General features: G+C 40.9%; 6 protein-coding genes and 3 non-coding genes across 12 annotated transcripts; 1 reads left to right on the top strand and 8 right to left on the bottom strand.

Moving 5' to 3' along the window:
* The first annotated feature begins 8,638 nt into the window (after positions 1–8,638).
* RFC4 (replication factor C subunit 4) lies at positions 8,639–21,177 on the top strand. The gene is made up of 10 exons (XM_009984413.2): positions 8,639–8,772; positions 9,386–9,464; positions 13,183–13,262; positions 14,459–14,578; positions 15,594–15,737; positions 16,022–16,142; positions 16,587–16,712; positions 18,329–18,409; positions 20,113–20,229; positions 21,011–21,177. The coding sequence occupies exons 1-10, from the start codon at positions 8,639–8,641 to the stop codon at positions 21,104–21,106; spliced, it is 1,098 nt and encodes a 365-aa protein (XP_009982715.2). The 3' UTR covers positions 21,107–21,177.
* Positions 21,178–22,128: 951 nt separating this feature from the next.
* Positions 22,129–29,742, bottom strand: EIF4A2 (eukaryotic translation initiation factor 4A2). 3 transcript variants are annotated; one of them, XM_086618206.1, is made up of 11 exons: positions 29,444–29,742; positions 28,250–28,293; positions 28,019–28,151; positions 27,613–27,752; positions 26,263–26,431; positions 25,958–26,067; positions 25,685–25,828; positions 25,137–25,274; positions 24,767–24,856; positions 24,447–24,526; positions 22,129–22,942 (listed from the first exon to the last, which is right to left on the bottom strand). In XM_086618206.1, the coding sequence occupies exons 1-11, from the start codon at positions 29,475–29,477 to the stop codon at positions 22,798–22,800; spliced, it is 1,227 nt and encodes a 408-aa protein (XP_086474332.1). In that variant the 5' UTR covers positions 29,478–29,742; the 3' UTR covers positions 22,129–22,797. The 3 variants fall into 3 exon arrangements, with proteins under 3 accessions (XP_086474332.1, XP_086474331.1, XP_086474330.1); XM_086618205.1 differs by having other exon boundaries at positions 28,250–28,300; positions 29,448–29,742; XM_086618204.1 differs by having other exon boundaries at positions 28,250–28,295; positions 29,449–29,740.
* On the bottom strand, positions 24,930–25,056 carry LOC147528129 (small nucleolar RNA SNORA63). Its single transcript, XR_015222472.1, has one exon. It is a non-coding gene; the product is annotated as a small nucleolar RNA SNORA63 (small nucleolar RNA).
* On the bottom strand, positions 25,448–25,628 carry LOC147528128 (small nucleolar RNA SNORA81). Its single transcript, XR_015222473.1, has one exon. It is a non-coding gene; the product is annotated as a small nucleolar RNA SNORA81 (small nucleolar RNA).
* On the bottom strand, positions 27,830–27,902 carry LOC147528127 (small nucleolar RNA SNORD2). The gene has a single exon (XR_015222424.1). It is a non-coding gene; the product is annotated as a small nucleolar RNA SNORD2 (small nucleolar RNA).
* Positions 29,743–46,587: 16,845 nt separating the features above from the next.
* Positions 46,588–63,675, bottom strand: KNG1 (kininogen 1). 2 transcript variants are annotated; one of them, XM_086618580.1, is made up of 11 exons: positions 63,481–63,675; positions 60,480–60,590; positions 59,537–59,621; positions 56,883–57,055; positions 55,124–55,231; positions 52,892–52,973; positions 51,591–51,757; positions 49,984–50,091; positions 48,930–49,019; positions 47,204–47,373; positions 46,588–47,167 (listed from the first exon to the last, which is right to left on the bottom strand). In XM_086618580.1, exons 1-11 carry the CDS (start codon positions 63,673–63,675, stop codon positions 46,588–46,590), a joined length of 1,869 nt encoding a protein of 622 aa, XP_086474706.1. The 2 variants fall into 2 exon arrangements, with proteins under 2 accessions (XP_086474706.1, XP_086474707.1); XM_086618581.1 differs by having other exon boundaries at positions 46,588–46,793; positions 47,220–47,373.
* Positions 63,676–65,725: 2,050 nt separating this feature from the next.
* Positions 65,726–76,208, bottom strand: HRG (histidine rich glycoprotein). The gene is made up of 7 exons (XM_009993043.2): positions 76,011–76,208; positions 72,493–72,600; positions 71,264–71,351; positions 70,571–70,737; positions 69,450–69,566; positions 67,864–67,950; positions 65,726–67,210 (listed from the first exon to the last, which is right to left on the bottom strand). Exons 1-7 carry the CDS (start codon positions 76,206–76,208, stop codon positions 65,726–65,728), a joined length of 2,250 nt encoding a protein of 749 aa, XP_009991345.2.
* An 8,085-nt stretch (positions 76,209–84,293) lies between these two features.
* Positions 84,294–94,679, bottom strand: FETUB (fetuin B). Its single transcript, XM_009993042.2, has 7 exons — positions 94,458–94,679; positions 89,432–89,542; positions 87,958–88,045; positions 87,249–87,415; positions 86,195–86,308; positions 85,196–85,285; positions 84,294–84,713 (listed from the first exon to the last, which is right to left on the bottom strand). Exons 1-7 carry the CDS (start codon positions 94,677–94,679, stop codon positions 84,294–84,296), a joined length of 1,212 nt encoding a protein of 403 aa, XP_009991344.2.
* Positions 94,680–100,562: 5,883 nt separating this feature from the next.
* On the bottom strand, positions 100,563–107,685 carry AHSG (alpha 2-HS glycoprotein). Its single transcript, XM_009993041.2, has 7 exons — positions 107,482–107,685; positions 105,966–106,076; positions 104,658–104,742; positions 102,940–103,103; positions 102,538–102,651; positions 101,710–101,790; positions 100,563–100,838 (listed from the first exon to the last, which is right to left on the bottom strand). The coding sequence occupies exons 1-7, from the start codon at positions 107,683–107,685 to the stop codon at positions 100,563–100,565; spliced, it is 1,035 nt and encodes a 344-aa protein (XP_009991343.1).
* Between the last annotated feature and the right edge of the window lie 34,487 nt (positions 107,686–142,172).

Raw genomic sequence — 142,172 nt, 5'->3', positions numbered from 1 at the left:
GCACACTCACTGCCTCGCTTGCACACAAAGCGGGGACCACTCCCACGGCACGGCCCTTCCAGCTCTCACATCTTCTGCCGGCTGCTCACCTCTTCCAATTTGCTGCTATCCATGCATGGACCTAGAAAAGCTCCTTCTGAAAGGGGATTTTACCCCCCTTGACAACAGGAAGAGTACAGGAGGGGGGAAACAAAAAAGGAAAAAGAAGCAGGCGAGTTGATTGCTTATGGCTTTTTTCCTCCCTTCTCCCGCAGATGAGGCAAAGGATAAAGAGGCAAACCAGCAGGCAGATACCTTCCTCCAGGGAGACTTTTGGATGGTGATGCTGTGAGTCAGGGAAAAATCCTGGAGGTAGGAATGGCATCGGGAGGAGTGGAGCTGGCAGGAGAGCCGTAGCGGCAGCAGCTGCTCTGCGATGCTCTCTTCACCAGCACGCCCGGCAGTCGAGAACAACCTGCCCGCAGCCTCCGGCGCTCCCCCTTGGGCCCCGAGGCCCAGAAGCCTTGCAGGCTGTCCCCAAGTACAACCCCTCAATGTCCCCAGAGACCCTCCTCCCACCCCCTCTAAAAGCCCTTGCCTGACAAACGGGACTGCCACATATACGGAGGGGAAGAGGGGCGGTGGGCTGGTAAGGTGCCTTGTGGTCAGAGGCATTGCTGCCCTCCTGCACAGACAGGATCCCTGGGATCCTGGTGTGACTGAGCCCACAGGACCCTCTCCAGCTCCAGGTGTACAAGAAGGGTGAATTAATTAGCCCTGGGTGCTGGGCAGGTCTCACCTGCAATCATGGCCGCAGAGCCCAGCTGTGCCTGTGGGCAAGCAGGCACTGGTGGACATCAGTGGGCCAGAGCGGGTCTGCGGGAAGCAGCTGCCCCCGGGTGCCAAGGACACAGCTGAGCCTTGTACAGACGCGTGGCTGCCACAGGGCAACCGGCTGCTGAGCTACGGGAAAGCTTCACGAACCCTCCTGGCCACAGACGCCAGCTGGGATCTGAGAAGAGGAAAAGTGAGGCAGGCAAGAAAGTGAGAAAGGGCAGGGCATGCCAGACTTGTATGTCTCCTTTTGCCCCTCCTCCTTTGAAGTCTACCTGAAGCTCCACTTAAGATACTTCTAGAAACAGAGAAGTATTACACATCTGAAAATGAAGAAATAAAATAGAGAAGGGTGCAGCTGCCTGCAAGGTCTGCTCTATTCCTGCAGAATGGATTCAGCTCTAATTTGAGATTTCCCTATCCGTCCATAGGATTTTGCTTGGGTCCACCTTTGCAGGCATGACAAAGAACATGGCAATGTGTATTTACAAAGCTGGATCTGTAAAATACCCCTGTGGGCTCATCGGATCTTACAGCACAATTAGTGCGTCAGTCCTGGTGTTGCAAAAGGTTTTATCTACCTCTGTGATGGGAAAATCCTATAATCAGCTGACTGACCTACAGGCCAGTCTGAGTATCTGTGCTGCTGTCCTCATTTTTGGATGATTGACCAGCTATGCTGAGAGGTTTCTCGCGTACTTCTGTTGAGTTAGTTTAACAGCAAGTCTGCCTGAAAACAACTGAGGCAGATGACTTCAGAGCCACCCACCTGCCAACATTTTGGGATCAAAGCAAAAGTAATTTTTTTTCTGAGATCTTCTTTTTACTGCCCATCTGGGCAGTAAAGTTCAAACTGTAAAGACCTTGACTAATGTTAAAAGGATTCTCTCAACCAGGGAAGAGATGCCAACATCAGGAAGAAAAAGCACTTAGGAAGCAGACTGACACCCAGACATAATCTTTGGAGGGATCTGAAAGATCTGAGATGCTTTATTTGGCTCTTGGAGGCTCACAGATTGCAGGTAGGAACATGGGACTAGAAAAGTCATCGTGTTTCCAGACACTTAACAGATTTTTTCTTTTTTATTTTTTTCTGCAGGCAAAGACATTGTATAATCCCATTCATAAATTAAATAAACTCCACTGAAAAGCGATGTAGATGATTTGCTCTCACTACTCCTACAGCAAGGCTGTTCAAGAACATCAAGAATAGCTATGAGCCTTTGTCTTAAATCTAGCTAAATTAATTCTCAATTATTTTAAGACCATATACTCTTATACCAACATTGTTATTCAGCATCAGTAACCGCAGACACGTGTACATTTGCTATTTTAAGATCTTTTTTCCCTTATTATTTGTTCTTGCTATGTTAGTCTGCTTTCCAGATTTCCACTATACCTTCAATAACTTTTGAACGTGTTGGTTAATTGCAATCTGATTTGGGAGACAGAAATTAGTTCTTACAGGTTCACTGAAAATTAGCAAAATTGTGTACAAAATTCGGGTGTACAAAGCCCGAAAGGGGAAAGGATGCAATAAGGACTGAATAACTATTTTGTAGTTGTTGCCTGCCCAGCTTATACTATGGGGTGAGTTACACAGAATTCAGAGTTGAGGGTGCTGTCCTATAATGTGAGTTATAATGAACAAAAGGAGGAAACTGGGGTTATTTTGATGGGAAAGTGTGGGCTGCAGGATGAAGCAAACTCCATTAGTTTTACCAGTCACAGGATGATTTCTTTACACTTCCAAGATTCGTTGGTGCCTGCATTAAAAAAGGCTGCCGTTCATAAGGTGTATTGCCATTACAAACTCCCAAATGGAAGAGCCACAAGGACTCATCCAAGTCAGAAATACTGCAAATACAGCTTCAAGACCCAAATCGAGAGGGTGAAAACCAGGAAACTGGACAATAGGAATCTCTTGGAGACAGCGAGAAATGAAAGCCCTGTGCCATTTACTTGAGGAATGGCTCAGAGATGCTGAAGCAACTTAGTCCATCGCTGTGATGGTAACAATTTCCAATGCTGCGAATATTTGTGAAATTGAGCCAGCACTTTTACCACAAATATAGACTTCCTCTCTGAAGGATAAAAGCCCTTGATGATATATATGTGTTAGAGGTACAGAGGAGGATGATTTACATTTCAGGCATGAGCCAGAGTCTCACCAGAAAGCAGGGCCAGGGGCTGTATGAACACGATTCCACTATTAAAATGATGGCCAACAGGCAAAATAATTTGATTTCTCCATAGAGTGACAGACTGACAAATAACCAGCCATTTATTAGATCCTGAATTAAACAGCTGAGGCCAAAGCCTCGTAAGCAATTTTAATAAACAGTAAATTGAACACTACAAACAAAAAACGTTTACAAGATCCTATGGCCTGGCCAGACGGAAGAGTAAACTCACAGCAAAAAATATATGCAGATTAATCTAATCTTTCCTTATTTTCATCTTACGCATTTATACATCTTGTTCTTGGGTCACTAAAAACCATTTAGCCAAATAAGACTGAAGGGCTCTTAAAGATCAAAATGAGATCCATCCATGAAACCAGCTTATCTTCTTCACTGTATTATCTTCATTTTCCCTTTATAGGTTCACCCCATCTCTTAGTTTTTCAGGAAAATGTCCTTCCAGAACAAGATCACAACCTTCTGGTGTACAGAGTGCATCTAAAGACACTTTCATACCAGAAAAAAGGCAGGTTGATGGAATAAGAGAAAAGTTTCAAATCTCTTTAGCAATTTTCTTCTTTTGCAGACAAGTTACTTTGGTATCATACTCTTCCTCCCTTGACTTTTGTCTATAGACTGTCTGATCCCCATATCAAAGTCTGGGGCTCTGTTACTCACCGGGAAGAACTGTAACACTGTTGGCACAATCAGGAAAGGTAATTACACTGTCACGACTTCAGATCTGCAGCACATTTCCATTAGTAGAAAAAACTGGTAAATGAGTCAAATACTTCTGTGATGCATACCTACAAAGAAGGCACACAGAGTGCTGTTTCCTTTCTGCAACATCAATCACATAGTAAAGGAAAATACCACTCCATATTTCAAGTTTTCTTACTTTTGTTCTTTTTGGAACACTTCAGTCAACAGTGCTCCTGCTTAGCTTTTAAGAGGGTCACAGTGCCAGTGCTTCTCTGGCTCCTCTTGGCTTTCCAGTGTCCTCTCTGCCAGCTCCTGTGACGAACCTGGGCTTCTCTGCTGAAACTTGCATGTACACTTTTTCTTCCACGCACGGCTCCCCCAGCAATGCCTAGGTCTCTGCCTTCATGTGCAGCCTCTTGCCGAAGCTTTGCAAAGCCTGACCTGCTTTGCCTTAGATGCTGTTTCAGCTGCTTTTCCTGAAAATGAGCACAGCTGCTTCTAGCATCCATCCTGAAGGAAAAGAGGCCACTGAAGACACTAGTTTTAGCAAAGCTCTCTGCTCCTCTCCATCTCTTCCTTCTCCATCATAAACCTTTGTGTCACCGTGGTTTACATCAATCACTCGCTGTCTGTGCTCCAGAACAGCTGTCCTGACAGACTGGGGCAGTTACCCATCTGTGAGTAGGACCATTAACACACCCTTAGGAAAGAGTGTATGAAACAGGCCACTTTTTGTCCTGGTTTCGGCTGGGATAGAGCTGGTTTTCTTCTTAGTAGCTAGAATACCACTGTGGTTTGGATTTAGTATGGGATTTGGTATGAGAAGAATGTCAATAGGATACTGATGTGTTTAGTTGTTGCTAAAGAAATCAAGGACTTTTCAGCTTCCCATGTTTTACCAGTGTGCAGGTGCACACAAGCTGGGAGGGAACATGGCCAGAGCAAATGACCCACAACTTCTAGCTAAGGATTTGAGTTTAGGCTTAGCATTGATGCCCAAATTGGCCAATGGCATATTCCATATCCTGCAGCATCATGCTCAGAATATAGATGAGGGCTGGCTGGGAAGTTTAGTCTCTTCGGATCTCTCTCTTCGGATCTCTCTTTGGGACTCTCACTCTTTTGAGACTGCGGTTTTGGGATCTCTCTTCTTTGGGATTGCTAGCCAAGGGCTGGGCCAGGCGTTGGTCAGTGGGTGGTGAGCAATTACACTGTGCATCACTAGTTTGTATATATTATTATTTTATTATATATTATCATTTTTATTATTACCATTATTACATTTTATTTTATTTCAGTTATTAAATTGTTCTTATCTCAACCCACGAGTCTCCTTCTCTTTTCCCCTTCGATTCTCTCCCCCATCCCACAGGGATGGGGGACAGGGAGTGAGTGGCTGCACGGTGTTTGGTTGCTAGCTGGGTTAAACCACAACACGGTTAAAGAGAGAGTCCCTCTCCAGTATTCTCCTTTCAGATTGCAGTGATCTGTAGTTCGTGGACTTTCTGATCTTCAGTTTGCATTTGCCTGATCATATGTAATACTCCATTTCTTCATGAATGTGTCTAGTTATTTTTTGAAACGATTTATACTTTTGACAGCCATAAAGTTTGGTAGCAACAAGATTTGCAGTTTAAATATGTGTTGTGTGAAAAAAGATACCTCTTGTGGTTTTAAATCTGAAGCCTAATAGTTCAATTTCAGGCCTGTGGTTCCTGCATCTCCAGAAGGAATAAATAATTCCCTATTTGCAGTATCCATCTTAGCCATGACTTTCCATATGGTGATCATACTGCTCAGTCACTCTTCCCTAAGCTGAACTGAATGCTGTCCTAGTTACTATCTCTTCATAAAAAAAAAGACAATTCATACCTTTCAACATTCTTGCCATCTTGCTTTGAACCTTCTCTTATTTATGCAGCTTGGACAGGGAAAATTGCCAGTTTGTCTGCTCTGTGTTGTTTACACAATTCTGAGAGAAGTCTTCCAATGCTGAAAGTTATTAGATAAATGTTTGCTGTTAAACTCTCAAGAAAATCCATATATATCTATTTTTATTGCATTCATTTCTTTCCACACTTTCTACCATCTTTCCTCTCTGAAACAAAGCCCAGATTTTGGACAAAGCTGTTGAACAGTGATCCTGTAATTTTTAGAGTCAGCTTACTTCCTAAACTCTATGTAGTTTATTTTAAGGAAGCCACTTGTCCACTTTCAGTATGATAGAAAAACCCAAGCTCATCTCCCAGGAAACATTAATGTCAACTGGCTGAAGGTCTAGATCGATGGAGGCAGGAGCAGGTCTCCAGGGCAGCAGGCAGAGTAACTTACAAAGACAGATGTCCTCCCCCTAATCAATTCTTCCACCCTGTTACTGTCCCTAGCGCCTGACACATTGGTTTTCCACCAGATGAGCGCTTGAACCCTCATTCCACAGTTGTACACCTGCAAATGGCAGCGTAAGAAGACTGGGAAGGAAGGGGACGAGGCTTCCCATTTAGGTCAGCTCAAGCTGCTTAAAAACTGCCCTGCCACCAAAAGATGCAGTCTCCACCTCCCTACCCATCCCAGCACACGCTCCCACTTTTGCCTCCTGTCTGCTGTAGTAGTAGTGCAATGTATTGGATCCTTTCACCGAGCTGCTGCATTTATTTGTACTAGTGTGAAACTAGACCTGAGGTACTGGGAAGATTCTAGGGTTCCAGTGTGACTGAAGAACCTGGCTACGATGAGCTGGAGAAGGTAGTAATGACACATCTGCCACTGGGGTACTACGTTTTTAAATACCAACACATCATGGGTTGTATAGCCTTACAAATGAAAATAAACAGTCTTAAATAGTCTTAAATTAGAACAAATCCAGCACGCACCAAATGATTAGCATTTTAAAATTAAACTGGCCTTTCTGTACATTAGACAGCAGTTTCTACAGGCCACATTTGAAGAGCACTGATGAGGCTAGTGAAACACACAGTCTTTGCCATGGGAAACACTGGAATCAAGCAAATGAGAAGATATCACAGCCAACTGAGTTTGATCTGTTGGACCTTAAGACAGCGAGTGAATACAATTCTATAGAATAAAGCAAGTATAATTGTCAGTCCTTATATATCTGAGAGGGAGGGAGGGAAAAACAGGAGCAAGAGAGAGGAGCTTGGGTTTGATTATTCCTTTCTGGAATTTTTAACTTTTGTTAAGGTAATGAAACAAAAAGCTGTGTTATGAAGTTAAATTAATGTAGCAGACAGGAAGTTCCATTGCTGAACTGAACTTGAAGCTCACACAAAGTTGATAAAATGCTCAAATGACAGGTATATTTGAACTGGTCCTGTTAGAAGTGTTAACCAAATAGAGACCATCGAATTGAATGAAGTTTCAAAAATACAACAAAGCTTTCTACAGTTTCAGAAAGAAAGCTAATCAGTTCTAGCTGCTTATACAGCCTTGTCATTTCCAAGTTACCATGACTTGGAAGTACCAAATATAATCACAATGGGGGAAAAAAAAATATAGCATTTTCATCTAGAACAAGACAACTGCAGTAATTATATGTGTGGGCATTTTTTGCTGCTAAGACTATGAACTGGATTTCATGCTTCAATAGCAGAATGCCAGATGAGAGCAAATAGCTTATTTAAAATTGCCTAGACAAGGATTACAGGCTTCTCAGATAGAATGATGTATTTTTGGTCTAAATTCTTTCCTGCCTCTCTTTTCCAAAGACAGTTCATCTGTTGCCATAGAGACCATTTCCAATCCACTCTTTTCCCTGGCACATGTTCTGTTCTGGGGGATCGCTACCACGGCTGCCCAGGCTGCTCCAGCGGTGCCTCGCGCCCAGGAGCAGCCGAGGGGACATAGTGACGCAGAACACCTGCAACCACAGAGTATACAGCTGCTAGCAACAGAATTGCTTTAATTTTTTATCCACAAAACTGGTGCATAATGGGAAGGATAAGATGTAGCTACGCAGCACACGAAAACGTGGGTGCGCATCCTGACTGCCGCTCTACTAGGATGCCTTTTTGTCCTTTAAAGGGAACCGTCACATCAATCACGCCTTTTTTTTTTTTTTTCCCCTGGTTTTGCTGTAATGGAAGTTATTAGATGTAACGGGAAAACAAACCACATTCACCTCCGCTTCACGGGTGTTCTTTGCCCGAATAACCCCCGCGCCGGTACGCCGGGGGGAGCCGCTCGCCCGGCAATCGCCAGGGGCGGAGGTTTGAGCAGCCATGACCGCACAGCCGCCAACTGCCGGGGGCAGCTGGGGCTCGGCAGGGCCGGGCCGGGCTCCAGCGTTCGCGGGCTTCCCTTGGGAGACCCCCCGGACGCCCCTCAGCTGCCGGGCGAGCAAAGCAGACCCCGCCCCAAGGCCGCAACGGCTCCCACCCCCTGACAGGAGGCGCCCCTCCTTCGCTTGCTTTTGTACAGCGCTTTTTGTTTTTTAATTTGCTGGGGAAGGGGCATTTGGAAGAGGTGGCGGCGAACGGGCGCCAGCCGCCCGGCAGCGCGCCGGAACTGCCCTGACGGCAGCGCGGCCATGGCGCCCGGAAGTGCCGCCCCCGGAGCGCGCACCCGCCCCGCCCCGCCCCGCCCCGCCCCGCCCCGCCCGTTCACGAGCGGAGCATGCGCAGCGCTGCCGGCGGCCGCGGCAGCCCCTGGGCGCGAAGGCGTCACGTTAGCGCCCGCCCCCGCGGCTGCGCCCAGCTCTGTGATTGGCGCTCGGCGGGCGGAAGCGGCCCCGCCCCCAAGCGGTGGCGGGTTGGCGGGAAGGGGCGGTGGGGCCTGCGGTGCTGCTGCGCGTTCGCGTGTGGCGGCGGCGCGCCGGCCCTGCTCGGCCTAACGCCCGCGCTGAGGCAGGGGGGCTGCGAGGTGGTGGTCGGGCCGGGTTCGGTTCGGTTCGGTCCAGTCCAGCCCAGCCCAGCCCAACCGGAGCCATGCAGGCCTTCCTCAAAGGCCCGTCTTCCATCAGCACCAAGCCCCCCGCTGCCAAGGAGAGGGGCGCGGCCGGCGCGGCGGGGAGCAGCGGGGAGGGCAAGAGGCTCAAACCCATCCCCTGGGTGGAGAAATAGTAAGGGCGGCAGTGGGGTCGCCGGCCGGGGTGGCAGTGGCTGGTCGTGCGGGAGTTTCGGCTCTGGAGGGGGTGTGTGGAAGAGGGGGTGGGTGAACAGCGTGGGGGTTACAGCTGTGGGTGTCTCCACCTGCGAGAAGAGCTTTAACTCTTTCTGTTACGGGGGAAAACCAGCCCTGTGAACGGCCATAAGAGCCCTTTGTCGGTATTACTGAGCAGAAAATGTCTCCGTTGCCAATATCAAGTAGTACAGTTTCATTGCTGTGGCTTGGTGCACAAGTGCATTAAATGCTTCTCTTTTGAGAAGCCCTTGATCAGCTCACAAAGTGGTAAAATATTGTAGTATGCAATACAGTTCTGCTTCTAAAAACAGCTCAGGCTGGTGTTTACAATAGAACTAGACGAACAGCTTCCTGAGAAATTAGATCACTTCACTAATACAGACCAGAGGCATTAGACAGATTTCCTGTTATGATTTTTGACCTCAACTACAAAATTTGCTGTAATTCTTCAGTACCTGATGTAATCAGAAAGGGAAATGTTGTTTTTCCCAATTTCAGTTTTCTTCCGAAACTTTGTTAGCTAATAAGTTGCCTTTAATGTCTTTATTTAGTCGTCCCAAAAACGTGGATGAAGTCGCCTTCCAGGATGAAGTTGTTGCTGTGCTGAAAAAGTCCTTGGAAGGTGCTGATGTGAGTGTGATGATAACATCTAATCGAATCAATATGTTTAGGCAGAAACTTTAGCCAGTGGTAACGAAAACTTCTCTTTTTGAACTCAGCAATGATTGTTTTTACAGTGGTACTTTACGAACAAGCTAAGTGGCTTCCTTGTAGTATATCGTGATATATACACATTAGTAAAATTTGTGATGCTACCAGCCCTCTAAACATTGTAAAGTTGTCAGCTCTGTGATGTGGTTTGGAATTCTTCTGGAAAGGCTCAGTTGGTAAACTTCTTGTTAATAGTCTCTAATCTGGAGAGGCTTTTGTTGTCTCTATGATTCAGCTAGTACTTTTGACATTTGTGTTTAAGAGGAGAGGGGAAGTTTTTTCTTTCTTAGAAAAGTCTGGGTTGCCAGTTGTTCGTAAACAGTTCTAGTGATCTATCAGTGCTTTTATGAAACAGCTAAACATTAAAACAAATGTACTGTTTACTAAGCAGGAAAGTTTAAGTGCCAGGTCTGCTACTTAGGTAACGATCCCAAACTTTTTGGATTAACGTTTTCAAGTAAGTCTCTTTGGCTTTAAAATATCTTTGGCTTAAAAAGGTCTGGACATATCAGTCATGTAACATCGCTTAGGTGATGGGTTATGAAGTTCTATTTTGAGCAACAGCTATTTAAAGCCTTACAGCTTCTAGATCAGCAATGTTTTTCAGATTGTGAGCCTGCCACGCTTGTGCGGACTTTTTGCCTCCTGAGCTGAAAAGACAAATTATAACTTTGGCTTGCGGTTACAGGCTTTGTATTTTGCTGTAGCTACCCAAACTCAGCAAGGCATTTGAGAACAAAATCGTACAAATATGTTTAAAAAGGTAACACTTAAAATTTGGATGTTTTTGTTAGTTTTTGAAAGGACTCATTCTGTCAAAGAGGCGAAAGTGTAATTTAAACTCTGAGGAGGCTGATGCTTATTTCAGAAGTTCTTACTGAATTTGAACGTCTTCTGAGATCAAAGAAACAGCTGTGACAATGCTGTAGGTTTGTGTAATGTGCTTTATTTAAACCTTACTGTTGAAAATGAAGAGCCAGTCCTTTGTTGATTGGCTTGTATTTGTAGGCCTTGGTTTGGGAGCTGCTAAACGGAGCAGGACTTTCAAGTCCCTGATATATCTCCATCTGTCTTGCTATAAACTGGGGAGACCAGCGTCCAAGTGGTTTTGAACTGGAGAAGTCGATTTCTCTCTGCCAGGACTGTTGATTTGTTGTTACTTTTTGCAAAGAAACTGACTAGTGTCATAGTATTCTTTAATTTTCTTTTACTTGATGGTAACTTAATGACTGAAAAGAGAGTTGGGTGTAGGATTATCATTGTAATTTACATCTTCACTCGTACTGAAACTTCTAGAAAAGGACTTGGGGTTTGCACTATACGCGGTAACTTTCCCGTAAGCAGGGTGATGTGTGCAGGTATCCTGCTTACCCCTGGCAAGCACAGAAAAATGGATAACCAGATCAGGTTGCAGTCTGTTTAAAAATACTGCCACAGTTACATAAAGGATTAGGCTGTGCTTGGTGAAAAAGTAGTGTAAATACCGGTGATAACTTCAGTGAGTAACAAGCATAAATTAGGTTAAAAGGGAAACAGTATTAAAGTATGGCTTTACTAGAATTAGGAAACAGATTCTTATTAAAATTTTTAACCTGGTAATGCTCGTTTTGAGAACGAGTAGAGTGTGACTCAGCACAGGCATGAAATGATGAACCTCCACGAAAAGGTCTACACTTGCAGTGTGCTGACCTAACATAGTTGTTGGTAAGTTTTCAGCTGTCAGTCAGTAAACGTTTCCTCTCCCTGGAGTTTTCCTAAAAGATAGAGGGAGATAATAATGTTGTGATATCTAATTAAACTTGAAAAATGTTCGTTAGTACTGGATGCAGTTTACTTATTAAAAAGTAGGGAAGCAAGCAGTGAACGATTGGCAGAAAGAACAGGCAAAACTTGAAATTATTTATTTAATACGAATTGATTGGAGATGGAAATTCTTCTATCTGTATTTTTGGAGTACATACACAGTTGAGTCTGTTCTGTTTGTCTCATCTTAGTTGTTAAAATCGGACACTTGTTACCAAACTAGTCTATCTCTTATTTCATTTTCTGATTATGGATTGTGTACTCCTGCGTTTTTCTCTGTTTTTTGGATGTCTGGTTTTACTATTCCCATTCTGTCTGCATTGCTTGCTATATTCAGCATAAAATTCTCTAATCTAATTTTAGTTGACTTTTTAAAAATAGAAAGTTTATTAAGGGCTGGAAGTCAAGTCAGACTGAGAGGTTTGTCTTTTTGCTGTTGATCAGAGGGGACTCTTGGATTCTTGTTCTAAGAATGTAGAACTGGAACATCCCCTGCTGTCAAAGGCTGCAGTTTTAAAGTGCAGCCTAATAATTTGTAAGAGGGATTACTTGAAATAGTAGTATAGAAAGCTATCACTCCTATGCTAATAAGAAAGCTTCTTGATTTCAGCCAAAATTTAGTCATGGCTAACTTGTACAAATTTGGTTTATGTCAACTTTGTTCGTTGTCCCTATGTCTCCTTGTATTTATGGAGATCAGTCGTATTCCCTCTCAGCTTTTGCTTTGCTAAGCTAACTAAATCAAACTCTTAAAAAAAAGTCACTTACAAGATAGGCTCTTCACTCCTTTAGTCACCTTCCGCAGTTTGGATTCGAAGTTTTATTAGCCCCATAGTAGTGTTAGGCATTTTCCATTTGTATTCCAAGTGAACATCCTAGGACCACCATGTTACACAGGCTTACTGTTCCTCTGACTGACAGACAAAGCAAAGTCAGCTTGTATTTTATTCCAGCTGATGAATTCCAGACATCTAGCAGATATTTAGCTATAGTCTCAAATTGAGAGATTTTATACTTTGTGCTGCTAAATGTCATCCTATATTATTGCTGCGGTCTTTGCTGTGCTGCTTTGATCTTCCTGTGTCAGCATATTTCTTTAATGCATTCCTATTTTTCATGCTGAGGTTATTAATTAAATTGTTTGAAAGATCAGTTAACCTAATCTTTTTAAGAAATACTGCTGGTCTCCTCCTTTGAAAAATCCTTGATGGATGTAGAAATTTGCCAGGGCTATGCGTTCCGGTCAGTTGTTGCACGCATCTCTGTGCTTGGTGTTAGGCTCCGTCTGCGTTGTGCTCGCTGCAGTATAGTGCAGGCATTCACGCGCTACCTTGTTCTTACTGCAGTGGAGTTGATGGCAGCACAGAACTCTCAGCAGGGCTTGAAACGGCAGCCTGGGGAGCTGAGAAAGTACGGGATAGTCAACCTGTGACAGATTTTGTCACAGCTGCTGCTAATATTATCCAGACTGTTTGAAGGACATACTTGGATAAGTTTGCATCTCACTGCAGTCATAAGAGTAAGTTCTGTAGGCTGTAGTGATCTCATACGTGGCCTGAAGGGAATATATCAAAATTAATTATAAATTGAAGTATCAGTTTTGATAGAACATATGATGGTGCCACCAAATAACAGCTTGTTCATGCTGTCTTACAAACAGCAACTGTTTGTCCTCCTTTAGGGCACTATATATACTTTTACCTAGAAGTAAAAGACTTGATATTATTTACCAGGAGGAGTAGATAGTTTCTGTTCTATTAGGTGCTCAGATTTTCCTGTTTGTGGTTTGTTTTGTTTCTTTGCTTTTTTAAGAAATGGTGCCTTGCTGTTTCAGCTTCCCAATCTGTTGTTCTATGGCCCACCTGGAACTGGAAAGACTTCCACTATTTTAGCAGCTGCTCGAGAACTCTATGGGTAAGGTGGAATCAAGTTGCTTTGGTGTAATCGACTATTGTGTCTTCTAGTCTTGTGACAGAGTGCCTCTGGTCATTGCCTGTTCTTATGAAGCTTCTAGAAACTTTCTCATACTTTTAAGGTCTTTTTCAGGAATATTCTCACATTCTAGTTCAGCTCTGACGTGAGATTTCTTTCTCATTTGTCCTGTCACAAGTCATTGGTTTTTGTTACCAGTATAGACTTAGAACACTTGAGACTAGCAGCCATGTAACCCTATAACAAAGAGTATGAAAAGAAATTACTTACATATGTCTTACTGAACTTTGTAAAGGAATTCCAGTTTTAATGGTACATTCAGTAAGTTGTTAGCTACACATAGATCTCAAAGCCACTTCATAAAATGTCTGAATTGTAATCTTTCTGTAATGCACCATTGAATTGTGTCTGGAAGTAAAATGTTGGGAATCAGACTGAAGTTCAGCATGTGTACATTCATCAACTCACTTGTAACACTTGGGAGTTTTTGAGTAGTGAATTCAGTGAACCATAAGCAAAAAATGGATGAGAAGGTGGTTTGATGTTATGAGCAAATCTAGTGTTGACTTTAGTACCTCTCTCCCCTCTGCCCCCCATTGTCATCTTTAATTTTTGGCTCATGTAGATTTTTGGAGAGAACCACTTCTAGTTTCATAGTAGGAAGACAACTCCACATTGTGTATCCATTTGAATTCCCAGACCTTAAAGTCCACTGTATTTTTGTATTTTTTTTTTTTTTTTTAAGTCAGAGGTGCTGCTATATAGTACTGCTACTAAATACTGCCTGCATTATACTTTCTAGATGTTTCTTTCTGGCAGTATTGCAGTGGCAGAGCACTGCCAGTGGCTGTATCTGGGCATTTTATGTGTTCTTCCACATTGCTCACAGCATATAAGTAGAAAAGCACATAATACAACACTCTGAACTTAAGAAGCCAACTTCCTACTTTTTTTTTTCCTGGATAACTGATGTAATTTTACAGTTCACTGTTTTCTGCAGTCTGGGAGGCAATTTTAAAAATAGCTAAAGGAAATTCATACCTAACATTTAATTATCTCAATTTAACTGCCTTTTAAAAAAAGTATGCTATTTGAAAAGGCCAGAAGGACTGTTGATGTGCTTTATAACGTGTCATTACAAGATTAGCAGCTAACATGCTGTAATAAAAATTTCGCAGGCCTGAGTTATTCCGGCAAAGAGTCCTTGAGTTAAATGCTTCTGATGAGCGTGGAATACAAGTGATTCGGGAAAAAGTGAAGTCTTTTGCTCAGCTCACTGCATCTGGAAGCCGTTCAGAGTAAGTGCTGGGTAAAGCTGGCTCTGTTTGATGGATCTTCTTGTTTAGGACAAAGCGTGTGGTTGTTTTTGTTTAGGTTAACTTTATAATTCTAATATAAATGATGAGTCAGTGCTGCCCAGAAGTTTGCAACGCACACAGTGCTTTAACTAAGCTCTGACTTCATGCTATTTCATGTTGAGAGTTTGAATACCTGGGAGGAACTTTTATTAGCACTGTTAGAGAGAGGCAGACAGGGAAAACCCCAAAAAGATCAACCCTTTGGGATTTCACAGAATCACAGAATAGTTGAGGTTGGAAGGGACCTCTGGAGATCATCTGGTCCAACCTTCCTGCTGAAGCAGGTTCCCCTAGAATCAGTTGCCCAGGACCATATCCAGATGACTTTTGGTGATATGTTGTTGCCTTTGCAAACGTTATCTGACTGCCATAGAAAAGCTTCTTTGGGTAAATTCTGATGGAAGTCACTTCTCTAGTACCTCTAATCTGCAGCATCTCATACAAGATGTGTGCTAGTTTATAAGAAGCTAACAAGATTCTGGTGTTAGATAGTGAACAGCCCTGTGCAGGTGAAGTCATGTGTGGTAAAACCAAATTGTGGAACGTAGCAGGAAGAAACTGTATGCCAGAACTATCTGGCAAGAAATGGTCTGTGTGTACTGAAATTAGTCTCTTGCTGTGTTCTTTAAAGTTCAGGGAATCAGGAAGCCTGTAAAAAGAAGAGCTGCATTAGTTGTTAAAATAAGAGACTTAAAGCAAGAGTATATATTTTAGAGGACTTTTGCAGTATTCAAGTGTTGGTCTTTCTGTGGGAACTCAGTCCCCTCCCTTTATTACAAATATTGGTCCTTTATCTAAAAATAATAAAAAAAGATTAAACCTCTGAATATGTTCTATTTATTGAGTATAAATACTTAAGTAAAATATGGCTTACCGTTTGCATTGATTTATTATTTTTTTTTAACTTCATCTGTACATTGCATGTCTCCTGGATAACAGATTTCTTATTTTTCAGTGGTAAAGTTTGTCCTCCTTTTAAAATTGTAATCCTGGATGAAGCAGACTCAATGACTTCAGCAGCCCAGGCAGCCTTAAGACGCACAATGGAAAAAGAATCTAAAACAACACGTTTCTGCCTTGTTTGTAACTACATCAGCAGGTATATGTGGCATTTGTTGCTTATTTGGACTTGTTGCTCTTTCTATTCTGTAGTCTTTTTTTTCTTTTTACACTGAGAAGTTGATACCTAGTTTTCATAGTTGGGAGTTAATAGAGATGTAACTATGTGAATACAAGACTGAAGACAATGTTTAGGCATCAACTTTTATTTTTAACAGTGTTGCAATTTTAAGGTTAAGCAACCCTTTTCTGCCTTGATAGCTTTGTCTGTGCGAACTTGACCCATGCGTTCATTTACCAAGCACATACCTTCCTTTCTTTCAGAATAATTGAACCTTTAACATCTCGATGCTCCAAATTTCGCTTCAAGCCTTTGTCAGACAAAATCCAACAGCAGAGACTATTGGACGTTTCTGAGAAGGAACATGTGAAAATTAGTAGTGAGGTAACTTCATGGTTGCCATGTAATTTCATTGTTTAATCCGGTGCATAATTGCATTATAGTGAAAGGGGCTAAGTCACCATACTTTTCCAGACTGCTCAATTGTATTAAATACAATATATAAACTCATTTAGATATTACTCTCCTTCCATAGGTGGGATGAATTTTAAGAGTCTTCCTACAAACCAGAGAAATGTCCACCAGACAAAATCAAAGCAAAACTGTAGGGCTTTTTGTTCTATGCTGAGTATACTTGCATTACACCGTACTTAATTCTGAAATTAATTTATATTAGTGAGAGATTGCTTTGTAACGTGTCTGTTGTGCCTCTCTGTGACAATCTGCTTTAGGCACTACTTCATGTTTTAAAATCAATGCTGAGAAAGTGTACTGGATTTTAATTAACAATGAACATAGAACTTAGCGTTTCCTGACATTATTTTTCAGGCGGTATCTTACCTTGTTAAAGTGTCAGAAGGGGACTTAAGAAAAGCAATTACTTTTCTTCAAAGTGCCACTCGCCTAATGGGTGGGAAAGAGATCACAGAGAAGGTAGTCACTGAAATTGCTGGGGTAAGCTATGCTTTACAGTTTTTCCTGTAATTAGTCTGAAAAGCATTTGTGTGGTAAGCGTACTTGCTACCTGTGTCTACCTTTGCTCAAAGTTTGATTTAAAAATTGGTTTATACCCATTAGTATTGCAGTATTGTACTGATACACCATCCACTAGAATTTTAAAGACTGCCTGATTCTGTATGCTTATTACGTAGCAAGTTTCTTGCTATTTATTCTGTAAGTCAAGGAAAACTGTAAAATAGTCTTATAATTCAAACTGATGTTGAATATTCTGCCCATGAATGCAAAATGTGTTGCCTTTTGTGGGACAGCAGACTAGAATGTCTTTTTGGTGCTTTTATATGTGTGTGTAAGTATAGATCATTGCAAAATATGGTTTGGAAACACCAGAGGGGGATGACTCTCAGTAGCAGCTCATTTTCAACTTAATGTTCACAGTGACAGTGTCTCTTCAAGGATCTGTGTAGATTTTGCTTTTTAACAAAACAGCAGTGATTTCTTCTAGAATGACATAGATAGTACTGGCAGAGACAGGAGAAACCTGAGAGGAAATGCATTTAATAAAACTTGTGTGAAGGTGTTCCCATAGCAACAAAACACCACCTAAAGCAAGAAATGCGAGATGAGGAGTTGAAAAATAAATGAGCTTTAATGATGGACACACTTCCCTTGAAGGTGCTACCGTCATACATAATTGTAAGAGTTGTGATGTTTTCCCTTTGATGGAACCAGAGGCAGTTGCTGCTGTGCATGTTTTACAGAAAAGTTTTAAACAATTTTTTTCTCAGTGAACTCATCATTTAGTTTTGTGTATCTAGCTGTAGAAAAGAGCTGGATTTCACTTACAGATGTCTGTAAATCACAATTTCTAAGAAACCTGGCAGAAGTTGACTGTAATGATAGGAAAGAGAAACATGAAATTCCAGAATTGAATAGTGCTTGTTTAAACCAAAGGTACCAAACTTTACATCTTCATAAAAACTTTGAGTTCTTGGTCGTACATAACTTTTGTGACCCTGGAAAGACCTTAGTACAGAAGATTACTAAAGAAGCTTTGAAACCAAACTGTCCAGACACTCAACTGACAGGAATGACAGTGAGTAGAGAGGAGAATGTCGGCGGTGCTTCCCCGCTCAGAGCTAAATAATGGCATCCGTCAACTTTTTTGTCTTCTGATTTGTTGTCTGATCTTGTTGCATTGGACTTTTCTTGTATGTCCCTGGTGCATCACTGGAGAGAAAACTGGTTTGCTGGTTTGCTTAGGTACAGAGAGCATTGGCTGATCTAGTTGTTAAAGTAGGTCTTCTGCTTAGTCAGTGTCCTGAATAAGCTATTGTGTGATTGGATTTATGAACGTGGCTTTGACAATTCACTATCATTATATATTTTTTTATTTTAATATCACTGATATAGGACAAATATTACAGCCTACCTCCTTCTCTTAAAATGTAGCTAGTCTGTCTTATGTACTTGCTTGAAAAAGGTTGGGTGTGGAGAGGAGTGAAATGCTAAAATGGCTTCCTTCATAGACAGTTTGTATCTGTTACTGGAAGCATCAACTTCAATTTTAAGCTTACAAAGTTGAAATTAAGAAATGCAACTTCTTGTTACAGGTCATCCCTAAAGAAACAACTGATGAAGTGCTGTTTGTGTGCCAGAGTGGTTCATTTGAGAAACTGGAAACGCTGGCAAAGGTAGAGTCCTCTCAGTGCTGTAGCCTGGATATTTTTCTAGGTCACTGCCCTGTGAATCCTTTGTTGCTGGGCTGCAGCTGAGGAATGTTTGGCGTCAGGTCAGTTAGGATGCACATTTGAGGAAGCATGTCTTTTACCAGTTAGTACTCTGATCTTTCCCTTCAGAGGAAGAAACGTCAAAGCTGCAAATAAGATTCCCTACTAGTGTGACTCGGGCTTTCTCCTGAGTTAAGCTGATGACATGTGGAGCTGTTAGGCCAAACCAGGCAGAGCAGGAATTCCTGTCACCTTCTTCATAACATGGAAGTTGTGTTAGATGAGAAGTGTCTGAATAAGACTGGATTAAGCCTTCAGTTTTAAAATATTTCTTGTTAATCTTACAGTACACTAGTGAGTAAGTTTGTCTTACAAACTGCAGTAACTTGGATCTTGCCGGAAAAGGCACAAGCTACTGGTTTGTAGAGGTGAATTTATTTTCTTTAATACAGAAAAGGTTCTTCCTGTCTGAAGAATGGGAGATTCCTAATCTTGGGAGTTTAAAGGACGCTCAGACAATCTTGAACTGGATCTTATATCAAGGAGTAGTCCCTGACAGAGGGGAGCATGCCATAGTACCATTCTCCCTTCCAGTGAAATGTTCCATGCCCTTATAAAAAAGCCAGTATTGATTGAGCCTCTTGCTTTTTACTTGGCTGAGCCACATGGGATAGTTTTGGCAGGACCTCTGGTTTTGAGTCTGGATTTATTCTCCTGTGAGCTTGCAGCAAATCTTAGAATTGTTTTGCCAGGAGTTGTGCAGATGTTGCTGCCGTGTGCTTTCACGTTTATTTACCATGATGTCTAATATGCGTTGATCTTAAGAGGTTAGGATACGGATTTTCAAAATCCTTACAGCTGTTACAGTCTTTCATCAGACCGTGATCTAATCTATAGTAGTATCGTGGAACTGTTCTCTAGTTTCTAGAGTAGGTACTTCATGGTGGGAGTTTGTTTCAAATATTAGTGCTCGATGCACAGATGACACAATTTAATGCATACTTCTGTAAAACATGGGTGTATATTTCGCTGTACAGAAAAATAAGGTTGTACCAACTCTTTTTCTATTTTCATTAACTTGTCTCTGCCTAAATTGTCTCATGGACTACTGTTCTCAATATTTGCTGGTTTTGTAACTGGACACTACTGATTTAAAAAGAAACCAACACAACTATCTTTAATTGCCATGGTTTTTATTTTATTTAAAAAGTTCTGGCCTTACAGATCTGTGTATGCCTTAGGCTAGCAACTACCAAACGAAGAAAATAAATCAAAGTAGGTGGCACTTTAAAATGTGAAGGCGGTGAAACTGCCACATGATGCTAAGCTTTCCTAATTTTAGAATAGATCGGACGGGTTCAGTGGAGGTTGTTAAATGATTAAGATGTCTCTAGCTCACAGAATCCCTAAGATGTAGATTGTCAGAAGCTGGAAGAATATTTGGGCAAAGTCGTTGCTATATGCCTGCCATGCTCTTGCAGTCTTTTGTAAGGGCTCACTATGGATTGCAGTCAGGCAGGCTGCTGGGCTTGTCCTCTGAAATCTGAAAGCTCCATAATAAATTTCAGTACAGTCCTTCACTTCAGACAGAATTTTTCAGATTGGTTTCCCAGTTTGTGGTGGTTCTGCTGCTGAATTATTTCCATTTTCCTCTCTACCTGACAAAGAATCTCATAAATGAAGGGTATGCTGTTGCTCAGCTTGTAAACCAGCTGCACGATAGTGTTGTTGAGAGCGAAGATTACAGCGACAAGCAGAAATCTATCATAGTCGAGAAACTTGCGGTAAGTCTGTGGCTTGAATTAAAAAAAAAACACATTAATCTCCCTGGATTTGTTTTTGTTTACTCACTCTCTCTCTCAAGAGGAGATTTGATACATAATGATTTATTTTGATTTTTAGTTCTGAGTGTTTCTTGGTAGAACCTGAATTTTTGTTCTGAGAAATTTCATGAGAAGAAATTCAAATCTAGTTAAGTGAATTATTAGCCATATTATATTGTTCTAATGGTGCTCAAGCAAGAGGTTTGTGGGTTTTGTTTGGTTTTTAATAATATAAATTCGAGAGGGAAAATCAAGGTGAGATTTCAAGTTGGCACTTAAACAAATTAGGAACTGCAAAATTCAAGTTTTAGTCCCGATGTATAAAATATGCCTTTTCAAAAATGAGTTAATGTGGTAAATTTTGACTAAGAAGTAAAGACGGCTGTGGTAGAGATGGTTTGGGTTGGGACCTTGAAGATATTGCTAAATTCACTGAAGAAAGGCAGATAGTGGTGGTGATGTGCAGTGCGGTGCTCGTAGCAGTTAGCTGCAGAGGAAACGGTGCTTCCCTTCCTCCATATAAACTGTCACACCCCTGGCTTCCTCAAGAAGATGGAGGCTGGAGAGGTAATTTTTCCCACTTTGGTAGGATGGGTATGTGATGTGTGACTGCTGGAGAAGTTGCTGCTAATTAAGTAAACAGTTGGCAAACTTCATCCTGGTGTTCTCCATTGTAACCTGAGATGGCTGTCTTGAGCACCACCATTTTAAAAGGGTCTTACCTTCTCTTTTCTGTTGGCAGGAAGTGGACAAATGCTTGGCAGATGGTGCTGATGAATATTTGCAGCTGATGAGCCTCTGTGCCCTTGTGATGCAGCAGCTAACTCAGAACATCTAACAGGTCCTCAGGCAGCTGCTGGCAGCAGAGTAGAGCAGCTCCTTGTTTCATGGATGGCCAAGGGTCTGAGAGCAGGGACTTGTGTACTTTTTTACTGTTTTTTTTCAATAAAAGGACAGCTCATGCTGGTATGCTCTTATTTTTTTTCGTGCTAGGTTAAAGAGATCCCTGGCTGCTGAGGGGCCAGTTGTGCTCCTGCTTTGCAGTTCTCTGTTGCAGACTTTTATACAGGGAAAGGTAAATGCATCAAGGAGTGTGTACATACCAAATCATCAGCTGGAAGCAGAGAAAGGAGTTGTTCCTTTCAGCCCACCGTCAGCACTGAACACTGCAAAAATCACTTTCTAGTGAATGTATTGCAACACTCAATTCACTCAAGCTATGTAAGAAAGAAAAAAATGCAGGGTGAGGGGTAGTCACATATCAGAGCATGTTCTGCAGAAGTTGCTTTGATGCTCTCAAGTCTCATTCCATCTTGTGTACAATACCAGTTTTAAAAGGTTTTGACTGTTACCTGTGCAAAGAACACAGCTTGTAGGGGGAGGTCAAGTTTCTCTAGGGACTGGTTCCTTTCATGGATGCTACTTAAGTGCAACAGGTGTTCAGTTTATTTGAAAGCTGAATTCCCCATACTGCCCCAGCTTCCTGAACACAGGGGAAAAAAGGCTGCATAATGGATGCAGGCAGTACCAATTATTAAACAAGCCATTTCCTACTCTGATGAAAGGTTATTTCAGTGTTATGGACACAAGTCCATTACCCATGAGCTGTGTCACAGCCTCTGGCACTTCAGGCTCACCCTTTACTAGTCCAAGGTCTTACCCCAACCTGCAATTACTGACAAATAGCAAACCATCAAAGCCCAGTAACAGAGCACAGCAGCTCTGGCCACCAAGCACAAACACACCTCCTGAACCCTTGCAGCACACCTCAGACTAAAGAGCTTTAAACAGGTCAGACAGCTGCTTTCACTCTCCCCTGTCAACAAAACACCCCTCAAACCAAGAAGCAACTACTTACAATTTAAGTGAATATAGAAGTATTTTATTGAACATTCAAACTTCATTAAGACATGTGCAATATGGCAAATTTTACTGGGTTTAACCCTAACTAAGACAATAGTATGATTGCTTGCTTGCTGGGGCTTAGCAACAGGGTCCAGATCACACTTACCACTAATTAAATACTTTATTGAATAAATACATATGAAACAAAAATGCATTTTAATGCTCTTATAAAAGTTTAGAGATTTTGAAAGGCCTTTCCAATTCAATCTGAAGTGTAAGTACATACAATAAAGGAAGATAGGCTAGTTTAACATAATTGGCCGACTTTATACAGCACTTATATCTTTTAGTCCATAAGTAAATTATTAAATGATAAAGAACATCTAATACAACCACTTCTATGGAACTAGGAAATAAATTTCTAATAAAGAAAAAATTTACAGACCCCATGACTTTCCACCCAACCCCAACAGTCTAACCCTAAAGTGGATAAAGCCAATGGCTTTCCCCACAAGAGCTCACGACAGAAAGTCGCTTCGCTTATCAAAAATCTGTATTTCTGATCCGTTATGAGCATTGAGACAAGATTCAATATATCCCCAAAGAAAGAAGCACAATGCACGTTGTGAATCGCCTATTCAGCAATAGCGAGCCACAGCATTCAAAAACACCTCATCCCAGGGATTAAATGAGATCAGCCACATTCATCGGCATCTCCTCTACTGTAGTATTGTAGAAAGTCTCAATGTCTCGCAGGATCCTCTTGTCCTCTTCAGTGACAAAATTTATAGCCACACCTTTTCTGCCAAAACGACCACCCCGGCCAATCCTGCATGAGAAGAAAGCACATTTACACACGAGTTAACTACGCTGATCCACTTCAAATCTCTGCAAGATCCATTGATTAACTGCTGCTCTTTTATCTGCCACTGGCCAGTTCATGCTGTATTTACAGGACCAGCTGCTACCAAAGTCATGTCTGGTCAGGAAAAAACAGCAGTTAGTGCCAACAGTGCAGGAGAAGCGTCCATCCTATGGAGAGTGGTAGAGTTCGAAAAGGTTACTCTTTTGGCTGCAAAGCAAGATCTTTATTTAATGCTGGGTACTGTGGTATGAAGTTCTGAGCTCAATCTCCCTCCCCTCTGTTCAACTAACACCCCCAGACCACATGCATCCAGTCCCAAGCACATGGCATACGAAAGGTAAGCCATCATTCAAAAATCAGTCTGTTCCAGATTTAATCCAATTATATCCAGTAACATGGAACAGCACACTCAACTTGAGAATTTTAATTCAATGTAAGTGTTTCTAGTGGGAAAACTTAAGTTTTTTTTAAAAAACAGAAAAATCCAAGCCGACATTTTTGTGTAAGCTCCAGCCAGTCACTAACGCATCACAGTGCGGTTCAGGTGCACCCACCATCGGTTCTACCTTCCTGCAGGCTGCACAGTACGCGCCTGTAGTCAGCAAGAGCTCAACACAGAAACAGCTCATGAAACTCGGTGAACAAGCAGGACAAAAAATATAAACACCAACTCGCTCTTCATTCAAACTACGCCGCTTATGAATCCACATCCTAAATTACATCAACACCATTTCTGAGCACCATCTTGTGTCACCAACTGCTGCTACTGACTCCTGTATTTTTTTTTTACATCAAGTAACAAAGCACAGTTTACTTCATTTATTGACAATCACTAGCAGTTAACTAAACCTAGGGAAACAAAACTCAAATTGCTACCAGAAGACACACACCATGGAGGAAAGAATCCCACTGCAAGGAGCCACCAAGAGCAAACAGGGCACATAAAACATGAACACAGTTGGACCTCCAGGAGCAAAGGCAGGCAGTCCTATACAACTGGTTTGCTCAGAGTATTACGGTCCAGTCACTGAGCAGCAGCAACTGAAGATTAGCTAGGACCTACGGATGGAGCTAACACTGTGTCAAGGCACTATGCCACTACCGGCTTTTGGTATCATCCTCCAGAGCCTACATGACGACAAGGCCATTCAGTAGCTGGCAGTTTCCCTGAATCTCAGCAATGACTGACTGATGAGCCATCACCAAACACACATCTAAGTTTTCCCACTGCTTTGTTATCTACAAGTTTTGCTCCTCCCTCGTTTTGCAGCCACAGCTGTGCACGTCAGGGCTTTTTTAAAGCAAAACCACAAGTAGTTTTTTTAGCAGCTACTGTATGAATGGATGCATAACACCTCCCACTCTTGGTGAGGACTGAAGGGAAAAACGAGGTGAGGTTCTGTGCCGATTTCTGTAGAGGATGTGACATTCAGCATAGTGCAACAGCTGCACATCAGAGCCCACTCACCTGTGAATATAGTTTTCACGATTGGTTGGCAGGTCATAATTTATAACCAGTGACACTTGCTGCACGTCAATGCCACGAGCCTGAAAAGAAATACAGGGTCTTCAATGCAAGTCCCAGACTTGAGGTTAAATTATTTATCCCGTGCTGTTGTCGACCACAAGGTTAGTGATGAACTACAACTGTGTAGTCCATAGTGGAGCGTAGTCTTTACTCTTCCAAGAAGCTCCAAACAGTTCAGGCTACAAGAACCTTCACTGAATTATGAAGCTTTTGGCACCAGATTTGAAGAGAAATATGTTCAGCCTGAGATAAATACTCACCAGCAAGTCAGTGGTGATCAGGACACGGCTTGATCCTGACCTAAACTCCCTCATGATAACATCCCGTTCCTTCTGGTCCATGTCACCATGCTGTAGAGTTAAAAAGTTCTAATTACTACAGTTCCAACATTCCAGACTAGAATATCCTTTAAAAACCAAAGTGTTGTATGAAACCCAGCGTCCCTGCCTGCCGTGGGAACAAAGCAGGTAGGGATAGAAGGAAGCATTTTTCTTTAAGCAGGGGGAACGATAATACAGCACTGCACAGCTATATTATAACTTTCCTGCTTTTCACTCCAACGTAGCTCATTATTTGTTTTTCAGGATGTACACAGCATTTCAGAAGTTACGTGGAAGTATCAATTCTTACCAGAGCTGAGACTGTGAAGTCCCTGGCATGCATTTTCTCTGTAAGCCAGTCCACTTTTCTCCTTGTATTCAGGAAAATAACAGCCTGTGTAATGGTCAGCGTCTCATACAAATCACAAAGAGTATCCAGCTTCCATTCCTGAACAGAAGAAAGGAGATCAGGAAACGCATCACGCCACTGACAGTTCAGTACGTAAGGGTCCCAAACAAGGAACGGAACTCAAAAGCAACCACCCATTAAGCATGCCCTAGTGTGCCATGATAATCTGACCCAAAAAGCTGGAACGAGACATCAAGCGCAGTTTCTGTATCAACTGTTGCACCAAATCTTAAGACACAGGACACTGGACATTAAGAAAGAGGTCCACCCTAGTCATTGTTGATCCAGTGCATAGTTTTTCTTCTTCTTGCGTGTACTCTACTAGCATTACTACAGAAACCAAAGCTCAGCCTTGGTTTCTGTAATTTTAGCACAGTGCTTTAACAAGAAGGTAGGAGAACTTCAGCTTAACTTGTCCAGCCAGAGCAAGTACAACTGATGATACCAACCTCTCTTTCAACATTAATGTAGAATTGCTTGATACCCTCCAGAGTCAGTTCTTCCTTCTTCACCAAAATGCGTATGGGATCTCTCATGAACTTTTTGGTCACTTCCAACACATCCATTGGCATTGTAGCCGACAGCAACACAACCTAGAACGCATTGTTTGGCGTTAGCATGTGCCTAGGACACCAGCTTTGATTTTAGACAACTCAGCAGTTCTCAGCTACACTGTAAGCAAAGCTGCATCCATCAATTTAACCATATAAAAGGGTTTTTACCTGGATGTTTGTGCTTAATTTTTGAAAGATCTCATAAATCTGATCCTTAAATCCACGGCTCAACATTTCATCAGCTTCATCCAGAACAAACATTTTGATCCATTTAGGTGCTATTAAAAAAAGAAACAAGGAGTATCTCAAAAGTTTCAGAAACACGCTAAATACTTATTAATATCATTCTTTTATGACTCAGCTTTCCAGCCCAACTCTCCACAATGCCAGCAAGTGCATTACTTAAGCTCTTACTGGATATGGAATTTATACTGGAAATTTGTTATCAAGAGCAAAACTGAATTCATACTTACAAAGGTAGCGTCTGTTTAACATATCAAATACACGCCCTGGAGTTCCGACCACAATGTGCGGAGCCTCAGCCTGAAGCTTCTGCATTTCATTGCGAACATTTGTACCACCAATACAAGCATGGCATGTTGCTCCCATGTAGTCTCCAAGGGCCAGAATTACCTTTTGAATCTAAAATAAAACCCTTCTGTTAGTAATAGTTCCTGGTACATTAAAGGTTAAGTCCTGTTATCGTTGCTGCTTATGGACTTCGGAAGTCAGAAGAGCAAACAAGGATTATGCAGCTCAAATGGTTAGAAAAGTTTTGCCAACTACTTAAGTTGTTCACTAGCAAACTTAAGTCAGAGAGGCACTTCGATTTCGTCCTTCCTAGCTGAACTAGCGACTACCATTCATCTGCTATTATTAAGTTAACAAGCAGAGCCTCCAGAAGTTAACTCAAGTTCTGAACTGTTGAGGCCTGCATGCTGAACAGTTGCAAAAAGTTCATAAAGTGTCCAACCAGAGCTACACGCCAGGCTTCAAAACAAGTCTCACTTCACCAACGTCTTCAGAGTAGAACAAAGGCTAAGCATTATGATCAGAGGTTTTGTTCCACACATTTTTTTAAAAATAAATTTCTTTCCTGTCTGACCAAGTATATTTAGTTTTACCTTCAAGAAGAATCTTCACGATAGCACTGGCGTTTCAGTATATTCTAGTTGAAAAAACAGGAAGTTGCATATAATCTCTTTTTCTACTCTATTTTGAATTCTATTTAACACCTCATCTTAAGACCTTACATTACTGACACACATTCACCCTAAAAATTAAGCATCCTTTAAGTCTTGTTAAACACTCCCACTTAGTAGAACAGGATACCAAGCCTTGAAGGTGAAGTAAACATGCAATAACATTTAGTCAGGAAAACATCACAAAAATACAAAAACAATGAAGTGACCACATGCGCACTGCAGTTTTCATGTTGCACAACTGCACGCAAGTTCCAATAGCTTCCAAAAATAAGTTTTGTTTCCACTCAGAACACTGTGCTTTAATAACATTATCTTGTGTTTTGTTTTTGTTTTTTTTTTTCTGCTGAAGATGCTCCCTCAGAACTATAGACAGCGTAGCAGCTGGCTCCTGCAACCCTGCCCCAGCACACCCTCCATGTGCATCAACTCGACTTTTCAAGCAGGCAGAGAACTTGTGGGACAGAAGCCAGTTTATATCCCCCATTACTCAACACAAAAAGGGTTCTGAATGGATATTATTACAGCCCCTTAAGAAGTCTGTTTATTGTCTCACAGTTGTGAAACCTGAAACCTATGCAACACACAAGCAGCTTTTTTTTTTAACTACACTATCAATACCTGTTGAGCCAGTTCTCTGGTAGGGGCCAATACTAGTGCTTGGGTCTCCTTGAGATCAATCTCCAACTGCTGCAGGATGGAAATAGCAAATGTGGCTGTCTTGCCAGTACCTGACTGAGCTTGAGCAATCACATCATACCCTAAAAAAAGTAGGATACACATTTACTGCTCCCACACAGGTCATTCATGTTTAGTTTTATTTTATTCCCTTTGACATAAGTGATCAGTATTAAGAGTTCTTCTCTCCATTTCAGGTCAGTCCCGAAAGATGGTATACCATCATATCACTTGTCCAGTAAAGATTACAAATAGGTATTATTGCACACAAATAAAACAGCATATACATTTTACAACGCTCTCCCTAATTATCTGATGTTGGTTATCAACAAACGAATCACGTGCATACCTTTGATGCATGGAATAATAGCTCTCTGCTGAATAGCTGAAGGCTTCTCAAAACCATATGCATAAATGCCCCTTAGAAGGGATTCTTTTAAATTCATATCATCAAAATTGTCAACAATCTCATTCCAATTGCTCTGTAATAAAGAAAAAAAAAAAAACAGAAAATATTAAATTCAACACCTAAACACCTACATCGGTGTTTAATCTCTCAAGTCAGTTCGCATGTGCTTACCTCAATGACACCATCAGGGTCCATTCCCTCTGGGCCGCCATGGTCTCTGTCACCAAACAGAACAAGCTGTTAGCACAGTAACAACTAAAACGCAGAAGCAAGCGGTCACCTTGGCTGCCAAAACCCGTATCTGGAACCGGTGACAGATCATTCTAGCAGGAGCTTTGATATTTTGCCAATGAAGGAGCTCCCACCCTCTCCCCACTAGCCTGGGTGCCGCTAACCCAAGTCCTCAGCTCTTAAAGCGACAGAAGATCTTCAAGCCACAGCGAGGCTCACAGTGAAGAAAAAAACCCACCGGAAAAACACCGCCCAACCCCGCGGAAACACCCTCGCCTACTGAAACAACGAGCCGGCACGACGGCGACCGCCCGCCGCGGGGCACAGCGCCCCCCTCTCGGGAGGCAGCTGCTCGGGCGGGGCTCTGCGTGCCGGGCCCCGCGGCTGCGGGGAGGGAGGGAGGGAGCGAGCGGGGCCACGGCGGCCACTGCGCGCTCTAAGCCGGCTCAGCGGCGGCGCCAGGCGGGGGGGGGTGCGGCGGGGAGGGGGCGGCCTCAGCCCGGCTCCGCCGCGGCTGCCCCCCGCCGCCCCGCCCCAGCGCCCGGCAACTCTCGCGAGAGCTCCACCCCCGGGATTGCGCAAAGCGGGCGCCGCGCGCAGGCGGAGGAAGGCGCCGGGCGATCGCCCAGGGGGCCGCGCCCCTCCCCGAAAAAAAAAAAATGGTCTCGCCCTCAGCCGGGACCGCAACCCCGGGGCGAACCAAGGGCGGAAGGCGGGCGGGGGGGAACCCGGGCAGAGAGGGGGAAGAGAATTTTAAGAAAAAAATCCTGAACAAGGCGCTCAAACGCTGTAATTACGAGTCTGCTAAGGGTGCATGCGGAAATAAAAAGCAGCCCTTCTCTAGGGCTGAGAGTCGCTAAGAAAATCAGCAACGAAAAAGCAATCCCCAAGGAAGGGAATTAAACCCCTGTTAAACCGCGAGCAAGGGGAGAGCCGGGGCCGAAACGTCTAGAAGCAGGAGGGGCCGGGGCACCGGGCGCTGTCTGACCGCAGCACCGAGCCGCCCTCACGGCGCAGTCTCGAGCGCGCAGGCAACCCCCACCACACAGCCCTCCTTCCCTCTCCCTGGCCGCCTCCGCCCAGCCCACCGAGCCCCCTTAAGAGGAAAAGGTCCGGGGCCTCTGCGTGCCGCGCCATACCTGCTATAATCCGCGGAGCCGCCTGACATGTTCCGAACACGAGCTCTGTCCTCAACTGAAAAGACAAACCCTCCGCGGCGCCCCCTTTATATATCCGCCCTGCTGCCGGACTCGTTTCGCTCTGCTCTGCGCATGGATCTACACGTCAGGCCTCGGCGAAAAAAGCACGAATGCCCCCGGATTGAGCTCCCTTCCTAAGAGATTCCCCTCACCCTACTGCTTGAGATACTCTGGAGGGGCTGCCTGAGCCACTGGGGGCCATGAGGTCAGGGGAACGTGGAACTACTTTTTTCTCCGGATGCGGAAGGATATTGCACCATTGACGGCGTGACAGCGACTCACTCCTTCCTCTCGCTCAGCCCCCCCCGCCCCTCTGCTGTGCACGGGGTTTCCCGCTCCAGCCCCTGCTGCAGCGCGGGGGAGGGGGAGCGGGCGGCTGGAGCGGGGGGTATCGGTGGGAAAGGGCGGGGGAGGCGCGGCCCGGGGCTGGCGGGGCGCGGGGGGCACGCGGCCGGGCTGAGGGGGCACGGAGCAGCCCCTGTGGCCGCAGCTGGGGCGGGCAGAGCGGCTCCCTGTCATGGCTGCATTGCCTCCGCCATGTCGGTTATTTTTAAAGCCCCCGTGCCTGGAGTGGGGGGGTGACAGAGGAGAGCGGCTTCCTCGGGTGGGAGGCGGCGGCTGTGGCGGGCTCCTGTGCCGCGAGGCTCGCCTCCTCCTCCTCCCCACACACAGCAATGTCTCCCTCCTGCTCCCGACTAGGCAAAACGTACCCTGGCTTCTCCCTCCTCGCTTTCCGACGAGGGGCAGGAAGGGGCTGAGCCCCCGTTGCTTCGGCGAGAGCGCAGCGCGGGGTGGCGGGGAGCGGCGGCCGGAGGGGCCGTGAGGGGCCGGCGGGAAGATGGCGCCTCCCGAACGCTCCCCGCAGCCCCGGCCCCGCCAGGTGTGTGTGGAACCCGGGCCCGGCGGTGCTCCGTGCCCCGGGCTGGGGGCAGCAGCCGGCTGAATCATGGAAATTCGTCACGGGGTGTTAAAGGTGGATGATTTCTACAGGAGATGGAGGAGAGTGTCTGTAGTCGTTAGGCAGGATGGTCCTCGGGGCGCTGCCGAAAACACGGTGCTGTGATGTGCTGTAGTACGGCCATATCCGCAAAAAAAAAAAAACCCAAAAAACCCTGTCAAGATTGATTTAAAGGTTAGTGTAATCCAAAGTAAAGCGGTAAGGAAAATGTTACTGTGCACGCTGATTCAATGAAATGATCAGAGATCATGCCCGTTGCTTTCATGCTGTTGTTGTAGAAAAAAATATCGATCCTTTTAATGCTCTTCTCAGGTTTTACAATAATTTGTTCATCAATATTTCTTATAAATACAAATAATATAAATTGTAAGCAATAATTTGTGCCAACTTTAATAGGTTTATGTGTGTCACTTCTCAAACTTGTTTCCATAGTGATTATACATGAACAAGTGGAGGCAGTGCTTGAAAAACTCGACCCTTTACTTGTCTAGAATATTGTAAATTGTCCAGAACCATCTAGAATAAAGGGAATCTCTGAGAGACTAAGGGTATGTTAGCTCTTCCTATGGTAGCATCTTCTGGGGCAATATTATATGTACAAATAATGCAACACTTATCAATATCCCAACCAGATTATATAAATATATATTATTATATACACTTATCAATATCCCAACAAAATGATATAAATATCTGTCAACCCACCCTAATGCTCTCGAGTTTTGTCTGCCCATGCTGGGTAGAAAATATTGAGGATGCTTCTTGTGTTTGCAATTTAGACAGCCATGGAGCAATAACTGGGGGCCTTCTTAAAGGAATGATACCAGTTTGTGTGGACCCATAAAACTCCGGTTGTAAAAGAAACAGAATGGACTGAAGAAAGAACATGAACACAGATTCGGGCTGGCAGTTAAGATTTCTCGTTTGAAATTACTTTGGGTCTAAATGGCAGAAATAATACTGCTAAATATTTGGTTTTATTAAGCATCTTGAACATTTATTAAGAAAGCTGTAGAATGTATATACTTTGAATTTAAGTATTGCAATTAGGTCTTAGTATGTTTGAAAACCTGAGTGGAAAAGATTTCTTGACGTGTGGAAATTTCAGGAAGGTAAGCCATCATTTTCCACAGACTTTAAATGTCTTTCTAAAAAACATTTGTCATCTCAGAAACAGGTTTCTAGTTGATCTTTTCCTGTAAAGAAATTAGTGTATTTCAGATGCCCTGTGTATTCAAACCACTTTGAAAGCTCGGTTTTGACAAAAGTTTGTTTTTAACTAGCAGGGCTTTCCTTGTTGTCTTTAAGGATAGTTATAAGAGAAACTGTTCCCATCACCCCAACTTGCTGCAAGTCTTGTTTTCTCCACTTGATCAAACTTCATCCTATTGGCTTGAATCGAGGGACAATTTTTAAAATTGGTTTTGTTATTCACTGTCTGTGATAATGGCATCAGGGAGTCTCTCAGTCAGATGCCAAGATTCCTTCATGCAGATGTTAGGCAACTCTGGAGCCAAGCAGGGATACCTGCCCCCCAGAGCTCCCAATCACTGGTCTTTACAGAGGAACTTGAAACTTCCGTTTCTCTGAGGATTTAATTAGTCTGTGATTTACCTGATGCTTGAATATAAAGCATGTCTGTGGGTGTATTGGTATCTCCTGCCATGTGGTCATGGCAGAGTTTGACAAACTTGATTAGTTGGCTGTGTTATTTGCTCTTTTAATCCACTGAATCAGGTGGTCCCCGGTCAGGTGGCCTCTCGTCAAACGCTATTTGCCTTAAGTGCTGTAGAGTGAAACTGTGAAATTATGTTTTAAGAAACAAATCATCAGCTCCCGTGTTAAAGAAACTCATTATCGATCTTCCACATCAAAGGATATGAGCAAAGCAATCCTGTGTTTCCTCCAGCGGAAATGGTTGGCTTGTTCCTCTGAATGAAAAGAGGAAAGAAATTTTGTTTCATTAACTTCGGGTAAACAAAGGGTTAGAAACATGGAATCAGTTCTCTCTTTTTGTGAAACAATATAGCAGAAATCTAAGGTTGTCACCCTAGTGATGACCCTAACTGTACCAGAGGAAAAAAAATCGACATTTTGTACTCTTTAAAACCTGTGTGCCTGAATACAGTGTTTGAGAAATATCTCTTTGGTTATAGTGGGGCAAACAGCCATTTCGTTTGTGATCTTGTATCTAATTTGTGTATTTTTAGACTGGTGCTAGCCATGCTTTTGCCTGGAATTATTTGTGTTCCGAACGTGAGGCATCATAGTGAGAGGTATTGGAAGGTCAGATTGTGACAAAATCTTGGATTAACACGGAGAATTGTTATGGCCCCATAACTTTAAATCTTACTAAGCTTTCTAGAGCAGTCTCAACTGAAAACTTGCTCCTCAAGGACCAGGTTCGTGGTGTCATCAGGCAGAAGAGATAGCAAAAAGATGCTAAATAACATGCCTGTGCTACTAAAGGTAGGGTCCATGGCCTCATTTATATGTGCACACTACAGACTTCAGTAGATGTCTCCCCAAAAGACAATCTTGGTGAATCATGAGCTCTTTAGTGAGAGTGAACATAATTATACATTTATTAACGGGGGGTAACAGATGGACTAGTTGGTTTAGCAGCTGGGTTTCCAGTCATTATTCATGCAGATTGAAGTAAAGAATGATGTATCTAAAGCAAGCAGCAGGAGATGACACCTCCTGAAACCGAGCTCTAGTTTTGCTCAGTCCCTGCTCATCAATATTCTGTCAAAGGCAATGTCACAGTTTGCATTAGGAAATTTCAGAAATCTCATACCATGGTTTGAATTTACCATGAGACTGTCGTGTACTTCATGGGAAACACAGAAGATCCTGAATTCCTCTCCTGCGTTTGCAAGTCCAATGCTAAAGTATGTACTGTGTATGGTTTGATTTCCACAACCAGCAGGGCAAAGAAAGTAACTATAAACAGAGTTTATTCACAGTAGGTCATGTTAAGGATCAAGATGATTTGTTAGGGTGTTGTTGGCAAGAAGTCATGTTTTTCAATTCATCATTCCCAAAGGATCCTGCCTAAACAAAAGCGTGCTTCCTCAGATGCAGGAGTGGATAGGAAAGATTCTGGAAAATCTCCAGGGGAAAGAGAAAGTCCAAATTCCAGGAGTCCCATGCTGATTATTTAAATATAGTCCCAGGGTTTCCTTAGTGCTAACTTGCACTTTTTTGTCATTCAGTGAAATGATAGTCTAAAAAACCTAAACAATAAGAATTAGTAAGATGCAGAGTTTCTAATGCAGTGAGAAAGCTCGCTTTGTATTCTTTGGTATCTCAGTGTAATTTGAAATCCATGTTATGGTGGCTTTACTACATTAGGCTGCTAGGCTTGCTTTGTCATTCTTTTTAAAAGTTATTTTACAACTTTGTTGTGCTTTGACAGAAATTTCTACTCTTTGTAACTGTAATCAAACTTGTGTTGTGAAATCTCAGTAGTGTCCTTGTTGAGTGAATTGGAAGTACATCCAGACACTGAATTTTCTCTCCCAGTCGAAGTTCTGTCTCACTGAATAGTTGTGTGCTAGGCCAATAAGGAACATTTTCAAAAATGCTTAAATGATTTAGGAGCCAAGCACAATAGAAAGCCAGTGGGATTTAAGCTGCTTTAGTTAATTTAATTTAATTGTCCCACATGCTCAGTCTATTCAAGATGTTCGGACTTGCATGGAGGATAGAGGGTGGATAGGACCTTTTGTTGACCAGCTGACTCACTTGTCTGAAATGTATGCATGGTGGTTTGTGGCTTGTGCTCCCTAATTGCTTCAAGCACAAGTCTCCAAGGAGTGTTCATGCTTCAGTTTTGCATACTTTTGTTTCTTAGCTAAATTCTCTCATTCCCAGGAAGTTTTTGTTTTGGTTTGGTTTGGTTTCTTTTTGAATGATGCTCATTTGTTAAACTGTTTAAGACTAATTTACTTGTTGTTTTTTAAAGAAACAGCAAAGCTGTGTGAATTTCGTATTTCAAGTTATTGGTCCATTAATTCATTTCTTCTTAGGGTTTGGAGCTTAAATTCAAACTTGTAGTGACCTTAGTGCCTTCAGAGGTCTGAAGTTATCTGTTACGTGTTTCTTCTTCTGGAATAATGAAGTTTTCTATGAATTTTTAAGAAAGATGGTTTCTCTTTTATACAGTGGGAAAATTCTTGTCATCTGCTGCTGAAAGGAAGTGGCAGAAATGTTCTGGGGCCTCAGAGGAATCTGGGATTCTCAGCTCTGTCTCGGGGTCAAAAATCTAAAGAACTAAGGGAAGTTAAATGCTTCTTATTTTTATAATAGGCACATATAGTTTCATCCAGTGGCCTTTGAACTTGTGAAAAAATTCCCATTTACTTCAGTTAGCATAATGTTTAGCTTCTAAGAAAAAAACTAGTGTTAATTTTAGAAAATGAGTATTTCCTTTCTATGAGGAAATATGTAAATTACTGTTAACTCTTTAAAAGAGTATAAAATAATAAAACTATCATATAGGATCACTTATGGTGTCTTGTGATTTTAGTAAATATTCCGATAATAAAAAGAATGTTGGCACAATAAAATCCCAACCCAAATACTTGAAACAGAAACATACTTTTCTTCCTATGATTTTCTTAGTCATTCAGTCCTCTTCATGCTATAAAACTCAGTAGTCATAGTTTTAGGTCTTGAATGTTCTCCTTGATTGAGTGATTGGATTCTTTCTCACAGACTTTAAGGCTTGTAGTCAGGCCCAGGACGTGGAGTTGGTCTCTGTTGTGTTAGAGCCTCCCAGTGTGACCACAGACATGTAATTTTAGCACTGAAATTGAACAGATGATATTTATTAGAGACTTGCCATTGACTTTTGTTGGAATGAGACCTCTTTCTGCACTTCAGTATTCTCCTCCATGAAATGAGGATGGTAGTATTTGCCTGAGAGGTTGTGTGTGGGCAAACCTTTGAAAAATGTGGTGCTGAGGAATGGTAGGAGGCTTAGAAATCTCTGACAGGAGTTACATGCATACTTTCAGGGCAGAGTTTGTTCTTTTCTATTACAAAAGTAAAGAAAGCTGGAGAGGGTAAGCAGATGGCAGCTGCTGATAACATCCTGACAAAGAACCGTGGTTACATTTATTTAAGTCAGTTGGGAGACTTCTGCACTACCGTGGAATAGTGCACATCATATATTTCTGTGAGAGAGTCTGCAAAGAATGTTTTTTTCCAATTCTGAGGGAAAGGTAAACAGGAGAAAAAAACATTTTTCCTTTTAGTATTGGTTAACCATCTGTGTAAGTTATTTATTCTCATGATTATTCAATTTGGGATCCACTGACAATACCTGAGGTTTTTAATTGCTGAGCTGATTTCAGTATTTTAAGGCAGACCTATACTCTGTATTTTATTTTGAGTACCTTTCCTCATTGATAAAAAAGTTGAGTGTTATGTTCTTAGTAGGAGGAACTAATGCATGTGAACCAAGCCAAGATGAAAACACCAAGAAGGCCAAGCAGTTCTTTGGTTTTACAGAGGTATATTCGCAGGACCAGAATTTGTGATAAAAAACCAATAGTCTCTAATATATGTTGTAGATGTGCTTACCTTGATAGGTGCCTTACGTCCTGACGGATGAGACGGAGTCATGTGACTCTGTCCTTCCCCATCCAAATGGCACTTTTAGACATAAGAGCGAGCACTCTGTGCTTCTCGGAGTTTATGTGCAGCGCTGTGAGTTATGAGGGCCCACCTCAGATTAGTGACAACAAAACGGCTGGGTTTTATCAACTGATCGAGCATTGCACAGAAAGCTTTGGTGTGGTTGTCTTACAGGCCTTCCTTGTCAGAATATTTAAAACATGTACGTCGCTAAACAGCGAGAGTAAGATATCATAGACATGACCTCGTTGTTCTTCAACAGAAGCTCTTTCTGTCCGCATCCAGCCTCCTGTGTTAACTGAGGTCTCTTCCTCCTTCTCTAGCAAAGCGTTTTAACCTCCAAACCAGTATTTTGCAGTTTATAGAGCTTGTTACAACCTGTAAACGATAACAATAAAGATAAATACTTTGTCGTTAATAAAATGAGCTGTGTAGTCGGAAGCATTGCCTCAAGGTAAATCTTTATTTCTACAATCTGAAAGTTTTCTTCTGAGCTTTACTTTTTGTCAGAAAATTGAATCTATTTATTTCTGCAGGTAACTATAGCTCAGATTCCCTGAGTTATGTTTCTGTCACTGATACTGGCTTGATATGAAATTACAGATGAGTACTTTCAGCTTTGTGCCCTTGTTGCACCTGCCTGTAAAATGGAAATCATAATCTCCTGTCTTCGAAGGATGTCTTAGATTGTAAACTGGTTAAGGCTGGGACTGACTGCTTTATGTGCTGTGCTTCGGCCTGCAATCAGTCAGTTCTGGCCGGGAAGCTGAGGTTCTACCTGGGTAAAAGTTTTAAAAATTAATCAAAGTGAGCATTGCGACTTGTTTAATAATTTTCTTGTTTTGTTAGTCCTTCTGATATTTTTTTGATGAAAAATGTAAATATTATAAGGCTTTTCTGTTTAAGAGTGCTACAGATGCTTACTGTTGTCGTGATCGGGTCTGAAATGTGTGCCCATGACGCTGAAGCTGCCAAGCGAGCTGCTAAGAAACTGTCTTGTAACTGTCCTGCTCTGTTGTATGTGTGTTTTTTCAGTGTTATGAAACCTCTGTAGGCCAGTCCTTAGTCCCAATGCTTTATGATTTAACCCATCCCAGAATGCTGTTATGTATTATTTTACATGCCAATTGAATACTGCCAGATTAGACAAAAATTAGCATCTAAGATGCAGGATAGTAGAGAATTCGTTCTTTTCCTCTTAGGTTGTACCCGGGAATAGCTGCCCGTGTTTTCCTGGGGTCCACTGACGGAAGCAAGCATGGACATCCACTGATGGAAGCACAGAGAGGATGCAGGTGATCACACTGTTTTAGTCAGGAGTAAGCGTGGCATGGCTTGTGCTAAGCCAGGGCACGCGCTTTAATACGTCGTGTCGCAGCAACTGGCAGTGGCCAGAAGCCTTTGTTCTTTGCACAGCAGGAGGCAGAAATGGGGAGCTCATGTCGAATTACAGAAATGTATTGATTCATTTATTTCGTGTCTGTATTGAAAGTGGTTAGATTATAATTTATTGGCTTTTTTTGGCAATAAATAATCAAAAGAACATACATGTGCCTCTATTCAAAGTGGTTTTATCTTGTGCTAGGTAGTTTAATTTGATTTAAACGCTTCTAGTAATAATTGTTTCTGAGTCTAAAGGAGTTGCTTTTTTGCTATCAGACTCAACAGTTATTTGTCGCTTATTCTTCTGATTAGTTTAAAAGCAGCAAAGTCAGGAAAATCCAAACTTCGAAGCCGGCTGACACTATAGCATTCGATAACCACTCAGTTACTGGTATTTCTTCTTTGCTGGCTCTTTTGTCCCCTGTAGCTTGTGTTACCATTTCTAAATACATTCTGATATACACTTTTCCATGGGTTCTGAGACTGCACGATCTTGTATGACATTATTCTTTTTATTTTGTCAAGAATTTAACAAACAGCTAATTTCATTTATGTGTTAATAACAAATAAAGACTCAGACAAATGATGACAAGACACTTAGTTTCAGGACTTCATTTGGATGTGATATTTTGCTTAAGCAAAAAATTCAGAGGTGTTTTTTTTTTTTTTCACGTTTCTGCCCAAGAAAGCTGAGTATCATGAAGGTGATTTTACAGTATGTTACATAAAAGGAGTTTTCTGATTTCCTTTACTATTACTCTTTTGCATTACTACCATTCAGCTCTTCTGGGAATACAACTTCATACGCCTGGGAGCATGTTTTTTCTGAAATCACATCGGAATTGTGTTTGTTAATTTACATCACATCAGAATTGTCTTTGCTAATCTACTGGGCAAACAAACTGTGCGTCTTTATGCAGCAGGAAAGAGAAAAATGAGAACCATAAAGGACCGCTGCCTCAGAGCTACTGTTGCCATAGAGCTGCTAACGAGGAAAAAAACTGCAGCATGGATTTCTTCTGCTGTTGAAGGTAAGATGAGGGCACAGCAAAGACTGTAGGAGGGGGAGGGGAGGCAGAGGGAGGGAGAAGAGGAAGAAAGTCTGCGTCCTTGCTGTCTAAAAAAGGAAATTCAGTTGCAGTGTTCATGAGCAGAACTGCTGGTGCAGAAGAACAAAGCTATCTCAGTTGTTTAGGGTAGCAAGAGTGATGAGCAAGCAGGCGCATTCCTATGCTTTCAGGAGGAAATACTGCAAAGGAAGGAGGGACAAGAGGAGTGACTTTATAATTTAGAAAATACTCAGTGCTGCTTCAAGATAGCTGCTTTTTGATACTACTTTGCCATCGATATTGTTCCCCTCAGTAACGACAGCTGTGAAAAAACAGTAGGTAGATAAAGAAGAAGAAAAAGTGCCGCAAAAAAAATTCAGCATAATCTTGAGCTGATGAATTCTGTCTGTATGTATTAAAATGTGTCAGATGTTATGTTTAGCTATGCAGTGCTGTGAATCCTTTCAAAATGCAAGTGAAATTATCTTTTATGGTAAGATTTTTACGATATATTGATCTATCAACCTTTTACCAAACATCTTTCATCTTCGTTTATCTAAGTAGCTGTCTTTTGAGTAAAAATGTATAATAAATAACTGAAAAGTAAGTATTAGATACTCAAGAATACTAACTACAGAACTGACATCAGACATGCTTTCTGTGGAATCTCTTTAATAGGGTGAACTTTGCAGACTCAGACTCCTCACTATCATTGCAGAATTATCTGCAAAACACTCATCCAAAAGCTGCTGCTGTTTCTACATCTGTCTAACATGTCACATATTGTGGCTTTTTACTATCCTTCACCTGCTCCTTCTCACAGTCTTTTGGCTCTTTCTGAGATGACTGAACCCACATGCCCTGCACAGCAAACCCAGCACGCCTGCCATGTTTGCATAGCGGGGGCCTTGAGAGAATGAAACAACATTTAGAGGCAGTGTTAACACCATCTTAGCCATGCTGATAATAGTATGTTGAAATGGCTTAACCATCCGATTGCTGTGTTATTGAGTGTGCTTGGATAGAACAGCCCTTGCTCACAAATTCTTGTTTTGCACTTTATTACCATTTATCAAATGATGTTTGACTATTTCTTCTGCAGTCTGGTTGAAGATTGTGTCAGAGTGAATTTCTCCTATAGCAGCCTATTAGCTTGATCGAGAATCAGCAATTCAGACTGTAAGTAAATAAAAGTATGTTAGGGATCCAGAATTTTTTTGGCATTACAGTCTCTTGCTGTGAAATTGCTATTCTTTGTGATTATAGTGCTTAGCTCATACATGCCATTTCCCAGTTGTAAGTGCCACTGGGTGAGGTATATTGATCATGAATACATCAGTTGCCACTTCAAAGATACATAATGAAGAACTGGGTGTCTAAAGTGTATTTTTACTAGTCAGACTCATTTTATGATTCAGACTAATTTTGTCAAGTTCATTAGCTCCAGGCAGTTTTTCTGCGGTCTTCATTCTTTTTATTTACTGGAGTCCCCAGTGCAGTCGGTGGTTGACGACATCCTGTTAAGGTTTGCATAAGTCTCTTAAGCCAGTGCACATGAAGATCAAATCTTAACCCATGATTGAGGCAACCCCTGGCAATACAAGTGATTGTGATTTAGTTCAATGTCAGCAAGGGGTTTAGTCATATTCTGCTCTGAACAATTGTTGATATCTTGCCAGAGTGAGTAATTGCGTTAGGACTGAGATCCACAAAGCATTAGGTGCTGCATTTCAGAAGAGATCACTCAACTTGCAGATCAAACCAGTTTGGATTCTTCAGAAATCTGAGGTGCTTATTCAAATAAGTATGGCTGTGGTTGTATAATAAACCCCTCTGTGTAGAATAACTGTTCAAGAAGGAATGGATGGTCCCTATGCAGACTAAAATTTAGTTGCCTTAGATAAATATTTAGTGGAAGGTTAGTGTTGCAATCTTAGATCAATTTAATATGGTTCTTCATTGACAAAAACAGGTAGCCAGAAGCACAATGCTGCTAATTGACAAGTTATTCTCACAAGTTTGTGAATATTATGTATATTAATTGGTTCCAGCTGATGGTGGCTGATATGTATTTACAGTGGAAAAGGGAAGAGCTACGGTAGTGCTAATCAGAATTGTCTTGGCTGATTAACACACTGTGTGCAGTGTGTTAAGTGCAGTGCAAGTGCATTATGACCTTTATATCGACACTATTCCTATGCTAGATGGACAGCTACGACCAACAGATCTATCAGCTTTAGCAAAAGTTCCAGAGGTGTCTTGGTTGTCTTATGGTAGAAAAGTAACTTAATCTGAAGCTAAACGAAGCAGAGGACTTGTTTGTAAATCTACTAACCTGCCCATACGTGTGTACGGAACTCTGAAGAAAGAGGTGATCTTGTACTTTATGCTTGTTTTTCCTGCTTCTTCCATCTGGCTTATATTGTGGAAGTGGTCAAGAGAATAAGGAAGTACAGCAAAATGTTGCCCAGAATGCTCTAATGCTCAGGAAAAAAGCTATTAAGCCACTAGTGCAAAATATAAGAGCTATTTTGAGGGTTAATGCTGCCCATAATTTCCTTTTTCTGCTTGCAAGGAGGTACTGCACTGCTCAACGTGCATCTCAGCCTCTTCTAAGTAGTATCAGGTTTTTACACCACAGGCTTTGGCCGAGTGCTTTAAGGCTTGATTTTCAGAAATGCTGAGTACCTGCAATACTATTCAAAGTTAATGGGAGCACAGGCTTCTCAGCACAATTTAACATCAGGCCTCTGCACTCAAATAAGAGATTTTAGTTTAACAGTCACAAAACGGCTTAAATAGTCAGTCTGAATTCTAGATACCTTCTGGAACAAAAGGATATTGCCAATACTTGATTGATTCTTGGGAAGTTGAGCTATGTCCCTTTATATCTCTTGATTTTTATTAATTTTGTGAGCATTACTACTCTTTCAGTTAATATACAGCTGGCACATATGAATGAAAAGAATTCAGCTATAATAGATTTACTTCTCTGTGATGTTTTATAGCATTAATCTTTTTTTTCTATTGGATTGAATGGCAAGGAATTAACTTCTGCCATGCTTAAGGGTTAGAATAAGAGAATAAACTGATGTTCCTGTATTGTTTAAATTTCTTTACATGTGCTTGGTAGATTTTTCAAGGTACTGAATTACAGTGTTTTGGGCACGTAGGTCAAAGTCTTTCTTTAAATGTGCTATAGCTCCCCCAGTTCGGTTGATGAACGTTGTGTTCCCCCCTTGAAATCAATAATCCTCCATTCTTGTCTACCTGAGCTGTTTGAGTTTTTATTATACTAATCTAAATTTCAGTTAAAAATACATCCTCACTGGATAAGAGGTACATCCTCTTTCATTCCCTGCCTTAAGCAGTTTTGTTTGTTTACTCCCTTGTTTTTCACTCACACAATTATTTTTTCATTTCAAGCCAAAAGGTCTGTTAGGGCTCCTGTAGTAAGTACATCCAGCGGGAGATGAAAGGTCATCCACTGAATTCATACAGTGACTTCTCATAAAATGTATTTTGGGTTCAGCCTCTTCAGCTTTTAAACAAATATACTTCTTTGGCATTACTCTGGATTCTTTGGGGAATTCTGATTCTCTGTGGCTCACTTTGATCTGAAACAGCAAGGTAAGTAGTTTGCTGTGTGAAACTGGTAGTTTAATGCCTGATCTTCAACGCACAGATCAGCACTATCAGTATTCATGGCAGAACAGAAAAGAATCGCTATCGGGTTTATACTCCCTGTTACTCCATCCTGATAGCAGTTACTCCTTTGGAGCTTACGTTTGGGTTTTCACTGAGAAGCAGATTGAAACCAGTTCAGGAGCAGCAGTAATACTAGTATTCCTTGTAGCAAGATGCCTTACCCAATTAGGAAAACCTTCACCTTTTCTTCCTTAAAGCAGCCTTCCTCTTATTTTAGAATGCGGTAGAAACATTGTGTTATTAATTACATTTTACCAAATGAACTTCACTTCAAGCTTAATTAAAACTATGGAAGCTGAGTTATACTAACGTAGTCTTGTAAACAGCAGAATTAGGAGTTGTGTGTGAATAGCTGGTTACAGAGTTGAAAATATCTATCCCCATTGTTTATGTCAGAATATTTGAGGAATTTGTACACTGGATTTGGTACAGCTCTGCCTACATGACAATGGCTGTGCATTGTTGTCATTTCTAATTCTATAACCGCTTGGGCCCCTTTTATCCTCAGAGCTGATATTTCTAAATTTGGAGCAATTATCTTGCTGGCTGAGAGACCTGAGAAAACAAGGAAAGAAATGGGTTCTTAGGTCTTATCAAATGCCAGTGTTCATCGTTAATTCTCCCTATTTTCTGTCCTCAGGTACTTGCATCTCTCTCTCCCATGGCTAGTTACACTATGTGAAAATAGCGTTAGAGGAATTGGGATAGCGTAGTTGGAATTGCCGAGTGTGATTAAAACGTCATGTGTGAATTAAGGCAGAAAATGTAATAGGCCACCCATAGTGAAGCTGAGGAATTTTTCATACGTTAATTCAAATACATATTGTGTCACAGATGGGATGAACAAGAGAGAGAGATTTAACAACGTTAAATCCAGACAGCTGCAGAATGGCTGTCAGGTGGTTCTGAACCTCAGCAGTATCATGAACACAGGTTTAATTCAGACATATTTTCATACCCCAGACTCCTGGTTCCAATTATCTAGATCAGTAAGAATGTAATTTTTCTGCTGCAAGACTAGCTACTATTTTTTACTTTTATGAAATTATTAAAGCATTATTTATACACCTTGCACATCATAAGTAACTGGCAAACTTTTTGTGCTCTGTTGATGGAGCTTAATGTTTAAAACCGATTGCTCAGATGTGGTGGTTTAATCTACAGTGTTACTAACCCAGAAGAAATGCTGAGTGTTAAGCCTACGAAACCCCTCCTGGCAATCACAAACTCCGAATTTGGAGATCATAAAACCCCTGTGGAGAAAAATCTGCCATCTCCTGGCCACGGAGAACAGTACTGCTTAAGCATTGATGCATGCTGGATAGAGCACTCCAACGTGATTCCAGCAATAGGAGAAACTGGTAGTTTTGCAGTGAGATCTGAAAAAGCCCTGGTTAGTAGTTTTCTGACAGCGTATTTTTTCATCAGAAAGTGCTATTTTGTTATAATTAAAACTTTTTGTGGGAACATGTCAATGAGAAATGGACATATCCCCTTCTGAAAATATCAGAACATTCTGTTCCAAAATTTTTAGACTGGAACATTTTGATTTTTATTCCGGAGTGGTTTTTTAAAAGTAATTATTTTGTCACTATAAACACAAGAAGTTGAAATTTTCATCTTTGTATGAAACATTAGTGAAACCTCACATCATCGCTATAGCATGCACTAAGTTCAAATCAATCAAGAATTTAGGAGCCTCACCCTGCTCTGACCACTCAGTCTGTGTCTCACTACTTGCGGTCACGTACGCATGCTCTGTGGGAAGAATATTCACAAGTGTGACTATCTTTTCATTCAGATGAGGGACGCTGGAGATGGGAATAAAACTTTGTTTTTCTCATCTTTGCATCTTTATTTCTTTTATTGTAATTTTGCATGCATTACTTGAAGTGCTACAGTAATTTAAAGAAAAACTGGTTTGAGTTGACATTCCTTTTAATAATACAGCATACACAAAGAGTTCCCAGTTATAGCCAAAATCATACCAGTCAATATTCAGAAAAAACTAAAGGAGCAAACAACTAAAGATAACTCTCAAGGCCTTCCTTTGCCTAGCTTTGTAAGTTCAGTGCTTGTCATGTACTAAAAAGGAAAGATAGACTTTGCATTTTATTCTGCAAGGAAGGGAATGAAAGAAAAAAATGCAGGGTTTGATTAATTATACATTCAGGTGTTATTATATTTATATCTTTCCTTAAAATGGGGCTTCAGCTAAGTTGTATGACTTCTTAAAAATAGGCAAATTTATTTTCATAAAGAAAGGAAGTACAGCGGTTCTGATTATGTATCAGTAGTCACGACAGATCATTAACTATTTATCTAAATATATGACTATATGGCAGCCAATTACACTGTGTTAAAAAAAAATGTTTAGATGTCCATAACCATAACTCACAGGAACAGTTTCAAATTTTGGACTTAATGAATTTTAAAATATCATTTTAATGTAGCTTTCAATGCAATTAGAAAAAATAAAGGAAAGGAAATTGCACGTGGTTGTCCCTCAACATGGATTATCAGAAAGGCTGAGTTGTTTTGCTCAGAGTGCGAGCAGTACCTACCGTGTGAGCTGAGCAAGTAACTGAGCGCAGAAGGTCGTTTACCTCTGTAGGAAGCAGGACTGCAGAGGAGAAGAGTGCTTATGCTGTCAGGGAACGTTTAGATTCAGGGAGTATGAGTTCAGTTCTGTGATTTGTAGGGGACTGTCGTGTCAGGATTGGAGAGACTCTCCTGCACAGGTCTCTTGGTTTTTATTTTCGCTCTTTCCTCCCCTCTCCAGTTCCTGTCCTTTTTTGCTCCTTGGCCATGCTACCTTCCCCCACTTCTCCATCCTATTCACTCTGTTTCCATTTTTGCCACTAAGTTGCTGTTTTCTTTTGTTCTTTTCACCCCATTTGTGTTCTTCCACCCTGCCTCTGTCCTTTCCACTTCTGTGTCTTCTGACCTTTCCTTGTAGCTATCTTCTCTTTCAAGATCCTTCTGGACCTTTTGTGCCAAGACTTACTGATTCTATTGTTTCGTCTGTTTCACATTCTCTAAGTATTCTTCATCTATCTAGTTCTCCCTCACCTGTGAGGTGGTGGCAATAGAAGCATAATACACAAAAGGAGGACACATTCCCAGCTGTTGAGTATAAAGTCTTGGTGCCACAGCAATCCCAGCAGTTGAGATGAACAATTTCAGAGAATATCCTTTCTGTCTCTGCAGCTGTACTGGAGGATACTTCTACTGTGGTTTCAAGCAATGTTGTCTTTTACAACAAAATCGGTAAAGTGTTACCATTTGTATCGTCTTACCCTTTCAATAGCCTTCCACAGGACCGAGTAGTGGTTCAAACTGGTGAACTGATCTGGCATTAAAGTATTTATTTATTGCTGGGAGTTTTTTCATCTGAATAAGTCATTGGATCCATACAGAAGGAGAAATGTTTTAATTTGCCAGAAATATTTGATGCTTTTTAGCTAATGTATTCCACCAAAACCTCAACCTTTGGAAGATAGAACAGAAAATTCAGTCCAGTCTCTAGATTATGCATGACCTAATAATGGAAGAAAGCTGACAAATTTTAGGTAACTCAAGTGTTTGCAATTTTATCATCTGATCTGTAATATTTGCACACCTCTGCCACATGAAAATCTGTCACTCATAGTGCCTCTACTGTGTAGTTAACATAATATGCAAGGGAATAATAAAGTTATTTTATTTAGGATTCTCTCAGCTGTCCCTGTTATCTCATTCAACAGAACAACCTGCTAGTGATAGGCTGCTGGTAATATTAATTTGTTTAAATAAATCGACAGGTAAAACGGGTTCTTTATTTTATTTTGTTTTTTAAAAGGTTCACTTCAGTGAATTAGAGAAATATTATTTCAGATATCTAAGAAAGGCATCCTTGCTCTATATTGGCTTGCTTTTGTTTTACCCATATTTGGTTGAGATTCTTTGTGTAATCTGCAAAATTCTTTGTGCCATAGTTTTTGACATAATATGACGAGATTTGATGCAGTGATTTACGTTGTGCTTATAGCGACTTAAGGCAGATGAGATACAGTTTCAGCATCTGCAGCAGAAGGCTATTGACTTGTCTGATCCCTGTACTAGACTGGTTCTGAATCATCGATGCCATTTCCTGATTTACATCTTTGCAAATGTATGCAAATGCAGAGTATTGCCATATGGTCTTAGATCCCCAGAAATGCTAGTGACTTGCTTGAGTATCTGAGCCAACAGAATAGGAGCTTTTGCCTCTTCACATTTTATACATTTCAAAAGGCAGTATTTTTCTTATTTTTCTATGTATCATTTCTGAAAAGGATCCTACAAGGTTTGAATTTATAGTAAAGCATCTGAGAGATCAAGGTCTTTCGCTTCATTTTGGGGAGGTGTTGAATTTTCTGTTGCTGAATTGATGTTTGCTGTTGAGGAAGGCAAGAGATCTTCATTTGTGAATTCTCTGGGGAAGCTAGAAGGACCTGGGAAGTCTGTAATTTGTTTCCATGGTTTTCCAGGACAGCTAGGGAGAGGAGATTCTGGGTGATCTGGTGACCCATTAGATGAAGAAGTATCAGGAAGAATTAGTGGTTCTGCAGGTGTACTCCTTTCCTTTCTTGCAAGCCCTGGTTTAACTAGCTCGGATGCTATTTCAGCACTGGATGATGGGACAGTTTCATTTTGATTAAAAACCCTTTCATGGAACTCCTCAGAAAATTTGGGGTTTGGATGTTTATGTTTTCCATTTTTACTGTGTTTTTTATGCCCGCACTCATGGCCAGTTCTGTGCCCACAACCAATTTCATGCCTGTGCCTTTTGTCAAACTCATGATCCTTTTTATGTTCATGCCTGTGTTTATGCCCAGGTTCATGCCTGTGTTTATGCCCATGTTCATGCCTGTGTTTATGCCCATGTTCATGCCTGTGTTTATGCCCAGGTTCATGCCTGTGTTTCTGCTCAGGTTCACCTTCACCTTCTGGTTCCTGTCCACCATCTTCTGTCGTTTCTTTGTCAGGACTTTGCCTTTCTTCTTCATTTGTATCAGAGCATGAAATTTCATTTGGCTGGTTTAGCGTAAGCAGGGCTCGGAAAGGTGTGAATCCAGGAGGCCTTCTTAGAACTAGAGTCTAAAAAACATTACAATAATAGCTGTATTCGTTACATCAACAAGAACAATAGCTTCATATCTGGGAAATTCAGAAGTTCGCTCATTGCAATACATGAGTCATTTAGCAAAAATCTATTATGAAATTTTTAAAATAAACTAAATAATTATCTTTTCTATCTGTGATAAGCATGGAAACATAAACATCCTCCCAAATAACTCGAGTATTTTAGCAGTTATATGTTAGAAGGACAATTTATATATCACTGAAATTCTGCCAGTATAACATGGGAATGATACTATAGAGAGGAAAACGTGTACTGTTTTAAATTTATGAACAATACGCTTGATTTCTAGGATTAAATGTCTCTATACTTGTTAGAATATAACACTCTGATGTATAAAGCCAATTTATGCTAAAGGCTGACACATCTCTGACTAGTCTCAATACCAGAATATACAAAAGATCTGGGCCATTTTGTTATATGAAATGTAACTATTCAATATTTTGTTTCTAGATTTGACACGCATATTTCATAAGACTATTTAGAAATAACCTAATTAGTAGGTTAGAGCTGATAATATGAAACATTCAGTTGTTATTGAGTAATCTCTATTCCTCCATGACCATTCAACTGGAAGACAAAAATTGAATGCATGGTGTACAGTCATTATCCAACATGGGTTTCATTTCTGTCCTCCGAAGTGTCTGATTATTATCTAGCTGCAAATCAGGGTTGTTTGGGATAGAGCTAAATCTGAAGGTTGATGTGGATACAATATTGTAGTGAAAACAAAGAGAAGAGACATTTATTAGTTGATACATAGTGAATGAATAGATAGTTATGAAGGTGCTGAGCACAGTGAAGTTATTGATTATGAATGCAAGTTAATCAATCTCACTTTATTCAGTGTATCTTCTCTTCTTCATTGGGGAGCATGGGAGTCCCTGCATTTATTAGAACACCTGCAGTCACTAGAACTAAAGAAGCTGTGATAATAAAAAAGATTTATATTCCATTTTGAAATTTTCAATCTGACCCATGCTCAGGGCTAGTTAATCATGGAGCTGAGCAGGAAGGAAACAGAAAGATCTTCCTGCAGAGATTGACAATTCGTGTCAGGAGATCTGCTACTCTACTAATATGAAAAGATTTGCAGATGCTTTTGAAAACTGTTGGGTATAATTAGTGTTGCAAAAGACATTTTTGTCTCAATTTTTAAACCTAGTATGGATAGTAGTTCAAAGGAGCTGATGGGGCTTGATACTTCAGAGCTTAAGTAAGGTAAGGCAAAGGAGTAGTCAAGAGGCAGAATGTTCTCTCTGTCCTGTTGCCTTTGTATTTCTGTAATCACTGTGCTGTCCACTGTCTTACCTTGTGGTGAAACTTTGATGTAACAAGCTGCTGAGGTTAGAGGGTGAGAGGGAGGAGTGTGGCATTACTGAGGTTGTTAAAAGAGCTGTGTTCCTTTATTTTTGGTACAAAATATGGGATAATTTGAAATGGATAAAGGATTTAGTGACTGCCTTTGTTCTGTGCTCTACTTATGATGATGTATAATGAAGAGGAATCATACCATTGACCGTTCTTTAGAGCAGTTAACCTGGGGAAAGATTTCATCGTCCCATGAGATCACATGAATTTGTGCTTCACATGACAATGGTACCTGTTGACAAAACAAAAATCAACACATTGAGGTAACAAAACTTCAGACACAAAGGAAGAGTTGTGCTTGAAAAAAATTATGATTTTTTTAATAATACTTTTAAATACAAATATTCTTGGAACTTTACCCAAATATCTGTGAAATCCATCTTAGTGATGGAGATCTGTATTGGGACACATCACTGCTTAGCCTTTTGAGGTTATAGTACGCCTGTGTGAACACTTTATTTCAACTTTGGATTGGAGATTGGATCTTGAAAAATTGGATTTTTCATCTCCAGCACTTTTGGAGCACTAACTGCTTAATCTTCATGATATTCATAAGAAATATTGTTTATTGATGGTATTTCTCCTACGAAAATTCAGGAGAATTAGATAGGGAAAAAGATGGGTTTTTTTCCTATTTAGTGTCTGCTTCACTAACAGAATCTCAAAGGTAAGCACCGTTCATATGGTGGGAAAAGAGATGGGAAATAAAGCCTCTCTTTCCCAACCAACTCCCTTGCCAATGGTTTCTGACTCTATCAGCATTACTTTCCAGTATCTGGAACACATTTTTCGGGTGTCAGCAGCACGCACTCCATTCTTTTGCACACCAGTAACACTCCAATCTTGTGTTTTCCTTAGCTGCAAGTCCACAGAGTCGGGAGTATTGCAGCTGTTTCATTTCGCAGCAGCCTCCTCTCCTCCTTCCTGTGATTCATTATCATCAGAAGAAAGTTCCTTTCACCTTGCAGCAAACACTGATCCTGCAGTTGGAGTGACTCAGTTCAAGCTTCATGTTTTATAACATTGTCACTGACTTGGGTTATAAACAGGGAAACATGTCCTTCTTGTTCAAACAGAAGTTTTCCGAAAGAGGTAACAGAACTCAGGACGTGATTTTACTTAATTGTTTACAATTTCTGGTGCGAACTAATTTGACCATTAGGAACAGTACAATTGGCAGCATCATCATTACTTACACTGTCTGGTGTGGCTTCACAATCTTCATCAAGTTTTTCGAACTCTGTCTTTGAGCAGTTTGTCTTCAGCATTGTAAATGTTAAATGGTAGTTTTGTCCTGCAACCACCTGAAAAATTAGCAAGAGGCTTAGCAATTAGCTAAGGCTTTCTGTGATAAAGGCATTTTATTGAAAGGGTTCACAGGAAAGATGTTTTCTACAAGCTTATACTACTTACATTCTACAAGTCCTGACCACTGGGACAACATATGTTAAGAACAATGTTAACAAATATGAAAATATTTGGCAGCAAACCTATCTGCTTCTAATCACCTTATTTATTCCAGTTCCCATTCTCAAAAATTCCAGCATTGAAATTGAAGGAAACAGAATGGTCAGAATAATATCAGGCCCACAGTTTTGGCTTTGTTTTATTGGATGCCTGTAGTAATTTAATTAATAACAAATGAAATCATTAGAGATACTGCTGTAGAGAGCCAAATATAATGTAAGAAAAGTGGAATGTGAGCAAAATGAAGTATGTGATGAATAGGCTCAGTTGAAAATGAACATGTTTGCCAAATGCGTTAAGGAGAGAAACTGCATGGGTTCAAGAATGTGCCTGGTACGAGTTCTCTTAGTATTTTTTCCAGAGATAATGTATCTTGCTTCAGAAACATCAGTCGAAACATGAAATTCTGTCTCTTTTAAGTCCGTTTTAAAAATATATGCATGCTAATATCAATCATGATATGAAAAGTGAGAAAGAAGAAAAAAGTTTGAAAGAAGAAAAAAGGTTTAAAAGAAGAGAAAACACAGCTATTATTAGTAAGATAACATGAGCTATTCAGAAAAACTGGTGTGCTTTTAGTGCCTTCTCCAATGGTAGCCCTGAAGCTCAGGAGAAGTTGTGATAAAGTATTTTCTGAACTACTCCACTGGCTTATTTTCAATTCCGTTCTAAACCTCTGTTTTGATATGTTGGGACAGTCAACAAGGCAAAGGCAAACACTGACCAATATTATCTTCTTGATTCCTTGTTCTTCTTTATCCAGTTGTATTTATCTGTATATCTTAAGTTATGCACAGATGTTCTCTTCTGAATCTAGCTGGACTATTATTAGCAGCAGAATCAGTATATAAGTTAACAGATTTCTAAGGGAAATTGGGAAGCCCCATTTCTTGAAGCTTACAGCTACTGCAGGGTGGACAGTGCCTTAAATAACATAAACCATTGGTGTGGTGGATCAAGTGTGTAGTTTCGTGTAATAAATCTTTTTTACTTTAAAAGTATAAGATATGTTATACCTTACACAGGCTGGTAAAAGTAGGGTAGATGTACAGAAATCAGATAGCCTAAGTCGACCTTCTTCCCATGTTTTTAAAATCATGATGTTTTAAGAAAAATAAAAAAAAAAAACAAGAAATGGGAGATTTTAAAATCGCTTTTGAATGGAAGCCAAGATGGATAAAATTTTGCAAGAAAAATTGCATGCATGTTTCAGTTACCACCTGTATCAACACTTAGAGGAAAACACTTTCAAGTCCGAATACGAACTTTAGCTAACATTCATCTCAGACCAGGAACACTGTCATGTCTGTTCCTCGTCTCTGTGGTATATCCCAACCTGAACTGTCGCTGCTTCTATTTCTCCAGCTTTATAGTGGAAGTCATGATTGCTCTCCGAATTATACTTCTCCATGGAAACCTTCAGTAGTTTCTTCAGTTCTGGACTGTCTTTTGGGATAGTCTTTGAACAACCAGTGCGAGCAGCAGGAATTACTGTGTCTTCAACTGAAACAAAATCAATAGATTTCCTTAGAAGGAACAAAAGATTCAACGTAGATAAAGGCTGGGAAAACCAGTTAGTTATAAACCCCGGCTTTCTGGAACACTTTGTGTTTGGGTCTATCAAATGAAACCAAAATATCTCTGAGTTTTATGTGATCAGCAGTATCATATCTTGGTTATTTAAAAGAGCACTGCATGAGCACCTAGTGTCACACTGGCCACTTAACAACAGTTTTCTCACAGAAACAAGAATTTGTGTGTACCAATTGTGAATAGCTAGCCAATCAAGAGAGGGAACATCTGCACGTGTGGAAAGACCTGATCCAGGTGAAATAAGAGGTGCTTGTTACTGGCAATGAATGAGTGTGTTGAAGAATATAATTATAATTTCTTGAGGAAAAACTAGTCTGAATGGGTGAGAATGCAGCATTTACTACATGGAGTAGTACTGTACTCCTTGTTCTAAAGGTCTGAAGCTGTCATAATCTGTGTCCAAATAGATGGCTGGAGGAAAAAGCAATAACAAGAAAACCATTTGGGAGTTTGACTGTAATGAACTTAAAAATTCCAATTAATTTATTTGCTGGGGGAAAAAAAATAAGCCTCTAACATATCAAATGTAAGTATAGCCATGCAATATGAAATAAACAATGGTAGTATCAATAGGTGAATTACCAATTTTGGACGAGATCTTGAAGTCCTCAGCTCCTTTGCCTTTCAAAAGAATACACTGGAGCTCTTTGGAGAGTTAGAAGATGTTACTTATTTAAACGACATGATATTTACTTGCTCGTCATTGTGGTGGAAAGCAATTAATTTTTGTAGGACGGTTATACTCTTTGAGTTTGTATCTGTTAATCTCCAAATGAGAGTCAGCAACCAGCTCCATAGCATTGAAACAGGGCAGTATACAAATGATAAAAAGTAACTTTCAGATGTATATGAAATGCTTGTAGGAAATGAAAAAAAAATATCTGTGGTAATATTTCATTAAGAGGCAATGCTTTTTTGGCCCCAGGAGAATTACTTGTTATATCTGTTTTCATCTCTTGTATTTTTATTTTGCCTTTTTTTACAATTGTAAAAAAACCATTGAAAATTGCAGAACTTTTAAAATTGGAAGTGCCTACGACATACCTGGAAGCTTGCATTGGCTTGCAATGTCTATGATCTGCTCGTGAACATTTTGATATGCTTTGGCATCACATTTACCTACACGCTGGAGTAAAAAACACAAAACAACTCCTTGTTATTTAGAAATAATGAACAAGCTCACATTCTAATACCTTCCTGCTAACAGAAGAAGTCAAGCATGTTACTAATAATTCCTTCCTTCCTTCAATATACTGAGAGGAAGAAGTCTGACAGACAGTCTGCAGAGCCAAGAGATGATCAGGGTTCAAAAGGACCACTCAGAGAAAATAAAACCATAAAAAAGAAACTAAATGAACTATTTGTATGTGTTCATTACAGAAGGAAATGAGGCTTTACAAGCCAGAATCCTGTTTCATGGAGAACACAGTGGAATTCCTATCTTAAACTGTAAAGACCAAAAAGAAGATTGTGCGATTAACAAATCAAACATTACTGAGTTTCTTGTATTTACTCAGGTGTTCTAAAGGAACTGTGGTAGATGACTTGCTTAAAATTGCCTTGATATCTTAGGGCTGGAAGAAAGCAGGTGTGGATCCTGTTCTTTTTTTAAGAGGGTTATATATCGACCCATAAAACTGATGTCTGTACCATTCAAGTGATTAGATGGTAGTAAGGAAAGAATTAGGGATCATGAATACACCGGGGAGAGACGAGGGCTTTTGTTTCATACAGAAGTCATATATTACAGATTTGCCAAAGTTCTTCAAAAGCACCAACAAAAGTGAGTAAAGAGACCTGTTGATAAACTGTAAGTAAATTTTCAAAAAAGTTTCAGTGAAGTCCCTGATTTAAAAGAAGCTAATCAACTGTAGAATAAGAAAGACCATTACACTTCAGGATCAAGATCTTAGGGCTATGACAGATAATTGAAAATGTCATCAGTAAAAGGAAATCTGCTTAGTAGTGATTCAGAAAAAAAAATTAAAAAAAGAGATGTCAAGGCTTATTATGCAGGTTAAAGGGAATGACATTATGCCTCACTGTAGTTCTGTGGTTCACATGTATGGTGAATACAGGGTGCAATTCTGGTCCTCTGATTTCAAAACGAATCCTGCAGAGCTGAATGAGGGTATGAAACAACTTCCAATGAATTTGGTCATTCTAAGGTACGGAATATTCTTGGAATATCATGTTCTACTAATGTCTGTTGATCTATTAGCAAGACTGCTTAACAGTTCAGAGGATAAGTGATAAAGATCTGATCCCACAGACTCTGTGTCATCAAAGCAGTATGTGAATGAAGTAGCGCTCCTGCGCTATGTGAGGCGGACAGAAGTCATTATCTCTAGGTGACAGGTTGGGAAACTCAAACTCAAGCAGATTAAGTAACTTGCTTAAGGTTTAAGGGCAAGCGTGGGTAATGGGGAGATTTGCTTCAGCTAGTCTTGATTCTCACTCCTATTATTTACCACAGTGTTGTCATTCTTTCCTTTTTTGATCAATGCTTCTGAAACATTCTCAAGACATCCGAGGAGTAATCTTTAAGCGAGAGGTTCCTGAACGTAACGCTCAACAGTGCACTTCCACAGCAGCTGAAGCAGATGCAAGTCAGGACTCCTGTGGTTCCTCCCCTCCCATTTACCACCACTGTTCATTATGACTCTGTGTTCCTGCCCTCTACCTGGTATCTACAGAAGCATTTGTCTGACCCCCTGGTGAGCTGGTTCAGGGAGGCTGGGTGAGGGAGCAACCCTCTGGTTTTGGTACAGGTACTTCTGTTCCAGGTCAGAGAAGCTGAGGAAGTACCTGGTTTTGCAGCACTGTTTAGCTAGAGTTATATTTGCTAAGAAATTTCTTTTGAAGCTCTCTTGTTTTGACTGTGCTAGAGGTTAAGTAATAATTCAGCTACTTACTTTTCTTTGAAAATACGTCTTAAGCTGGAAAAACGGTGCTAATTTTAATTATTGCTTTCTGGGTTGTACCTGAGTAACTCCTTGAATATCTGCATAGGAACCTCTCAAGGGATTTAGTATTTGGGTGAGGCTGTTTAGATTCTATAGAGTAATCTGTAAACATTTCAGTGGTCATCTTAGTTATTAGTTCAGGAGAAGACATGGACATTCTAACTGCATAAATAAACAGTTACCTATAAGCCTGTGTTTAAACTTCATTCACAAAATAAAGCAAGATTATAAATATTTTCTTGAGTCAGATATCAATGATTATTTGCTAATATGATATTTTCTTGATAAATAGATTTTGAAGATTACTTACTCCTCTAGAAGTGGTTTTGCACTCTGGAGTTAAATCTTGAAATTGGTCTTTGGAGCAATTAGTCTCCTCGATTTCATATTTAATTATGTAATTCCATCCAGCTACCACCTGGAACAGATATTTAGGAGATACAGTATGTAAACCAATACAAATATGGAAGTTAAACTATTAAATGTGATTAGCAAAGAAAGCAAAACTACTCTTCTAGTGCCTTCCATCCATTAAATAATTTTGCAGTCATTGAGTCATAGAGTACTCATGGACAGCTTGGATTCTGCTTCTCCTGGCAAGCCTGCAGCCTTGTAATGCTCGGTTTCTTGCACTTTCCTTCAAAGTATCTGTTACTCATTACTCCCAGTGACAGGAAACCAGTCTAGATAGATGACTATACTAATACAGCTTGGCAAGTCCTATGTTCCTGAGTGTGGGACATATAGTAGAACAGTATCTGAATAATGTAACATTCTACGGCTGGCATCATTTGTTATTGAGTGTCCTGCATTTATCATCTACCTATAATTGTGTCTGCCTTGGGCTTTGACTTTCCCCACCCACTGTTTTGTCCAGATTTGTGACCCTTTTTTCATTTTCTCTCCAGGAAGCAGTTCAGTTTTCCTCACTGTGGCTGCTGCTTCTCACTCATGAAACCTCTCTATGTCACAGTGTTGGGTCAGGTAGCATTGGATTAAAAAACTGAAACAAGAATTAAATACAGGATCTTTCCATCACAGATCAGTTAAAGTGGTGGGATCTGACTAGTCTCTATTGGCCAGAAGTGACATGATAGTCCCATGCAAACCCAGCTGAGGGATTGCAGTCTGTCTGTGACATTTTGTTGTGTGGTTTAAATGTTGTGTAAGCTTGTCTTTTAGCTAAGGGGATCATTGGCATCAGTAAATAAAAAGAGGACAGTTTGAATTAAATCATGGGTCAAATTGACATGAGACCAGAAGACACTTTTTGGCTAAATAAATACATACACATTCAAAGAAAAAGGCCTGTATTTGGTGTCAGGTTATATACCAGTTAAAAAACAAATAAGAAAATACTTTCTGGCAATGTCACACCAACTCGTAGGAGAGCCTTTCACAGGGAAATAACTGTTGCATGGAATACCAGATGACACCAAATTTCTGTGACCTGAACAGTCATTTCTTGCAAAGCAAATATTCCTGTGTGCAGAAATCTTTCAGGAAGTGACATGTCGACTTTTTGTTTTTCTTACCCATTTTTTGTATGTAGGGTTTACCTGTCCTATAGTGTATAGCAGCTGCTGACATATGGGTCCTATTGCATTGCAAAAACATAGATGCCTGCTGCTGTTTGAGAGGCTGTAGACTATATGAGACATCTGTGCAGTCTGGCAGTTTTGGCACAGAACCTAGGAGAGATCTGCTCCTGCTGGAGCTTCAGTGAAAGGCCAAGCGGAATACCCAAGAGCATCTGAGATGACACAAGATGCCTGTGTCAGCACTGAATGCAAAAAACCTGGTGCTAAACACTGGTTAGATGCAACTGTAGACAGAGAAATATGTTTACTATCAGTTTGACAGCTCTGAAAATCCAGTAGGTAACTGTTTATGAGTCCTTATAAATGAAGAGAAATATTTACACAGTCTACACTCTATATGCATTTCATATGCTTTTACTACGAGATATAAGCCACCTCAAAATCAGAAGCATGTACCTAAAACAACCAAGGCACCTGGTTTCGTTTTGTTTTGTTTTTATAAAATTTAGAGAAAAATCATATACAAACCTGTCTTTTGGCTTCTTTTACTTCAACAAGCTTAAAAAGGGCAGGTTCAGCACTGTGCTTGTTAAACTTTTGAATAGCTTGTTTCAGAATTTCTGACACTTCTGGTATTTCACTTGATATAGGATGGATGCATCCAAGACAGGTAGCCTCATTAAGTGTTATCTTTGGTATAGCTGGAAAAGAAACAAACCAAAAAATATAAGGCTTCATGTAAACAATCTCAGGTTTTAATTTTTTCTATCTGAGAATGAGAGAAAAGGTTCAATGAGCAAGAGCCTTTCCTGCTTTTAATTGGAATGATCAGCAAAACCTACATTTTGGTCTCAGGGCCTGCAAAGACATTCATTGTGTTTAGAAACATGCTTTGGTGTGTGGTGGTAGGGGCCATCTATGATGTTTGGATCCAGGCATTGTTTCAGCAACAAACTTTGTTCAGAGGAATAAATTCAGGAGTAATTGAATCTCTGAAAAACCTTTCACGTAGTTTTGACACCATTAAGGAAGGATCATCCCTCAGTCAGTCAGGGAAGAGCCAGTGGAGACTACAACTAAGCACATTCTTCAAATTTTTCAAAGCTCACCTACTGTATGCAGCTGTTTACTGTCCTCTCCATGTTTCAGGATGGGGACTTTGACAGGAGTATTTTGGCTCACCCATGTGAACTGCTCTGACTCTAAGCTCCTTAGGGCCTGAACTATTCTGCTGCTGTCCCCTTGCTAGTCACTTTGTATGCCAGTTACCCCTTGGTGTTACCTTCAGGATTAATCAACTGGATGGGCTGTGGATGGACAAGCTTGACGGGGATGCTCAAACTTCTGTTTCCTACTACTAATCCTATTAACTCTCTTTCCTTTCTAGTAATCATGGATTGGATTTTCATAAATTAATTTTATAGTTCGGTACATAAATTAATTTCATGATTCAGTGAGCTCGAGAATGAAAGTAGGACAATATGTGGTCTCTGTGGAATTAGAGTAAAATTTGTGTGCCTGATCCTCAGCTGGCATAAACTGGCTTTAATGGAGTTATGCCAGTTTGCACCAGCCAGGGAACCTGTCCAGGGTCAGTACGATCAAATTGTTCCACCAAGAAGGCTGAACAGCATGGTACCTAACGTGACAGGGAAATCCTTCATGGGTTAGGGTCTGTTGTTTCACTCTTTCTGTTTGAACCCTTTGAATTTGATTTGGCTCCTCTGTACATTTGGAATATCTCAGTGTAAGCAATAGTCTTAGCTTTCCCAGAGGTACTCGAACGAATTCTAGCCCTTTGTATTTCTAGCATCACTTATTTTGACTCAGTAATGACAAATATAGACATTTTACAGAAAAACGTGACCATGTTTTCAGGGAGTAATCACAAAGGAGATAATAAAACAACAGTGTCACAGAATCACAGAACACCCCAGTTCTAAACTGGCTGTGGTCTCAGCATTTTCATAAGTGCTGAACAAATGTGTATTCTTTTTTTAGAGTTGCTATAACTTGGTAACAAGAGATGAGCTTCTTAGGCTGAATAAGTGATCCATTTAGTTTATGTATGTTTATTTTAGCTTTCTAGCAAAGATTCAAATGCAAGTTTCCCATGCATGCTCTGTGGGATTCACACACCTTTTACTGGCAACTAGGTGTCACCATTGCCCTACAAATGCTTCCAAACCCACCAGTGTTTATTCAGCAGCAGAACATGGAGTTTTTGTACTGCCGTTCCTAGAAGGACACTGGCTGTAGGTGTAGCCATTTCAGTTTTAAACAAGATAACTAGGGACAAAAAACAAAGATAAGCTGCTAAACATCTCAGAAATCATGGCAAATATTTCTGAAGTTAAAACGTACTTAGCTCCCTGCTACCAGTTAGATTGGTATTTTAAAACTAGCTTGGGTATGTCTTAAATGAATGCTAGACATAGGCATATAGAGATCTCTGTTGCAAAGCTTTAAAACAATGTGATCTCTTTCTAATAAAGGAAATTACTATGCGAAGATAATAGCCATATAATAATGTCTTATATGCCAGAAATGTAGTACTGCTTATTGTTAAGGTCTGAAAGATATCACAGTGTCTCATATAATTACATCAGTGCTAGATTTTTATTTTGTAAATGAATTTTTTTGTTGTTTTTTTTTTTTTTTTTTTTCTTTTTCGGTTGGAAGTAAATATTTGTTTTGGTAAACTTTAACAGAAATAATTTAGTCATCTTTAGTTTGGAGAAAACTAAGGTACAATTTTGTCACATAAAGTTTTTTCCTGGCACAATTTCTGGCACAATTTCGTACTTGAATAAGTAAGGGCAGAAAATTAAAGTGTGACAAGTTGTATCTAGTCTCTAAGTTACTGGAATGCTTTTGGTCTTAAGCAAATTCTTTTTAACTTGATATAATTCGTGTTTGAAGAAACTTACTACACACACGTGCTGGTTTTCATTACCGTAGATAGAAACTAGTGGTGCTTCAGTGACTTAGTCTATGTGTGTGACAGTGAAATGAAATTTTATCTTTAACATATAGTTGCTTATGGAAGATTATTTGTAAATGTCTGAGTAGAAGCTTAAGGAGCTTCTACCTTTAAAACTACATGAAAGTCTCTATATTGTATTTTTCCCATTCTTATTTGTCAACATACTTGTTGAATGCTGCCCCAAACAATTACATACCTGACAAAATTCTGCAATCTTGTGAAACATTACTTGTTTTTTCAGCATCATTCATGTGAACTCGAGCTGTGCATTCTCCAGTTTTCTGCAAAAATATATGACAACGTGTCTTAAACTTGCTGAAGAACAATACAGTCCTATAAATTCCTCTAGCTATTGAACAAAGTTGATAGTTGCAAAAGTTCATATGTACGTTTGTAGTAATGTTTAATTTGCTGTTTTTTTATTGGAAAAGGAATGGTTTTGTTGATTGAGGAGAGTAGGGGATGAACTGAGCAGACAGATAATTTGAAAGATTGCTTTGTATTGTGATTGATGCTTATTAATTAACTAAAGAATTTACAATCACAATAATGGAAATGAACACATCCTCATAAATAAAGTCTGTATAAATTGTGTATTTACCTAATTTCCTCTCTGCTAGTACAAGATATGCAGTAATGGCCAGGGAATTTCACATTGACTCAATTATCTCCATCATCCCTTTCTTTGCATCATGTACTGTGTGAAGTAACAGTGACTTCCACTGGAAATGTGGAATATTCCTGCACGCTGTGTGCACCCCAATGGTAACTCCTCTAGATGCTCTGTACTGGCATAAGCCAGACATGCTTTGCACTGCTAAAAGCCTTCCATTATACATAATTAATAGAAAATTTTGTAGCCCTCACACTCTCACAGTGCATGTATCTTATGATGAATTTATTGTGAACCTTCATATTGAAACACTGAAATATTCCCTTCTGCACATATTCAGGATTATAATGGTTAATTTTTGAGTTGTAAACATTTCTGTACTGCACTTCAGTCCTATAAGCTCTCAAAACCAACACAGCTAAAAAAAAATTAAATTCACAACTGTATTTTTCTCCATGTGACTGCAGTCCTGGTCATTGTGCTGATGCTTCTGTACAGAGAACTTTTAAAGAGAACAGATACTTACAGCCTCTGCAGATACTTTGTAATCGCAGTCTTGCCAGAGTTTGTTTTCCTCAGCGGAACAAATGGTTTCTAGTATTCGATATTTAACATAGAATTGTGTGTCAGGACCTGCCTGGATAAAAGCAATATGCATGTCATCATTTGCATAGCAATAAATGAAGTGAAAAGATAAGAGCTTCAAAAGGTAAATACCATGCATTGGTTACCTTACATTTTATAGCATAGTTTCAGATTAGCTGCTGGCCTCCATGCAAGGTCTCCCAAATCTTGGTAGCTCACTAATTAACTTATCTAACTATATCACTGAGCCCTTACCTGCAATTACAATGTGTTGATACAATAGATAAGATATGCTCAACTACCTTCATTTTAACTTGTAGCACCAAGGGTTTTAAGACCAGAAAGAAATGATTAGGTTTTATGCTCATATTCAAGTGTACTCCAAATAAGCAAATTTGGGTTGCTTAGATAGTTAGCATAATTGCTGGCTTGGACTGTGCTCCTGTCTGACTCTCTCACTCTTGGCTTTCTCCCAGATCTGTCTGCTTTCCTTCTGTACAACTCTACAGGCAGCCCAGAAACAGCAGCCAGCAACCCTTGGGCAGCCTGGCAGTGCCCAAACTGCCTTTACTTTATGGTAACAGGATACTTAAGCACCCCTGCCTACTTGGAGGAAAGGGACAAGGAGGGCATATGCCTTGGAGACAGCCTTTGGCAGTGCCTGCCCTTTTTCTGTAGGCAATAAAGGCTGAGCTGCTCATGAGGGTAGCCTCAGGAATCCCATAAGATGAAATACAGACATGCTAAGCAAAGTTTGGCCTGGCCAGTGGAAGCGTTTCTGATGTTGGTAAATCAGTACGGGGCATTTTCTCCTTGCCATAAACTGAGTAGTGAGCCTGTGCCTACGGGTGACATTAACGCACTGCTAGGTTTGCGGTTCATCCTTCAGAGGAGGTTTAAAGCCAGAAGTTACTCATCTTTTATAGCCACTAAAAATGCTCTGCCAATGTGCCTTTTCAAATACAAACACAGGCAGTTGCTCTACTTTAACACTGGTTATCCTCAAATGATACTTCTGAGAGAATTAAATGATAATTCTTGCCTTAGTGGTACCAAGAAAGTGAAACTGAGCTGATGTGGATGGAATAGGCTGGATTTGCACTGGTACAGGCACAGAATTATATTCTGTGCTCTCTCAATTCCTGCTGTGTATTGCTACAACTACGAAGAGTTGTAGAGGTACCTGATATAATGGTTGCAGGTTGTAAAACAGGATGAAAGGGTCTCTAAAAATATAACAGACTTAATCCTCAGCGAGTATAAATTGACATTTATGGAGCTGCATCAGATTATACTATCTGGGATGTGGATTTAAAAAGAGACAAATTCTGTTCTCTGATACAGTGTTCTACATCTGCAATAAATCAGCTCAGTGAGTAAATGAAATATGTGAGAAAAGACAGTTTCTGTATGTTATTTGTTGCTGGTTTATTTCATTATGAACAGCTATGCCTTTAACTGGGGCAGGTTCAGTCTTTCACTAGTCAGCTTTTATGTTTTATTACCTTATCAATAATGAATCTGCATGAATATGTAATAACCAGCTATTTAATTAATGCATTCAACACTGTGAGACTAGTGATGAGTAAAATCTATACTCTTTTTAGAAAAAGAATATGGAATATGAAGAAACCTCTATTGCAGATTCCTTTTCTGTTTTTTACTCAACATCATAGTCAGATCAATGATTCAAAGTAATAGTTGATTTCCACTTCAGATCTTTTAAGAAAAAGGAAAGTTGGATATCTAGAGAAGGAAAGAGGAATAATAATTGCAATACATATGTATTCTTAAAAACAGAATATTGTTTAAGAGAAAACACTGAAACTAATATCTATCCTTTGGAAATATCAGCAAAAGGAAGGTGGTGTTACAGCTCTGATATGAAGGTGTTTGCATTTGGCTGTTGTTGAAGATGTGTGTAGTTCAGCGAAGACAGTGGGATTATTCATTTAATATTAATTGTATAAAGGGTTTGCCAGATTTTAGTCTTTGTTACTACATGCTAAAATCTCCCTAGCTTGAAAACAGGAAAACAAGAGGGTAGATGCCAGGAGATGTGGGTAGTTTACTGTAAGGTGTTTAGCCGTTCGTATTCCCTTTCTGAGGTCAATTTCTACCCGAGTTAAGAGTGTCTTGTGATTTTGGAGGGCAAAGTATTCTCTGTGACACTGGATTTCTTGTGTTTTACATCCGAAAATCCAATCCAGTAGAAAAAAGTGCTAATGTTGTTTTTAAGTAAAATAATACTTGTCATTATTATGGTAATATCATCTTTGTATGCCTCTCAGAGGTAAATACTCTTTTGTTAGATTAACACTATACAGAAGGACTCCAGGCAAAGGATCGTGTTTCATTCTTTTTTTCTTCTGTAATTTTGGCTGTCACCCTATTTGACTAAAATACCACCTAGTGCTTTCAGATAGATCTGTGACTCAGAACTAGTGTCAATTAAATAGTATTCACAAACAATTTATTCAGAATATTGCCAAATTTTGTCATGTCATTCTTTTTTATGTGTGATACTAGCTCTTCTAAAGCCAGGATAATATTCAGATTTTTTTAGTAGGTCTGTTTTTGCTGTTGATCTGAAAACCTTACTGATAATGGAAATGGGTAGAAGTCCCAACAGAGAAAGAAGAAAACAGAGTGGACTAATAGGATAAATTGTATTAGTGATAGAAATGTTCTATTATTTAGTCCTTGCATTAATAAGCAATTCACCAGCGCACATAGTTCCATTGATAAGAACATAATCTACATCCCTGCTTGTCATGGTAGCAAGTGTCTTACTGTGTAAGTAATTTCTTTGATTTTTTAAAAAGGATTTTGGAAGACACTTTGCTGTCATGCTTGCTCTCTTACAAACGAGGCAGAGATAATCTGATTCAGAGTGGATAAACAATTCCATTTATTTTTTTTTTTCCTCAAAGTCTACTTACAGTTCTCTTGGCTTCCATCACCATGTATAGAGCAAATTGATTACCAGTCGCTCTCTCTCCATTGTATTTCTTCAGTGCTGTGTCGACAGCTTTAAAGACATCAGGGTCATCACAGTCCAAAAACTCAAATGGAAGAGGGGTGGCTCTAGTAGAGAAAAAACTACAGCAGAGTGCTAGTACAATTAAAGGTTTCATAATTGGACAAAAAAGGCCCCCTGAATTAGAAGGCTCTTTAAAAACCAAATGGAAAACTAATCCCTGACAGGGTTTTAGTCACCTCTTCTGTTTTTCAGGGGCAGTAGGTAAGCAAACAGAATGAGTGGATGCTGGGGTTGGTTGGCTCTCATCATACCTTGTTTATACTGCAAATAAGCTTCTGAGTTTATCTAAATAAACTTTGTGTGGTCACCAGAATGACACTAAGGTTATCCACCTGCCATCAAGATAACAGGCTAAATGGCTGCAGCTGGGGACAGGTTTAGACTAAGCAGGATGGCCCCTGAGCAAAACACAAAGCTGAATGTTTGTAGCTTTCTGGCTTCTTTTCTTAATGTCTAAACTGCTACTGAGAATGAATTTTAGAAGGCTTAAATAAAACACCCAAGAAGGTCACAGTGACAATGTAGTCCTGGTTCTGGACAACAACTCTGTAAATTTTATAAATCTGTTTAGTATTCAGACTGTGATACTTGTGAGAAATCAGAACATGTTTGAAAAAAGTCTTTGGACAGATGCATATCATTGAATGTCACATAACTCTTCAATAACACTCGATAAACCTTGTCCTTTACGCTGCTGTTGAAAGTGTCCATCTTTGCCGCCATGTGAAGACTGCCTCTGGACCATGGATTAGTCAGTCTTCATAGTGTTTTGTTATCATTACAGATAGGGAAAGCGATGCCCAAGAACAAGGAATTAAGTAATGTTGCCTGTGTCTGGCAGAGACAGAGTTAGAGCTAACTGGGAACATCTGGTGCTTGTCTCCAGTCTTGAGCACCGAATAGCTTTGAATCTGTGAACACCTTGGCATCGCCTCAGCTCCAGTGTTCCAATGCGTCTTGCTACAAGTTTTGGTTAAAGAGAATGCGTTTTAGAGACTTCGAGGATAAACTATGGCAGAAATAAAGTTGTTCAAACATGATAACGCCCTTTTAAAAATTAGACAACCTTCATCAGTTACTCAAAATGCTGTCCCCACTTTGTTGCTTTTTCTTCAATGTAGACCTCACTCTGTATTTTACTTTATGCCATTAAAAACCTACTTTGAGGACAAAACTACCAATTTTTTGAGATTAATCCCATGTTCTTGCTGATGAGATAACTATTCTGAACTCACTCTTTGGGTTCCCAGATCTATCTGAGCATATTTTACCTTGATGGGCGCTAAAGTATAAAGAGACACCAGTATTCTTTCTTCCTGCTCCTCCCAACTCAGTTTCCAGCGAGGAAGGTTCAGTGATAAAGAAAAACATTTACATGAAAGAGTTATTACATGCATCTGCTTTTCTCCTCCCCTGAGAGCAATTATGAACTATTTGAAAAGGGCTGTCCTTGAATGCAGTGTTTCTGGTATGTCACCACCAGCAGCTGTAGCAATGAAAGTGCCTGTGCAGGCCACCCTGCAGCGTTACGAGTCACTAACAGTTCTCAGACCTTTTCTAGATAACGGTGGTAACCCAACCACCATTAGTCAATTTATGCTAGAGTATGCCTCATGGATGTTTGCTGTGCAGCTAAACATCCATAGTAACAAAAAAGAGAAAACTGGCAACAGTGTCAAGCAAAAAAGCTTACATATTTTCATTTTCTTTGGATCTTTATTAAGCATGAATATAGTGCCATGGATAATTTTTATGGAAGGCGGTCAAATTTCCTCTAGGTGAGATTTCCACAGAGAAGTACATTATAATTCTGATATATGAGAAATTGAAAGATTTTAGATGGTAGTTTTCATTTTTAGGGAATTTTCCTTTTTGTTAGAACTAAAGGAGCATGGTTTGCTGGGCAGATTTGCATCCATTCGTATTATCTGAAGGATTCAGGATTTTGAGCCCTTCAGTTACAATGGAGTCTGAGATAGATGGGATCAAGAAGCAGGTTGAAATGCTTGTCTTAATCATTATTTTCAGTGCTCCTCCTCCCTAGAAATTGTATGCTTTTTTCCTTTTTCTATATGCTGTTTTCATTCATTGTACAACTGTCATAAGCCCTATAACTTTTGAGCTAGGACCATCTTTCTCTGGTGTCAAATAGGAGAATTTTCTGCCACGGAGCTATGTGGAAACAAAGGCAAAATTTTTGGAAGAGTAAGTTTTGGTTTTCCTGGGCATGACTTTGACTGTGTAGGGTGATCTGGAAAACCCAAAGCTTCTAGCATCTCCTTTAGACTTGAGCCAGTGAAGGGAATGCCTTTACCAGTGCTGGAGGAGTGAGAGTTGCTTTGGGATGGCTCAGAAAAGTTTGCAGTGGGAGGTGTGAGAGAATCCTGCTGATTTAGAACTGGAATGCGATAGACAGCTCCTGTTATTTGAAATGGGAAGTGCTTTCCGGATATGCTTGTCTTGTTGCAGTGATGTCTGTAATAGTGATGACAGAGATGAGGAGGATGATGTGGTCCATGAGGAGGCCAATGTGGTCCATGATGGTGAGGAGGATGGTGGTGATGTGGTCCATGAGGAGGGGGAGGAGGACAGTGTGGTCCATGATAGGGACCAAGAGGAGGATTATATGGTTTATCATGGGAAGGAGGAGCAGAAGGAGCATTTTGTGGTTCATCTTGGGGAGGAGGATATGGTTCATCACGGGGAGGAGGAGCAGAAGGGGGATATTGTGGTTCCTTTTGGGGAGGAGGATGTGTTCCATCGTGGGGAGGAGGAGGATGGTGGTGATGTGGTCCACAATGGGGAGGAGGATGGTGGTGATGTGGTCCATGAGGAGGGGGAGGAGGACAGTGTGGTCCATGATAGGGAGGAGGATGGTGGTGATGTGGTCCATGAGGAGGGGGAGGAGGACAGTGTGGTCCATGATAGGGAGGAGGATGGTGGTGATGTGGTCCATGAGGAGGGGGAGGAGGACAGTGTGGTCCATGATAGGGACTAAGAGGAGGATTATGTGGTTTATCATGGGGAGGAGGAGCAGAAGGGAAATGTTGTGGTTCGTCTTGGGGAGGAGGATATGATGCATCACGAGGAGGAGGAGAAGGAGGAGGAGGAGGGTGGTAATGTGGTCCACCATAGGGAGGAGGTGGAGGACAATGGTATGGAGGGTGAAAGTGGTGATGTGGTCCACCGTGGGGGGGAGGAGGAGGAGGAGGAGGAGGAGGGTGGTGATGTGGTCCACCACAGGGAGGAGGTGGAGGACAATGGTATGGAGGGTGAAAGTGGTGATGTGGTCCACCGTGGGGGGGAGGAGGAGGAGGAGGAGGAGGAGGGTGGTGATGTGGTCCACCACAGGGAGGAGGTGGAGGACAATGGTATGGAGGGTGAAAGTGGTGATGTGGTCCACCGTGGGGAGGAGGAGGAGGATCAAGTCCTTCATGACTGTCTTGATGTTCTTCGCTGAAACTATGGTTATGCTCAGGGTCTTCAGGTTTGGACTGAGAAGAGAGTGGACATCCATGCCCACGGTGATGTCTGTGACGATGTCTTTGACCAAAATGATGGTGGGGATGGGGGTGCCTGTGTGGCTGTCCCAGAGCTGAATATCCACATCTTTTCCCGTAGTCATGCTGCTGTTTATAAACACACCAGGAGAGGAAATATTAAGTGAGATGTTAATAGGACAGAAGAAAGTGGCGAGAAAGAGAGAGAGGTGCGAGTCAGAAGGTTTGCATTTAGTTTTGGTGATCTGTAATGAAAAAAACCTGATTTTTTGAAGATAGAAGAGAAGGAGTAGATGATAAAATGCAAAATTGCTGAAAATCATCTTGAAATAGTACACCATAATCAAATGGAATGATATAACCAACTGAGCAAAATTTGTGATGGATCAAAACAAAATAAAACCCACTGTGGAGGAGCTGTTATAATATAAATATAAAATGTAATATAAATTGGAATACCAAGTATGGTGAAGATCATCTCCCCTCCTCTTGCTTTCTAAAGTTCCTTTGAACTCATTTGTCAATCTCTACTCACTTTAACTAAGGAGTATGACTGGACTTAAAGAAGACACTCTTGGAAAGAGTAGATGGGACAGCTCAGTTCTAATTCATCCTCTGATTGACCTAGCAGTCAAAACCCTGTCTGTCCTGGCATCCTGCATCACACCCAGGCGGGACAAAGGGACATGAACAGCCCTTGCAGCCGTCTGTCAGTCTGCACTAAGTGAGGCTGCTGTAGGCTGTGAGAGGATACAGCCAGAGGCATTTCAGTGAGTACGTACCCAGGGATGGTAGATTTCACAGCTTATGTCTGTTCCATCAGATTCATCTGGATCACTGATAATTCTTGCCTTGCAGAATCCCACATGCTAAGCAAAAGAAAAGAAAAAAAAAACACCCACAACAATGCACATCTGAGTTCTTGTGATGGAGTTAACAGAAGCTATTGAAAGTTCAAAGTTTTAAGAGTTAGGCTAGTTCCTTCGATACCTAAGGATGTTTGCATAACTTAACTAGATCCTGAGCTTTCTGACCAGTGACGCTTGCCAGTGACTAATAATGATTAAAATATACACCGGTTTTGAGTGTTCTTGACTGTGAAGACCACTTTGCCATGTGCATCTAGAGGGCTACTACTCTCCATCTTCCTTCTCTTTTGATGTCTGTGAGAAATTGGTCAGCTACTGATGTCTCCAAAACGAGTATGCTGTGGGTAACTGATTTTTATTCCTCGTTTTCTGTCCTTACTTGTCAAACATCTCTTCAGACTGGCTACTCTAAAATTTTGCACAAAGTCCTCAAAACCAGACATTGTGTAGCTATGCTGCTTCAAAGCTGCGGGTAGACCTTTCTTCTATATGTATTTTTTTAAAAGTAAATTGTTGTAATTTTTTAGCATTACTTCCCTTAGCATCCTGTTTGCTGTGACTTTCATCTGCTCTTCAGTCGTTGTGTGTGGAATTGCTTGTGTGAAAGAGCACAGAACTCGGATAAGAGGCTCTGTGGATGCTCTCTGTAGTGGATGCTTTATCTTGATGTATGTTTGGGCCATTAGTAGCCTATCACGATCAATGATTACAAGCGTTAATATATTTTACACACACACTGAGCAGTGGTTGCAGCATTGAGAAGAGAATTCAAAACCTCTCACTATCTGGCTTGTGCTTTGTTCTAGTGAACTTCTGGCTCTGCTACCTGTTCATTCACAACCTTTTCCAGTCTTCTGGACTATGAAGAGCCAGAGGAGAGAATGGATGTGGATAAAACAAAAGTTCTATATGTTTTATTTTTCCCATATTTTTATTTCATTCCTCTGATTTCACTTCTGGGGAATAATATATTCTGAATTTATGATCTTGCCTAGTTGTTTTTGTGGTGTAGGCTATTATTGTAATGGGAAGGTGGGGTGAGGAGAGTACTTTGATATTAATCTGCAGACAAGCCTGAATTATTCCACTCTCCATTCCCCTACAGTAGAGGAAAAAGAAAGTAACCCTGGGCTCACTGGGATGACATATGTGTTTTTTTCAAGATCTATGACTCATGTTAATGCAAAAGTTTTTATGAAAATAGCATAAATTAATTACTAGGGAATGGCCAAAATTTGAATATGAAAGCCAGATCTAAACTTAAAAACTCAGCTCTAGGTCTGTAATATGCCAGACTCCAGTTACATTTAGATTTGAGAGTAGTTTGGCTCCTTATAGAATAAAAAGCAGCAGCTATAAAGTTAGGATCTGGACTCGGACATGCCGGATTTTTAATTTTGAGTTTGGGTGCATGCTTATAAGAAACACTTGAAAATATTCTGGGAAGATCTTCCTGGTACCACCCATTGTATCAGTTCTCATTCTAAGACTTTACTTACAGCGTGCCAGTCATCCAGAAAATCACATTCCAATGCCTGATCTTCTTGGTGTGTGGATTTGGAGCAGTTGGTCTCTTTTATAGAGAATCCTAAAAAGTGACCTTCACGGGAGGCAGTCTGAAACCAAGAGGTAAACCAAGAAGTGGTAACTAGGAGTATTTAAAGTCCTGTAATTTTAAAAGCAATCATACTTCATATTGTTGTCAAAATCCTGCCTACCTCACGCTTTCATTATTTGTGCTGTTCATACATATACGCATATTCAGCAAGGAAAATAGATTAGATAATTTGTACCATACTTGCCTCATGCTTTTTTGAGTTCCAGGAATGATTGATTTACTTCTTTGGTTAGTGGGTGTATGTTATAAAACCTGTTACTTCTACACCCTGTGTTTTTAGGAAGTAGCGTCCTTAAAGTCTGCTCTCTAAATTGAACTGCTACTCCTGTGAAAACACAGAGATCTACTGGATGGCAACCACCATTCTCTCACCAGTGATGAGAATGCATAGTACTACAGTGCTGATGTTAATTTGGGATTAAATTCTGCCACTGTGAGATTGTTACTTCTCTGTTTTCAGTGGCATTATTCATAGAGAAGGCATTACTCCATAAGAACCTGGGAGAAGGCCTTTGTAATCCTATTAAAATCCATAAAGAGGTATTTCGTTTTAATTTCCAACTGTAGTAGTAGTTTATTTCAAGTCTATGTCGAAGGTGTCCATATCATGTGCATGCTCAGAAGCTTCACTAGTTTAACTAAATTGGATAAAGTGAAGAACTCTTGTCAGTAGCAAACAAATTCTTGTATGTTACGAGATGATAGGTAAACAGGCATTCAGAATAAAATATGCACACAAAGAAGGCTCTGACTTCCTGAATACCATCACACTGACATAGTTTTTAGCAAATGAGAAATCCTTTTGCTTTCCCATGCCTGAATTAAAGTTGATAAGAAGTCTTTGCAGAAGTAGGACCTTCAATATTAAGCAGATGATTTACACTGAGAGGTGACAAGGAATAGTTCTGGTCCTAGAAGGGTTTGAGCTCTTGTCCAATGGTTTTGGAGCTACTTACAAAGTTTTGTTGTTTATAAGTAATTCTAGGACAAAATGCCACTTACCATCTTTAAAATCTTTTCAACTTTGTCCACATCGAAGTAGTTTGTGTGGTTACTCTCACTGTTGAATTTCTGCAAGGCCTTTGCAGCAATATTTTTATGTTGCTTGGTGACTTCTAAGACTTCAACTTTCACAGGACAATCTTTGCACTCTAACAAATCAGGAGGAACTGTGAAAACAGAGAATATACTAATATTACAATGGATTTTAATACTTTTGGGAGTGTGCATATGCCTTTGATGTGAACTCACAATGAAAAACTAAAATGTAAGCTTTTCTTGGAAGTGAAGTACCTGTCCCTCACTCTACAAATACGAGTTTGTCCTGTAATGTGAAAAAAACCTCCAAACCTGTGAAAACAAATATTCTTATAAATCTTTTAGTTCCACCTTAAAATCTTACCACCCCAAATGGACATTCTTTCCAAGTTTACTTTTTTTCTGATCTTCATTATCATGTTTTGGTGGACTGGAATGGTGATATCATCTGATATTAATAAAGTCTGCTTTAGAAGAGTAGGGTAACCTTAATTCTATTACTCATTCTTAACATTCCATTTGAATTATCTAAAATATGAATTGCAAGCAGATGAGTGAATCTGTTACGGTTACCATACACTAGTAGTGCACAAACTTGTAATTTGGTACTAGGGCTGGTTTGAGATATGCATTGGCTTACAATAGTGGTTATTTTACCTGGACTTAATGTACAATTATATCCATATAGTTGAGGTTTCTTCAGCAGCTGGCTTGTATATGTGATAATCTTACATTGCCCAAAGTCCTGAGAGGAAAAAAGAATACGTGATTATGACAGGGTTTTCACTGGAGTTAATTGGATGTAGGTGATCGTAGAAATTATGCCTCTTTTTAATGTGCAGTACTTCTAAGAATAACAGATGTGGTCATTAATGGAATGTTTGATCTGGTACCACTCTAAATTTGTGTTCAGATAAGATGAGATCTCACTATACAAGAACTTTTATTTTAATTCTCAGTTTGCACAACTGAGTAGACAACGGAAAACTAAACCAGCCTTCCCAGTCATTCTAATACTTATTTAGAGTAAGATAAAACTAGCTAGAGAGTAAGTTAGGATGCCAGAAATACTCAAGGTTACATAAACGTTTATCAGAAAGTGAATGGACCTCTCCTCTCCTCTCCTCTCCTCTCCTCTCCTCTCCTCTCCTCTCCTCTCCTCTCCTCTCCTCTCCTCTCCTCTCCTCTCCTCTCCTCTCCTCTCCTCTCCTCTCCTCTCCTCTCCTCTCCTCTCCTCTCCTCTCCTCTCCTCTCCTCTCCTCTCCTCTCCTCTCCTCTCCTCTCCTCTCCTCTCCTCTCCTCTCCTCTCCTCTCCTCATGGCTTTCCTGCTTTGTCCTGTGTGGTAGTATCACCACTCTCCTATTTAAATAAAGTTTTGGACTGTTAGTTCTAATCCCAGACTGTATCACTGGACTGCAGCAATAAAGGGCAGGTATTGCTACACAGCATATGTGTACTGACACTACCAATATTTCACATTGACATACCACAAATGCTATGACAGAAAACTGACAAAATATAACACTGGTATTTCTGGCTAATATAGTAGGAACATGCTTAAAAAAAATAATTTCTAGTGCCCTTTAGTTGTCAGCAAATTATTCTTAAAACATCAGTGCCGTTACCAGCAATGGAATGGGGAGTACAGCTCCTTTGAGACAACTATTTAAATAAAGGTGCACTTATTTGAGGAGTCAACTCTTTTCCAAACCTTTAGCTTAAGTTTAGCAACTCCAGAATTCAATAGATTTTATCTTATAGTGAGCCATTTTAAAGCCTAGTCTTCACTTAGAGATTTTGTGATACAGAAATTTCTGGGTAGTTCAAATGAAGATCAAATTAGTAGGTTATTGACACATGACTCTGGCTGGGTGCCACTACTTGCCATGGGATACGTGTCACTGTATTCACAAGACTCCCAGTGTCTTCTGGATAATACAGAGCATTCAGTTTCCAGCACATCCAAAGTTAAGTAGAGGACTGATGAATTTCCCTGGAAGAGAAGTGCAGGTAAAAAAGAGTTTGCATACAAGAAATTTGGTCCTAAAGAAACTTTATTGAAGTAGATATGTTTAATGTAGCTTCCCCAGTTCCCTGTTAAGGTTTTTCTGAGCTGACAAGCTTAGAAAAGGTTTAGGCTGCAAGAGACCTTTGGAGATTGTCTGTCCAGCCACCTGCTCAAGGCAAAGCCAACTTCAAAGTTAGATTCACCTGAGTTCTATGTATCACCAAGACAGATGTTCCACAACTTCTCTGGGCTGTTCCAGTACTTAACCACTTTCTCCATGATTTTTTTTTTGGCCTTACATCTAGTCAAAATTTCCTTCCTGCAACTTATAACCGTTGCCTGTTGTGCTTTTGTTGAGAACCTGTGAGAAGAGTCTGTTTTTAACCTGGCATCCATCAAGCAGGGAAAATGCCAGAGTTAAGAAGTTGCCATTCCCTCTTTCTGATTTTCACATAGATCATATTGATCTATCAGGAAACCAGTTGTTTAGGCAGCCAATTATATATAGCTACATCCATTTCAGATGGCCTTAGTGATGCAACAAAGCTGTAGTAATCCCTACAAAATCAGGAGTCTTAGCTCTGAATTTATTCTAGTATGTTCTGTCTCCTGAGCAAATAGGATGGAGAATCAGAATTTGAATTTGGCTGCCAGTGTAGTGGGATGTGGTGTTAAAAATTGTTTGTGGCCCACAGAAACAGTTTTGAATTTTTCTGTAGGAAAATGAAGCTCAATTCACATTTGGAATGGATTATTTAAACTTCATGCAACCCCTGTATGGACATTCAGAATGAACACAGATGTATTTTATTTTGTCATTTAGATAAAATGATGCAAAGCCCTTCACTGTGAATAAGTGTCCTCAGGTTTTATGAAATTTCATCCATTCAAATTCCTTTTTCAGGGTGTTTCTATATAGATAAGACCTTGAGAAAGAATTACTGCAGCCTGGTGTAATGTTTTTATTAGTAAGAGTCCATCAGTGTCACGTTAAGCACTAGTTTTGCGTTATGTGTATATCTTAGCATTGTCTCTATTTTTAAAATAGGGGCTAGTTGGTTTGCACAAAGACACATGTCGTTCAATGGCAGAATCAGGAAAATAATATAGTTATCCTGGACACCCATCCTGCCCACTAGACATATGATTATGCTCTGCTTAGGGGTAGTTAGTATTTCTACTTTATTTTATAAATCTCAATAATTTCAAGCTGCTAGTCAATATATTAGTAAAATACAGGCAGAGAAAATAACAGAGACAGTGAGAAAGACTATTTTTTCTTGTTTGTATTTATGGAATTGCCCTGACTGGAAAGGTAAGATAGGTCAGAGAGTCCTTTGTAAAATGTGCTATTCCCTAGGAACCCTGTAAAACTGAAATGACTAAATACATTCACTTTGCCATCCAAACTTCTGAAATGCTAAAGACCCTGATTCATCCCTGACAAATGTGTTTTCTTCAGCAGGATGCCTTTGGATTCAATAAATCCTAAATCAGACCTTAGGTGAAATTCAGTGTCTAAATCAAAATGCGAAGTAGAAAATTCATCTAGCTATCTGCTGGATAGATCTTGGAAAAGAAATTATCTATCTTCTATGGTGCCTTCTTGGTTGTTTTAAAAGCATCTTGGGCACCAATGTTCTGCACTGTACAAGCCAACAACTGTTATAGTGTGAATACTTAAGTATCTTACTCTTCTAGAACTTCCATGTAAACCCAGTAGAGATCTGGCTGCTAGGAATTGCTCTGCTGAAGTTTCTCAGGGGGTTGATGTGGTAGACTTGATGCACACTTATTGCATGGAGATAATAATGTTCTGGTCTTTTCTTTTTTAAAAAAAAATTAATCTTTTTAATGTCATCTTGGCAGTGGAGCCAGCTTAACTTCTTGCAAAATAGTGTACATGATCAGTATGCAGGAGAATGCACCTCGTGGCTTTGGGTCTGGGAAGGTACAGAGACCTTACAGGGAAAATTCTTTAGCAGTAAGATAGATAAAAGGGTCTTTTCTGTTTTTGTAGACTCTGCGTGATAGCTGAAGCTGTGGCCCTGGACTGCAAAGACAGCAAAATTCATTAAAAGTACAAAAAAACCCACGAGCATGGTAGTCTAATGGTTATAACATTCATTTGGAAGTGTGAATCCTCAGCTCTGGTTCCTATTCCAAGTTATGATTTTATAGTTTATATAGTCAATAATTGTATAAAATATAGAAACACTGGGATTTTTTTAGAAGCAACTATGATTAATCTTTTTCATCCAATGGATATTGCATGCCTTACTGCCCAGTGGCTCCACTTTGCAGGGGTGGCACACGCATAGCTGCATGGCAGCAGCATTCTTCAAGGATGAGAGACTTGAGGGTTTAAATCTCTTAACGCTGAAGAAGACTGATTGCTTCCTAGTTGAGCTCTTTAACTACTTGTCTATTGCATAAATCCCAACAGTATCATTTGCAACATGCTTGTCTTTGAAAAACAAAATAATCCATCAGGTTTTCTGAAAGTATACCTGAAGACCTGTAGGAATCTAGGCTTTGGGTCACTTTCTCAGCTTTTTCTTGTCCTAACAGGCATTCTTACGCAGCTCCAGCAAAAACTGCCCTGTTCTTTCAGTTGCCATGCTGAGAAGTGTAACACACGTTAACAGTGCATGTGTGCCTGGAGTCCAGTTTCATAGCCAAACAGCTGAAAGGTAGGCAGGTGAGACAGTAAATCTGCATGTCCTTGGTCTCTTTTGTCTACTAGTTACAGAAATTTTGTATTCTATTGCCCTTTCTGCTATTGAGTTGCTTTGGCATTTGGACAATCATTGAGAAAGGCTTATATGTCCTCTCTAGGAAACAGAAATAGAAATAGGAAGGAAACAGGAAATTACTGATATGGATTCTCTATGCAGACCTTCCCTTGTTCTGCAGAGTGGCATTTTTGCCTCCTTTGGCTTCCTCTGTCTTTTTTCCTTCCCTCTAGTTATCCAGCTATCTCCGAAATAAAGATAAAAACAAAATACCGATCTTGCAGGATACATTGATCTAACTAATATTAGACATTCACAGATTAAAGAAACCCTCCAAATGTAAATTTTGAACATAACACCTGAGACCTGAAAACAGACAAGACAGATTAATTTCCGGTGTTGTATTAAGTTGTTCAGAGCATCTCTTACGCTAACATCCTGTCAGCTGAGAGAATAGAGGGCGTTCAGCATCGTTCGAAATCAAGCTTACATACAACAAATTGCACACAAACCAATGCTGAGATAGCGTAAATCAGAGCTGATTCATTGAATTACATCAACATTGCTCTGTTAAAAGCAATAAACATAAGCTTTTAATGATGTGTCTCATTATTTTAAGATCAGAGCCTTGTGTAAATCAGCCTTTAAATTGATACTTACTGTATGTAGTCTGTATGCATCAGCAACACGGAACAAGCCAAAAACATAGCCATCTCTGCGATGTCTGTTGACCAAATCCAGCGCCACTCCTGCATCTGTTTCGATGGTACTACAGTCTTCAGGTGTAATGCTTGTTTTCTCTTGGGCATTAGAGCACTGTAGTAGTGTTAGAAAAAAAGCTGAAACTAGAAGCAACATTTTGTCTGCAGTGTTAGGTCACTTCTGCCCATGCTCTGATAAAGCCAGTAGTCTGCTTTGAAGTAAGCGTAGCCCACCAAAGTTATAAATGAATGCTAAAAGGGCATGGTTTTATATAAATTTAAGTGTTATGTCACAGGGCCGTTACCTTGGCCCTGGATTAACGTTTGATAGCAGTAAGTAAATGATTATATAGTGATTGAGCAGATTTTGAGGGAAGTAGGCCTTATAATGCTCTCTGGACTACTCATCAAAGGGACTACATTTGTGATTCTTTAAGCAGGCATTATGCAATAATGTTTTACTATGAAATAATACTTAGCTTCTAACAGTCTACTTCCGAGCCTGGCATTAAGAAGTCCTCTTTATGTATGCAGGTATTATGCAATCTTAGTTTTCTATTTACTTACTGTAAAAACAGTTGAACTGAAAATATGCTGAAATCTTTGTGGTCAAATGACAGCTATATGCAGATCCCTGTTTTTACAGATCCTTGCCTAGCAGAGAACTAGTGAAAAGGAAACAAGGAGGTCACTCAGGTTCGGAAGAGGGATGTGTTTGTAGCTAAAGGTGCACTTGCAAGCTGGTGGTCTGTAGCTTGTATGTGAGTACCTGCTACTCTTCCAGCTCAAGAAAATTAAGAGCAGACTTTGGTCAGCTTTACATCGTTTCAGACTTGTACACAGAATGGGACTGACTGGCTTAATACCGATGCGATCTAGGCATGGCATGAAGTGACATAAAGCTGCCTTCGCTTTCTCAATCTGAGCAGTTTCGTGTGCTCTTTGGCTGTAGTAGCCTTCGTAGGCTTCTTCAGAGAATTACTGGTAATTTTTTTTTTGTTTATTAAAATAACTCAGTACATACTAAGATTCATACCTTTCACAGGATACATTGATATCCTCTGCAAAGCAGAAAGGAGAAGGTGTCTCATTGTATTTAAAATCTTGTATTTAGGGTAGTTTAAGACATTCTTAAAAGGCAGTAATCACTTGTCAGGGAGTGGCTGAAGTTTGAATACAAAATTCAAACTCTGAGTAAGAAAACACAAAAATTCAATGTGAGTCCAAAATGTCACGGTCAGATTCAGATGAGAAATTTTCCAAATCCTGGTTGATGTGAAGGGTTGGATCAGCTTCTCATAGAAAAATGTGCTAGCTATATAATTGACTTGTGTTTATATGTTTGACTTTGAAGTTTGACTTATTTTTGTGAGAAGCATTGGGAAATATAATGGGTAATCATGCTTAAAGCCTACCTCATTTCATTAATCCTTATTTAAAAAAAATCCAACTTTTATCATGTCTGATGTCCAAGAAATCACATTTTAAAATGCATAGATCTGAAGCATTGGCTTTCTTTTATAGTTAATTCAGGACACACTTAACAGTTCTTTGGTAGTAGATAAGCTAAATGGTGAATCTTACAATATGAGAACTGGGGGCACCCAAAACTCGTGTGAATCAGTTTAAAATGGATAAAAATAGTCCTTGCGCAACGGGTAGTGAAATTCTGGAACTTGTTGCAGCAGAAAGATGTAGAGACAGATAGTATCAGCAGGGTCAGAAATGACTTAGAAAAGTTCATGGACAGCAGATCCTTAAGTGAGTACTAGAAGGACTAAGCAGATAAGTACTCTTTTAAATCCCTGGTACAATGATTCTGGGTACTGGAAAGGTACAAGGGGAATGGTTTGCAGAAAGGGAGCAGGTCATATGTTTCTCCTAACCACAATTATCTTTTGCCACTGTGAGAGATGAATACAGGGCTGGATGAACCACTGTTCTGATACAGTAAGGCACTTCTTTTGTTTATGTTTTTGTAATGTTTTATTACAATAATTCAGAATTTCTTCTGGAAGATTGAAAAAAAGCAGTGAAATAAATGTTGTGTAAATAATCAAAGACATTTGAAATACATCTCATCAGATAAGAACAATATTCACACCGTTCCTGTGTTCCAAATGACACCCCCATTCATTACTTACAATACCGTTTAATTTTTGAAATGGGCAGTCATATTGAAGAAAGGCATCGTAGTAGGTAATTTATAACATAATTCCCTTAGTAGTCTATTGTTTGCAGATTGTTTGCCCTTTTTTTCTCCTTTTGTTCTGTGCTGCTCATTGTGACACTGATCATTTTCTTGACAGTGGCTTGTGTATTTTTTATGTATGAAATAGAAACACCATGAATAAACAGTAAAAAATGTACAGTTCCTGCAAAACTAACTGCAGAAGTAAAAGTAAGATTGTGTTCCCACTGTAGAGAGTTTTGTCCTTGATTTCTTTGGAAAAAAAAGATTGGACTCTATCATTGAAATACAGTGTGGACAAGCACTCCAGGCACAGTCAGAGCAGTTAATTAAATATTGGTTGTACTCGAATCAGTATAATGTATTTTTCTCCTTTCTCATCCAGTTTGATGTCTTTTTTAATACTTATTTTGTTTTTATATTTATTGCTTGTAAGTTTCGTATGTTGTTTTAGTGAAGCCATTTCTATAAACAGATTGCTGGCAGGAATAGGAATGTTTATCCAAACATGGTATTTCTCTTGACTAGAGTATCAAATCTTGTTTGTCTCTATGACTTTTACCAAGGCTTGACTTGCATCAGTAAGAGATGATCCACGTTCAAACTTTAAGGAGTTGGTAAAAAACATCCATCCTAAACCTCTCTCCAGAAATCTGCGTGAACACACCCAAAAGTGGCTTATCTTCCCTACTTGAAAAACAGGGTATCATCAAATGTTTAATAAGTAGAACTTTATTCTAGGGGGAAAAGAGAAAGAGAGCTGTCAAATAAAAGAGATAATATTCAATAACCAATTGCTCCTTTCCTAAAGTATAGCCATACTTATTTACAGATATCCCTCTGATTTCTTGGGAAGACAACCACTGTGCTAGCTGACTGTTCTCTGCCTTCTGCAGTGGTTCGCTCCCAGGCTGGGATTATCAAATCACACAGCTCAGCCAATTATGCAGGTAGCAAGACCTTATCCATCTTGTAGCCTCTGCTGCTCTCCAGCTGCTGTTGTTTCCACTCCTAACAAGAGTACAGCTAACAAAGACACATGTGGCTCCAGTTACTTATAGGAGAATTCTTTCCTAGCCTCTCTTTACTTTTTTTCAGTCTGTGATGCCTCATAGCTTCAGACCATGATGATTACATTGATTTGCATTACACCTTGATGCAAAAAAAAAAAAAAAAAAAAAAAAAAAAGAAGCATTTTTTTGCAGTTTTTGAGGTAGCTTCACATTTAACAGACATGCCTTCCAGTACAATGGACAAGTATGTAAACACGTTATGTCTTCATTCATGTCTCACTTTTATCTCCTGAGTGTAAACAGTGTGCCCTCTGATGCAAATACAATGTTACACAAATTTGCTTTGGTTATGGTCTTCAAAGCAGCAGCTGCAGCTACAGCTTCCCCTCTCTGCCTGCAGCTTATTTTTCTTTACCAGTAACTATTTTTTTATCGAACTGTTAGAGGCTTCATCACCTTGTCTATCAAATTTCATTCAAACAGGCCTTAAGTTCAAAAGCTCTTTGGATGAGACCGTCAAGTGAGCAGGTTGACAATGTAGTCACAAAAGTCTCGTTGCTTGGGAAGCCTCAAGAACTAATACAGGGAATAAAAGGGGTGTCAGTATTCCTTGTCTTGTCTTCAGTGGATGACCTTAAGCATACGTTGCAAGACTGACCTGTTGGCTGAGGGGCTTGAGAGGCTGGGGACAAAGGTGGAGTTAAGAATTTGATGTTAATAATGGGATGAAAGGAAGTTTCAAGGGATTTGACTTTTTCAGGGCTTTATACTGGCGTTATACTGCTCTTAAAATTTAAGCTTTAACTCATGCTTAAAAGTTGTAGTAGGTTAACATAAGGGAAGTATTGGCAACTGTTGTGATTGTATAGTATTTATGATTATGTCTAGTGGGAGGTCTTTAAAATCTACCTTTGAAATCAAAATAATATATGTATATTCTGACTATAGCTGCTTAACATGTATAATCTCAGAGATGCAGAAGAAAGTGTTTAACAATGAAGTGTGTACAATGGGCAGGTTCCGAAGTCATACAATATAAAAATCTTGATATTTAAACCCATTTTGAGAACTTTGATGTCCAGGTCTTGCTTTTTAAGATCTTTTTGGTTGGCGAAGCATGAATGTAGGTGAAGGGTAGCTGAAAAATCTAAACAAATATGTAAATAAACCAGCATATCTTACTCTGTATCCTTTGAATGTTACCGCCCCTTTTTTTGGCATTCATGATGCCCCACCTATATTCAGAGATAAGGGCTTGATAACATCTCGCAAGAACATGAATAGTCCTGGAGGTCACTGACCATTGGTTATCTGTGCCTGAATAAAAAACATTGTCCATGTGAAACTGGAATGTTTTCTCAAATAAACATCAGACCAGATTTTAGCTGGACATTGCCCAGATAACAAGTTAATAATGGATGATATAACATCATAAGATCAATAAGCGTTGAAAACCTGTAAGATGAAATTGAAAAGTGAATTAGGAATTGTCTGCCATAATCCACCCACTTGTCTCCAGTGATTGGATGGAGGGCTTCTGTGTGTTACTGGCCTGTTTTCTGCTGGACAAGGAGAAGCAGTACGTCACAGCTCATGGTCCTGGGAGAAGAGAGCATTTGGGGTGTGAGTGAAGGTGCAGAGGGTGTGTTATTGCCAGCTGTGTTGCTCAGTTTGGCTAGAAGGTGAGACCAGGCCAGAAGACAGAGAGGTTTGGCATCATCTGTCTGGTTTGGCGTTGGAGACCAGATGGATTGCATCCTGTGCCCTTATCCGTCCATGTGGGCATGCTGGAGGGAGAATGCGGCAGTGCTGGCCCACTCACAGATTGGCATAAATCTGCTGAATCAGCAGCAGGATTTGAAGTAGTGATGACAACCATCAGCTGTTAATAATAACAATGCCATCTGGGACTGCCGCAGTATCCAGGTATGTCCTGAGGACAAAGGAAACACAGAAACTACATCTTCAGTCTCTTATTTGTACTTCAAGAAATTAATCTTGGATTTTAGTAGCAGGCCTCAGTTATGGTAAACGTTGGTGGTGACCTAGGGGACACTGAAAGCTGGGTACAGGACTCTGTGCTGAAGCGGCCACAGCAAATAAAGGAAATGCTCATGAATCTGCTCTGACCATTGATGCTTGCTGATCAGCACCATAGCTGCAGTTATCGCTTAGATAAACACCCCTCTGGTATTTATTTTTAAATCATAGAAGTCCTTGAACCCAAATCTCAGATCCAAGCTAGAGAAAGTATTGATTCAAATGTCATTTCTGAGCCTTGTCTGCAGAACAGGCTAAACAATATCCAGATTGAATGTTCAAAACCGTGGATCCAGACTTTTGGATGTTCTCTTTAACTCCCTCTGTTTATGTTCACACCAACTTGGCTCCACTTGTCTTCACTTGCTGCTTTTACTGTTCAATTCACGATTGTAAGCAGCTGTAGTCAAGAAAGAGAACTAACTGAAATGGAGTATTCTTGGCTGGGGCTAGCTGTTGATGAAGCTGGTTTCTTCCCCAATACTCTTGTTGGGAAGAATCCAGTTGATGGATGTTGATATAAATCATGTTGATATAAATCTCAAGTGTCATCAAGCTGGTGGAGCCACAGTGAGATTTGAATCAACATGCAGACAGCTGATAAAATAGACTGCATTATAAAATAGCAGAAGTGAGAAGTACGGTGATTAACTGAAAAGAGGGGCAAAAGAAGCGTTTTGAAAATCACTGAAGTGTGTCAGGCTGTTGCTCCAATACTCTTGTCCTCCTAAAGCCAATGGTGAGACATGGAGTGACGCCTGATATCCCCGATTTCCGCTTGTGGCAAATCAGCAGGTCCTGTGTGGGGAGGTAGAACCTACTGGTCATGTTAAGGAAACCTGAGCTGGCAAAGGTGAAACTTCCCAAGGGAAATACAAGATGCTGTAATTTGATGACTTCATAAAAAGGGAAATGCTGACACAGCCTCGAGCTCATGCTGCAATAAGAATTGGATAGGCTTTGAATTTTATGATTGTTGGAGAACTACCTGATTTTGACTTGCTTTCTATTCTGAAATTAATGAAACCAAAATATGTTGACACTTCTTATCATGTGGAATTGAAGCAGAATTATTTTTGGCTAAGTTGGTGTGTTTCACACACCCCTTTTTGGCTCATTTTAATCTTTGAAGCTATATTATATATATATACTTCTTTATATACTTTATATACTTTATATATACTTCTTTATATAAAGTTTATGCAAAAATATTTCAGTTTTGCAAACTGAAAAAACAAACACATTTGTTGTGAAAATAACTCCATACAATATTTCAATTTTGTCTCCACTCAAAATAAAATAATAATTTTATTTATATTTTATTTATAATAACAAAATAATACATTTAAATTAAATTGCACAATGACAGGATAACAAAACCATAAATTTTTGTTGAAAAACTGTTTGAACGGAGAAATTTCCCAGCATCTCTAGGGATGATTCAGCAGCATAAAAGCTTCAGAAACAATAATATTTTATTGATTTTGTTTTGAACAACTGATTTTACAGATCTGGTGGCAACTAGAGAAAGGATCTGTGGTCTCATATGAGTCCCATAGTTATTGCAAATATCAGTGTATTCCTTGCCACAAATGACATTTCTTTCCCATGTTCGCTCTTCTTCTTCGTCTTGTCTTCTAATTTATTCATATTTGTTATTGTCTGTGCAGTTGCTACGCCTGGCTTTAGTGAAATTGATTTTTCTTAGCTACAGGCTATAGAGTGTCCCTGTGGTTTTTATTATAAGACAGTTAATATGACCTATCTCAAGAAAGAATTAGGCTGATTTTGTAAATCATCACTTTTCCTGCACAGCAGGGTCAGTAAAGCATAAGAATCTGAATAGCCTGGACTTGATTCTCCACCAGCCAGAATTATGTGCAGAGGTTTCACACATGGGCAGCCTTTTCCACTTTCTTTAAGTGAGATTATAAAGCATTAGGAAAAAAACAATCTTTCTTGAGATCTTCCACAGGAAATAAAAAAATAGGCTAAGTCGTTACGGTATAATTAAGAAGTTAACCCATTAAACACTAAAAACCCACCAGCTTGTAATGCTAAACAGTGTCAAAGTCCTCTTCCCCGTTCACACACCATTACACCAGGTGTGACTCTGTAAGGGCCCTGAGAGCTTCCCCCCTCCAGGAGGCTTGGCCTTGGCTCGGGGCCAACTCAGCAACTGTACACTGGGGCTGTGTCCCTTGCCCTTGGTGACCAGGCAGTGCTGCAGGGAGGCCATGGCCAGGGTCAACCCGACGTCCCTTCCCACAGGAGCTGCTTTAAGCTGAGGCTGCAGCATTTTGGCCCTTGCCTGAGCTGCAGCTCCTGCTGTGATGCAGCTGTGCCTGTGCCTGGCCATGGACCCTGTTGATCCAGACTCAGATTCAGACCTGCAGCCTGTCTTCCTGGCCTGACCTCAGACCTGCCTTGTCCCTGTGGACTTGCTTGGAGACCACTGGGCTGCACTGGAGTCTTTGTGCCGTGACCAGACCTGATCCTGACCCTGACTTGCTAACTCATGTTCCTGGCTTGACTTCAGACCTTCCTCATCACCCATGAACTTGCCTGGTGACCTGGCCTCTTCTTATAACCTGACTACCATGCCTGGGTCTGCCCTGCTCGCCTTGCTCAGGTGTCATGGGACAGGCCCCTGCCCTGCCAGCTGGGTTGTCATACTCAGCTCCATCTCACCATCCCCTGGGGAGCAGCCATCCCACACTATGCCCTTCAAACTTTTTTTACCCTCCACAGTTACCTTTGCTTCTTGCTCTATTGATGGGAGGAATTTGAGAATTAAAAGTCAAATTCTTTTGTTGGAAAATGCCCCAGCTACATTTCTTTTTCTAATCTATTCTTGTGCTTTCTTAAAACTGAGAACTCCAGAGATGAAAACTGTAATAAGCAGTTTATTTATTTAAAGATGTTACACAAATTGAAAGATCATGTTGCCATTGTGGCTTTTATTTTGCTGCAGGTAGTTGAGGTAATTGGATGCTGTCTAGACTTTGGTAGGCTTTTTAGGCAGCAAAGGCTGGAGAATGGAATTTATCTCCTTTGCTTCTCCTGGGCATGAGTCCGATAGAGAAAGCTCTTCAGGAAAAGAGAGAATAACTGGTCCAGTAGCCGGTTTGTTCAACTCTGGTTTGTCTACTTGAGTCTTTTCTCCATCAATACTGGGCATAGATCCTACAGCCTCAGATGGAACTGGCTTTCCATCTTTATGTTCATTTTGACTTTGTAATAGATTTTGGAAAGAGATTTCCTCAGTTGAAGGAGGTAGAATTTTAACCCAGCCCACTGTTTTTTCTAGACGTGGTGAGAAAGGAATGGTTTCTGAAGGGAAATCTTGTTGATGATTCTGGCTGGATTTTCTGGATGTCTGATTATCTTGCTGTTTCCCCTCTTCAGGGGCAGAATCCTAAACGAAAGGCAATAAGTTTAACTATATTGAAGCTATTACAAATTCTTTCAGATATGAAGAAGGTCACCCTTCACACTAAGGATCTGCTACAATTCCAATCTGCAAAGACCAGCTGCAGAACAGAAGCTCAAAGGATAGACAAATGGAACTACTTATGCCAGTGGAGATGGGAGCATGAAACCTGGGTAGCTACACGGTTATTGCTCCTTGCATTCCCTTTGTTATTTACAATTTCTTTGTAGAGCATTTTGAAGACATTCTGTATGATTGACTCTATACTTATTCTATTGCCTTTTAATCCACTAGCAACAGTCTGTTTTATCACGAGAGATTTCTTCCTGATTTGTCCTTATCACTTTCTTGAAGCCCAATATATTTGTGCGTAAGAAAACTTAAAAATAGCTGGGCTTTCAAGAGTTCGATTCTTGTTTTATAAAGGAGTTAATCTCTTGCAAGATTAAGATTAGATTAAGAATTACCTGCAGACTGTAGATTTCACAGGATATCTTGACAAACTGTTGATGTTCCAAGTCACTGTTTACTACAGAGCCTTTGCAGAAACCTGTTCGCTGGAAGAAGAAAAGGCAAGCATTTTTTCACATTGTAGCAGATACTTAGCTCCTATCTTGTAAAGTGATTATGAAAGGCTGAATAGTTATAGCTTCTATGTGTATTTGTAGGGGTAAGCAAAGTTGGGCAAACTTTTATTTTGGGATTGGCAAGCTTACAAAGGCAGGCAGCGTTTTGAAAAAGGCTTTATGTTTGCAAAGGAGGGTTAGGTGACACGATAGTGGAAATAAGATGTCCGCTTAAGGCCCAACTACAACAACACACTTAAGTTCTGCTGCAGCAGAATATCCCCATGCAGGCAAGTTGCCTAATAAAACGTATTATCTTTTTTCAGGCAAAAACTGTTTCACATCATACTAGTGAAAGAGACTATGAAAAAATGTTTCTGATAGTTGTGGTTTTACTGGGCTGTAGGTAACATGGCTTGGATCTCAGTTAAGGTGGGGCTTGAAATGTTGTCTCTTGGAAGGAAGCTCGTTTAGTTTTTCAGTTTCTCTTATAATTTTTTCCTTAGTTCCTAAATGTTTTCCTTAGCTGACCGGATTGTGCTAGGAATGTACTCTTTCTGCATTGTTTGTGATTTATTGTCTATGTCTGTTTACTCGGAAGAAATCCTTAAGAGTGATTCATTTTGTAAGGTGATGACTACCCTGCCTTTTTCTGGATGGTATTTTTCTTTATTTCCTTTGTTCACGAACTTCTAGGTAAGAATTCAGGACTTCTACTGAAATATTTTCTCCATTCTAAAGCAATTTGTACAGTTCCAAGAGAGTATAGGATTACAACCCATAAAAAGATGCCTGTGGGCTTTGATTCTTGTCTGCAAAGAATGAAAGGGATAGGCAAAGTATTCACTGAGAAATCATAGTATCTGAAAAATAGGTGTTTATACAAGGAAAAGTACTTACAGCCTGTTCCGATGCAAGTGGCTTGCACTTGGAGATGTCAGCAATCGTGTCATTTTTGGAGCAGGATGTCTCCTGAATCAAAAACTCTACAAAATATGCAGGACCAACGACCCACTGTTGAAGAGAGACCAGTGGCAATTAGACCTTGTGCATGTGTCAGGAAGAAGGATGAATCCTATAGACCTTGAAATAGATGTAAGAATCCTGCTAAGTGTGGAAGGAATGGGTTATACTTGGGGCGTTACTGTTAGTTGTGTTGCAGGAGAACGACTTTTTGCCAGTGCTACTTTATTGCCTGGATATTTTTAACTTCCTGTATATGCACAGTCCTAGTAAGTCATGGATTAGCTACCGTCGAAATGAGTCTTTTTTTTTTTTTTTTGTAATAAGTTAGCATAGAACTACATATCCAAAGACCCTCTTCAGTGCCTGGTTGATAATTTCTGGCTGCTTTAATGAACAGGATCACGTTTTCTATTTCTGAAATGCAGGTACCCCAGGGTTAGAAAATGGCAGCGATTAAATGCTGTATTGCAGTAATATCTAACAGTTTGAGACAAAGAGTGAAAACCATCTTGTTATCTATACATAATGAATTTTAGAGAGACCAGATATTACTGTGATAAATAAACATTATTTAGCCAGGAGATCATTAACTCTCTGTTAGTCTAAAATTAATTTTAAACCCTGTTTAAACTCATTCAGTGAATTACAGGTATATGCTGGAAGGAATAACTGTGCTTTATTAAATACATTTTATTAGGGAGTCACTAATTCATGGTGGTGGTAGGCAAAAGAGCTCACAGCAAAGCTTTCCTAAACTTTGGAATGCAAATCTGTGTCTTGAGTTTTGCATAAAGCCCTTCTTTTTGCAATAAACAGAGTCAAAGTCTTGGTCAATGCAGATCCCAGGAGAATTCTGCGTAGAAGTGTTCTCTGTACTATACAGATACGAATTCTAAACAATCTGTAAGATACAACAAATCATATAAAGTGTAACAAGTGGATCCATAGTTTTTGAGGGCTAAAGCAAATCAGATGAGCCTTGGCTTACCTGCATTGAAGCTCTTGTGACACTGAGGACAGAGAAATAATGAGTTTGTTCACTCTCTCCATTGAACTTGGCAAGGCTTTGAACAGCAGCCTCTAAATATTTGGGCTCAGTTGGACAGTCATCAGCTGGGCAGTCAGGACATACTGACCAAATATGTCTCGGTGGAACTTTTTATTCAAACAAAACAATGTAATTAAAGAAAGCATAACCATAAGAGCATGTTGATAATGTAGGTCACTGTAAATGCATCTATGCCCGCAATCCTACCCACTTGTCCTCCAGTGCCCTGAAGTAACAATATGCGGTTTGATTCACTCAGTGATTTTGAATCTTTATGAATTTGCAGACCCATAAAAATGTTGCAGTGGAGGCAGAGACACCGCAGAAGAAAGCTCAACATACTGACGGTGGGCTTGCTGCTTTTACTTGCCTTTCACAAACCCATAAAAACGCGCTTTTCTCTAGAGGGTAGAAGTTCGTATAGAGGCTCTGCTGAGTTTCCCAGAGATTAAAACAGTTATTACTGCACTGCTTGGAGCTGCAGGAGTGCACTGGCCTTATGATCACTGACTTGAGAAAATTAGGGCAGCTGAAAGCTAAAGGAGATGCCGTGGTGCCATAATTACAATTAAAATTTAAAGTAATACTACATGGCAAAGAGTGTTTTTCCAGTCCTCTTTTAAAGTGAGCATGTTAAATAAAGACATACCTGGTTGTAAAATGCACTCATAAGTATTCAGATGAGCAATATTTCTTGGCTGATTAATGTAGATAATTGCTTTGCATTGACCATAAACCTAAAACAGTATAAACATTTAGAAACAGTTAATATTGCACCCTTTACACTGATCATTAGTACCTAGACAGCGTGTGGTTCATTTTCTCCTTGCAGTCATGAAATTCTTTCAAAGAAAAAAGTTGTGTTAATACTCAAATGGCAATGAAGCACATTTCTAAGTATCTCCTTTAGAAATAAAAGGCCAGGTCTTCCCCTGGTGTAATTCTGAGCTCTGCAGGTGCAGCACTTGTTTGCAGGATGGCTTACACAGGCAACTCTTCGGGAAGCTAAGGAGTGCCCCAATGTCACAGGGTGCTTTCCCTGGCCAGGCCCTTGCACCAGCAGCTGAGTCTATGTCTAGAACACAGGAAGCTTAAACCTGGAGACCAGCTCAAAGGATCTGGATCCAGTCACCTGTCTTCCACTTTCCCTCTTCTCCCTATGCCCATAATAAGGAAGGAGAGTGGTAGAAAAGGCCCTAAATCAGTTTTGTGGCACAGTAAGATCACCCTTGCACACAAAGAAACCCTGACTTTATGGCGGAAAAAAATACTGGCCTATTAATATTAATCGTGCCTTCACGTTTAAAAGTTGAATGTATATTCTATGAGTGCTTCTTAAATATTGTCACATGTATGATGAAGAACTCTGGGACATACATTTCTTGACTTCACAGAAGCTGTATCGACCATATACATTCTTTGCACACTTTTACTGCTGAAAGTGCTGTAAGCAGACGTGAGCAGAATTCTTTTTATTTTTTCCAGTTTTTAATTTAAAAATGAAAACTGATTGACCTAAGAAGCAGCCCAGAACAATTGAATCATAACTTCTTTTTTTTGTTGTTTTCACATGAAGCTTCTTTCTCGATATTCTTCATTTTATAACATTTATTTTCACTTGTTCAGAATTGTTTTTGTCACCTGTAGCAAGAGTCTTAGATCCCTTTCTGTCTTTGCAGCTTGTCTTGCTCAGTGCAATTTTTGCAAAGCTGTCAGAATAAATGTGGAATCAAACTAAACCAAAAAGCACATGTTATATAGAAATGAGTTTCTTTATTCCTTTCTTGACAAGCTCTCTTTAAAATAAACTCTTACAGGGTTGCTATAAAAAGTGAACCATTTATTCTAAACAGTGTCCTAGCGTTGCTATTTAATTGTGTCTGCTTATTAGCTTTGGTCAAAAACTTACTCTTAATTTTCATTTTTTAAAGTAAATCTTACCAGTCTTTCTAATCTTACTGATTAGGAAGTACAGAGGAAAACTGTAGACCTTACAAAATGGGGTTTGATTTCTATTAAACTCTGCTGCCTAGTGAAAATGTGTGTGTAGAGATTTTGCTGTCATCAGTAGTACCTAAGTAACTCATCATACCTGAGATTAAATAAGAAAATAAAATCCTTACAGTACTGTGAGCATGTCTGGCATTACAGTTCTTCCACAACTTTTTGCTGAGTACGTGGCATTCAGTATCTACTACATCCAAGATGAGATAGAAGACAGATCCAGTGATCTCCTGAAAAAAAAAAAAGAAAAAGAAATGGTCATATCCCAGTTTTGTATAGACCAAAGTAAGGACACATAAAAGAGATGGAGAAACACAAAACACACAGCTGGGACACACAGATATCCTGAAAACTGAACATTCTGTGGGACAAATTCTTGATGATGGCAAATCAAGTGATATTCAGGCCCTGTTAGAACAAGCTTGGTCATGCATCTAGCCAGCTTTCATTAAAACACAGCCTTTTAGAGTCAGTTTTATCCTTCTGACTCTGATACCAGCCAGAACCCAAGAATAAGGAATAAACGTGATGATGTTTTCATCAACTGCATTTTATGATTAGATTTGAAAGGTAGGTTATTTTGTCTTCAGTAAGAATGAGTTGATAAATACCACAAATAATAAAAAAACTGCTGACATAGAACTTTCCCAGTAGGCATTAGAAACAGAAATAGTTTATTTCTTAGAGCAGTGTCTTCTTCAAGTATGGATGCTTTGCACTTGCCATAAAGAGGCAACGACCATGTTGATGCAGACAACTTAAATATTCCCTCAGATGTCAGAAAGTGCTATGAGAGGCCTTGTATATCTCCATGGATGTCTCTGACTCACTTAAAGCTTCAGTCCAGTGCTTCGGTTCTGAGCCTGTGCTTAAGTTCAGAAACCTTTATTCAGATCACTGCACAAAGCAGTTAGGGCTCAACTTTTGGGTAAACATGTTTCCACGCGAGAGGGACAGGGAAAGACTGAAAGTACAGCTCCACGTATCTAGTGATTACATCATGTGGCACCGGAAGATGAGAAGCTGCATGGTGCAGTTCCTGGTTCGCTTCTATTGTAGATATGGATAAGCACTTTTCAGGATATTTATCGAGGATATAGCTTAATAGGATCGTATTTTATTTTATGTGGTGGAAAGCTGGAAAGACAGCAGCTATCATTTGTATATCCTAAAGAACTTAGATGTGTTAGTTGCGTGTTTAGACTCGAGACTGTTTAGACTTGAGAGAGAGAAAAACCAAAACTGAATAAGAGCAGTATTCATTCATTCCTAGTTGATTTCACTGGTTTACGGAGAAAACACTTTATGGGACAAGCATATTGCAGAAGTCTGTACTCGACACTGGTGAGGGCACACCTCGAATACTGTGTTCGGTTTTGGGCCAACACTACGAAAGACACTGAGGTGCTGGAGTGTGTCCAAAGGAGGACAACAAAGCCAATGAAGGGTCTAGAGCACGAGTCTTACAAGGAGCAGCTGAGGGAACTGTGGTTGTTCAGCCTGGAGAAAAGGAGGCTCAGGGAAGACCTTATTGCTCTCTGCAACTACCTGAAAAGAGGCTGTAGCGAGGTGGACGTTGATCTCTTCTCCCAAGTAACAAGCAATAGGACAAGAGAAAATGGCCTCAAGATGTGCCAGGGGAGGTTTAGATTGGATATTGAGAAAAATTTCTTCACTGAAAGGGTTATCGAGCAATGGAACAGGCTGCTCAGGGAAGTGGTTGAGTCACCATCCCTGGAGGTACTTAAAAGACATGTGGATGTGGTGCTTAGGGACATGGTTTAGTGGCGGACTTGGCAGTGCTCGGTTAACACTTGGACTTGATCTTCCAACCTAAACAATTCTATGATTCTGCAATTCCTATCTATAGATTTCATATTCATCTCAATGATATTAAACACCTTAGCTTGAGATGATGAAGACCTGATGATCTTAAAGGTTTTTTCCAACCTAAATGATTCTATGATTCTAAAGGCTGGAGTATTGCTGTTTTTTCTTTTGTTTTATACTGCTTGGCAAAACACTAAGTGTCTGTTCTTGAGTTCTGAGGAGACTGAGTGATACAAACTATTCTGGGGACACATTATAGAGATCTCTGGAAAGAGACTGGAATGGTGATTTTGTGTAAGCTCTATCATATATACTTGCAAATGTAATACAAACCCCTTTAAATATAAAAGAGCAAAATAAATAGAAAATAAATCTAAAGAATGGGTAAATTGTTTTCTTAGCTTTGTCTCTAAGTTATATTCCTACATATATAACTTACCATGCTTTATACCTTCTTTTTTTTTTTTTGTATTTTTATATCCTCTTTTTTCCCTAAGTTTTCTATGAAGTAATCTGGTAATGCCTTGCACTGGGATGTCAGGCTTTGCCTACACTAATCCTGAGGTTTAATTATAAGTGTCGTTTTGAAGGTTGTGAAAAGATTAAAAGCTATTTTGGCAAAGAGTGAAGCTGAGCTGCAGCAGCACTGTGTACAGTGGCACGGCAGTGTCCCCACACCTGGCTGCATCGATCCTTCTGTGGAAGGAACTAATTTTAGTTTTCTGCTTACATACAAGGTGCTTAAATACCATGATGATATGTCTTAATATGATAGCTCATATAGGTTAAATCAGTAAACAGAAAGTGAGACTGGTCAAAAAGTAATTGCCATTTGCTGAAAACGTGCTTTTTGAATAGTGCGGCATTTTGTGGAGACTTGTAACTTTAAACATATTCTCTGTGAGAAAAAAAAACATCACTAAGACTATCCTGCATGAAGTAATAGCCAAGAAAATCATGTATCTTTAAGGAGTCCCAAAGTTGGGACTGGTAACTTGAGCTTTCAAGGGGTTGTTCAGCTATTCTGGAGGCAAAAGCACAAGCATAACTCATTAAAGAAATGTTCTTATAATCAAATGTGTTTGATGTTAGATGAGTTTACTCAGCTGAATCATGAAGACTGATTGTAAAGCTTGGTGATAATGGAAATACTAAATGCAACTAGGGTGGACCAAACTGTATTTCCTTTTGCCTGAAGCTCTCTTGTATAATATCAGCTGAGGTTATTATAAAACTTACACATCTTTTTGTGTACCTGCTTCCATATGTATCATCCTCCAGTGGGGAAAAGATAATTTGGGGTTTATTCAGAGCTCAGCAGATCTCTGAAGGTTTCATCATCCTTACTTTAATTTTCATTAAAAGACCGTTATGCAAAGGCCTTTTGATATCTGCTTAGTATTGAATAAAAAATTCTATCTTTTCTGCAGTGCCGAAAACATCCCTTCCCCAGTGCTGCTGGTGCTGGGATTGCTGCTGCAACACATGCTGGGCAGCCTGGGAGCCAGAAGAGATGCAGCAGTGGCGTGGCATCGCCTCTGTGGCAGGCTGACCTGGTGCGAGGAAAAGAAATATTTTGGCGTGTTTTGTAATTTTGGTTAAGTGCCTGTCAGTGAAGTTAATCAGGAGTGTCTTGTATGAAAGAAAGGCTCTGTCCTACTTGCATATAAGTTGGTAGCAGATGGCTCATTAGCTTCAATTAGAGCAAAACTGAACCACAGGTTGCTTAAGGGCAGATTTGAATTTGAAGTAACTTTGAAAATGTTTTTATCCTGAGTATTGGTTAAAAAAATGTGAGGAAGGACCATTGACTGATAAAAAAACCTGCAAGATTTCTTTTTTTTTTTGAGGGGAATAGAAGGTTGTTACTGTCCATGAACATCCCTGACATAGCTGACTGCTTCTTGTGTACTCAGTCCCAGCAGCTGTAAAAACGTGTCAAAGGGCTTAAATTGTCTAGTTTGTTATTGCAGTGTCTTGAAACACCTCATTTACAGGATAAGCATATTTAATGCAAAAAATAAGAATATAAGTAAATTAAACCTCCAAATGAACAAAGAGCAAAGTACGCCCTAAGGCAATAAGTTAATTCTCTAGGGAATTAAGTGACAGACCAAATCATAAACAAGGACCAAAATTTTCCTGTGCTGAGATATACTTGGCACAGGTGAATGGAGAAGCAGGGAGATGAGTGAAGTGGTTTACAGCATGTCCGCACCCACCATGCTGCACTCTCGGATTGTCAGAGGGGTGCTCTAATAATTGCAGTGGGAAATAGCCCCAGGGGGCTGAGTACTTAACTCCATGACTGGTGATATGAATTCTGGGCCAGCTCAGAGGCATCCCACGTGGAAAGAATTCTCAAGAGACCTGATCCAGTTGTTTAGAGGGCACATTCCATCACCTGAGCAAAGCAATGTAGAGAGCGTAGCGCAGAGCACAGCGCAGCGTGCATCTTTAGTCGTGAGACCCCGGATTGCTGGAGGCTGCAGCGAGTCTGCAGAAACTAAGTCCTTGTGAGAGCAGCAGGAAGTAGTGACATATCCTTGCCAGTACAGATCTTTAAACCTCTGGCAATGAGCCTGGTTTTCTTTAAGGGTACAGAACTCAGCCTTTCGGATAAGATTAGGGGAAGTGAGCAAGCGTAGCAGAGACTGTTAGTAGCGTGCTTCCACAGTGCCTTGTGTGTTGTGGGCCTTGCACACTCACTTCACATTGTCCCTGGCTAGTGCCAGTAGATTCGGCTACTGTAACACAAAATCGTAATAAATTAAGCACTTATAGAGAAATAAGACACTTGAGGATATGAGACTGATATTCCATAGGTATTTCCAGTGTAATTTTTGCACTTGAACTGGTTTCAGGTTTCTTCTGAGGAGTGAGTCATCATGTAGAGGTCTATGAAGGAAATTCCCTGGTTCCAAGCTGGATGTGTTTACATCTTTTGTGCAAAACTCACGATGACTTAATAGCCTTTGCACTCCAACTGCTCAAGGCAGTGGGAGGAAGATGTAAAACGAAATTAAATCAGAGTGGTGGTGTTTCATACCAAATTTGAACTGATGCCTGGAGCCATTCCAGGGGCAGGCAGCAGAGAATCGTGACTGAGATTTGCTCTCTAATTGCCCACAGTGGTGATGAAACTGTTTCTAGTCATCTGTGCGTAAAGTTGACATGGCCTCTGGAGTCCTGTGAGTGTAACTTTACATTTGCCTTTTGAAATATTTCTTAGTTCCAATAGATATTGCTAAGGAATAGTGATAGACACGAGGCTCTTCATGGGAGAAGCAGATACAGAACGAGCAGGTAACTTACCTGAGGATGTTGCCGGGCACTGAAAATCCGGTAGAGACTGAGTATGTAGCCCTCTTTTCGGTCAGCGTTGATCTGGCGAAGAGCCAGATCTGCAGCCTCCTCCACTGCAGCGTCATCGCATGCCGGGGAAAGCAGTGCAGCCGGTGCTTCTCTGGCAGGAGGAGAGGCAGCCCAGGAGCAGAGCGCCTGTATGCCAAAGAGCATCGGAACAAGCAAAACCATTCTGCTTAGAAAACCAGTGCAGCCAATCGGAATGGTAAGGCAACGTGGAGGGGCTGAGGCCCACGTGAAAGAGCAGACTTTCGTAATGGAGCTGTGTCTCTTTACAAACTTGTGCAACCTTTTTATTGCAGACTGACCATCACCTTTAAACCTACAGCTGCGACGGCAAACACTAAGTCAATGATTACGAAGTTTTACGGAAGTGGTGTCGCTCCCTCTGAGACCAGAGAGCACTTTCTGCTTCTGGCTTTCCATCTCCAACTCAGACATCACTGGCCAGATTCTATAACTTTAACCCCGCCGCAAGGGACAAAAATATGCACACAAGCTGCTTTGTTAAGAAACCAGAATTGCTTAAACAAACCTACATGCAGGACAGGTCCGGCTCCAGCTCTGTTCTGTCAGTGATCCAGTTCTTCTCCCAAATAAGGTAATGAAAAAGGTCTCAGTAATTTTAATGGGACCTGTATAAGGACCACAAGGTTGACAGATTTTACACTTTGATTTGTTAAACGCTAATTGTGAACAAATATACTGACTCTGTTAAATGTGATCAGTTTGGTTGGGATAGAAAGCTCAGTTTGGATTCGTTCTTGAGAATTTCTACTCAGTTAGATACCTATAGATGACTGTTAGCCCTTAGCCCAGGCCAAGCCAGCAAAATGCAGTCCATGTCCAGACAAGAAGCTTGTGGGAAAATGACCTGCTTAAACTGTTAAATACTCTTAGATAACATGATAACAGGATAATGTAAAGAATTAATGGTTTAATCATGGTGTCTGCTTTTAAGTAGAAATTTCCATTGTGTTTATTTGAGACTTAACATTCACTGTAATTGGCTGCAGTGGCATAGATGTGGTAAGTTTTGTTCTTGCCCCAAAGACTTGACTTCTGTTGGTGGGATGGTGCAAAATGAGCTACTGTAAGAGGTTGGAGAAAAGAGACAATAAGTGAACCAGAGCTATCGAAGCAGTTTTAGGTGATCGAAGGTTCCATTTCAGGATTAGCTCCCTCTCAATGCCTTGACTCCAGACCACTCATCTTTTGTTGCCGAAACCTCTCAATTTATTGACACCTACCAGGTATTTGGCCCTCCACTCTGGTTTCCCTGAGCCCTAACGTTTCCTGTTTCGTCCCATCTTACCCCAACTTCTGACTCTGTTCTCACTGCCATGTTATGCAAAGTACTATGTGAGCTTGCCATCATCACACATTGCTTCTGATGCCAAAGAGCAATTCGTATTTCCTTTTATCTCCTCCCATCTTAGCTTTTTGGCTGCACCTGCTCTCAGCCCCTGCCTGGCAATGCCTACCTTTATATTCCTGTGGGTTTAGAGGTAGGTACAGTTGCATATGAACCCCATCACTAATTGTAACATGCTTCTGCATTTTTATTGCCTGAGAACCAAACTTAGTAAGGAAGAAAGAACCATCAGAAGTTATATGCTGGGAGGGGAGAGGAGAGGATGTTGCCCTGTAAGAAAGTTACAGACCTGGGGCTGATTACCCTCATCTCAGTGCCAAAGGTCTGAAGAGAATCTACCAAAAAGAACTTTTTAAAGAAAAGAGAACATGTAACGTAAACTGGAGGGTGAACTGCCTTTGCCTGATTTTTTGTAGACAGTGCCTTCCTCCTCATGCTGCCTCGTGCTCTTTTTTTTTTGCCTATAAATTATTCTTTTTGTACTTTGAATCAAGGAAAATGTACATTCAGTTATTTCTTTGCCAGTTCACATCACCTCTCATAGCTCTCCCAGATTTACTCTGGACTTCTCTGTGAACTGCAGCTACTTATCCTGTAACTGTCTCTTGGCCAGGTGATTTAGGACCTTAGTTTTCCATCTTTTTCAGTGTTATTGTCTTCCTTATATTGTATGGTCAGAATTGACTCAAAGAAAAGAGTCCCACCTGCTTAATCTTTAGCTCCTTGGCTTCTCTAACCACTTCCACAATCTACCCCAGTTTAAATTGAAGGAAGCCACAGGAGAATCATAAGCCTGTGGCTATAGGCCTGAAGAACAAAGGAAACTGGTCCAGCAGTGTCACTATTTTAATTATTTTAGCACTGCTCAGTGCTGTTCTTTCATTCCTTTCCAGCAACAATAAATTATACAATCCTTATGTGACTCGAGACCATGACTCTGGGGGGAAGCTGTTCACTGACTCAGCTGCTCGCCCTGTAGCATCACAGAGCACACGCTGAGCTGTGCAGGTTTATTTGTACCTTTGACTTGTCCCCTCACTGCTGGATTTGGAGGTTGATTTGCCAGCTAAGAGGCTGCACTGTGGTCACAATTGATTCTCGAGTGATTTGCTGAGTACAGATGAAAAAGGTTCATGGAAAATTCTGCCTGAAGAAACTTTAGTTTGAAATGACAGTGGTGTGCCTTGTGGCTAACCTGTCAACAACTCCATGCTGGAGACAGGGGGGAATAGCTGTTCAAATAACTGTTATCTTGAAGATCCAGAGAAGTGACAACCACCATTACTTGCAGAGGATACCAGCAAAAGTCATTGGTTTTCTACTAAGGGGCAATTCTGTAGTATTTCACCTAGAAGGATACCAGAAGCTGGGTAACCATTTCCTTGGCCTTCATTTCCTGTCACGGGAGTCTCTGTGATCACAGCTATCTGCTGGACAATACCGAGTACCTTTAGGATTGACGGTTGCTCCTTTTAGAGTGAGGAAGGAAAAGTGCAAGTGAAGGACATAATTGTCTCTATCTAATACTACAGTAAAGTTCAGAATCTTAAAAATTTTATATATTGTCGCCCTTTTTTACTGATGGCACAAAGAATCTTAGCTCTTTAGCCCAGCAGTGCTCAAAGTGTGTTCCTCTGGAAGGCAGCAGTACCCGTCCAGGGAATTCCCATAGAAAGCTGAGTGGGATTATACATACAGCCAGGAAGCCCTGAAACAGTACCAGGGCTGAAACTCTTCTAAGAAGACTTTGTTTGGTGGCAGAGGTGGAAAACTCAGATGGCAGGACAGAAGGGGCACATGGCTGCTAGACTGAGCCACCTCATGTGTCGCCAGTTGCTTTGCAAACTCAGGGTGAGGGATACTGTGAGGACTGTATCCTGGAGGAAAGGGATACAAGGGATGAATGTTGAGAAACACTGCTGTAGCCATAGTACAGGAACAGCAGAAACAGCAATGCAGACTCGCTCGCATTGTTCCTTGTTCCTGGGAATGCTTCCCTGCGGCTAAAGGATAATAACTCATTTTCTTTATCCTTACAGTACATGGCATTTCTATGGAGATGGGTGCCAGTTAGTATTGGCTGTGTCAGTGCCTCTTATAATGGGGAATTGTTATGTCCCTGACTGTTCTTTGTACTCTTCCTCCCACTGGAAAGGAAAAAATTTCTCTGTTGAAGTAGCTGACCTCAAAACATGGACACAGCTGGGAAATCTGAGCATGTCTAGCCAAAGCAGCACATGAAGTACATACGCTTTAACAAAACAGGATTTGAAAAAGCTGAAAAACGTTGCCAGCCAGTGACGCAGCCATGACAAAACTATTCATGCTGCGTTTCAGGGAAGGAGGCATTTGTATATCGCCATTTCGTAGCACTCATTGCCCAGAGAATCTATTCCTAAATACTGAATCTGTTACTAAGGTCCAGGTGCATGAATATGGGGCTATACTGGGGTGAGACGAAGTGACTGCTTCAAAGCAGTCATGGAAAATGTATCCTTAAGAGGGCAAAATGTGTCCTTAAGAGGGCAAGTGTTACGGAGAAAGAAGATGAGCTGCAGTTACTAACTGGAATGTACAGAGCAATTCTGCATATTTTTTTTTTCTCCCTGGTTTAGGAAACAATGGAGTAGTTGCGCCAGGGGTAGGAGAACATCTGTGAAGTGTGGAGGCTGCAGGTGTTCCACTACATATCCTCTCTTTGTGTTGTTGGAAAAGGCAAAAAGAAAATGCAGCATTTCTGGAGTTCAGAGATCCTCACGAGCAGGGATCCATTTTATGAACCTACTGTTTCTGCCAACAGATAGAGAATTTTCTTAGCCTGGAATACACTGTCTCTTCTGCAACTTAGTGCCCGCTTCATTATATACAAGACAATTTGTACGGCTTAGTTAAGGCAATTCCTAGTTTTAAAAACACAAAAGCCAGGAAAACTAATTGCTCCATGCAAGTTAAAAACTCAGTCTCATGTATCTGATGTTATAGTAATGCAGATCATAACAACAGCTATTTCATTAAATCCTGTACTGTGTGTCATGAGTGGGATGAGAGGACCACCTGCCTACCACTTCAAGAAATTTCTACAGCTTAGTACTAGCACTTTTTAAATGAATGGCTGCATGCAGAACATACTGGAGTCACCTCTTTGCAGAGAAGCAAAAAATCACTGAGCTATTCACTGGCAGCAGCTTGTGCAGTTGCCAGCAGCACACTTCCTGCAAGAACTCAGCATATTCATGAAACGTGAGAGCTGCTGCCTTCACGGGGAGAGCCTGTCGGCAGCGTGTTGCCATCACGTTAGACTATGACTTATAGAGTCTGGACTGATTTTCCTCTTTCTTTCCCCTCCACACACCCAGGTGAAGCACTGGTGCAAGTACCTACAGTTTTTCCTTTCCCCATTGGCACGGCAGAGCAGAACCCGCTGTATAGCAACCTGTTGCATTGTCACCGAGAACAAATGTTAGTTGTGTTGCTTACTGAACACTGGAAGGTTGTAACTAAGAGAACAGCATAGGTTATCTGAAACAGTTCAGAAATGACATGTGTTCTGCAGCTTTTGCTGCCTGCATGATAATTATCTTGTACCAAGTGCTGTTCCTGGTTAAAGATTCATGACTGTCTTTGAGACTGCTCCCCCGGGCCTGCAGAATTCCAGTCTGGCTGGCAGTAAAGATCCTTCTGGCCCCTGTCCCTTACTGCTTCTCTACCTAGAATAGATTTTGCCTCTAACACATGTCAGAAATTCAGGGAAGATTTGACTGCCAGGACAATGTTAAATTGCCATCACTGTCTGGGTCCTATTATATGAGATACGTGTCTGTAGTATATTTATATACCCTTGAATTGATATTCCCTCATATGCACACAGGCCATGCAGTACCCCATGATCATATTGCGTCTGTATATCTGCTGGAAAACAGAGAATACACCTGTGTTTGGCTGGAAGGATTGATGCTTTCAGCCTGCACAGTAACGAATGTGTCCTGATTCTTTGTTCTTTTCATAGGCGTGGATGCTCTTTTACCGTGTCCAAAAGTATTGAAGCACTTCTGTTGAATTCTAAGAGTAGGTACATGCTAGGAAACACTACAGGTGGAAGGGAAAAGTACATTTTTTCCTGACACTTCTTCAGCATTATTGGTGTGTGATCAAAAGAAAGGACTGACCTGATTTTCTGCAGTGCTCAGCACCCACACATCCCAGTGAAGCTGACGAGAAGTGCAGGAGCTTACTGTTTTTGAAATCAAGCCCAGAATATGACTCACAGTGCCGTGAAGGAGATACTTGACAACTAAATGAAAATACATACAGATAGAAGGTACCAAAGCATTTCTATTGAACATTTTATTGTGAAGTAACCTTTTGGGTTGTGTTTCTATCGCAAAGCTACGACTGTTGTATAGCTCTTACAACAGTTTCATTGAAACAATATTTTCTGTATTTTAACTAGAGCTTCCCTGTATGTAGATAAAACAACTGTTATATGTTGTAATCACCTATATTTTGAAGCAGGCCTTTGCAAGATCCTGGCCAGGGCTCTGTCCTCTGGAGAGTAAACTCATTAGGGCTCAGAGTCAAGCATTCTCATCTATTTGCACCTGATGTTGTGGTCTGTGTGTTGATGCTGCTGCTGCACACTGATCCTTCAGTTAGCTGTATTGCCATGTCTGTAATACAGCCTATATCTTGAAATGGCGAATCTTTCCAGGGCATGGGGGAAGAGGAGGCACAAAGCCAACTGGGCGAGGTACTTTGTCATGCTGAGCAACCTCAGCAACTGCTCTCTTTGCTACACTTTTTCCTGAGAGCACAGATGTAGGAAATTCTGAAGAGCTGGATTCAGATGCAACGGGGTTATTGTGGGAAAACCTGAGATTATGGTTTGTGAAGCCTTGTACAACACTGGGCACCAGTCCTGCCGATGTATCTTGACCTTGAGAGTAGGTAACTCCAGGCTGGAAAAGAAGAACAGTTTGTGTTTGTGTTCAGTGACTAGGGACTTATAATATACAGGTCATTGTTATCTTACTAGGTAGATATAGTTGCTGCTCCTAACTAGATACAGGCCTCCAACCCAGGGACAAAATGTTCCTGACCATCACAGAAATTTGATTTGCATTTGAACACATACACAGGAGCCCAGGAACACATTTTTAATATCCAGTGGATCATTAGCACCAAATTCTGTGCTATATGCACTTTCAGGGCCACCTGTGTAGCTGATGAAACATTCAAGCCCAGCTGTCATATTACTTTCATATACCTCCTAGTCAGCTAATTACTATTGTGTTATCAAGAGCTTTGGTCCATAAGAACTTAACCACCAGCTAGCCCTTCTCAGTCCAAATGGAGGCTAAAATACCTGGAGGGCACTCAGGTCCAGTGCATATAGGTTTCCCTTCTCTTGCTATAGCAGTGCAGGTCAGGGTCTCTAAATTCAGTCATGTCTAAGGACTACTAGCAAAAAAAACCCCAACTGATTTCATCTGTCACAGTGGCTCTGTTATATTTTACATCTATCTGCCTCATCCCCCAGCTGAGCAGAGTTTGGTTCCCTTTGCCCTACAAGACATGCGAAGCTCCCAGATGTTTAGGAGGACAAACTGTGTCAAGCATGGATGACAGAGGTGACATAATTCCTGACACAGAAATCCAGGATAATCAGGAGCTAACTTACCTTGCTTTTTAGGATGCAAAGTTAAACTCAAGTTATCACAGATAGCTAATGCAGTCTACAGTGAAAGAGGTAAACTCAGGCTGATTGCTTCTAACAGTACCGGTAGACTGGAATACTCTGGAAAGTAAGGGAACATCTGGAGTTGGTACCTGGTGTCCGTAGAGCTGGCAGTCCACTCTGAGGTCCTGTGAGGGCTGTGTTACCTTTGTTGCTGTGCAGAAGCCAAAATTCTGTCAGAGCAGAACATAGTGAAGAGAAAACAGTTACAAAATAGAGAAGACATGCATTACAATTTCTAATTTCAGTTCATTTAGAAGTAGCTACATCTTCTCGGGTTTTACCTGAGCCGTCTTTTGGACTCAAAAGCCAAGCTGTTTAAATGCATAACCAGCAAATAAGTGAAACTCCTGTGTTATTCTGGAGTAAGATATGGATATGAGGCAGGGAAAGGGAATTTAGGTAAAAGGGTCCCACCCACTAAAACTGCCTAGGACTCCATTCCATCAGAAACAAAAGAAGAATTTTAGCATGATAAAGTATACAGTATAGTTCTCAAGAGCCTACGTATCAAACAAAGCACACCGACGGCACTTAAATTGTAGGAATGTGAAACAATTTGCCATTTTGTTATGTGTTTGTGTACTGTCCAGTAAAAAGATCCTAGTTTTCTCAGGTGCTCACGTTAAGAAGAGTAAATGATAATCTATATTCTGTTGATTTTGTGTTAAGGACGCTTTTGTCCTCAAGCCTCTTTGAAATGTGTTCAAATACTTGAGGATTCAGTCCAGATACCTCAGAGAGAAAGGCGCTACATAGCTTTAGAAATTATATATTGAAAAGCATACCAGGACGGCCTACAATTCTTGCACTTTCATCCTTACAAAGGTCTATTCCTGCACAAGTGCAAGCGCATCACGGCGTGCCGCTTTTCTACCTTGGCGCTGGCGAGATGCGGACTGGTGTGCTGGCATACTTACAGACTGATCGTCAGGCAGCAGCTGGCAAGCCTTCGCATTATCTTTGGCTTCTTCAGCTGAGCAGTTTGTGGCAGCCACAGCAAACTCAACAGAGACAGTATGCGCTGGGAGATGCTGATAAAACAGGAAAATTGTTTCACTGACTTTGCACTGTGAAACTGCAGAGCTGCTGAGGGAAGATAAAAGGCAAAAGCTGTGGCTTCTAGCTCTGCATGTCCCGTGAAGTCAAAGGGAATCCTGTGGCTAAAATGACACAAAAAGCTTGGGAAATCAAGAGCAATTTAGTAGGGCAATTTAGAGCAAGCTAAATCTGTTTGCAAACATAACCAGTTAGCACTGCACAATTACCACAGCAGAAATGTTCTGTTTACATGGAAAGCTAGGCATAGTTCTAGCAATTACCTGTATTCTGGCTCTTCCAATCTCAAGGAGTCTGAGATAAACATCAGCAGTTTTGCTGTTGTGGTCACTGAGTGCATCTGTAACAGTCGTTAATACCTCGGTGTTATTCAGACTCGTCAGCAATGGACAGTTGGGGCAGAATTGGTGAACATCTTCGCTGGAGTCTGTGGGAGGAACCAAACAGATTATGTTTCAATCAGATCACAGGTTGTTTTGAAAGGCGTTATAGACCTCTTCAGTCACACAAAACACTGTTTCATGGTCTGTCCCAAACTATAGCAGAAGGAATCTGTGCCGTACAGGCTGTAGATGGCAGTATGTCACACGACTTCTGCCATTCGAGTCTTTCTGCAAGCGAAAGTGCTGTAGACTTCAATAGCACATTTTGAATGTTCTTGCTCAGGTTTTAATCAATTCTCTTTCTGGCAAACTATCCATGACACCATGGAAAAGATGTCTCAGCTCACACAAGGAATGGTGGAAAAATGAAGATATTTTAATTTGTTGGAATTGTGTTCGCATGAGTGTGTTGTTTCGTCCACTCACCAGTTTTTAAAGTACTACTGAAGACATCTCGTACAGAGCAAAGAGACCTCATACAGAGCATGCAGAATAGAGATTCTGCTTTCCCATGGCAATACTGAAAATGCTGGGTTTAGTAAATAAGTTGCCTCTGGCAAAAGGGCTCTGAAGATCAACAAGCTCTAGTAAATTCAGACCAATAAGGAATCAAATTCTTGAGGCTAAACTGAGTGAAAAGCCTCAGTACCAGCAATCTCTAGGTCAAATCTGTGACTTCATCCCCAGGTAGTCTTATAGTATCTTAACTGGCATAGTAAAGAGGAGCAAAGAGAGAGGGCTGGGTTTGTACGTGAATGAAATTAGAAAAGGGAAAAAAAAATACTTTCAAAACAGCTGGATTTATAAAATCCATTAACTGTCATTCTTATGACATATGCCACGATTTAACCCAGCTGGCAACCAAACACCACGCAGCCGCTCACTCACCCTCCCCTGTCCCGGGGGCAGGAGATGAGAATCGAAGGGGTAAAGGGAAGGAGACTCATGGGTTGAGATAAGAACAATTTAATAATTGAAATAAAATAAAATTAGAAGTAATAATGTCAATGGTAATAATAAAAATAATAATAGAATATAAAAACAAGTGATGCACAGTGCAATTGCTCACTACCCATGGACCAAAGCCCATCTTGTCCCTGGCTCGTGATCCCAGAGGAGTAAAATCCCAGAACCACAATCCCGGAAAAGAGAATGAGCTTCCTCGCCAACCCTCATCTATATACTGAGCATGACATTGCACGTTATGGAATATTCCATTGGCCAATTTGGGCCTAAGCCCACATCCTAAACTGGGGATTGTGGGTCCATTGCTCCAGCTATGCTCTCTCCCATTTTGTTGTGTACCTGCACACTGCCAAAGCGTTGCAAGTTGAAAAGTCCTTGATTTCTTAGCAACAACTAAAAACATCAGCATATTATGAACATTCTTCTCATACCAAATCCCATACTAAATCCAAAACACAGCACTATTCTAGCTACTAAGAAGAAAATTAACTCTATCACAGCCAAAACCAGGACACCATATTTATACTCAGCACTTTTCCAGCATTTTTTAATCAGAAAAGCTAGTGAACTGTAACTACTGCTATAATAACGATCCAGCCTCTAGATTCAGACCTAAAGAACAAAGTCTTTACCTGCATGTGAGTGGCATTTACTAGCAAGTACAGAGAACTTTCCATCCAGCTTCTGCAGTTTGACATCACAGTCACCCTCAACTGCCTGGAGAGAGACAAAAATCAAAGGGTTACATCGTTTAGATAAGTAGGAATTTCAGAAAAGGGCAACTATTACTAAATTCAAAAGAACAGATCCTGGCTGAGTGTTCCTGGCAAAATCAGTCTGATTGCAGAGGCGCTGCTAGGCGTGTCCTGGTGTCTGTGATTTTGTAAAAGGCAGAGCAGAGCTGCAAAATTTGGATCCAAATCTGGATATTAAAAGTATCAGAAGTGCCAGGGTATCCAGGTTATGGACATTTGGTTTGGATTCCTCTTTCATAAAAAGCAAAGAATATGAATACTTATGAATTAAGACCTTCTGCAGAGCTGTTTAATAACATTCCTACTAATCTTGGCTGGTCAGTGGCCATGGTAACAGCAGAGTGTGCTGCCCTGTGTGAGCTGGCTCACATGCTGCATGACCCAGCAGGGGAGGAGATGTCAAAGGCAAAGCTGGAGTCACTGGGAAGAGGGAACAGTTAGAATTACCTCCCCCAAGATGGAAACTGGGATCTGAGCCCCGGTGGATACAGGAGTGGATCGTGATTCAAATGTAGTCATGAGCTCTGTGCATTGGGCCCCATTCTAGAAACAGCCGGCTTAAATTGTCAACTGCTCCCTCTGCTTTCTGCTTAGAAACCAGAGCTGCCTGTACTCAGACAGCACTGCCGCTGCTTTGGTTAGGGAAAGCTTTTCTCAGTTGGATCATACTTGCATAAGAACAAAATATTTGAGGCCAGTAAATTGCAGCTGAGCATTACTTTGAAGGCAGAGCCTTGTCTGAAGGGAACCCTGCAGTCTTGACCAGGTCTAGGTGACTAGACTTGATGGAATTTCAGTAGTTAACATTCCACATGTAACCAGGGAAGGTTGTGTTTGCACAGATTCGCAACCTGCCCCGTCTACGGTTTGCAACAAGGCAGTGACATCTGACATGGAGGGCTGAATCTGGAGCCCCTATACAAGACCCCATGACATTCATGAACTGTATGTGGGACGTTATGCTGACAGTGACCTGTCCTCATCACATAACAGGACATGAAAGAAATGCAGGAGTGAAATCCTTCATGAGATGAAGGCAACTAAATCAACAAGGAGGTAACAAGTATAGGCTGTTACAGTGATATAACATTTGCTTGGAAATCTAACTGATGATATCCTGGCCTCTAGGATCAGCAAACTGAACACGCACCTTTGGACCAAGCTAGTAGTATTTTAGATACTCACATGTTCTGTGAAGCTCCTTACTGTGCAATTTGCAAGAGGCGTAGGGCTGAGAATGTGGCATGTGGTCTCCAATAAGTCAAGTTCAAGAAATATCACATCATTATTCAGCTTCTAGAAAAAGAAAAAAACCCAAAACAGGAGTTGTAGTAATTACTTCACAAAACATCACCATACTTCTTCTCTGGGTCTGTGCTGTGGTCTTTGTTGCTGACTGTCATTGGGTAGCTCCAGGTGTACTCTGGTGTCACTGAATATGTCCTTACTATTTAATTTCATAAAAAACAGGACCCAGTTTTTTAGCTGGAGTAAGTCAAGATAGTCACACTGATTTTTTTCCAGCTAAAGAACTAGCCCATAAATTTTGGAAAGTCCAGCCTGCATGTAGTGGGTCAGTTCTCTTAAGTTAACTTGATATTATTTTGTTGGGTAGTTTTAGAAAATAAACAGCTGTCTATGTTAATGAAAAAGCTTTGTGTTTCTATGACCAGATATCAAACAAACACTGGTGCACACTGGCCTGTCCCACTTAGCCCATTGGAATTACACTGAATTGCACCAAGTTCCAGCCCCAATACTCATGTTGTTTATGGACTGCAGGATCTTTTATGATTGTCCCTGAACCTTTGCAACTATAGCATAAGACATGTGAGTGGAAAGGCAGAAGTGAAGCTCCCCAGCTCCAAGATTGACTCTGAGGTTTGAGTCACAAGCGATGCCGTTCAAACCAATTAAGTTGTTTTAGTGTAAAAGTATTATACATGAGCAAAGCAGTGTCACCAGTGTTCATGTGTGGGTAACTGTAGACACATTTCTAATCTCATTAATGTCTGGTTTAGTCTCTTGTAAATGACTTCAATATCCTTTCTCTTGTATTAAGTAGAAAACAGCCATGGAGTTTCATTCTTGTTAATATTTGGGGCCATTTTCACTGTTTTGAGAGAATCAGAGTTTCTGAATGGGCGCATACATTGTGTTCATGATCATTTCTACAGCCTTTCTAGATAACTACAATGATGTCAATAGATCTCACTGAAAATGAGACTCCAAGCCACAGTTACTTGCATTCAGCTTCCTTGTCAGCTCAATGGGATATTAGGTAAAATTAATGCCTACTACAAAATCAGTAATAGCATGGAGTTATGATAGGTACACATTTGGCCAATAAATAATTACCCGCATCATGAAGATTATCCTCATAGTTTTTTTCCAGATTAGCTACTGGGCTCATGAATCAGAACTTTGAACGATCTGCCCATGCTGCATTTGTAAACTGAGCCCTTTCTGGCATTGTACAAAAGTATCTGAACATTTCCCTCTCCCACTCTGTTCTGCTCTTTGAGAGATACATTCCAGTGACCTGGATTCTCAACTGCTGCAAGGTGGCGTTGCCCCATTTAAATCAACAGAGCCATGCTGGTTTACCCCATGTGAGGATACAACCCTTGGCAGGGCTTGGTGGTCATTTCCAAGCATCTCCAGGTTAACACAATGCTCTGCCTGCAAGGTCCTCACTTACCTGGGGTAGCACGCGGATATTCTTGATTCTGTTTAAGGCAAACTTGTATCCGTGTCGGCTGTGGTCATTAATATAATTCACAGCTACTTCAGCTGCTGCTTCAGATTCTGGGTCATCACAGCCCAAGGGAGCAGGGGTAGCTGCTGGTACAGCTTTGTGAATCGGAAGCTGAACAAGCAGTATTAAAGCTACTAGTGCCTTCATGGCACCTGAGAAAAACCGATCCCTTTCAGAAATAAAGATCTAAGAATACTGTTCAGATAGTAGCAAGGTAGCTAGAACTGGGGTCTCATTTATATAGTACATACCACAGACTTCACATGAGCGCATGTCTGATATTTGTCCCAGTTCCAAGAGGCATTGCAAACAACAAAAGGGAAAAGTAAATGTTAGGACATCAAGCTGACTGATTAATATTGGCCAAAGTAAATTTTATCAGGTAGGATATTGCAAAGTCTGCTGAAGCAGCTAAAGAAGAAAGCGTCAGCAAAAATGTAATGTAATTTTTAGACACTTTTCTACCAAACAAATACAGTGCATGCAAGAGGAATATGATCCCTACTGTTAAATGTGTAGAGATGCTGGTGCTAATTAAGCTTTCTTGTAAACAGGACACATTCTGTTAGGGCCCAAATCCCACTAGGCACCAGTCTGAATTGTGAGATCAGTAACATGATAAATTCAAAAATGGAATTTGAATCAGTTCTACAGATCGCATTCAACAGTAAATGTAATTATATAAAAACTTTTGCTACTGAATTCATTTGGAATAGACATAGTTCCTAAACCTTAGGAGAATATAAGGTATAGTTCTTAAACCTTAGGAGAATATAGCTGCTTAAATGCTCAGGAGGGCTAGACTCCAGCTTATATTAACATTCACGGTGTGCGTGTTTACAAAACAGTGACTGGATAACAAAAACATTCTATGGAGCAGAATATAGCTTCTATGATGTGTCCAGCATTTAAAGTCTCTAATTTAAGATGAGATTACTTTAGCTAGGTAGACTCTGGCTAGCTAGACTGTAGCTCAACCAGTAGAAAAGTTTTTCCTGTGGGGATTGCAGTTTCTATAATGCGTTTATCGTGCTGATCAGGCTGCAGAATAGTAAAGATCCCTTTTGGCTTTAAAATACCTGGATGTCTGTCATCATTTTCAAGGAGTTCAAGAATTAGCTGCAGATTTGAGATGTATAGGAGGACTTCAGCATATCTAGAAGTTATCACTTTAGATAAGTATTTCTCAGCTTGCAAGACTGAGTGAGTGGGGCCAAAAGATTTGTGAAAAAATCAGTCTTGAGTCATGCCTCTCTCTTCTAGAATCTAGAAATACATAAACCAGCATAAATAGAAATGGTTCTCCTGGACAGATTAAGTGATGAAGAAGGAGAATAGGAAGACACTAATAAGACGGAATGATTTTTTTCAGCTGGAATGATTCATCTTTTAGGATGAGGTGAGTTTTGTGTACTAGGATTTGCGTATTGGAAAGATTCCTGGGCAAGAAGGCGGCTCTCTTGCATTAAAAAATTCCTCTGAACATGATTTGTTTCCTCCCCTCACTTGGAGAATGTGGTGTTTAGCATTTTTTCTTTTGCGTGGATGATCATTTGTCTTCTTAACTTTAACTTGGAACACTTAAAGGATGAAGGTTTGGTGTCCCAAAAACACACTCTGAGTATTCCTTGTGGGTATCTTCTGAATCATGGCAAATTTATTTAGAAAGAGTATTTTGCTCTTTACTTTTAACCCACAGTTCAGTGTTTAACCTGTGAAACTTTTAAACCCCTTTTTCCTCTTCTGATATGAAACATTGGGTTAAACTTCCAACAGGATCAGATTGAAATTGGTTTTCACCTAAGTGATATATAATTACCTTAGCAAAGGACTTGGACCATTATTTATAAATTTAGTGTGGTCATTAGTCAGTTTCTTAGGTTACATCTTCTCCACTTCAGACTTGCAAACACTGTAGGATGTATAACGTTTCTGCAGTCAAGCTCTAGGTATTCCTAAATATAATATATAACCTCGTTCAGTCAACTTCAGGTTTCGTTTTCAAAGAATAACTTTAAAAACTCAAATAGCAAACAGGATTTATTATCTTGTTTCTTCCCTCTCCATTGTCACTCAACTCACATTCAGTATTCCATTTATCAAGCAGGACAAAAGGGAAATACTTTGGAGTGAGCTGTACCTGTCCTCAGTTTTTCCATAGACTTACTCAAGACCTTTCTTTCCTGGTGACTGTATGAACTTTCTTTGCTGACATACAGAGGATCAGAAATGTGCCCATATGATTATTACTGCTCAGTGCAATGCCGAATGTTTGCAGGAAGCACTTTCTGAGTGACTTGTGACATGTGTGAGGAAACTGGTATTCGTTTTTTATATTCGGGAATGGAGCTGGAAAGTGCAATCAGGTAGTTTGGCTACAGGTAATATGACAAAGGAGCCTTTCACCTTTTGGGCATAGACTGACACAGATCTGCCTAATTATTCCCTTCTGGAAGTGGGATTGCTGATGTCAGTTCCCTGCAGGCCAGTGTCCCATCACGACTGGCCCTTTTTTGGCACCCTCACTCAAGAGGCAATAATTGCAGAAATAACTTCTCACTGAACTCAGTGCAGATCTATTCTCTTTCTTTCATGTTCGGGATATAGTAAAAAGTTGTCCTTTAGTAGTGACATCAAGTAGTTCTTACAGCACAAGAAAGTGAGCTGAATTCCATGGGCTCCTGGACAGAAGGTCACATATTGACCCCACCGAAGGGAACAAGTCTTTCACAGAATCACAGAACAGGTGACGTTGGAAGGGACATCTGGAGGTCATCTTGTCCAATGCCACTGCACAAGCAGAGCCACCTGGAGCCAGCTGCCCAGAACCATGTCCAGATGAATATCTCCAAGGAGGGAGTCTCCACAACCTCTCTGGGCAACCTGTGCCCGTGCTTGGTCACCCTTACAGTAAAAATTTTTTTCCTGATGTTCAAACAGAACCTCCTATTTCAGTTTGTGCTCATTGCCTCTGGTCCTGTCACTGAGTACCACTAAGGGAGCCTGTCTCTGTCCTCTTTGCACCCTCCCTTCAGGTATTTATATATATTAAGATCCCCTTAAGCCTTCCTTTCTCCATGCTGAGTAGTCCCAGCTCTCTCAGCCTTTCCTCACACAAGAGATGCTCCAGTACCTTAACCATCTTCATGACCCTTTGCTACACTGTTTCCGGTATGTCCATGTCTCTCCTGTACTGGGAAGCCCAGCAGTTGGCACAGCACTCCAGCTGTGGCCTCATCAGTATTGAAAAAAGGGAAAGGATCAACTCCCTAAAGCTGCTGGCAACACTTTTCCTAGTGCAGCCCAGGATACTATTAACCCTCTTTGAGGCAGGGGCACATTGTTGGCTCATGTTCAACTTGGTGCCCAGCAGGACTCCCAGGTTCTTTTCTGCCGAGCTGCTTTCCAGCTAGGTGGGTGGGTCCCAGCGTATATTCTTGCATGGGGTCACTCCTCCCCAGATGCAGGATTTCAAACTTCTCATTGAACTTCATGAGGTTCCTGTCAGCACATTTCTCCAGCCTGTCATGGTCCCTCTGAATTGCAGCATGACTCTGGCACATAAGCCACTCCTCCCAGTTTTGTGTCATCTACAAACTTGCCAAGGGTACACTCCGCCTCATCATCCAGATCACTAATAAAGATGTTAAACAGAACTGGACCCCACTGTTGACCCCTGGGGTACACCACTAGTTACTGGCCTACAACTAGATTTTGTGCCACTGATCACCACCCTCTGGGCCCAGCCATTCAGCCAGTTTTCAATTCACCTCAATCCACTTCAATCCACCTTTCACATCAGTAGTGTTAGACTTTGGCCCTAGTGAATTAGGTTGCCTGAGAGACTTGACAAGGTTTCGCGGTGATGGAAGTAGAACAAGCTGGGATTACTGCCCTTGTTATATAAAATATAGTATTGATTCTATGCTCAAGAACTGAGGCTTCACTGAATCTTAGTTCTTAATAATTCATATAAACCATGATGGAAAGGTGAGTTGATGGTTTTCGTTTTTGTTTTCTATATTTTATTTGGTTGGATGCTTAGAACAACTAGTGATGATTGGAAACTTGCTGTCCCTTCTCAACCTCATCTGGAAAAAAAGCAAAGAATTGCTTCGGCAAGATGTCAAGTTGACACCTTCCTGAGCTTAAAATTCAAACAAATTAAACAAGCAAACCGATAAATATTGCCTTGTTAAAGCTTCAGATCAAAGTTAAACACTTGTGGGGATTTCTAAAGCTCTCTTTTCAGATTACAAAAACGTCATTTTTTGGTAAAGCGGACAGAACTGGTCCAATTCCCTGCACCACATCAAAAGATGCATTTCTGAGCAGTCAGGCATTGTACAGTACTGCAAAACTTAATCACTTCTTGCTTTACACTTGATTAACTACATTACTTTTGGATCACAGAGTTCACAAGATATTGGAACATCAGGGCTGTCTTCTATATCGCCATCACCTGCACAGAAACCTGCACACTAAGGCAAGAAAAAGTCTGCAGGGAAAATGTCAGATCGTTAAAGTGACCAGTCTTGTCAAGGCAGCATATTGCTTCCTTAAATGAGAGTATAATCAGCATTTAAAAATAAAGTGTATGAAAACCCATAGAGGTCTGAGACAAACCTCAAGGCAAATTAGACTAATTGATTTGCATAGTCTTATTGGCCCCTTTCCACCACATGGGCAAAACTTCAGCAGATGTAAGTTGGCTTAGATTCACTATGGTCCAAGCCCCTCCGTGTCCCCATACCAGAAATTTCAGGCTGTAGAAAAATCTGTGAAGTCTGAACAGTTTTACCAGACTGTAACAGTAAAATATTGTATGTTAATGATTTTTTTTTTTTTTAAATATGAGAGTCTTCAAGAGAAGGAAGGCTGATCATGTGTCATAGTTTGCTGTAGTATTTGCAGTTGAGAGATTTCTTACTGTAAAAAATAAAATGTGCAAATATGACATCTAATTTGGGAGCCTCTAGTTTTGGGCACCCAGCTAGAGATTCCTTTTCACTCACCTTTCCTGATCTCAATCTGTTAATGTCTATTTTCTTTTAACTGTAAAATGGAAAAAAGCTGTTTTCCATTTTACTTCTGTGATCTGAAATAACTCACTGAATTTTGTAAGTTTTAATATCACTGGGTAGAAGGATCTATTCAAAACATTCAAGGAATCTAAGACTCAGGCAAACCAGCTGCCAGTCAGTAAAAACTTAGAGATTCATGGATTTACTGCAGATGTAGCGGGACTGAGAGGGTTGAAATTCGTGATCCCAGATTTAGCATTGGTTATTTCAGATAAATTTTATTTGCTGGAGTTTCTTTTCAAAAACTGTACTGCTTTTTTTTTTTTTAAGAGTATGAAAAGTTGTCAAGAATTCTGAAATTTTTGCTGGAATGAAAATTCTGATTTTTGACCAGCTCTCCCAGACAAAGCCAACCAAATCTATTTCTGTTCTGTTCTCTCTTGTTCTATTTTGCTCTTCTATTGTCTATGCCACTGAAATACTTGAGTGCCTTCCAGAAGTACATCAAGTGACATAACTAGCATTTGTTACATGAAAGTCTATTCTCCTTCTCTTCCCAGTGGGAAGATTATATAAGATGTTTTGTCTTAGTGAAGTTTTTGATTGATTTAAATTTTCCTCCCCATTTCCGCATTTTCTCATTGTGTTTTGATGTTACAGTCAGTAACAAAAGCAGTTTTCTGAGTTGAGGGTTTTCAAGTCTTTGGGTTATGCTCTCCTGATATGTAAGACCCCCCCCCTTCCTAAATTTTTATACTTTTTTACCCTTTTATCAAGGTCAAAGTTATTTATGTTGCCATGCAACTTTTACCAGTGGGATATTTTTTGCTTCAGCCCTGCAGGGATGTCATGGCTCTCTCAGTATCATGCCTGTGCAATTTGATGGGTGTGGGAAAGCTGTGTTGAAGATGGATAGGTGGCAACTGTGAAATCAGAGATTAGCGGCTACTGAAGTTTTTCTTTTGGCTTTATGTCCTTATGCTATAGTTTGGGCTTCCAGCTTATATGGGTGCTCCCCATGATCATTGCTTCATTATCAGAACCTAGAACAAATAAAGCAAGATACCTGGGAAGAGACTGCAGAGCTGAACAGCAGGAGCAAACAGTGGATCAGACAACAGAAACAGAGTATTTATCACGGAGTAAACAGACACCCTGCAGTCAAACTGACCTCTCCTTGTCTCAGTGAACAGTATGTCAACCTAAGTGAATTTAAACTCCACTCACTATGAGAACCAATGACTATCCTGGCATTACCAAGGTATCCACAGACACATGGATCCAGTTTAAAAAAGGCAAATTGAAACATACCACATTAATTCCTTCTACTTACAGGAGTGTTTGAAGATGTAAATGCATAATTGGTCTGGATGCTGTCATGTCCTATGATGTTGTTAGTCTCTTTGATGGAGAACTCCACATGATAACTCCACATGCTATCTTCCCTTGCTGAGTTAAATTCCGAAATTTAGTAGCAAGTGTTAGGGAAGCCTGCTGTGCTCTCTGGATTCCCACATGCTCAGCTGCAATGACATATTTTTGATGTGAGAAACCAAGTTCACTCTTGGCACTCCAAGTGCTTTTTCCACTGAGTTTGGTAGCAAAAGCTGCAAGTTCATTCTTATGCTGTGGCAGTCTAAGAATATGAAATTGTTACCTACTTTTACTGGGCTACTGTTTTGAAAATGGTGCATGTGTTTCCATGTGGAGGCTCTTTGGCGTGAGGGACAGGAGGGTCCATGCTGTTACAGGCAGGGCTAAGGAATGGCAGGTGGGAGGATGGCAAACAGATATGCTTTCTCACCTTGGAGCACTCCTTTAGGGCCATAACAAACTCAATCAGTATCCAGTGAGATTTACATAATTCTGACAAGCAAGAGGGTTTTTAAAAAATTAAAGATATTTATTTTTAGTGAGGCAGATGATCAAGGTTTTTCACTGCTATGTGTCCCTAAATCGTCCATTTATTCAACTCTTTCTGCTGCCTTCAAGCCACATGGCTAAAAAACTGGAACTAGGATAGGAAACATGAGGGAGACATTTTGATTTAATAGCATGGAGGCAATATATTAATAACACATTTGCAATAGGGGAAGTGGGTCTTTCCAAGTCAGTGCAATTTGAAAGAAATTATATAGACATTTGTGCTTAAGGAGTTGAAATTTTGCATGTTAGACATAAAGTACAGATGACTTATGACAACAAAGTAGCTAGACTTACAGCTTTCCTTGCTTAATTTACACAACATCAGATTCACAGCAGACAGGGACTGCAAGCTGTCAAGAGCAATAAACATGAGGCACTCTGAACAGGCACAGGTGCCCAGGTGACCTTCTCCTTAGTGTCTAAAAGAAAGGGAGATGTGAATGTAAGCATCGTGGGCTGATTAAAAACAACATCCCAGTGTCACATTTGTATAAAGAGGTGCACATCAACACCTTTTCCTGATATGTTTGTGAATTTGTTAAGTTTTGTAATGCCAAAGAAGAGAGAGCTATATCTTTGTTTACATTCAGCCCAGAAATTCTAAACCTAACAGTGATGTTAAATTCTGTCAGTTCGAAAGCGTAGATATAACTGGCGAGTGCAGAACACTGCTTTTGTACTCATGGATGGATGAATAAAACCGGTAAAGGTAACTCACGGAACCCCTTTGGTGAGGTTACAAGATTTTGTAGTGGGCATCTCAGCCTTTGCCTCTGGCATATCCTCTTGGCTGTTCTGTCAAGCATCATTGGCCTCAATGGGTTTCTAATTTTTCCATTCAGTATTTCCATTCTTTGTCGCCGGTGGCAGCATCCTTTCCCTGACACCCAGATCTGTCTCTTGAAGGGAATCTTGGGTCTTTTTGAGTCCTCTTGTTTAACACAATCAGTCTGAGACTATATCATGATCTTCTTCCTGCTAAATATGTCTGAATCTGTATTTTATCTGCCATTATAGCTCAAATTGTTCATATATGCTGATTTGCATATGATTACCTCCTCTACAGCACAACCACTGATCCTACTCCTTATGCTAGTCTGCCAAGTATGTCATCATTTCCCCAAGTAGTTCCCCATTCACAAGAACATCAAGCTCAATCTTCTGTCATCTGCAAGGCCCTGGCCAAGATCAGACCTTCTCTTTCAGCTGTTCACCTGGATCTTACCTCGTCCCCTCTGCCATCACTTCTCTTTGAGCCATTCAGCCATGTCACTGGCAGATATGTGTCTTTCACTCTCTTCACAAAGAATCCTGTTTTTGAGCTTGTCCTTGAGGTTATCACCTCTCTGAATTCTCACAGGGACTGAAGAGCTGCCCCTTGTCACATTAGCTATAGCAATGTGTTACATGACTTTCAAATCTGTGTTTGTTATACAGAGGGCTGCACTTACACTCAAAAATTTTCAGGACACCACAAGTCAAAACATTTGAAAACCACCTGAAATGGTGAGTTTGTCTGCTTCGTTTCTGTTTTGGCAAATACCTGTTTGCCTAATCTGCCTTTAAGAGCACAGATGGCAATGCCACTCTAGGGCCAGCATTATCTTCTTTGCTTACCAAGAGCAGTTTGGTATGAAATGTTCCTTTGAAAATGGATATCTTAGCTGGCCCCTTCCTAGCTCTTGCCTGCATGTTGGTATATGTAAGGAGGGAGGAAATCACTCTGTAGTCCACACAGAGGTCTTGAAAATGAGACTGTCCTTGGGATAGCTGGAGGAAAGCCTTTCACTCACAAAATGGAACACATAATATTTACTTGGTATAGGAAAGAAAGTGAGATCTAGTTCATACATTTTAAAACCTGTGCGTTCCTAACAGAAAAGTTGTTATTACTGGTGTCAAACATTGCTATTTATCTTGCTATATAACTCACCTGGAACTCAGCTCCAGTTGCAAGTGTGCATTAACACTGGAGCATAAGGCTTGACTAGGATTAGGGTGTGGGAATTCCCAGGCATTTTCTTATGGATATGCATCCAGCTGGTATGAATTTGTAATTATGTAATTAATTAAGGTTTAGGCCCTTCCTACAAAAGGTGGGCCAGTTCCTCCTGGCTGTGGGAGATGTAATAGCCTGTCTTGGAGCTGCAGTTTATGTTGGTGAGCAACACTTTCTGAAAGGAAGTAAGATCTCTTATTAATTTTGTACCAATAAGAATATTGTAGATGCTGTTTGCCTTAAGATTCATGACAAATTATTTGCTTCATTGTATGAAGCTTCTGTTATGTTGTTGTATCATGGTGCAGGTTAAGAATTCTGTTTTTGAGAGAACTGCTGCATGTTGGTTAGAAATCTTGTAACCTGAAATATCACTCAGATGTTTCTAGAGGAAATAATTTTCTGAGTGCAGCTGAAGTGCTGTTAAAGATTATTATGTAATGTTATGTGTGTATCATAGGAATAGGTAGAGGCAAAGCACTGAAATGGGATTTCTTTGCTTGAAATTCCTAACCATTGTCAGTGTTCATGTCTTTCTTGGCTTTTGATATAGCTCTGCAAGTTCTTGAGAGTCAAGTATTGGGGCAGGCTCATGGAAATGCTGGTACAGATGGACAGATGCGCTTCATGTGCTTTAGAGAGCTAAAGAACTGCTAGAGATTGTTTGTACACAGAGAATCAAATAATTCATATTCCCTGCTCTGTAATCAAAAGCCATTCTTGGCTGGAGGAGATCCCTACAACAACATTCTTGCCTTCCCTTGAGAGAAGGAAGCCAATGATTATTCTGTTACCCTTCATTATCATTCAGTGTGGTATAAAGTGGCCAGGACTTGAACTCTCAAGTGCCCAGGAGGGCCAGTGCATGAATATACCTTGTGTCAGCAGAGGCCATTTCAAATAATACAGATGATGACAGATTGATGTTGGTAGCTCATTAGGCAAAGCACTGACCGAGACATCAAATTCCTTTCAGCAAGAATATGGCTGTACTGTTTGCTGTTGTGCATTAATGGAGAGGTGCATTTTTCTTCTTTGATTTCTCTTGCTTCCTGCTTCCCATGGTTGCATCAGACAGTGCTGGCTATCAGATCTGTCATCAGGTTTGACTTTCCTAATGTGAACAGCTGTGCCAGAAGAATCAAGGTGTAAAGCTAAACCTAATCTGTAGATATAGTATATATAGTACATTTCAACAAAAGACTTGTGTTCACAAACCTCCTGTGGCATGCAGATTTTAATATAACACTTGGCTTCTAGCTCATCCAGATCAAATAGTACAGTCTTCCCACCCATGCCTGAAAAGATGGAGAATAGGCTTCTGAAACAGTGTAAGGTGTATTTGAGTAGCTGTCTCCTCGATATGCTAACTCCTGCTTTTGTGGATTATGCTTTCACACTTTGAGGGCATGCCTTAACCCATACGGTCAAGCTGATAGTCTGTGGATCAGATCTGGCCTTCTGCCTCTTCCAGAAGAAGACTGGGAGCAGTTTTCCAAGCACCAAACACTGACACAGTTCTCTGTCTACCTGTCACAGTCCAATAGAGGAAGCCAGGTGACTTCTGCTGCCATCACCTTCCTTCCCAGTGATCTGTCTGAGAAGGAAGACAAAGTGCACTGGGCAACTTTCTGCAGAGAAGAGAGAGAGGTTCAAGATTTAGTGGGGGAAGGAATTCCCAGATTATACTCAGTCCTTGTGCCCAGTAAGGATAAAATACCACGTAATCTGGAGGCTAAGTAAGGGCAAATACATCTGAAACTAGTTGGCCACTGTGACTATCCAAGAAGAAGAGCTGGTACTGATGTGAGGAAAAAAAGGAGTCCACAGCTGATGAGAGGAACCACAGAGATGAGATGGACACCCAGAAGAAAAAAATCAAAGCAAGGGGAGGAGGAGGAGGGAGTATTCACCAACTGAAAAGATCCCAGGGTGAGGATGGGTGCTAAAATAACTGGGACTCTGATGACTGCCTGCTGCAAACAGCTCATTAGCCCCTGTGTGTACCAGACGGTTGATGCAGCCTTGTTGTACAGCATCCTCTCTGGAGGCTCTTTGCAGCTGTGCAGTTGTGTGGCTTTGTGATTCAATAACTAATTTTACATATGCTGAGTACTTTATCATCACAAGTGATGTTATACTCAGTGCTTTTCATACCCAAAATGGTTTTACAAACTATATGGTTAATCATCCGTTGGAGGTAGGAAGAGACAAACATTTTATTTATACAAAACACAAACTTGGAATAAACACCAGTACCATTCTAGTATGGTAAATGTCACAAACGGACCTGATTGCTGTGGAACAAAAATGATCTTTTAAAGTGAATATGCATTTTTTCCTATTTACTGTAGTTTGTTCTGCTGTTAGGTCCTTGTCTTTCAACTGCGGTCTAGGGTATACCCAGAGAGTAAATTGCAAGACTGGTGATGAATGACTTTAAATAGAACTGGCTTTAAATATAGCAAATGACAATACAGGGCAGGAGTAGCCTGTTAGACATTTCCTGCATCTTAGTGTTTTGCTGAGCATCTTAAATGAAAAGATTAGTGCTAACATTACATCTAATGTTACTAATCTGATGATTCACATACCTTTTATTGATTTTGTTTGAATTGAGTTTGTAACTGTTGGTTTGGTCTTAATTTATATAACCAGTGGCCAAATGCACTGTTTTCTTAGTAATTCTTGCATTACAGAGAGCTAGATGCAATGACAATAACTGCGTCTGGCAGTCTACCATCTGGGTACATGCTAATAAAATAATAATCTGCATAATTTTGGAAGTCATTGCAGATACTGGGGAAAAATATATTGGGTTTGATCTGAAAATTGCAGGTAGCCCAGCAGAATAATAATGATATAAATAATTTCCCCTAGAATCTTGGAGTGGTCTCTGGTGGGATTTGTTTTACATGCATCATGAAGCTGCCTCTGTTAACTTTGCTTTGATATCAAAGGTAAATAGAGGATGAATGATTAAATCATTTCTATACAGTTTTGCTGAAAGTAAAATTTAAGTCAGTATGAAATGAACAATTTCTGTTCTGTATTATGCTGGTAATGAGAAGGAAAAACCCTTTTTTCTTGCATTGCTAAATAATAAATTATTAGGACCTACAGATCTCAGTCACATTCGGGTCCCATTGATAGGATCAATATGAGTTAGTAAGGAAAAGACTGTTCACTCTCCAAGAAATATATTCTATTTGGCTGCTTCTGCATTCTGAAGTCAACTGCAACTCACCCCAAAGATGCTTCCAAATAAATCCAGAAAAAGTAATAATTCCTTAAGAAGTACGTCTCTGTGAGAAGATATGTGTGGCTCCAACACATTAGCACTGTACTTTATTCAGGAGTAACTTCCCCTCTTCCAGTGCTGCAGTGGGACTTGAACACAAAACATCTTATTTTGGGGCAGCAGTGCCCACACATCAGGTTATTTCTGAAACAGCTACTTCCATATTCGGTTCCCACTCTGTCTCCATCCAGTTTATCTTTACCAAAAACAATGGAGAGGTTGCAACAGTGCCTGTGGAAAACACATTGGAGCAATGAGCCAGACTAGTTGGTATCTTGGGTAGAGCAGAGACGGGGACTGGAGTTCTTCTGATCTTTATGATCTCAGATACCATAAATTGAAACTTTCTAGCAATTGAAGTCTGAAAAGAATTGTGGGAGGGGAAAAATAAGAAAGCCCATTAAATTCCACTGAAACTAACCAGCTTGAAAGAGACAGTGCTGAAGTCTTGTAGATATTTTAAAAAACATTTCTTACTGTCTGGGTTTATAGTCTGTTCCCTCAGACTAGGGACAATGTGGGACAGTTAACACTAAAGATTGTACTTAGGCTTTTGGGTGGTGGATATTTAAATGGAGCGCTTGAGCTGGGAAACCCGTTTAGCCAAGTTCGAAGGGATTATGGATGGAATGGAAAATTACCAAGAGCAAAAGACACATTGAGACAGTGTTAAACAGACTTGCAGAATACAATGGGAAACTTGAAGTAGGAGAGAAGGATGGATGAACAGGTTTCCTAGAGCAGAAGTTCAAGTTTGCTTGTAACAAAGGCCAAAGAAATGGAACCTGAAATAAAAGCAGAAAGGTGCCTGTGTTTTTGAAGAGAAGCTATTAGGGCACAAGAACCTGAGCCTACAAACAAAAAAACCCCTTCAGAGTAGCAAGGAACTAGAGGAGGCACTGTGTATGGGGTTAAGTACATTTTACCTGCAGCCAAACTCTCTTAACGCTTATTTTTAGTATTCAGAAAACTCTGGAAAACCTGTGCCAGTGATATGTCCCAGAGAGGCATATCCTGGATTCAGGGTTCTGTGCCTTCAGTGAGATGGTGAATGTGCTGGGAGAAAATTGAGAAGATGGTGCTAGTAACAGGTATTAAGCACAGGGCTCAGGGACTGCCGCTGCCAATTGTTTTGCAGCCACTGCTCCATGCCTGCAGACCGAATGCCAGGATCCATGCCTAACGCTTCCCAACTACAGCAGACTCGGGGCAATCTGGCAGATGTCCATCAGAGGTACTCAACCACATCTGTGACACTGTGACAGGTCGGGGAAATGGGGCAGGCGTGGAGAATGGAATGGGCTCAATTCCCATGTCTGTCCCTATGGCACAGGTTGATGTTACCGGTTGGCTGATGTAGCCGCGAGCTGTGGCGGAAAGGGGAGGTCCCATCCCCTGTTCCTAGCCACAGGCTCTCACCCTTCTCTGGCATTTCTCTGTCATTCATCTGACCGTGCGGTGAGGTGATGCAGGGAGCTATGCCAGAGGAAAATGAATCATTCATTATGGTAAGGTTAGCTCTTCGGCAGACTAACTCCATGAGTTGGGTTAACAGAGGTCCAACGAGTGGCGGTGCTGGCACAAGGAAAACGACAGCTACCAGCAGGGAACCTGGATAACTGAATCACAAAAATTTCTTTGGAAGGGATCTCCGGAGATCATTTGGGCAAACCGCCGACACAAAGCAAGGCTATCACTGGCATTACAATGGTGGCTGGAAGGACCCACTGGTTCAGCTTCAGTTTCTCTGCATGTGAAATAGGGGTAACCTCACACTGGTGAAGCTGAACAACTGTTTGGTGATGCGTCTGGAGATCTGTAGGTGACAAGTACTGCCTTAGCCTGAAGGACTTACAAGACCATGCAATGCTGCTGGGTGCCAACGATAGGAACTGTTTTTTTTCCTGGCCTTTGTATAAGGTTTGTGATATGGACTAATGTTTTAGGTGCGAGGCTGAATTTGTTCAAATATTAAGATTTCTAAGCACAGCCTATGGAAAAAAGACAACCATATGTCACTGAGGAGAGGATGATACACAGCCCTAAATACTCATCTGCTTCTCAGTAGGTTTACAACCACTGACTGCCTGGAAGCTATTCCTGATGTGATAATGGCTGTCATATTTGTCTACCTAAACCCAATGATGTCAGAAAAGAGAGACCTTCTTTGCTCGTTTATAGTGGCTGTTTCAGACTGGATCAGTTTTAACCAGTTTCTTTAAAAAAAAAATATTTACTTTTCATCAGAAGTTTACATAACATGTTCTCCAAAGGAACAAATACTGTCTTTCGGCATGGTTTGAAACACAAGAGATGGAAAAGAAGTTAATGAACAACATTTAAGTCAACATCAAAGCACTTTCTTTCTCTAGTAAATACCCAGACCATCACATTATGATGCAATAAGGAGAAGTTCACGGTCAGTCTCTTCCAGCTCACTCTTTGGTATAGTTTGAGACCTCATACAAAAAGCCTGCACTGACCTTGAAAGAGTTAACTGCAGGCAGGGAGTATTAGTACATATATACACCTTAGAGTGAGCTTCATCTTATGAGAGAGGTCTGAGGGAGAATTACTTTAAAATATTATAAATAAATGAAAATGAGAGGAGAAAGCCTTAGAATCCTCTCTAGAGGAAGAAATGGCCTGGTGACAGATACTGTGGGGGTCTTGAAAACAAGGACTGCCAGGCTGGCAAGAGAACAGAAAGAGGTGGGGGAAGTAAGAAACACCAGCAGGGCAGTGACCTCAGCCCATGGCTTGGGGGGGGGTTGGTTTCCTTTCTGGGGATGAGGATCTTCCCAAAACAAGCCCGCATTATTTGGGTTCAGAACTGGAGACTGCTGGCTGGTGTGAGGACGCTTCGGTAGCTGAGCAGACCTAAGGCTGAGTATGAGTTAATTCAGAGGACTGAGTCCTGAAAAGAGGTAGATCTTTGTAGGCAAACACAAGGAGTTTGTGGTCCATGCAAGGGACAATCCCAGTCCACCTAAGCCTGCTGGGAATGGTATATTGACCTTTGCTGCATCTTTCCATTATATCACAATCTGTAGCTTTGCTCTGACTGAAACAGAAATTAACAGCAAACTGTCTGTGTTCCCCTTCCCTAAAGAATATAAAAGCCATTGGCAGAGGTGGAAAAAAGAAAATATCACAGCAAAATCTGGAGAGCTCTGTGCGCTTTCATGGAGGGAAGTGGGCACTGGGAACAAGGCACTTTTTGTTCTAGAATTCTGACAGACTGGGCACGTGAAATTTTTTATCCCGGGCATATCTAACAAATGAGCAAATGGGACATCAGGCTTGTGATTGGAGAACAGCAAATAAAAAAATTCCTATATTTATGAGTAGTAGCAATAGGGTTGCTAGACATTTAACAGTAGCATGTAAGGCTTACAAATAGACTTTGCAGGGAAGAATAATATGAGAGGAAGGATAAGGGAGAGAGAGGAAACTGGAATAAAATGTTACAAGCTTTTGCTAATGTTGGGTCATGTCACACTATTATTTTCAAGATGATCAATTTTCACAGCCAGCGAAAATGTCATAGATTTCCTAGGCTTTAGTAAGTATCTGAGAGCTGCCATAGAGGCAGTACTTCCATGTTACAATTCTGGCTAAAGGGGAGACAAAAATATGTACTATAAATAGGAAAAGTATCAGCTTGGAGGAAGGCTGATAGTAACATTTCCCAGATAGCTCAGGCTAGTCTTAAAACTGATCCAACTTTAATATATTCATTAATGTCCTCAGCACACAGGTAGGGACACCTTTATGCAAGTTGCTGGCAGCGTTTAGAGGGCACCATTGGTAAAGGAGGACCAGGATACGCAATCAAAGGGCCAGGTGACCTTGAAGTGGAGTAACAGGAGTGGAATGAAACTTAATAAAGGAAAGAAGAGACAAACTGAGCCATTTGGTTGGGAACATAGTGCTGTAAGCTTGTCAGTAGCATAAATAAGGGGACAGGAAAACGTGGGCATTTAGCCTGATTTCAGGATGATTGGACTGTTAACATGAAGCACCTGGAAAAGAAATGCAGTGTCTGATGGTGTCTCGAGGAGCAGCAGACATGGGAGGTGTGAATACCTCTGTCCAGGGAACTGGTATGATGTCTGCAGTGCTGTACCTGGTCTGGTCACCCTGCTCAGGAGTGAGCTTCAGTGGAGGTGGGTGTAGGAAAAGGCTTCTAAGATGAGCAGAGAGTCCCTTATACCGGAACAGACTAGGGGAGTGTAGCTTTTTTATTCTTGGAAAATGAAGACTAAGGCAGGGTAACCACAAAGGCAGCTTTTTTTTTAAAATGGTACAGCTTGTCATCATTATCAGTCACTAAAACCTGGACAGATTGAACAGTCAGTATGTCTGAAGCAGAGCAGTTCATCCGTGCTTCCCCAGCCTGCTTCTGCGTTGTGCAGTGATCTGGAAGCCCTAGGCACGGGCCAGTCCCTGCAGGCCCAGCAATGGTCCTCATTAGAGCAGAGACAGCCCTAATCAGGCCCATCTTAAAAAAAAAAAAAAAAAAAAAAAAAAGGAGAAACTGCAGAGATGAGGAATGGCAATGTGGAGATAATCCTGTCTCCCCTGTGTGGGAGGCTGGCGTGCACTGACTGCAGAACTATTAGGTATTGGTCTTTGTATCCTTTAAAAAGGAGAGTTGGAAGACGCTGATAAAATAGCTAAATCTTGAGATCTACCACAAAGGCTTGCTCAAGATCTGCCATTGCAGGTGGATAAAACAAATGGATGTAAAGTCACGTGCATGTATACAGTGCACAGACCCTATGGCAAGGCAGTTTTGATTCACTGTGCCAGTGAGGGTACGTGCCTGAGGCAAACGGCTCGGAGTTGCAGGGGGAAAGCTGGATTGCGGCCCCCCTTATGCAGACCCAAATCTGGAGCGACTCTGCTGGAGTCAGTGAGGTTACACCAGTTGGCTTCCAGCCCAGTAGTTTGGTTCGCTTGACCAACTATCTTTTCACCTTTGCTCGCAAACGTCAACAGATAAAAGTTGGCCTTGTCTGTGCTCTTTTTGGTGGCTTAATCCCCAGCACAGGCTTACTTATCAGGCCTCTGTACACAAGGCAGAGTTAATTGGCTCAGATCCACCCCAGCAGAGGTCCCTGGAGCTATGCTGATTTTTACCAGAAAATGTTCTGACCTAGCCACTCGATTTCCTTATGTAAAAGAGCTAGTCGGATTTTTCAGTGAGCTTAAATTAATGATAAAAGATAAGTCTTTCCTCATTTCATGAGTTGAGAACTCACACTTGTTGTGAGAGTATTGGCTGGGGAGGTGAGAAAGTTGTTCCCAAGCCATCGGGATGTATTTGTTCCATCTCCTCTGCTCTCTAAGACCAGACTGTGTTTTGGCTGCAGTAATGTGTGTCCACCTGTGAGTTCCTGAGTGTTGATGTGACAACCTCTGCCTAAGTGCCCTCTGTTTTTATTAACCTTACCTTACAAGATAAATAACCTCGAAAGACAAATAAGCAGAAGCACAAAAAGCATGGAGACGTAGTGGCTTAAGGTGCAATACAGACTTACTAACAGTAGATGGTACTAATGCATCTCCAGTAACAGTATCTTTCTGATGGATTCGAAAGGCCAAAAGAGGCTTAGAACTGAATCCGCTAAAAATCATACAAGCCAAAGGCTGTAGAATATCATCTCCTCAACATCAGAGGGTGTTTAGCAGCCCAGTCACGGCCATATGTCAGTCTGTTGAGCTTTTCTGAGTTCTCAGCTGAAAAACGACCATATAGGAGAGTGGCAGGAAGCATAGCGGTTGTTATGAGACTTTGTGAATTTTAAATCTAGTTTTCAGGAGTTCATAAAAAATTCTCTCTGGCCTGCGCTGGGGAAGCACTCTGAAAAATTATTGCAAAGATATGAAAGGCCAAGGTGGAAAACTTCTGAGATACAGCAGCATAGATTTTTACTCCTTATTTTAACCTTTTTTACCCTACTGATGTCTCTGTTCCGTATCTTAATTATCTCTGAAGGAAATCCTACTCTTTCCTCCCTTTGCATACAGGATCCTGCAAATGTCATTAAGTCACATTGTTCCATTGCACCAGGGAGCATTTCTATCATCCTTATGCATGTGATTAACACAGATTTTTGTAATGGGTAGCAGTTCACCTGCACCAGTTTCCATGGTGCCATTAAGCTGGTAGTGTGGGATCTGGCACTCATTTGCTAAGAGCTGATGAGGAGTTGAAAGGGAATTTTCCCTTTGACCTTTCTTGGTAGAGGTCACTAGTGCTAATTAATTTCCTTATTGGATTTCAAACATTCAGGTACCCTTCTCAGCCATACCCTCTGAAATTAGCACTAAGGATTGATTAAAGGGAGATGATCAGATTTGCAATATGACAATTCCTTTCAGCAACAACTGAAAGGTCAATAAAATACTTGCTAACTAGTGTGAATGACTAGACTCCTCCACTTCTTTAGTGATAAGGTGAACTATGTTTTGGTTTGAAGGCTCCACTGCTACCAGCTAGTAAAGTTCATCTACAATATAAATAGAAAGGGATAAAGATCTTAAAGAGCAGGTTTGATTTTAACCGGGAACAGTTTGACTATAACCATCCCAGCCTTCGGACAATGGGCTTACATCAGATTCTCTCTTCTAGCCTGTTTTATAAGTTTTATAGGAGCCTTCAACTCTTCATTAAAATAACTGAGAAATTAAAAATCTACTTCTCTTTGTTGTGGCAGTGACAGGAACAGAAAGCATATGTTGTTTATCTGTCTGCCACTGTAGGCTAATACAGCTTTGCACAGTGAAAAGGTGCGTGATTTATGTGCACAATTGGCAAAGACATGGTAAAAGCCAGTTTACCAATGCCTATTGACTGATGTTAGAGCATGTTTTTGCATTGCCCTTGAAGTTAAGACTACTGAGCACTTATAGCATTGGTTCCTAGTCATTACTTATATCTAGGTACCTGTTGCTAAAAATCTTAGTGATTAAAATCAACGCTAGCAATGAATTCAGATCCCAGTGAAATCAGTGCAAAATTCCTCTAGATTGTATGAGAAAACAGGTTGGGCTTGCATAGTCTGACTGAATACCACTGAAATCAATGCAAGGATGCTTATCCACTTCAGTGGATGACCAGAGTTGGAGTCTGTGTTCTCTCCATACATATGCACTCTCACCTTTACACCCACATGCATCTGTGTGCACTTCTGTAGCTATGTAGCTACAGAAGACAGATCCCTGAAATCTGTTCAAAAACATTTTTGAGGTTAGGACTCATCTTCAAGGAGTTTTGCTTCATCCTAGAACAGCCAAAATTAATAAACTTTTTGTCTAAGGACATGCACCAGCTTTCAGTTTAGAAGTATCTGTCGGAAACAAATGCATTTCATTAGGAATTTAGGGGATTTTTTTCCCGGATAGCTGTGAAATAAATAATGTAAATATTCTCAGTCCCAGACAGGAAAAACGTATGTAAGAAATGGTTAAATATACCCATGAGAGAGCTACCAATCAACACTTTTTTTACTAGTTTTGTTTTGCATTCTTTTCTGACTAGTATGTTCATGACCAGCTGTTTTTAGAGCTAGTAAAAATTCTCAAGCTCATATTAGGAAGGTTTCAGTTACATGATCTGTAGCTACAGTTGTTAGAACACTTGGCATGGCCTTTAAAAATGAGAAAACTGTTTTTGTTGAGTAAAGCATCGAAGCTCTGAAATAATATTTCACTGGCCTTACAGAAAATGTTTTTGAACTTTGCTTTCAATGACCAGGTGATAGGCAATTTAGTAGGCAGGGAATTTCCAAATGTGAGTTAAAGTGATGTCCATTTCATCTGTGTGAACATTAGAAATTTCAGTGCACTTACATGGAAAGGACTTGTACCTAGGTGAACTTCACCAATATCTCTTTACCTACACTAATGTGCTAGCTCATCTCATCCAAGAGTTGCCTTCGTATTGGTAGTGAAGTACACATGCAACTAAAGTCTCCCTTGTCTTTCTTGGTCACCTTAAACAGGGCAGATGGCAAAGTTTCATCAAATCCTTACAATTTTTGCTTTTAACTGTGCACTGCCTAATAATGTTTCTTGTTTTCTGGGCAGAAATTACCTATCTTGTGTACCATCAGTCTCTGCCAGGCAGCTTGTATAAACCTCTGACTCTATTACAGAAACGAGCACAATAAGAAGCATGTTTGGACTACACTGATAGAAAAACTGGGGCTTATAATGGTGCTTGTTGCTCTCTCAGATTGCTTCAGACTCCAGAGGGAAAATAAATGCTGAGAGTTAAAGGAACATATGAAATTCAGGAAGGCTACAGGAAAAACTAGCCTGCCATTCTCAGAGCAGAAAAACTAATCAAATAAGGATGGATGATTTGGATCTACCACTGAGATTCGTTAGGCAGGATTAATTCAGGATTCCTGAAACAAGGTGGAGGGCACAAACGCCAGTATTGCCAGTAGTGCTGCTTCCCCAGATGCCCATGAAGAAAGAAGGTCTTATGAGAGCACTGAGATAGGCCAGCCTGCTTTGTCCCTTCCATATGGATGATTTTGCAGAACAGGGGAAAAGCTCTGTCCTTCTGCCAGCCCCTGGAACATGGCAGGGAACAGGAAAGCTAATGGCCAACTTTGGCCAGGTCGGGAAAGCAACTCAGACCCTGTCTTTGGCCCCTGCAGGGACCAAAGCATCTTGCAGCAATTGAAGCCAGCTCCGCCCTCAGCACCCAGCTCCCAGGGCTTGGTGCCTCTTGCAGTGCTCAGCACTTTCTCCAGCAGTCTCTGCCCTACTCACTGCCACTTTGGTGCGCCCTGCAAGGTACAAGGGTCCAGGAGGTGCTGGGCGCAGATGGGGACTAGGAAAAGGAAGAAGGAGAAGGCAGTGAGGACCCTGCCCAGCTAAGGGTGAGGATGCGTGGAGAGAGTCCCTTGATCCGTGTGCCTCCAGTCATGCCACTCTCCTTGCCTTCTCAGCCCTGGGCTTCAGTACTGCTCGCAGATCCACTAGCATTGGGCCATTGCTACCCTTCCATTGCCCACTAGCCTGATACCTAAAATACTGGATGCTCTTCGTGGAGGTGGGACCAGCCTACTTCATGTGCTTCTTGATGGTGTTACAAGCCCCATCTCCCCCTCCTTAAACCCAGTGGTCTGCAGGTACTAGGAGGCTCCTCGGGTGGTACTTGCTCCTTGCTGGGTTGGCAAAGCCCCACCTCTAGTGCAGCCAAGGGGCTGGGAGACACTGCCAGACAGTGAGGGGGCAGCCCTGCAGGGCTCATGTTCCCTGGCAGAGAAAGAGAGCTTGCGGGCTCATCTCAGATAGCCTGTGATTAATTCCCAGCCCTACTATTTACTTCTTGAAAATCGTTCCTGGCTATATGCTATAGTCACTGTTTCCATATAAAAATTTGGAAAATAAAGGTACAGAGCCAAAACAGATCAGCATAAGTAGTGTCAAAGACTCCAGATGATGGCTCTATTTTTAGGGTAGAAGTGGCCTTTCCTTTGCATATGAGTTGACAGAGGATGTAAAATCCATGAGGAAACCAAACGTTCAGCTTCACATTCAGACATCACTCTCTGTCTCCTTTTTACCAATATTACAGCTAAAAGCATCAAGGAAGTTAAATATCAGTGGGGCTCGTTGAGATTTTCTTGTGGTTGTGTAATGAGACAGCATAATCCTGCTTTTTTTGAACTGAGAGTCAGATAGAGTGTAACTAACATTTGTCATGGTACCACTAGTCAAGTAAAATACTCTGGGGTGGAACTGGGGGAGGAATCAGGAGGAATAATTCAGTCCCACAACCGTGACTTACAAGCTGGAAGCAGGACAGTATGGAGATGTGACAGTTTCCTGACAGTTACTTTTGTCCTGACATAGACAGTTGCAACAATTACACTTACACTTAATTACTGCACTTAGACTGTGGTAGGCTAAAGCACTCAGTAGGATAGGAGATGTTAAGAAGCAGAATGCGTTTTAAATTTAGAAAATCCCCTTGAGAAATATCCTTATTTCACACTTATTATTAGCAAAGCCAGCTTTGGAGAGAAAATCTTTGCTTCCATGACTGGAACCAGTGTCTTCAGCAAGAAGCAAGTGTATAGAAATCTCTCATATGGGGACACCGATGTTCCATCTTCTCTGGAAATCTAGTAGCTGCTGAGTCATCTCCCATGCCATGTATATTTGACATAATTTTTAAAAGTTATCGATACTGGGGCACTGCATGCTTAACGGATAGGTTTTTTTATCTTATTTCATTTTCCTGTGAGCCTGAAAATAAATACCTGTGATATCCTGCTACTGTTAAATTCAATGACTGAAGTTCTTGTTTGTTCCAATGGTGGAGGATTTAATGTTGCAAACTTGAATAATTGAAATAAGTGACCCATAGTGATACAAGGCACACATCCAACAGGCAGAAGGTCATTTTCTTCTTAAGATGTTTATAGGTGTGAATTAAGATGCCTACGAAAAATGCTCTACCGTTTCTTCCAGATTCACTCATGTAGCAAAATACATGCAGAGCAAGCAGAGTTTGTAGGGGGAGGATTGGAGCAAAAAATTACAAATAGCATATTGTGCAGCTCACAGTCTTGGCTGAAGCTGTCAGCACCCAGCAGTTTCTGTTGTGTTGCTTATGGGCTGAGATTTTTGTTATCCTGTGCTCACTGTGCACCTTGTGTGTTGAGCTCCTTTGAAAATTTGGGTACTTGTTTTCCTGCCTAATTGGAAGCAGAACTCATTTGAAAATGTATTCGCTTTCCCTCCAGGGATGGTACTATACCAAAATACAGTGTGTGCTTTGGCTTAATTTAATAAGTCATAATCTCTTCTCATATTTTATTACATTTTAGTGCGAGGTGATTTTTTCCAGAGATGACTCAAAGTAATACAAAAGAAACAAGCTTATCCTGTGAACAAAACATGAATTATAGCTGATAAAATCAAGATAGTTTGAAGGCTTGCCAGCACAAAGAATGAACTCCCTCAGATTCCAAACTTACAGAGTAATGTTAGCAACCCCAAATTTCCCTAGTAATTTTGAAGTTTAAAGGAACCTTAAGGACACTCTAAGGAAATCAATAGAAAGAAAAAATTTCCTGTTAACACAGAAAAGAATCACTGCGAAATGAGGAAAAGAATAAGGTGATTTCTGCTGCTTTGATGAAGACCCACAGCTTATAGTGCTCTTGGACACATTTAACCTGTGCTTTTTGGATGTGGATGTTGTTATTCTCATTGGGAACCGCCATCTCAAGAAAGTATGTAATGCTGTGCGTGGAAATGACAGCATAAGCAGAATGAGGTGTTCACTTGGTTTTCTGAGTTTCTTGCATGGGGGATATTGTGCTGAAGCTCTGTAGACTGCATTATCTCACAGCTCCTCACCAGGTGCTGTTCAAGATGTGAGCTTTGGCTTTTAAAGCCATTTATGGGTGGAATACAGCACACTGTGCCGGATCAGGCTGCAAGCTTTCAGATGGAGGTGTAAATTCAGCATGCAGCTATAACTGAGCATTCAAAGATTTACATTGTGAGCCTCGCACGATTTGGTACTCCGGGGGTGCTGTTGTTTATTTTCATGCTGGAGAGCACCTTTCAATCAGGCTTTTCTACAAAAGGAAGTGGAACTGATTCAAAGATTGAATATATTGGGTATTCAATGTACTGCATTCATGTTTAAGGACCCAAATAAATTCCTAAAAATTCATCCTATAAAAAGAGAGTAGAAGAGTCTCTCTTTGCCCTCATCAGTTTCTCTGCAGCAGAATGCAAGAAATCAACAGATTTCAGTGGCGACTACATCTTGTAAGCTGAAACCAGACCCGGTTCACTAAAGAATAAAAGGATGTATGTAAGCACTTTTACCTTACGGACACGCCTAAAGGTTTTGGATGTAGGTAGAGTTGTACTCAAAGCAAAACTTGAGTTTTGCTAAACAGGTTTAGGTGTGAAAGCAACAACTGCATAAAGCATGTGAGACTCTGTCTCAGCGAAGCACTTGAGGATGTTCTCAGGAACTTTCTCATGCCGGAACTCTTTTCACAGTGCACTTGACATATGGTCTTGGTAGTCTTAGAATGACAAATAATGCAAATGGCTGTTCTTACACCATGGCAGATCATTCGTTTTTCTAGATACCTTACACTGGAGTTTTCAGAATGTATCCACCGACTCTGAACCTCAGTGCCATCTGCACAGTTTGAGGGATTTATAATCACTGTACATCTCTGCCTTGTGCTTTAGAGAGACATTCTTGAATGCTCCCCCCAATCTAATCTCTGTTGGTGTATTTTGGGCCTCTCCAAAATTGTAATTCTCAGAAATTAGACACCTTAAGCCACTGGCAATATTCTAAAATATCTGAAGATCATATTCCAGACTTCCTTTGTAGCCTTGGGCAAGTTGGTTAACCTCTCTAGCTTCAGTTTCTTCACCTGAAAAGACGGAGAGCATCTATGTTGTATGCCTGCTCTGCAGCTTAATTCAGAAATGTGAGCATGAGGTGCTTAATGCTATTAAGCTACAAAATATTAGTATTAAATAACAATGCATATTTATTCTAAATACACCATTCTCCTACTTCGTGCAGTACTATCTAAAGCACTATTCACATTAGAGAGAGACGTGATCTGTGTAGTATGGGTGAGGTCTCAGCTTCCTGAAAGTTTTGCCATTGGCTTTTGTGGGGCCAGAATTTCACTTCATGGTCAATCTTAAACCAATATAAACCAGTGCAAGATTGAGGCTTCCGTATTGTGAAAATGTGAGCTGTCCTTGATTTTTTTTATAACCCCTGCAGAACCATTTATTAGGCATAAAATACATTTGAAAGGAGAAGAAAACATAACTATGCATTTCAAATCAGTTAAATATTGCTGGCATTAAATATACTTTAGTCTTATGAATAATTTGGAAAGCTTATTTCAGTGGAGAGATTAATCAAGGTTCAGAAATATCCCAGAGTCAGTGATACTCGTTGCAACTGCTGTCTGAAATCAGTATGTACTTTCCAAACTCTTCAGAGGACTGGTCGCTACTCCAAAGAATTCAAAGCCTAAGATGGGGAGAGAGAAATCCCTGAAACAAAAGAACAACGTCTCAGTGTTTTTCAGATACTGAGATTGGAATTGGTTGAGGTTGATGGCAGTTTACTAATGACACTCTTATCCTTTAGGATTTTGTTAAAAATGAAGACTGCAACAAAAATGAGATTGAGAGCGTACAAAATCTGAGATGAGGAATCTGTTCCCCACTGCCACATTTTTAGCCTGAGAGGTACATAGCTGCAATTTGAGGCAGACTTTTCAGTTCTCCTTGTGTAAGTGTAATAGCGGTTATTTTAAATGCATGCATCATACTGAAAGGGTGGTGGAATGGATGCTTTCTAGTTCAAGGTCTACTGCTGAAAACATTTTCTGCTTTATTAGCTATATGCATGCTGTGATGTCTCATAGTGCTCAGTGAGAGTTCTCTTGGGTGCCAGGATTTGCAGGACTTGGGCCAGAACAGAAGGTAAGATTAGACTCTGAACAGGTACAAGTGGACAATCTGTGGGTGTGTGGAGGGTAGCAAAACTACACTAGCTGCTGCCTACTTACCACCTCCTGATGTCGCTTGGAGTTTTCCCTTCAGCCCGCTGCTGCAACATATGAGTCTAATAAATCACTTTTTTATATCATATGCGCCAACTGGATCTCTGCTCTGCTTAGTTCACTAACAGTTAATATTTGTGAGCCGTTTTCTCCAACAAAGAGAGCCACTGTTTCATGGAGAAACTCTTTATCAGCCTGGCAACTTGTGAACTCCTTAGCATTTGATCTGATGCAGACAGTGCTCCTGATGAAATCAATAGCTGTGTTGATTGAGTAGCAACCTGAGGGACTGGGCCCTGGACTGGGCTAACACAGCTGAGAGATGAAGTCAGTGATTGAAATGCTTTCAGTAGAGTTAGGAGCTGTCCCTTAAGACAGGAGATTTTCTGCAGACTAGAGATTTTAGATGTCCTCATCTGAACTCTGATGTATAGACAACTGACCCTTAAATCAATCTTTTCATCCTATAAACATGGCTCTCAAAGTTCTCACTGTGACTGAATTCCCAAGAAGGACCTGGAGGTGCTGCCTTTCATGCTTCCACAGTTGTCTTCTCCATTAAGTGAAACGCTGGGTCCCTTCAGTGCAGAACAGTGCAGTGTACTGGTTCCTTCGACAGAGTGAGTCTCCTTGGAGTGACTCGGGAACAGCAGGACCTCAGAGCTACCCTGGGTTGTGCTGCCAGAGCAATTACAACCCTTTGCTCTCATGGCCATGAGGAAAGGCAGCTCTAATTGCTGCAGCTTTCCAAATCTTTTCGATGCCTGTGTGACACTTTCACCTTCTAATCTTTCAGAAGTAGCCCTGAAAATGAGCACTGTCAACCCAGAAAAAACAATGTGTTAATCTCCACAGTCATCCAAAGGGCAAAACAAACTTTGTGTACTTTGGCAGATGGGGGCTCCATAACCTCTCTGCTTTGTGCCAATGTGACCAGCCTCTGGAGAATTCTCAGATTCATTCCTCGCCTTGGTTAACCAGCTTTATCTAGCAGCATGGCTGGGGTCAGTTACACTCACTAAAACTCCTGACCTTGGATAAAGCCTCACTGATCCCCTCAGCAGGACAACATCCTTTTTCAATACTGATAAAGGGCCTGATTCTGTGCACCGTTATGCAGTTTTCCACTGAGTTATTCTTGACTAACACCAGCGTTGGAAAAACACAGCAAATATTTCTAAAATGTTTACATGGGAAATTATTTTGGGGTTTTTGTGTGGCTGGTTTTTTTTTTCAATTGATACTAATTGATCAATACTTTTTCCACAACACAGTGAGAATCAAAGCTAGAATTGTGTCTGCATCTGCTTTTCAGTGCCACTTTTGTAGCAGAAGACAGTATCATTTGTTGCAAAATATATGGTATCTAAAGCTTTGTCTATGTGGGAAAATATAGAGGATTAGATTGATGCATAATTTTAAGGTTGGGTGAAAGTTTGTGTGGACATGCTTCTGCTGGTGTATGAGAGGTTTGTCTGAGTTTAGCTTAAAGTGAAGCTCAAAGAAACATCACTTCTGGGTATTCTTCTACCCCGAAAAAAAATGCTAACTTAATTAACTGTGTTTCCTCTATTTAGTGTGCCAAATTATAATCTGATGTGTGGGCCACAGGAGGTGGTCTTAGGTCTAAGTGCTCAAAAAAGCTTTCTTTTCCTCTGTGGGACCTTTCTCACCAGGTGATTCAGGTCAGCTACTGTGATAAGCCAGGATCAGATATCCATCTTTGAATGCAATCATGCTAAAAAAAGGGGGTTATTGTCCCCCAGTCTTTCCTCCTCTCCTAGTTGTTTGTCAGTGTCTCCCTGCCAGATGTTATCACATCCTCAGATTGTTTGCAGAGATGTTCAGAAGAGGGCCCTTAAGTCACTTCTGACAAAATCCTCTGGGTTAGCAAAGAGCTATTACTTAAGCCATTTTAAGTAAACCTGTCTTGTTTTGATGGATAGGGATTGGGACTGCTTAAAAGATCAGCCCTTAAGAGGCTATGTGTCCTGCCTGCTTGCTGATCTGGTGGCAGGGCAGTGGCAGGTAGCTGGAGACAGTAACCACTCATGAATCTGCAGAGAGCACATCTGCCCAACATCCCAGAGTAACTCCTCAGCCTCACTGACACCTGTGGTGGTGGGCTGGGACTCCTGGGTTCTATTCTTGATTTAACTGCCGGCCCACTACCTGGTCTTGAGCACATCAACCATCTATGCCTCAGTTTCTGCATCAAGGCATAATCATCTTAATAGCAGGTGGACTGTGAGAGTTAATTGTAGAGTGATTTGATTCCCTTGATGCCGAGTTACTCGCGACTGGTGCTACTTCTGCACTTCATAAAAATTAACTTCTTTTTTTCCTTCCGATATCTTGAGTAAATGAAAAGCCGAATTTGTGTTCACAATGGGAAACTACATTTCACTTTGAAGAATGCTGTTTATTCTGATGACTCACTATCAGGATTGTTGCTACGTTAAGTGGTCCAGCAGGGAATCCTCCTCAGCCCTCATCAGAACAAGCACACAACTCCCAGGAACAATGCATCGAACTATTCAGCTGTCCACATGGAGGACTAAAACCTGCTGTCTGGGTGCCCCTGAAATTCAGTTTGACTTTGTATTGCTGGGTAAGGTTAGCATGAGTGCATTCTTACGTGTATTCAGTTAAAACTCACATCAGCTTCTCAGAGAGACCAACACAAGTAACACTGGAGTAAGAAATGGCAATGCTGGTGCCTTATCTGGAATTACTCTAACTTTATTTTTGTCCATAGGGTGATGTTAGTTGTTATGATGTGGAAAAAAAAAAGTGGTTGTTACATGCTAGCTGGGTTGCTAAGACTCTAGTGTAGGCAAGGCAAATTGTTGACAGAACACCCTGTCAGTGAGCACAGCAGAAAGGAAGAGCCCCTTTCCAATATTAAGACAACTTAGGAACACCTTTTCTCCACCTGAAGACAGTCACATAAAGCCATGTTGTGTCATGTCATACGAAACTAAGGCCATAGCTCTGCAGAATAAAATATTCATCAGCGATGCCAGCTTGAGGAGTTGCCATCCCTGGGTCACTCCAGCGACAGAGCGTGGTCCCTCGAGTGGTCAGCTCTGTTGGCAGCAAACCACAGTGCAGAGCTAGGAATAAACAGTCAGAGGTCATCTCACTCTTGAAGAAAACAGAGTAACTACACCAGAAAATGTCTGCTAAGGCGGTGCACAGCTGAGTTACTCCCCAGTTTGGCTGATACGCCTCCTTGCACCACTGGCTTTGTAGAGCAGTACTGCATATATGCGGATATGTATAATCTGTAATATGGTTCCAGTGGCATAGCTGGAGTAGGAGAGTGCTGCTTATGTGGCTGGAAGAATCTAGAATTGAGGCCTTAAAATGAAAATTAACAACTATTTCTTAGTGGAGGGTCAGTGTGCAAAGTAAGTGGTTTTGTAATACTTCTATAGCCCTGGAGTTAAAAATCTATTTTCAAGCAAGTATCCTTCCAGAAAATTCTCACTCTGCAAATTATTATAAGATGCTTTCAGCTCTCCCAAGATGATATGATGGATGGTGAGAAAGGCAAATTAAACATACTGAGTTTAAGCTGGTTTACTGCTTAACTGTATCCTCTACTGGGTTTACTGTTTTTTATTTTAAGCTGCAAAAGGGTTATTACCATCTTAAAGCTGTGAGCTCCAGTCTCCAAATCCCTATAACATCATGCAAAAGTAAATGGGACAGTTAACTGACAGACACTGTCATAACTTACCCGCTGGAAGCTCACACAAGTTTCTGACACTAAAATCCTGCCTCTGGAGGCACAGAACCAAATCCTGTTATCACCCGAGGCAAACACAGTTTGGCCACAGCAGCTTTGGTTGGAGCTATGTCCATGCCACCAGACCCAGTTCAGGGCCAGCCCTTACCCATTCTGTATCCAAAGGGCATCTTACCCTCTTGGTGTCCAGCTGAGCAGTTGTGACAGCCCCTCTCATGATTGAACAGAGGAGACAGAGAGAGAGGAGATAGGGAGATGGCGGGGAGGGTGGGAGATGGGATTTCTCAGAGAAGTCTGACCCAATTAATTCCCCCAAGGGTGGATTGGGATTGCAGGAAAACCTCCTAGTAGCCTCCTGCGAATGAGGTCCTCAGAGGCTGCCTCTCCCTCATCTCCATCATGCCAGGGCTCCTTTGGAGCAGTATTGCCAGACAGCTGTTAGCTGCTGCTACCTCTGATTGCTTCTCTGCTTGCCACGCAGTGAGCCCCGGGAGCAGCTCACACTATCTCAAGTGACATTAGTTAACTGCTCTTTTTTCCTCTCTCCATGGCTGTCTGTGTGGCCACTGCTGCCTTTGCATGAGTTTGCTGTGGCACCAGGGTTCCTCCTTCCCCAGCAGGATGGAGTCAGCGGACAGGACCTGGACATGGAGGACAGTGCGAGAAGCCTTTCCTCCCTCCTACTCTTGCTCCAGTGTATAGTCCAGGCTGCTTGTCTGTTTTTCTGACACATTTCTCCTTGCTTCCTGCGAAGGTTCGTTTTCTGAGGCTGATTTCAGAAGCAGTGGGAGATGCTGATGTGAAGCCAGTGTTGTAAAAGCACAGTGAAACCTAGCTTAGACTTGGAGCCTGGCCTAGCCAGATCAGCAATAAAATTTTCAAAAGGAAAGAGGAAAAAAGCTATTTCCCATCACAGGAGCAGTGGGGTGTTTTCCATGGGAACAATGATGTTCTGGTTAAGTTCTAAGAACTTTTCTAATTATTAGGCCAAACCAATGTGAAAGCTGATGTCAGCAGGAAGAGCTGATGGGAGGAATTATAATTGTGTCTGGGGCCATATGAAAGCATTATACCATGTCTTGCTCCAGACTTTGCATGAGTCATTTTCCTCCTGGTCAGGATTTTGTATTGAAGTGCAGATTGGCAGTTGTCTGGATCTTTCCTTGTGCCAAAACTGCTGCGAAGCTGGTTTTGTTTGGTTTTTGTCCAGTGCCACTGTTAGAATTGCCATCAATAGAATTTCTTTGCTGTGGAGGGAGCATCAAGCAAGGCGTCACGCTGAGCAGGGCAGTAATTGCAACACTTGCTGCTGATTTATTGTCAGCAAGTTCTCTTGTGGGAAGAGCGCTTCCTCAGTTCCACCCATAAAACTCCACTGGTTGCAGGAGAAATTATGGCTGCTTGCCACTTCTGAGTATCTGCTTCTGAGAGCTTAGGTCTTTAATTGTATGTAGATTTTCTGTAGAAGCCTGTTTGCTGCAGAGACCTCCCTTCAGACACCACACTGCAGGACTCTTCTCCAATTATGCTGCAGTTTCCATCTGTAAAGCTGAGATAACAGTTTTGACCCTCCCTTGATTAGAAGGCATTTTTAAAAGCAGATCCACCAACTGAGCTACCTCTTTCCTCCCCTTTCAGCTCCTCCCAGCTCCCTGTGGCATCTCTGGAGAGGTACTGGCTGTTTTCAGATAGAGCTGGATTGGACTCCGGGATACTCTGAAGAGACAGAGTCACCAATTTCAGGTAAAACTGATTTCAAGATTATGTAAATCTAAATTATGTAGGAAGCAACAAAGCAAGCAGTTATGTCATAGAAAACGGGCAAAGCTCAGAAATGATAGAATCATAGAATGGTTAGAGTTGGAAGGGACCTCAAAGATCATTTCGTTCCAACCCCCCTGCCATGGGCAGGGACACCTTCCACTACACCAGGTTGCCCAAAGCCTCATCCAACCTGGCTATGAACACTGCCAGGGATGGCGCATATACAACTTCTCTGGGCAACCTGTTCCGCTGCCTCACCACCCTCTGAGTGAAAAATTTCTTCTTTATATCTAATCTAAATGTCCCCTCTTTCAGTTTAAAGCCATTTCGCCTTGTCCTGTCACTACACGCCCTTGTAAAAAGCCCCTCTCCAGCTTTCCTGTAGGCCCCATTTAAGTACTGGAAGGCTGCTGTAAGATCACCCCGGAGCCTTCTCTTCTCCAGGCTGAACAGCCCCAACTCTCTCAGCCTGTCTTCACAGGAGAGGTGCTCCAGCCCTTGGATCATCTTTGTGGCCCTCCTCTGGCCCCGCTCCAGCAGCTCCATGTCCTTCTTGTGCTGGGGACTCCAGAGCTGAACGCAGTATTCCAGGTGGGATCTCACGAGAGCAGAGTAGAGGGGCAGAATCACCTCCCTCGACCTGCTGGCCACGCTCCTTTTGATGCAGCCCAGGATACGGTTGGCTTTCTGGGCTGCCAGTGCACATTGACGGCTCATGTTGAGCTTCTCATCCACCAGCACTCCCAAGTCCTTTTCCTCAGGGCTGCTCTCAATCCATTCTCCGCCCAGCCTGTACTTGTGCTTGGGATTGCCCTGACCCAGGTGCAAGACCTTGCACTTGGCCTTGTTGAACTTCATGAGGTTCTCACAGGCCCGCCTCTCCAGCCTGTCAAGGTCCCTCTGGATGGCATCCCTTCCCTCCAGCGTGTCCATAACACCACACAACTTGGTGTCATCTGCAAACTTGCTGAGGGTGCACTCGATCCGACAGTTGTGTCAAGCACTTCCTGCTACAGTCTTCAAATCAGAGAAACGCATCAGCTACCTTGTGATGCACGTCATTCATGTCCATACGATGAGTTAAGCCACTGCACTACATCGGCCACGTTCATTCACAGCTGTACGGTACTCGCTGAATCCTCATGCGGTTTTTCCGGTCTGTAATCTGGAAGGCTTTGTTATATGCCAAGCCTGCTTAAATGTTCACACACTTAAAATGTTCAAAGGCTTCTGTCACACCCACAAAGCACTGGCAAATCTCCCCTTTCTCAAACCTCTCTGAGGCTGCTCTGGGAGAGGCTTGACTTTTTAGCCACTGTGGGTGTTAAGCACGTGCTCTGAAGAGTCTGTGCTCAACCCCAGTGTGAGGTCTCTGTTCACACTTGAGCACAGATTTTCCCAGACTCAGAGATGTGGATAATCAGAACTTTTCAGCTTATGGATGCAAGAATATGTACTTGCACAAAATGCACTATCTTTGCACAAGATTTTAAAGCACAATTGCTTTTTACTTAGTAGCACAAAAATACATGAATCTACAAAAAAGAAATATCGCCAACAAAATACCTCTATTTCCTGCCTCTGTTTACCACCATGGGCATTACTCAGAGTCCCGGAAGTTGGTCAGGTTTTCTTCACAGTTCATCTTAGGACTTTTGAGCCCTGCCGTCTTTTTCAGCTCTGTCTTTTGGCTGGTACCTCAGCTAATCCAGAATATTCATGCTGAAAAAGCATTTCCTTCTTCTGCCCTCATCTTCTGCTCCAAACCTTGTGTATTTTGCTGCAAGTCTGTTTCTATATCCCAAAGACTGATACATCTTGATTTATGCATCTGTTTTCAATAATTTTCTCTGCTGCAAACAGAAGTCCTCTGGACAAGAGCTGGAAGAAGTTACTTTTCCTGCTCCGTCTTATCATCTTTTAACAGTAACTCCTGAAACAGATAAGCTTCCTTCCATCAGCCCTTCGCTGTTTTCCGATGCAAATTCGTAAAACTGGAATTAAAATTCATCCTGCTGCAGTATGTGGTGGTTTCCCTCTCGACAGTTTTCTGAGTGAGAGCAGCAAGTGTGAAGGTGTTGAAAAGCAGCCTGCAGTGCTCCATGTCAGCTGTAGCTCTAGTACGAAACACTGCTGTAGCGAGATCAAAAACTGATATTAGCATGGTGTCCGGGGCAATACTGCCTCTTCTTTTTGCTCTATTAAAGAACATGCTATTTTCTTGCTTCATCTGTAGCACACTGGCAGTGGTGACTGTCATTGTTATTATTAAGGGATAGTCTATCACACTTTTCAGTGGAAAATTGGATTCTTGACAAAATCATTTCGCTTAAAGTTTTGTCTTTGGTGGGAAAACTTCACTTTTTTTATTGAAATCATTCGAAGAATATATATTTTGCCTGAAATTTTTAGAAAGTATTTCTTTTTTTGCAATGTTGTTAACTTTTATGGGACATAAGGACAGATGTGTTTATATTTTCTGCCTGTTTTTATGGCTCACTATTCTAGCACTGACTCTTGTGGTTCTTCAGAATACCATTCAAGTGCCAAATAACGAACAGAGGGGCCAGTATCTATTTCACAGTTGTATCGGGATAAATCCATGCTAGCGCCACTGAAGGCAGGGCAGTTTCTTTGTCTATATATCGGTCTATCCACAGGGCTTCTTGACTGTGGTTGAGCTCTGGGGGCTGAGCTCCCCAGTGGAGACATGGCTTGTCTTGGCAGAATGATAGTAATCTTTTGCCAACGTACTTCATACTAGTTTCCCATACTGCATAAACTATGTCTGGAAGAAAACTAGTTTCTGCTGACACTGCTTTTGTCAGAAGCAGCAAAATATCCAGCTTCTGACCAAGATAGTCATATGACCAGATGAGGGCTCGGATGCAGTGTCTGGTCCTCACTGTCACCTGGCTAGCCCTTGCAAAGGCTTTTTTGCTCTCGTTGCTGACTTGTTGTAAAACCAAATAACAACTCTCCCCACCCCTGGATACTTGGGTTGAAATTATAAACGTGCAGGCAGATTTGGTAGGTAAAGCAAGTCCCCCTACTAGTCTGTGATTTTCATGTGAATGGCTAGGTTCATCGCCGTGACCTGCCAGCAAAATAACGGTCTGTCTTCTTGGTGATAAGCCACAAAACCCTGGAGACACTCCTGGCACCTTCTGAAGAGCAATCTAAGGTGCATGTCAGCACTGATTAAATGGAAGCTTTATAGAAGGCGGTTTGGGCCTTGATTATTTCAGAAGCACCAGTAGTC

The sequence above is a fragment of the Tauraco erythrolophus genome, chromosome 11, assembly GCF_009769465.1.
Source record: "Tauraco erythrolophus isolate bTauEry1 chromosome 11, bTauEry1.pri, whole genome shotgun sequence".
In the NCBI taxonomy this organism is placed as follows: domain Eukaryota; kingdom Metazoa; phylum Chordata; class Aves; order Musophagiformes; family Musophagidae; genus Tauraco; species Tauraco erythrolophus.
This window is presented reverse-complemented; position numbering and strand designations above follow the sequence as displayed.

Excerpts from the sequence above, each read along its gene's own strand:
- RFC4 (XM_009984413.2), top strand. The coding sequence starts at position 8,639 with ATGCAGGCCTTCCTCAAAGGCCCGTCTTCCATCAGCACCAAGCCCCCC. Across the intron at positions 8,773-9,385 it reads ATCCCCTGGGTGGAGAAATA|TCGTCCCAAAAACGTGGATG; the intron begins GTAAGGGCGGCA and ends GTCTTTATTTAG. Across the intron at positions 16,143-16,586 it reads ATGTGAAAATTAGTAGTGAG|GCGGTATCTTACCTTGTTAA; the intron begins GTAACTTCATGG and ends ATTATTTTTCAG.
- EIF4A2 (XM_086618205.1), bottom strand. The coding sequence starts at position 29,477 with ATGTCAGGCGGCTCCGCGGATTATAGCAGG. Across the intron at positions 28,301-29,447 it reads GCTCCGCGGATTATAGCAGG|GACAGAGACCATGGCGGCCC; the intron begins TATGGCGCGGCA and ends GTTCTGTTTGGT. Across the intron at positions 28,152-28,249 it reads ACCCTGATGGTGTCATTGAG|AGCAATTGGAATGAGATTGT; the intron begins GTAAGCACATGC and ends TCTTTATTACAG.
- AHSG (XM_009993041.2), bottom strand. The coding sequence starts at position 107,685 with ATGAAGGCACTAGTAGCTTTAATACTGCTTGTTCAGCTTCCGATTCAC. Across the intron at positions 102,652-102,939 it reads TTGGAAGAGCCAGAATACAG|CATCTCCCAGCGCATACTGT; the intron begins GTAATTGCTAGA and ends CTGTTTTATCAG. Across the intron at positions 101,791-102,537 it reads TGCTGCCTGACGATCAGTCT|AATTTTGGCTTCTGCACAGC; the intron begins GTAAGTATGCCA and ends CTGCTCTGACAG.
- KNG1 (XM_086618580.1), bottom strand. The coding sequence starts at position 63,675 with ATGAAACCTTTAATTGTACTAGCACTCTGCTGTAGTTTTTTCTCTACT. Across the intron at positions 60,591-63,480 it reads TGATGGAAGCCAAGAGAACT|GCAGGTCCTGACACACAATT; the intron begins GTAAGTAGACTT and ends GCTTTTATCCAG. Across the intron at positions 51,758-52,891 it reads AAGCCAATGCAAGCTTCCAG|TTGAAGACACAGTAATTCCT; the intron begins GTATGTCGTAGG and ends ATTTTGTTTCAG.
- HRG (XM_009993043.2), bottom strand. The coding sequence starts at position 76,208 with ATGTTGCTTCTAGTTTCAGCTTTTTTTCTAACACTACTACAGTGCTCT. Across the intron at positions 67,951-69,449 it reads TTCTGGATGACTGGCACGCT|CATGTGGGATTCTGCAAGGC; the intron begins GTAAGTAAAGTC and ends TCTTTTGCTTAG. Across the intron at positions 67,211-67,863 it reads GTGAAATCTACCATCCCTGG|CAGCATGACTACGGGAAAAG; the intron begins GTACGTACTCAC and ends GTTTATAAACAG.
- FETUB (XM_009993042.2), bottom strand. The coding sequence starts at position 94,679 with ATGGTTTTGCTTGTTCCGATGCTCTTTGGCATACAGGCGCTCTGCTCC. Across the intron at positions 89,543-94,457 it reads GTGCCCGGCAACATCCTCAG|GAGATCACTGGATCTGTCTT; the intron begins GTAAGTTACCTG and ends TTTTTTTTTCAG. Across the intron at positions 85,286-86,194 it reads CACTTGCATCGGAACAGGCT|CGAACAGGTTTCTGCAAAGG; the intron begins GTAAGTACTTTT and ends TTCTTCTTCCAG.